The sequence below is a fragment of the Emydura macquarii genome, unplaced genomic scaffold (genome assembly GCF_026122565.2).
Source record: "Emydura macquarii macquarii isolate MOO-44397 ecotype Brisbane River unplaced genomic scaffold, CSIRO-AGI_Emac_v2 contig_1119, whole genome shotgun sequence".
Lineage (NCBI taxonomy): Eukaryota > Metazoa > Chordata > Testudines > Chelidae > Emydura > Emydura macquarii.
This window is the reverse complement of record NW_027131256.1, coordinates 748,584-875,046: the sequence shown is the minus strand read 5'-3', so window position 1 is coordinate 875,046 and position 126,463 is coordinate 748,584. Positions and strand designations below refer to the sequence as shown.

Below are 126,463 nucleotides of genomic sequence, written 5' to 3'. Positions count from 1 at the left end.
AATCCAAACATGCTCTAACACCGAGGACATTTGGATTCTGATCTCATACTTGAATTTCATGGCCTGGGCCCATTTGAGTTGCCTGTATTATTTCCACAGAGTAAAAGTCACATTGGTCTATGTGTATATTGGACTGTGTGTCAGGCCCAGTACCCTCCATTGAAGTAATGGCATAGGCGAGACCTGGGAAGTATAAGGAATACATTTAAATGCATGCAACAAGCATGGACTTTTGGGACAAGAAGTGTTAAGTGGCTTTCCTGAGGAATCCCTGCAGAGTGGTTAATGTAAATTCCACTACGCCAGTTATGCAGAAACCTAGCCTTTTCAAGGTACACCCTGAGGAGAGGGCCGTCAGTGAGTGATTGTCCATTCTCAGACACTGGAGATGAAAGACTCAAGCTGTAACACAAAAAAACCAGCTGAACTTTCTAGTTGGGGTTATGATGCCTGATCTAAAAATTGACATGAACGTGTAACCAAGGGGGCAAATCCAGCTGTGACGGTTAAAAGACTGATCCCTACCAGAGCCCTACACTGGAATTACAGTGACCGCCGATATGTTATTTGTATGCATGTAGGTACTTTTATTCTTTTGTATTTATGTTTCCTCTGTAATGCTTTTTACCTTAAGAATAAACATGCTTGCTTAAAAATAGCTGTGTGGAGACCTGTAACTGCTGTCAAAACCACAACACTATGTTCGAGTGCCGTATCTCCCACAACATTATCTCCCCTAACCTTAAATCAAGGGACCCTCCCCTAACCCTAGGTCAGAGAGCCCTTGTCACAGATCCACAGGTCCTGTGCTCTAGCACAGCTCTGGAACAGCCCTTGGGAGGACCCCTTCGATGTGCCAGACCCCTTAGGTCTCAGTCTTTCACTGGGGCAAGCTCCCCTGCTTCACCACCTTCTTGGACCAAGCCTCCGAGACACCAGCCCTCCTGCTTCACACCCTGAGTTCCCTTCAGTGAGTCCACCAGAGATTGGCACCTAAGGGAGACTTGTACCCGAAAGGGAGCAATGCACCCCTCACCTTCACCATCTGCAGTGACACTCAGCCAGTGTTGTAAGAGCACTAAGACTTATTAGAGGTCTGGAACACAGCACGGAAAGTCCTCGGTTAGCACAGAGCAAAGAAAGTTACAGCTAATCCATTCTGGTCAGCCCAGAGCACCAGGGAAGAGGTGTACCCCACACCTCCTCCTCCGTCCTGAGTCTGTGCCCTTCCGTTCAAATTCCCAGGCAAATCACACCTAGCCCCTCCTCCGTCCTTCGTTGTCTAGCTGGTCAGACTTGGCTGGCTTCCTGCAGAGGGGTGGGCCATTCATGTCATTAGTTCCCAGGCACCAAATACAACGAGAGTTCTGTGGCACTTTAAAGACTGACACGTTTAATTTTAGCAGGCACAAGCTTTGGTGAGGCTCAGCTCACTTCGTCAGATGCAGAGGTAGAACCTCTAGGCTAGGGGTGATCCAGATTACACGGCTACCCCCTGGAACGAGGCACCAAACGTCCCAGTGATTCATTTGCCATGGTCTTCACGGAACCTCCACTGACCTGTGCCCCAAACCAGAGGCAACTAGGCGCCATTCACACCTTTGTCACAGCCTGCCCGAGAGCCAACAGCCGCCTTTTCCCACCCCCTAGTTAACTACGCAGCACATAAGGGAGACGGAGGCGCTCAATACTGCTCAAGTATTACAGACAATTCCCACGCCGTCACACCTTCTTCTCCTTGGAGACACAACTGAGCAGGCTCACTTCAGCCAGTGACCTGGGGAAGTTCAAACCCACCAATGTTATCCACAGCTGCCACAGCATCGTTCCCATTTCCCTGGCAGTTGTTCTACCAGAGTCTACTTTCAAGATTCCTACAGCACCCTTCTTGCGCCTCCACCGCACTTACCGTTTCCAATCCACCGTTCAGAGCAGCTTCACGTCCTCCCTCAGGGCTGGTCTGTTCAAGGGCACTCGCAGGGTGCACACGAGGCGCTCTCATGCAGCCCCCACACGTTTGCCACCCCAAAAACCTTTGGGTTTGAAACTGGGCTGGGGTCTTGCTACTGCCTCCTCCTCCTCATCTGACAGGGAGCGAGGCGTGCAGTGACCCCACCCACCTCTACGTGTCAGCCGATTTGGCCACAGTCTGGGATGCCCTTACCCCTAGGTTGGGGCAGGGAGTGACCCCTTGAGCATTGGGTCTGAACCCAGTCACACCCCTGGGGCTCTGGTGTCCCAGGGTCTGGCAAGGCAGGCGTGCCAGGTGATCCTACCCACAGGCAGGCCCTCTCCAGAGCTGTGTCCCCACCCCAGGGCTGGGCACATGCAAGGACCCCAACTCCCCTCTTGGTGTCAACCTGTTGCCCTCACCCACAGGAGAGTCCTCTCCTGGCCCCTCTTTCTGGAGGGCTGTGATTCAGGGTCTTTTGGTGAGGCAAACCCACCACAGTCATGACTAAGGCTACCATACGTCTCCCTGGACAGATCCTCTTTTTGGAGCTTCCTCTCTCTTTCCGGGTGGGGGAGGGAGGAGATTTAAATCAAACAGGCACTGTCCAGGGATTTTGCAGAGCAAAGAGCCCCGATTGGGCCGTTCTGCAATTGGGCCCTCTCCTGCATCCACAGCTGACTGATCCATTCCCCTGCAAGTCACAGCTGCCGGATCCCACCCACCCAGGCCCCAGCTCCCAGCCCTGGGAAGGGGGCCCCGCAGGGACACGCTGACTGACAGCCCCCCTCCCCGGTGTCCTCTTTTTAGGAACCTGAAATATGGTAACCCTGTGGTGACTGCCACCTTGTTGCTTCAGTCCCAGGCCCCAGCAGCAGAGCCTGCATAAGTCAGCTCCTGTGTCGAGATGGGCGGCTGGGAACCTCCCTCTGTCCTACCAAGCTACAGGTGTCTGGTTACAGACAGACAGACAGACAGACGTCCTGTGCTTACCAGCCTTAGCCTTTCCTTTGTGTTACAAGCCAGGGGTGGGGGGGAAGCCCTCCTCCTGCCAGCCAGGCTATTTGCATGTTCTCTGACACCTGCATCTGGCTCCCTGGAGTCAAATCTGCAGGGACTGGATCCTGTTTTAAAGTGACACAGGCGGTGTAGTTGTAGCCATGTCAGCCCCAGGATAGGAGAGAGACAAGGGGGGTGAGGTAATATTGGACCAACTTCTGTGAGTGAGAGACACTGCCAGAACAGTAGATCCAAAACCTGTGAACATATCTCCAGTGTTACCATGACCGACACCCCCAACACACCTTCCGAGCTCCATGGACCCTCCAACTACACGGGCCTATCACCACATGTGGTGTACCTCGTCTAGTGCACTAAACGCCCCCAACAACAACTATGTGTGAAAACAGACAATCACCACACTCTCAAACGAATGGTACAGGAAAACGATAAAAGGGCTCTAGGACCCTGCGAGATGGGCAGTCTCAGTACCGCCAACAGCTCCGAAGGGCTCCGAGTCATTCCCACAGGGAGCACAGGCAGACCCGTTCTCCCAAGCCCTTACTCCCATCTCCCCAACCTGGGCTGGTAGAGGAGATGAGCATGAGGCAAGGGCTGACTAGGAGGTAACACTTCACACAAACATTTCTTCATCATCGCTGGATGAGGCTGTAAATGCCTCCACCACTTTCCATGGCAGATGACTTTAGACAATTCCAGGAGCTGATGAAGTGCATCCCTGAGACACATCAAACCCTTTTTAAAAAGGTCCAGGACTCTGATCATAAACTCCTGGACATTTTACATACTTCAGCTTCTGCACGAGTGGCCCTTCCTGTAAATGAGGCTTTACTAGCGCCTGCTAAGATCATCTGGCAGAGTCCAGCTAGAGCACTTCCTTCCTACTTGTAAACACACTAACAAAAATATTATGTTTTGGCCAAGGAGTCGGAGTTTTTATTTTCACACCTGACACCAAATTCTCTGGTTGTAGAAACAGCTAAAGAGTGTGGTAGACAGCACAACACAAAATGTAATCCTTTCAGAATGCACCAGAAGTGACTCGATCTCTTCAGTCACAAGAGTTACGTCTCTGCAAGGTTGCAATTCAGAATAGCAAACCTCCAAGCAGTCATATCAAAGCATGACTATCTGCATGACAATAAATTCAGCACTTTTACTGAGCGTTTTCCAGGGGAACATTGCAAACAATTTAAGGCTCAGAAGACAAAGGAGGAGGTCACCCCAGAGAGATGGGGACAAAGTCATATCTCTTCCATTCTCTCTGAATAAGTGGGAGAATGGTGTCCTGCAGAATAGACGGGAGAACTCTGAACCAAAATATTGCCAGAAGGCTCATTGTCAGCATATTCCAGCGGGGAGATAAGTGTTCATCTTGGTTGAAGTCAGGGTAGACGGAAGTCTCACTTTAAAATGCAGAGTCAGCAACCCAGAAGATTTTGGTGTGCAGAGCTGTCTGGTACCTGTAAGTAATGGAGATTCTGGCTGATCAGACACAACAAGAACCTCCGAATATCTAAACACCTAAGGTACTGCTACATAAGTAGGAGCTGGGTGCAATTCTGTGGAGACCTATGTCAGTACCGAGGAAGGACCTGTCCAGAATGCACCAGAGCAGCAGAGTGAGTTCATCCAGACCCTGACTTAGATGGTACCAATGTAGTGGTCCAGGGCACCAGTATAGGTACAGAGGGTACCGATGAATCTGATGCTGCTGACTTTTTTTAAGTGGAATTTCTGCTCGTATGGACATGAGTGCTTGAAGCAGAAGAGATCTCCGGTACCAAGTCTCATTTAGTAGATGCATGGCTCTTAGAGGGAGCCTGAGACATTTTCTCGGTACCAGAATCACTCGGAGCCTCAACAGTATTCCCTCTGGGACCAGAGGTCTCCGAAACCTTCTTCACAGTCAGTGACAAAGATTTCTTGGAAGGTGATATAACACTCCTGCTCCTTTTGTTGGTACACACAGACTTAATGTGTAGGGCTCTTGGTATCATGGGTTTGGATATAGGTGCTGCATCTCCTAAGGTTTTCGGTGACCAAGACCTGAAGGTGGACGGGGTACCAGCCACTGCATCTCTCTCAGTGACCAGGATCCTGACAGGGCTCTAAATATGCTCAGAGGCCAGTGCATGGGGGTTCTTGGAGTCTGCTTTGGAAGCCTGTCATAGGGCTTGATACATCATCAACTGTTTGAACGTTATTTCCCTGTTTTACTAGATCTGCTCTTGAATGAGGAGCAGGTCTTATACTTGGTTGGCATATTGGGTATCTCCCAAACACTGCAGACACTGAGTATGTCCATTCCACTGAGATAACATCCCAGCAGGAAAGACAATGCTTAAAGACTGGGTGTCCCAGCATACCCCAGATAACAAAAAAGTCCAGAACAACACCTCAGAGGGGAAGGAACAAAAAAATAGGAGGAACAACAGCAAATCCCAACTAAACTAATTACAACTAATCTAATGTAAACTAACTATCTAAACCAGGTCCAGAGGGCTAGCCATGTTAGTCTGTATACAGCAAAAACAATGAGAGTTCTGTGGCACTTTAAAGACTAACAAATTTAATTTTTGTAGGCATGATCTCATTAAATTTGTTAGTCTTTAAAGTGTCACGAAACTCTCGTTGTTTTATCTAAACCAGGGGTTCCCAACCTGTGGTATGCATACCCCTGGGGGTACGTGAAACATCTCTGGGAGGTATGCGGGAGAAATTGTGTAATGGTGGATTTTATTTAGTATTTTATTTATTGCATTTTCATAATAGGCTACTCAGACGAAGCTTTAAAACTCTGGGAATTTGTTATATAAATATGGTAGTTAATTTACTTCAAGATGAGAGACGCCGACGTGCAGACCCCTCACCCCCAATCACTGTACAGCGTAGATCCATTTGCCCAGCAAGTGTACAGTTTCAGTGAGCTCAGAACTTAGTCAGAGGGCTTTTTCGATTGTATACGTCACACTATAACTATATCTGCACATATCAGTGAAATATGGACAGACGGATAAAGACAGCTAGTGTTAAGAAGAACACACAAAGTATCAGACATGAGAAGGGGAGGGGTACACGAGCAGCTGATAGATCTGGAAGGGAGTACGCAGTAAGAAAAGTTTGGTAAACTCTGACCCAAACTCTAGCTAGGTAAAAGTGAAGCAGGCACTTTTGATGCTGCATTGCAGACAGAAGGTGGATGAGAAGGAACTGAGGACAGCCCTCAGTAAGAAGTATGTGTCGGTTGAACAGGCACTGCTACTGAAAATCTCCCATCGAAGGCACATGGGGGCACATGGGCACTTGAAGTGGAGTACCCATAGAGACACTATTCAAAGAAGAACCTACAGTTATTTATATTAATAAGACTAGAAGGGGAAATATAATCTTTGAAATGAAGTCTCACCACTTCTTACCCTATTAACCCTAGGATGAGGGAGAGGCCTTTCCACACGGACAGACCGGGAGTCTGTTGCACTTAGGATGCTGCAGCTTCTTGTTGGGTTCAGTCAACTCTCCAGTTGTACATGGTGGCCTCATTTTTATATACAGGACCCTAATTTCAGGGCTTGTTGGAAGAGGCTATCCAGCCTCTGATGTCTACTGAGCATGTCACGTGCCAAGTGACTGCTCAGATTTCAGCTCTGTTTTTCTGCTGCTTCCACTGGTCTCCAGTAGGTGCCAGTTGTATATAACAAATGTCTTCAATTCGTTTTCTTATCAGAGGCTTTTTTCATGAAAGTCATTTCAAGGGCTGTATTTCATTAGTAGCCCCCTCTGTCAGTTGGGATCCCGTTTCAAGCGATTTCTCTTCATATTCCAAAGTTATATACTGGTTTATATCTTTCAACATTCCTTCTTTCTTGTACCAGGCAATTCCTATTACTTCTAGAGTGCAACAATGTTTACAATGAAACCAACCCATCTTTTATAGTTTCTGAATTTGGAGGACATACTCCATGTATTCACTGACCGTATATAAGCATTTCACATTATTTAGGACTTCCAACCGAACAAGAGGCATTCTCCACATACAGAAGGATGAGGCTCTGACTCACAAGGCAAATAAATATGCAGCTTCTAATCTGGGATAAAAGACAGATTATCCACGGTATATTTGATTTACAAGGAAAACAATACAACGAGAGTCCTGTGGCACCTTAAAAACTAACAAATTTATTTGAGCATAAGCTTTCGAAATTTGTTAGTCCTTAAGGTCTTTTGAAAGCTTATGCCCAAATAAATTTGTGAGTCTTTAAGGTGACACAGGACTCTCATTGTTTTGCTAAAAACAGACTAACACAGCTACCCCGCTGGCACTCAAGGAAAACAACGTATATTTTACAATTTGGGTTTGGATTTCTTTGGGTAACAGGTAGCTTGTCCAATGTGGCCTTCAAATTTACAAGCTGTCTTTTCTAGTTCGCTTAACTTGCAGCTTCCCCAACCATCTCTTGATCCACTCAAAATGAACACTTTGCGATATTTTCATAGGAAAGCAGGATGTCACCCTTGCTTGGAAACTTGTAGTTCTTTTTAGCTAGATTGTGAGGGAGCGAGTATTTCAATATGCAAATTATGAGAGATTCTGACCTATGCGATTAACAATACTCGCATTTAGCCATTTCAGTTTATATTATTAGGGAAAGGAACTCCCAACCTTGGCTGATCTGTGGGTCTTTAGACAAAATGTCTCACATGATGTGAACAATTTTCTTATTGTTTTTACTTCTGGGTGGATCCTATTTTGGGATAAATAGCAGTGGATAACTTTTCCAATTTTTTAGGGCCAGAAGGAATCAGTGGTTATTAATCATTCAAGGCATATCTGTTCTATATATTTCCCTTACAGGCTTACACAATATTGAGAGAAGCATTCTTCTGTCAGCATAGCTGTGTCTACGCTGCGGGTTTTGTTGGCATATCTGTGTCAGTCAGCTGGGTCACATCTCTGACCAACATAGCAATGCCAATGTCAGTTTTAAGTGTCGATCAAGCCTGGGTGCTTTCAAACACTTTAGAAGCCAGTCAGCAGACAAACAGCTGGGGATCTCCACGAAGAGCATTCCAGTCCCTGGGTTAAGAGCGGACTTTCATAAAGCAGCGCCACTCATCAAGGTTCTCCCTCAGTGAATGGGGCTTCAAGGATTCTCAGACTAGGGGTCGTGACCCCACAGGGGGTCACAAGGTTATTATGGGGGGGGGGGGGTTGTGAGCTGTCAGCTCCCCCCCCACCCCACCATGCCCTCATGCCAGTAAGGGTGGCATGGCCTGGCGGGGTCATCACTTTGGGAGAGGGGGGTTGTCACAGCCTGAAATATTTTCCAAAGGGGTCTTAGCAAAAAAAGTTTGAGAATCCCTGGGCTACATGGTGTCTTTCTCCACTCTGTGATCTATCGAATCGGTCTTTTGCCTTTATTCACAGACAGGGTGATCATCTCACTATCTTGTTGTTCCTTTTCATGTCCCACATGCTTTCAATGTTTATAGCTTGTCTTTGATGGTTTTCCATTGACTCTTCTGGATTGGTGTAAAACAGACAATTGAGCATTACTTTACATAATCAGGGGTGGGGCAGCAACTCTCTCCTGCTTGATGGGCCATCACCAAGACATAGTACTGCCCGGTGACTCACTTTCCCTCCAAGACCATAAGGGCATAATTTTCAATATAGTTACATTACTCCTGAAATATTACCCGTACACACATCTCACACTGATTCTGTGTATTGATAAGTTACAGGTTTTCAGTAGAGACCTCACATGAAAGTGGTGTGTTACGTGTAGTGGGTTTACCACGGCTGAGACAGGAGTTGCCTGTAAAGAACAATGAACCCAGGGGCAGCAGGGAGCCATCGGCACCAACAGGCCTCTGTGTCACAAGCTGTTTCTTCAAGATGAGGCTGGCACACTTGGTTGTAGAGTGTGTTTGAAGGAGACTGAGATCAGTGTGTGGGAAGTTTTGACTGTGGGTTTGTCTCCATCACACAGTTCACTTGAATGTGACCTCCTGAGGGTGGACCCATTGCAAAATCATCTTCAAGTTACTATGTCCACACTGGTGCTGTTACTCATGTAAGGGGCTAGGACTTTGGGGCCGTAGGCCAGGCTTGGTCATAAGAACATAAGAACGGCCATACTGGTTCAGACCAATGATCCATCTAGCCCCAGATCCTGTCTTCCGACAGTGGCCAGTGCCAGATGCTTCAAAGGAATTTATGAAGTGACCTACCCCCCGTTGTTCAATACCAGCTTCTAGCTAGGGTTAGAAGTTCTGGGGGCACATCCCATGCATGCTTCTGAAATCGTAGTTCTTGGCCTCACACCAGAGATCCCTCAGAACCCAGATGTCAACCTCTGGCCAGCTGGCAGCATGCTGGGAAAATGACCTTCTGGAGGCCTTTTCTTCTGGGCCTAGTGCTGTACCAAAATAGGAGTATATGACATGATGGCCCCAATCTGGGGCAGGCCACAACATGACAAGGGCGCCTGCCTCCGTTTCCCCTCAATCCAGCCATAAAAAGAGCACAGCCTCTCTCACCATCTGATAAGAAGTCCCACCTCTGGGTAGAATTTCTTTATGTACATGTACTATAGTCTGTAGAACCCTCATGGTAAAACTATCCTCCCAATGTCCACAGTAAAACATACAGCTACAGCAATTCTCTAGCCCCCTACCCAGGGACATCACTCCCAGGTCACCCAACCATGAGTCCACCGGCACTCAGTTTCCAGTTCCTTTCTGCCCTTGTTCCAGGACCTCAGTCTCCAGGCCATCCACCTGAGAGTGACCAGTCTCCTGACTCCTCTGTCTAAAACACAGTCCAACAAGTCAGCCCTTTTCAGCCTCCCCATGTTCACGCTCCAGCTCAGGAAGGACAGTAGCAAGCTAGCTCCTCTGCTGGTCTTCTGACATTTCCACCTTGTTAGCTGGTACAAGCAGTTTCTTAAACACACGTTGGCAACCTTCCCTGCCTGGAGACTCCCCTCTCCCCTTTCAAAGTCCTTTTGTTTTCCAGACTACCCTCCAGGCCAGATGTCGTTAAGTTGAATGGCAGTGCAGTAGTGCAGCCAAGTGATGATGAATGAATCTGTGTGTGTCACGCACCCCCTTTTATTGTCTGTTTCAGCTTGCTAGCAGAGTCCATGCATGGGACGTAGCGGTTGCTTCCCGTTGGTCAAGCAACCCCATTGTGAACGTGCATCCTACAGGGAAGCCTTCTCTATAAGCAATTCCTGGTAGAGAAATCTTTCCTTGATGGACCGTTAGCATGTCTGGCCACTTCACTGTTGAACCTGAAAGGTTGTTTGTGGGAATTTCCCACCTTGCAACATGTTCTAGTAGCATTTACAACAATATTTTATAACTTTGCATGCTGTGGTAGCACATACAATGCAACAGGATATTAATGATTAGCAGATCAAGGCTTTTAAAATAACACCAAACTAGGTGTACCTTGAACAGAACATATCATAATTACATGATACTGGTGAATATGGAGTTTCTGGAGTGTTGTTCTCAGACTGAGGGCTAGTCTATACTTAAAACTTTCAGTGGCACAGCTGTACCAGTACAGCAGTGCTGCTATAAGAGCGCTTGTGTAGCTGCGTTATGTTGAAAGGAGAGAGCTCTCCCGCCAACATAATAAAACCACCTAAGCGAGTGGTGGTGGCTATCTCTCCTGCTGATATAGTGCTGTCCACACTAGCTGGCAAAACTTATGTCGCTCAGGGTTGGGTTTTTTTCAGACTCCTGAGCGACAAAAGTTTTGCCGGCATAAGGGCTAGTGTAGACAAGGCTAGAGAGCGTCACACCACTCTCATATCCCACCTCACCGCTGATAATCCCCACGGCAAGAAGAACCCCATGAACAGCTACGGAGACAACCTACACAACACAGTGCTGAAATGAAGCATTCTGAATCTCCCAAGACACACTTGCACCTCTTTCCTTTGATCACATACACCTGGGGTTCTCAGGCCCCACTCCACAGGAGCAGTAGACCCCCTACAGACATCATCATATTACTATCACAACACTGCCAAGCTGATCCAACACATCCCTTCATTATACACAACTAGAGCGAACACAGAGAATGCAGCTGGAGTGCACACAGATCATTCCCAGTGGCTACTGCCAGCTCCAGAAGGGCAGAGTTAAGGTTGCACTGGCGTGTTACATAGGAAAACAAACCGGGACTTCCTGGGTCATTGGGCTCAGTTCCCTGCTATCACAGAAGACTGTAACTGTGTATTTCCTGGTTTTCAGAAGTTTAAGTTTGGACTGCCTTGGCTATTTCCTGGGTTTCAAAGGCATCACTGGATAACCTCAACTCTGTTAATGAAGGTTTGGAGCATTTAATCTAAGAGATGTCAGATTGCCCCACATGAAATGATTTTGGCAGACTCATCAGAGAGGCCAAGAGCTGCATGGATAATGGAGGCTGAACTATTCCTGTTGCCCCTAAAGGAAGTCATCCCAGGGTTGAGGCAAGCTGGCTGGGCAATGTGCGTGGGAAGCTTCTTTTGCTGCTGCCCTGTAGATTACAGAAGATTTCATTCACCAGCATTGTCAAGTCAACACTTTTCACCAGCACTGAGTACACACAAGCCCCAGCCCTTATCATCAGACCTCTTAAATGTCCTTCATTTCAAGGGACGCTGCTCATTATAGTTCCTTTCCACACACGCGTGATGTCCCTTCACTTTATCTTCACTGTTGGAATAAACATCATCTGAAATGCAGAATCATAAAACTGAGAGTATAGAACGTTATTTACGCTAAAGGAAGGAATTCAATAGTACTTGAAGTTTCCTGCATGAATAATTTTTTGAATTCCAAAACCTGGTGAGCTTTGCAATGACCATCATTATTCTCAGCCCTGACCGCACTCCAAGTGAGTCATAAACAGTAACTCATTCATCCTCACCACTTCCTGGGAAGAGAGGATTATGTAGATGGGGAAACTGAGGTACAAGAAGAGTGCAGGACTTGATCAAAGCCACAGTGAGTTAGGGCTTGTCTATATGTGAAAGCTTTACTGATCATACTAATATAGTTATACAGATGTAATGCTCCCACTGTCTTTCTCTGGTGTGGACACACTCATTATAGTGTAAGCATAGCATTTTCCCATGTAGCTTAAATCCTCCTCAAACAACATAAACTAAATTGAAAAAAGGCATTCTTGCAGCAGAATAACAGTGTCAGCACCAAGAGTTACACCAGCATAACTACCTAGGTTTAAATTCATGCCTTAGACTACACTGAAAAAAAATGTCCTGTCTACAGAAGGCCTTAGTGGCAGAGCTGCAAACTATCCGTAGGAGGAGTCCCATCTCCAGATCTCCTCACCTCTAGCCCACTAAATGCCACTCCCTTCCCACAGCTGGGACTAGAAGGCAATGAGTTTTGAGAGGAAGGATGTTTTTGTGGTTAAAACACTGGACTAGGATTTAGGAGGTTAGGTCCCAGAGCTACTACGGACTCCCCAGGTGGCCTTGGGCACACATTTAATTTCTCTGTGCCTCAAGTCCCCAGCTGCAAAATGGGGATAATATTTCTGTCTTCTCTACTTCCACTGTAATCTCTGACTTGTTTGTACAGCGCCTCGCACAATGGGGCTCCAATCTCCGCTAGGGCCTTCATTAGAATAGGACAGCCTCACAGTCCTGTATTGAATGACAGGCAGTGTTGGAGTCTAGGGACGTAAGTGTTGAGACCAGTACAGTATCTAGCCTGAGCCCAGGCCTTGGCCCAGCCTGATGGGGTACGGGAGAGTGACCCCAGCCCAACCAGCTGCTGTTGCATGGGCTTGACTTGTCCCCATATCCTTGATATGCGGCTGCCAACATTTTTTCTACCTCTCTCCTCTAGCGGGGACATTGTGTTCCCAGCTCAGGAGAAGGGAGGGGGTGTGGGAAGGGACCCAAGGTAATGTTGTTCCCTGAGCAGTCTGCAGCCCTACCTGGGAGCAGCAGGCAGCGCTGCTTACCTCTTCCTCCACCCTTTCTGCAGGGAGCAAGGGGCAGGGTGCAGAGGGGAGGGGGGTGGTGCCCAGATGGAACACGCTCCAGAGCCAGGGAGGTCACCAGCTGGCTCCCGGGTGTCAGTACCTACCGGTTTGCTCTGTGACTGAAGCCAAGGAGTCAGAACTGGAAGGATGGGTGTGGCGTGTGTCCTTGACTTAAAGACGCTCAGCTACTTAGCAAAGCCCCACCCTGTTGTTTCAGCAGAGAGGGGCCCCTGAGGCTGCACACTTGTGACTTGTGCACCTGAAGCCTCCCTTTGCTGTAACGGGGCTGCTGCTGCCCCTAACCCACGGTGAAAGCCCCAGCCCAGACCCCAAAACTGCTTTTCTCTAGAGCGGTCCTCAGCCGACATGAGCCAGTCCTGGGGCTTTACTAGAATCTGTTTGCCCCCCTTCCTCTCCCGGCCCCCCTCTTGCCCATTCCCACCCCTTACCCCTGCCCATCTCCCTTTGCTCTAGGAACTGAGATATTGAGATGTTAATGACGCTTTTCTTTTTCCCCAGAGCTGCAGGGGCGGGGAGCGGCTGGGAGGGCAGGAGCAGGACAGGTTGCTAGATTGAGCTGGAAAGAAACCAGTCTAATCCTACCCACCAAGACAGAGCAGCTGCCAGGAGGCAGAGCCAGCAGCCTGAGACCAGGGCACTGCTGAGCAGAGATCTCGCCTAGAAGAGCGAAACTCCCACAGGGGACAACACCCAAGAGAGACCCTCCTTTTCAAGCAGAGCAGGGTCCACACAGCTCAGTGGGAACAGCGCCATAGGCCAGCGTGCAGCAAGTTAGTGCCTTTCTACTTAGCTGCCTCTAACCTTGCTTTTAAAAACAGCCTTCTAAAGAAGCGTGTGGGGTTTCTCTAGGGTGGATCCTGGGGTAAAGGAGGGAGAGAGGGAAGCATGGGGGAGGACAGGTGTGGAAGGGAGGATCAGGTGCATGTGTCGTGGGGCTGGAGTGTGGGGGAGGGCTGAGGTGTGGGGGAGGGTAGGTCTGTGTGTGTGGAAGGGCTGAAGTGCGGGGGAGGATAGGGCTGTGGGGGGGGGGGAGGATAGCGGGTGTGTGTGGAGGGGCCGGGGTGTGGGGGAGGGTAGGGGTATGTGGGTGGAAGGGCTGGGGTGTGGGGAAGGATAGGGGTATGTGGATGGAGGGGTCGGGGGGTGTGGGGGAGGATAGGGGTATGTGGGTGGAGAGGCCTGGGTGTGGGAAAGGATAGGGGTATGTGTGTGGAGGGGTCGGGGGGTGTGGGGGAGGATAGGGGTATGTGGGTGGAGGGGTCGGGGGTGTGTGGGAGGATAGGGGTATGTGGGTGGAGGGGCCGGGGTGTGGGGGAGGATAGGGGTATGTGGGTGGAGGGGCCGGGGTGTGGGGGAGGATAGGGGTATGTGGGTGGAGGGGCCGGGGTGTGGGGGAGGATAGGGGTATGTGGGTGGAAGGGCAGGGGTGTGGGGAAGGATAGGGGTATGTGGATGGAGGGGTCGGGGGGTGTGGGGGAGGATAGGGGTATGTGGGTGGAGAGGCCTGGGTGTGGGGAAGGATAGGGGTATGTGTGTGGAGGGGTCGGGGGGTGTGGGGGAGGATAGGGGTATGTGGGTGGAGGGGCTGGGGTGTGGGGGAGGATAGGGGTATGTGGGTGGAGGGGTCGGGGGGTGTGTGGGAGGATAGGGGTAGTGGGTGGAGGGGCCGGGGTGTGGGGGAGGATAGGGGTATGTGGGTGGAGGGGCCGGGGTGTGTGGGAGGATAGGGGTATGTGGGTGGAGGGGCCGGGGTGTGGGGGAGGATAGGGGTATGTGGGTGGAGGGGCCGGGGTGTGGGGGAGGATAGGGGTATGTGGGTGGAGGGGCCGGATGTGGGGGAGGATAGGGGTATGTGGGTGGAGGGGTCGGGGGGTGTGGGGGAGGATGGAGTGTGTGGAGGGGTCGGGGGGTGTGGGGGAGGATAGGGGTATGTGGGTGGAGGGGCCAGGGTGTGGGGGAGGATAGGGGTATGTGGGTGGAGGGGCCGGGGTGTGGGGGAGGATAGGGGTATGTGGGTGGAGGGGCCGGGTGTGGGGGAGGATAGGGGTATGTGGGTGGAGGGGCCGGGGTGTGGGGGAGGGTAGGGGTACGTGTGTGGAGGGGCCGGGGTGTGGGGGTGGATAGGGGTACGTGTGTGGAGAGTATCTATATTGCCTGATTCCAAACGTATTGTGTGGTAGGTTGTAGCAGCGAAGGCAGAGAAGATGCCAGAGGGGGAGAGGCTGAGGAGGTGTAAGCAGGAAGCAGAGAAGCAGCAAAAGGTGGAGGAAATGGCAGAGAAATCGGAGGAGAAGGGCGAGGGCCTCATTGAGTTCCACAGTTCATACCAAGAACTCTTCCAGTTCTTCTGTAACAACACAACGATCCATGGAGCCATCCGGCTAGTCTGCTCCAAGAGGAACAAAATGAAGACAGCCTTCTGGTCTGTGCTCTTCTTCCTCAACTTTGGCCTAATGTACTGGCAATTTGGGCTCCTCTACCGGCAGTACTTCAGTTTCCCTGTCAACCTGAACCTTAACCTCAACTCAGACAGGCTGACCTTCCCTGCTATCACCCTGTGCACCCTCAACCCCTACAGGTAGGAGACGAACTCCCAGGTACATTATGCATTGTACTCCTACTGGGTCCGGTGAAATATCCGGCGCCCCTACAGGCGATATTGAGACACTAAGTGCCTGTCTATAGGAGGAAATTTCCCAACATAGCTATAACTATTATATCAAAATAAAGTCACTTTTATTCCAGAACAAGTGTCCGCATGGGGACTCATACCCAGATAGCTATCGCGAAATACCTCTATAGTGTAAGTACAGCTGTGATGGGAAATTTGCCGATGTAGACAATACCTAATTCTGGAATTCCCTCTCCCCACCTCACAGGTACAGTGCTGTCCAGGAGGAGCTGGATGAACTGGATCGTATCACCCATCAGACACTGATGGACCTGTATGACTACAACATGTCTCTGGTACAAAGCAGCTGGGCCGCCCAGTCTACCCGGAAACGTAGCTCCAGGAGCCTGTCCCACCATGTCCAGCGCCACCCACTGAGGAGACACAAGCGTGATGAACCTGCCAGCCTGAAGGGGAACAATCCCCCAGTGGACAAAAATGATTGGAAAATAGGCTTCATCCTGGTGAGAATAGATCCCTCCCTCTTCTGTACCCTATAGACTCCGCCTAGCTCCTAGTCTCTCATTAGACCCTCTAGTACCAGTGTTGGCTCCAACTCTCCACTGTCAGTTGTTGGTGCTGCTATAATGAAAGATGTAAAGAACTGAACAAAGCCTCTGAAGGCCCAGCCTGTCCCTAAGTGATCTAGGGAAAGGATTGTCCCCACTTCTCCATCCATTCCTTAGGGTGTACACGACTGTCAATCAATTAAGTAGAGTTCCAGAAAGAGTTCTAGTCTAGGGCATGTCTACACTATAGGTGCTACAGCGGCACAACGGCAGCGGTGTCGCTGTAGCACCATAGTGTAGATGCTTCCTACACTGATGGAAGGGGCTTTTCTGTCCGTGTAGGTAGTTCACCTCCCCGAGTGATAGTAGCTCCATTGATGGAAAAATTCTTCCCTCAATCCAGCCGTGTGTACCCCCCGGGCTAGGTCGATTTAACTACAGCACGCAGGCTTTGAATTTTTTGCACCTCTGAGTGATGTAGTTAGGTTGACCTAAATTTTAAGTTTAGATCAGGGCCTAAATACACCCACAAAGAGGGAGTCCTTGTTCCAGAACTGAGAGCTCCTGTACATACTTCACAGTCTCATTTGCTGCATAGTTCATTGCCGTAACTTCACTGTGATTTGCTGCTTCCTTGCTCTCTTGATCATTCCTGCTGCCCAGGTGTTTCCCTCCCATTGAGGGTGTTTCCCTTTATGTCTGTTAGCTGCACTTCTCAAGTATCCATGTTCAGGGGTGTCAGGTATATCCCCTCATCCCTCCTCACGGACTTGGGTTCCTTGAGATGGCTGATGTTTCTCTTGCAGTGCAACGAGACCAATGAGGATTGTTTCCACCAGACGTATTCATCAGGTGTCGATGCTGTGCGTGAGTGGTACAGCTTCCACTACATCAACATCTTGGCACGGATGCCCAACACAAAGGCCCTGGATGAGTCCAATTTTGAGAGCTTCATCTATGCTTGTCGCTTCAATGAGGATACATGTGACCAGGCGTGAGTGCTGAGGGGACCCAACCTCCCGTCTTAACCACCTCTGCATTCTTTGCTGGGTACAAGGAGAATCCAAGACACTACCGCAGGAGAACGCTGTTCCGCCCACGCCCAGGGCCCAAGGCTGGGGCATTCTTCCTTGTTCAATTCCTGGGGCTCCTGGATCCCATCATCTCAAGTGATGTGCTCCGGGCCCTTGTCATCTTTTCTCTTTGTGTCACATAACTGAAATAGTTATACACATACATACACTAGTGTGGGTGCAGTTATACTGGCATAAAGGGATCTTTATACTGGTGTAACCGGGACCACACTAGAGGGTTGTGTCACTTTAATTATACCGTCCATAGACACAGACCCCTGCAGAGAGGGAAGGCAGAGGCAGTTGCTATAGAAAGAATAGTAAGAAATAACCTGGTTACTTGTGTTATAGTTTACGTCCAAATGGTCCCAAAGAGGTGATCAAATTAATATCTGATCAGAGAGGGCGGGAGGAGGAGAATGTAAAGCCAGGTCTATATTAAGGAGATTTTATAAAAATATCCCACCACTGCTAAAAGCCATTCTCCTCCGGAGTTAGCAACATCAGAAACTAACAGCTCTCCAGCTCCAGAAGTCATTTGCAGCACTTCGTCAAATAACCGTGCTCTGACCCACTTCTAAGAGCTTGTTTACACTACAGACATTGCTCGTCTGTATTGCTCTCGGTTCCTCTCCATGGGGGAGTGCCTTTTAGAATACCCTCTCCTTGATCATCTCTTAGGGATTTTGCCCCACATGCCTGGATGCCCTGATCTGAATATTTCCATTTCTCTCCCAGGAATTATACCCATTTCCATCACCCTATTTATGGAAACTGCTACACATTCAATGACGGCAACAGCAGCCTGTGGACATCATCACTGCCTGGGATCAATAATGGTAAGGCTCCCATGGCAGGTGAGGAGAACACACTCAGGTCTAGCTCTATATAACAGGTGGGTTTTGGGGGTGGGAGAGAAGTGTGGGCGCCAAGCCCCTGCTGTGCTCATTCCCCCTTGTGACAGATGATTGCATCCTCCACCCTGGCCCATGTGAGTTTGTATGGCTGAATGTTCAAGCTGCCCCTTGCCTGACCACTCTGAGCTCTGCCTTCCATCAGTGCCAGACCCTTTGCTGTTTGTCCACAGGGCCCCCACATGGGGGGGGGGGAAGGGTACACTTTACTGGGGCCTGGAGGCCCTGGGGGGCCCAGCCCGGGCTGCAACACCCATTACCATGAGGAAAAAATTTTTCATGGCTTATGAGATTGTATGTATGGGATGAGAGACTGTGGTATGTGTGTGGGACAGGGCCCGTGTTACATGTTGTACTGGGCCCCCAAAAATTATGCTTGGGCCCTGTTTGTCCATCCTGTGTCTACTCTGACTCCCACACTGAGCTCTGCATCTCCCCGGGCCTGGTCCTGAACACTGCCTTCTTCACAGCCTGTTCTCAAATCCCTCGCTGTCTCTGTCCACCTGACCCTGACCTGACTCTGCCTTCCCAAGACACAGCCCTGACCGCCTCTGCGCTCTGTAACTGCCCAGGGCCAGCCCGCAACTCCCCACCCCCCTCAAAAGCTCTGCCTCTGCAGTGCCGACCCCTTCTCCACCCCAAATTCTGCTTTCTCCAGGCCTGACTTGGCAATCCCAGTTCTCTGCCTCATCCAGAGACTCCGGCCCTGATCCCCCAGCTCTCTGCCTCCTCCCTAGGCCTGGCCCCCTTACTCTCTGCTCAACTCAGGCCCAGCTCTGATCCCCTTTTCTCTTCCCCCGCCCCCCTGCTTTCTGCCTTCTCCTCCCACACTCGCCCAGTTGCGATCCCCCTGCTCTCCCCCACCCCAATGACTGGTCCTGATCCCCCCTCGCTCTCTGAAACCCCTACAGGCCTCTCTTTGCTAGTGCGCACAGAGCAGAACGACTACATCCCTCTGCTGTCCACGGTGACGGGAGCCCGGGTGATGGTCCATGAACAGAATGAACCCGCCTTCATGGATGATGGGGGCTTCAATGTGCGTCCGGGTATAGAGACCTCCATCAGCATGATAAAGGTGAGCGGGGGGGGGGGGGGGGGGAGTAGTGCGAGGGGAGAGATGACATGGGCTTCAACGCACCTGCGTGAAGGCATCTGACGGGTCCGCAGGGAGCAGAAGGGCTGCAGTGGAACCAGGGTGTGGGGAGCAGAAAAGTTACCCCTGGACGGGGGGAGGCGGACAACACTGGGCCGGGCTGAGGGGAAGGACGCTACCTTGGGATCCGTTATTAATCGGGGAAGGGCTGGGATAGGGGGAAAGCAGGAAGGAGTTGGTGGCATGAGAGGGAAGGGAGGAGTGGGTGGTATCTGTTACTGATTGGGGGGGATGGAACTAAAGGGCAGCAGGCAGAAAAGGGGGGCACCAGGGGCACGGGTATGTGTCACTGTATCAAGACCCTGCCATTGTAGGGCCTCAGGCGCCGGTGCACCTCGGTCCCTGCTGTCTTTGCCCGCAGCACAGAAGAGTTCAGTCTCCCGAGGGCTGTAATCCCGTAGCACAGTTTCTGTGGTTGGGCGTGGTGGGTGGGTGCTGGGCAGTGTTCAGTGGCCTGTGGTATGCCGGCAGTCCCACCCGATGGTCCTTCCTGCCTTCAGTTCTCCGACTCTCTGACTGACGAGCTGCTCTTTGTTGCCAGGAGACGACAGAGCGTCTGGGGGGCAGCTACAGCGACTGCACGGAGGATGGCAGTGACGTGCCGGTGCAGAACCTGTACTCATCCCATTACACTCAGCAGGTAATCCATCACCAGGGGTCCTGTCCCCAGGAGACACGCTCAGTCGCTCCCTGCCATGGGGGGATCTCCTCTGTGTTTTCTGGGCCCAGGTCATGCTGGGATGTGAGGATTCCCCTGCTGAGCTCTCCCCTCCTCTCCTGCCCCCCAGGTCTGCATTCGTTCCTGTTTTCAGACCCGTATGGTGGAGCGCTGTGGCTGTGCACATTACTTCTACCCCTTGCCCTCCGGAGCAGAGTATTGTGACTACACTAAGCATATAGCATGGGGTAAGTGCTGATGGGGCAGAAGGAGTTATATAGTGATCCCCCAAGCCCTCCTGAACCTACTCAGCACAGACTCTCCCATCATCCCCTGCTTCAGTTCTCCAACCCTCCTGTTTAAGCCCCTCTGAGGGAGTTAAAGGGGGTTACCCCATTCTGGGCACGCACCACCCATGTACCTGCCCCCGAGATTCTCTCCCCTATATAGATATGTTGAGCTCATTTTGGATTTCTCTCTCCCCTTCTCAGGTCACTGTTACTACAAACTCCAGGTCGAATTCAAATCCAATGTTCTGGGCTGTTTCAGCAAATGTCGGAAACCTTGCAAGTAGGTCTCAGTGGGATAAAAACGAGGGGTTTATGAACAGCATTATATGGCGTGGTTGGCTGACATAGCAGGAGAGGGAACTTGGTGACCCAGAAGGTCACGTCCAGTCCCATGTTCCTATGCGTGTCTCATTCCGAGGGCTGATTGAATGGCAGACAATGTGTCTTGCCAAAGAAAGTATTCTATTATCTGGGGCAAACAGTGTGTGAGCAACTAAACATCCACAGAGATATTGCCATCTGGTCTCTCCCGGCAGGGAGCAAAGTTGGTAGTGGGGCAAGTATTGGTGGCTGTGGGGAAAGCTCCTGGATACGGCAGTCTGGCTGCTTTCAGGGGGAAGCCCTGTAAGGAATAGGGCACCAATACTAGATACGGGGAAAGTTCCCAGTTGTTGAGGTTGCTGTGCTGAGACTGGACCTTCCTGTTAAGAATATCTCTCTTCCTCTAGGGTGACAGAGTATCAGCTGTCAGCTGGATATTCCCACTGGCCTTCCACTGTCTCCGAGGTAAGGATATGGTTTCCTGAGGTAATCGCCCCAGACCCAGGATGCAGACCTGTCCCACCATTTATTAACCCTCTACAAGGGGTGGCTGAGTGGTGTATATCTATGATTCTTTTGGTGCTTTCCTTTCAGGATTGGGTGTTTCACATGCTGTCCCGACAGAATAAGTACAATATCACATCCAAGAGGTGAGAGCTCCAGGATGGGGGCTCAGGGCCAGAGATGGGACCCTATGATGGTGGGATGAGGGGGCCTGGGCCCAGATGAACCAATGATGTGTAGAAATGGGGAGTGGGGATGGTCAGGAGCCCTGGAGCCAGGCACAGAGACCAAACCGGTGATAAGGAAAGAAGCAGGGGTCCAGGAGTGCGGGGCCAGACAGAAAGAATGATGGAGACGGTGGGGAGAGGGGGAGAGGGAAGCGGGACTGTCTTACCTGGTCATGGAGAATCAGGTGTTCAGGGGCCATGGGCTAGATCCAGAGACAGACCTAGTGAGGAGGAAGACAAAAGGCTTCAGGAGCGTGGGACCAGGCCCACAATTTGGCTTAGTAGTGGGGTAGGGCCTTGTCAGGCCTGGGGCCAGACCAAAGGACTTGATCTAGTGATGAGTTGAGATTTAGGGAGGGGTTCAGAGGGCCAGGTCTAGAGATTGGCAAAATGACGGGGAGGATCCCTGGGCAGGGACTGATGTAACGTCGGGAGCAAGAGGTGGCAAAGGGATTGTGGACTTGGGGAATCAAACTGAAAACGTGGAGGTAGTCGAGAAGTTTTGGAGAAGGTCAGCTGTGAGTTTGGTGGAGTAGTAAGTTTGGGGCTGTTGCACTGAATGCTGGGGGAGTGATAAAGCCTGGGTGGGTGAGGGTGTTAGATGGGAGTTTGTGTGTACTGTAGATTTGATGGATCCTAGATCTAGGATATCTATCACACAGGAATCTCAGGGGAATGCCGTAGGTATGGACAGCTGCACTGCATTTTGGGAAGACGGCAGGCTGGATTTAAGTGGGCTGCAGGATGGGGGAACGGCAAGTTTGGAGGATTAAAGGTTGGGTGGGGTTGCAGGACGAGCTGTGTGCTGGAATATAGGGGGTGCGGGACTAGAGTCACTCATCTCTTTCTCTTACTAACAGGAATGGCGTTGCCAAAGTGAATCTGTTTTTTGAGGAATGGAAGTATAAAACCAATGGGGAGTCTCCTGCCTTCGAGGTAGGGATCCCATCCTCCAGCTGCCCCTCCCCCTCATCCTGCCCCTCTGCCTTCCAACAGCATCGCGGACTTCAACATGTCAGTGCTGCCCCAGGCCGAGGAGATGGGAATGAAGCCCCAGCTGTGGGTGGGACTATGAGCAGCCACAATTCTCACCACCCCCATCTCTTCCTTGCAGGTGGTGACACTGCTCTCCCAGCTGGGGAATCAGTGGAGTCTCTGGTTTGGTTCCTCCGTGCTCTCCGTGGTGGAGCTTGGTGAGCTGGTTTTGGATTTCATTGCCATCACCTTCATCCTGTCCTTCCAGTGGCTCCATTCCCGTCAGCTCAACGTCCCCACTGCGCCACCCCCGGGTGCTCATGACAACACTGCCTTCCAGCCCGAGTCCTCCGGCCCCGGCGCTCCACACCGCTTCACAGTTGAGGCTGTGGTAACCACGCTGCCCTCCTACAACAGCCTGGAACCGCGTGGGCAGGACAGGGATGCCGAGACTGGACTGGAGTGAGGCCTGTGGTGGGGCTTTCCACTGATGTCTAGGAATGTCAGGTCCCACACCACAGATTATAACCTGGGGTCTGAAGACAGGTAGCGGGTTGGAGCAGAGACTGATCTTCTGATCTCCTCTTCCAACTCAGCTGCATTTCCATCATTCTGGTGCAGAGCTTCCGTCCCCCCTCGATCATGGCTCTCAGCTGGGAGGCAGAAGATGGCAGCGTTGTTGGTGGAGGGTTAGTTTATAGTCCCTACTGTCGGTGAACTCTGCAGTCATCTCCCACAATACAGATGACAATGCTCTGGGCCACATGTGCTGTGGAGTCACCAGTGATGGGAAGAGACAGCATGTGTGGCTGCTATTCATCGAGCTCCCTTTCATTCACTTCTCTGCACCAAGGAACGTGGCCGCTCTGGTCTGTAACTATTTGAAAATAAAAACTAAGTAAAGAGGCTTTGGTGTGTGACCAGGAAAAATGAGGCTCTTCTGTGTGTGCTTGACAGCAGGCAGGGGGAGGGGTGTAGAGAACCCAAGAGGGCACTAGCATGCACAAATGCTGCACCCCTGTGCAGGACAAATTTTCAGGCAGGACACTAGATGCTGCTTCCCAACTCTGGGTTGCTGTCCCTGATGCCATGCCCAGGCTGGAAATGTCCCCCTCCGCACACAAATCGAGGGAGGAGGCGAGGAGAACCAATTTGGAAGGAATCTTCCTGTGCAGTCCATGGAGGAGACCCCCCCATGGGCTACAGACCAGGCAGGAGAGTCAAGACGTCCAGCTGCAGGACGGGTGCTGAGCTAAGAGGCACAGTGCTTGGCGGGGTTCCTGATGGATCCTCATCCTGGCATGAGATCTGGAATATTCTCAACCTCTGACAGGCTACATGCAACGCGTAGGCCAGTACAAAGATCCTTTTTGCAACATAACTTACCTCTCACCCTAACTCTCCATTCAGCCTCTCATCTCTGTTCTGAACACTCTGGGCCAAATTCATCTTGCCACCGTAGGTGCTGGAACTAGGGGTGCTACCGCACCTCCTGGCTTGCAGTGGTTTCCGTCATATACAGGGTTTACAGTTTGGTTCAATGGCTCTCAGCACCTCCACTATACACCGCTGCTCGACACTGGCTTGTTCCAGCACCGCTGCTCGACACTGGCTTGTGCCTCCCCTATTCAGGAGCGGCGGGGGCCAAAGTAGCGTCAGTGACGCAAAGATTGCTGGGCTGCCCTAAACTGTGACGCTGCTTCACTGGCATCTGAGCCACTGCAGTGCAGACTCAGAACTGCGCCGTCCACCCCAGCTCTGATCCACCCACCCCTTATCTGCTCAACCGTAGAATCCCCCCAGCATGGGGGCTGTTGTAGAGGTGGGACCGAGCGGGCTCTGTGTCTGGCATAGAGTAGGGCTTGGCTGGAAAACAAGAAACCTGCTTTGTGAAAAAGTTCATGGTTTTGAAATCTTTTGTTCGGATGTGGCATGAAAACCAGTGAGACTTGGGCACTAAAAACCCAAACATACACAAGAGAAAGCAAACCACCCCTGGATAGTCCGGCAATTAAAGCACTTCCCTGGGATGTGAGACCTGGCATCAGGTCCCTGCTCTGCCTGATTCAGAGCACAACCCTAATCACCAGGCTCCTGTGTCTCTTGCTCACACTCTGCTCTTGGAGCTGTTCTACCTTGTATAAATAATAAAATATTCAGAAAGAGACTGGCTCTAGCCTGGGCTACTGGCTATTCTGGGATGGCTTGTTCTCTTCCGTCCTGGCCCTGAGAAACCTTCCTGATGAAAGTTCAGGCAAAACTGATCTGCTCACACAAAGAGTTTTGGTTTCAGTGAACTGGCCTTTTCTGACAAAAAAATCATTTTGACGAAAGATTGCCAACCAGCTTAGATCTAGCATAAAAAAATCCGCTCAATCTGCGTTAGGGATAAAGAGGATGACGGACTGAAGCAAAAGCAAATGGATGCTGAAACTCCAGGCAGACGGGTTATGGCCCACAGTAGTGCCTTAATGTGTGCTGTAGTTTCACTGAAGTGGGATACCCAATGATTAATAAAAAGAGACAGAGCCGCAGAGCTACAGAGGGGTGGTCGTGCAGCTGAAAGTTCCACTGGGGGGCAGGGAGCCTTTATGCTAGAGCCGATTGGGAATTTTTCAATGAAATGATTTGTTTGGTCAGAAAATGGCAGTTCATCAAAGCAGAAACTTTTCAGTTTCTAGCCCCTTTTCCACCACTGGTCGCTACTCCCCCCCAGAGCCAAGAATGGAACTGAAGAATTCTTACTCCCAGAGGCATGCCTGGATGTTGGATTGTGACTGAAGGAAACAAATGGTCAGTGAGATTAAAGTGGTTTCTTTGGCTGTTCTGTGAATTACTTAAGCAAGACACTCCTGTCTCACTCTTCTTTTCTCTGATTCCTACTCTAGGATGATCCCTCTTGTGTTCACAAGCCTCTATTGCATGCACTCATTTTTCCATTCAAATAGCACAGCAACATAAAAAAAAACCCAAAACAACAAGAGTTCTGTAGCACTTTAAAGACTAACAAATTTCTGCAGGCATAAGCTTTCGTGGGCTGCAACCCACTTCGTCAGATGTAAGGAACAGAAATCAGATCGGAGGTATATATACACATCCAAGGGTAAGAAACAACAATGGGGAGGGTAGGTGTAAACAAAGTCCATTCAGTTAGAGTAGTTGAGGCTTATTCACAACCATTGATTAGAAGGTGAGAATGTGTGACCAGTGACAATTACTTCTTGTAATGAGAGAACCATTCCAAGTCCCTATTCAGACCCAGTCTGATTGTGTCAAGTTTGCATACAAGTTCCAGCTCTGCTTTTGAAGTTTTTTTGTTGAAGTATGGCAACTTTCAAGTCAGCTACAGAGTATCCTGGGAGATAGAAGTGCTCTCTGACTAGTTTATGGATGTTACCATTTTTATGTCTGATTTGTGTCCATTTATCCTTTTGTGTAGTGACAGTCCGGTTTGGCCAATGTACATGGCAGAGGGGCATTGCTGGCACATGATGGCATATATTACATTAGCAGATGTGCAGGTGAATGAGCTCCTAATCCCTGACTATAGTGGGATGGTAGCACCAGTGTTCTTAAGGCTGAGAGTAGTTTATGTTTAACAGCCAGTTTTTCTAAGTGCTCTGAAATCCATAACCTGACTTGGATGTGGCTCAGGGGGATCTGGCATAGGCTTAATGGTACAAATTTTGAGGTCATTTGAACAAGGATTCATACAGTAAAGCCCTGTCCCCCCCAATAAAACTGTGACATCAACATTGTATGGGTCTCCTCACTTTTTCTGTGCACATGTGAGGTTAAAATCATGCCTCTGATGCCCTGGGCAAACGTCGCCCACACCATCAGAAATGGCTCTCCAACAATGACCTTGTAGAAGATCCCCTGTAGGGGGTGGTGCCGGTGACTCTCCCTCGGTGTCAATCTCCGAGGGAGGCCACACCTCCTGGCGCCTACGCTATATGGAGCATGTTGGTGTAGCAAGCTTGGGAGACACCGGCAGCAATCATAACTACTAGGAAGTGGTGGAACTGGCGAGTGAGACATGGAGCTTGTCGAAGTTCCCCTAGTTTGTTAATGAGGAACTGACAAAGCAGAGGAAATTCATCTGACACAGTGACTACATCACACACTGCCTCTTCGTCGCCTCAGCTCCATCATAATCTGGGCCACACAGTTTCATGGGTTTGAGTTTCTGAAGGTTTTTTTCCTAACTCTGAGAGGTTTAGTCGGTTAGCATGATGTTGGTATTTTGTTCTTTAGTCAGACTGCCTTGTTGGTTTCCTCTGTTTAGCGCTATCTAAATTTTACAATCTAGATTGCTAGGCTTCTTTTTCTCTCTCCTGTTTCCAGGTTTCTTTATCACTTTTTTCACCTTGTACTAACTTTACTTCATACGTTCTGATTTTTTTACTACTAGAGCACTGATATGGAGATCTGCTGTATGTCATGATAAGATGCAGGTAGGCTAGCATACAAATCTCTGCTTTATGTTCCCTCACTTTCCCCATTCATTTATGGCAGCCCATACCAAAGCCTTCCCCCTCCTTCTGTTTCTTTTTGCACTGCATTCCTTTTTTTCTGGGCAGGAACTTTTTTTGCAGCCATGTTAATGTTATTTGGCTACTGGTCTAGTGCCTGGTTGTGTCTACACTACAAGCTCTATAGCAGCATTGATGTAGCTATGACATTATAGTGCTACAGTGTAGACACTATAGTGATGGAAAGAAGTTTTGTTTTTTTTAATAGTAAATCCATGCCTTCAAGAGGTGGTAGCTGGGTCGACAGAAGAATTCTTCTGTTGACCTCACTGCTTCTACAGTAAGGGGTTAAGTTGCCCTAAATACATCACACAAGGAGTAAATTTTTTTCACAGCCCTGAGCAATGTAGCTAGCTCGACCTACATTTTAGGTGTAGACCGGACCTAAGTCTCCGAGTATCTATGTACATGAGCCTGTAAATATTTGATATTGGACCAGACCACAAGTTTCAATTCAGTGGCAAAAACTACATTAATGCAGAGTTAAGGGTGCTTGGCGGTATGTTGACCCCCTTGTAGAACATTGACTTGAGCAAGACTCAAACTTGTGAAAACCAGGAAACGCAAAGGCAAGGTTGCCCATGCAACCTTCACTCTGCTTTCTTTCAGAGATGCCCAATATGCCCCATTAACAAATAGACCTTTACCTTGGATCTGCCAGCCACACTGTTCCTCTAACGTACAAGATCTTCATGCCCTTTTAAAACCCTATTAACTCTCACCAACAGGATTCCCGCTAACACTATTAAATTACAAAAAAGGAAAAGCAAAAACAAAAGGTTGCCCATACCACCTTCCCTCAACCCTCTGAGCAATGCCTCAAAATGCACACGGTTATACTGGCCCCTGGTGCTAAAAGATGCAGAAGGTTCCTGATCCTGGTGTACACTCAACACACTTAAGCCAACTGCCCAGAAAGAACACAACAGGTATACCGTTTAAGAACAACTTCACAACTTCCCTACACTTATATACAAGATACCACTTCAACCTACATATCCTCAAAGCATTAGAATCTTCTCATATTCCATCTCACTGCTGACAATATCCTTTGTAATAAAAGTCCTGTGCTCTGCTATGGACATAATCTACACAGTTCTGCATAGAAATGGTGCATACTACATTCAGAAGATACACATGAACCTCTTCCCTTTCCTCACACCCCGGCGAGTGGAAAACATAGATGTCCTCGTATCACAATCACAGTATCACACACCTCAAAGTAACCCACAGATCTCACAAACCCCTCTACCAAGAAGAATTAACTACTGCCTTCACCATTCAGTACAGCTACAACTGTAACAAAGCACACTCACTCCACCTGAAGTACATGCAGATAATAAACCCTTAGACTGCTCTCATGTCTCATCTTGGTGTGGCAATACCCTCTGTAATAAACCCCTGTACCCTGCTAATTATGTAACATACACAATTCTGCACTGAAATGATGTACACTGGATCCCGAAGGTTCACGTGCAGGTCTTCCGTTTCTTTGCTGACACACATCAGAGTGTGCAACACACCGATCCCGTATTATAATCACAGCTCTGTCACACACTTCAAAATACTCCACACAAGACCTCCTCTCACAAGCACATCTTTACCCAGCAGGCTGAACTACTGCCTCCAGCACTTACTGTAGATACTGATTGCATCTGAAGTGGATCCTAATAATTCCCAGCTCCCGGGGAACAGAAGGAAAGTGGTGAGGGCAACCTTTTTTTTTTTTTTTTTTTGTTCTTTCCCCCTTTTTGCCCTTTAAGTGTTAGATGGAATCCTGTGGGTGAGAAGGAATGGGTTGTAAAACCCGGTGAAGAGGTTGTACATTTCAGTAGCTGTGGGTTTAGCAGAGTACAGATATGCACGTGAAGGGGACATACTGCGGCACTGCTGAAAGAGGGCAGAGTTAAGATTGTATGGCATTTCCTGGGTTTCAGAAGTCTGAGTTTTGCTGAACTCAGTGTTCTGAAAGGGGACGACATACCAACAAGCAACCTTAACTCGGCATTAATGCAGTTTTTTGCCATTGAATTTCCTAGTGTTTTTAGCAGGAAAACATATGTTAGTAGTCATTTAGGCCGTTGTAACATAGTGTGTTCTGAAATCTGCATACTTAGCCAGCCAGCCCACTCCTCCCCTTCAATCCGCTGGCCCCAACAATCTTGCTTCAGTACAACTTTCCACTCATATCCCCCACCCATTTACTGAGTTCCCCCCTCCAACCTGTCCCCTGTCCCCACTACTATACCCAGGTCCTCCCTGGGAAGCAGGAAGTGCATCTCCCCAAAGACCTCACTCCCTGGTATAACAGGGTTTCTGTTGCTTCCCCAAAAATAATCCAATTCACATGCAGTGCCCCGAGCGAAAGACAACTAGGTTACAGTACAATGGTTTTCCTGGTCGTGTTTCAGAATCATTGGAGTGGGGCAGTGTGTGGCACGGCCCATGAGAGAAATCAGAGACAAGATTTCTGTACCAAAATACTACCTTTTATGTTGGAAAGATCCTCTGGCCCACCAGCCAATAAATGCACCCCATCTCCAAGACACAGTAAGACGTCAGAGTTTGTGACAGAGCGTTGAAGGCTAGCACTTTGGTCACTAGGTTCCCCTAGAGATGGCCTCATTGGACAGAGGTGTACCTAACTGGGTTTAGGCCAGATTGGGGTTAACGAATCCCTGGGCCAGCAGCGATACAGGAAGGAGTGCTCGGGGGCAGGGGGAGAAACAGAAGGTTAGGAGAGCCTGACAAAGGGGGTCCTCTCAATACAGACAACTTACCCGCCTCCCGCTTTTTGGAGAAGGGGTTAGAAAGTTGAGCTACAGTGTGTAAAGGCATGGAGACACTGATATGTATTGGTGGAGGGGTAAAGACACTGAGTAAACTACACAGTGGAGCAGTGGGGGTGTAGCACGCTGCCCCATCACAGCCATACAGTGCACATTTTCAGGTCAGCCACGAGCCCTCCAACTTCCCAATGAATGCTCTTCCGACACTCATTAATAGTGTCCATATTATCGCTGTAGCAATTACTCAGATGCTCGCCAAAACTGAGAAAACTATCACAGCTCATAGAAACAAATCTCTGATGTGGTCCAAATCTGCTCTCATACATCGTCTGAGGTGCAGATCAGAAATAAGGCTCAGATTACTTCTGTCCAAGTCAATGCGATGCCTAGTAGATAAGAACCTCTGAAGTCACCGATTAGACGGTTGGCAAAACATGGGGCCCATGCAGGTCACTGCTCTCCAGCCAAATCAGGCTGCAGTCCCACGTCATGGTTTACTCCTCGCTCTCCTGCAAACTTTTGCCACCTCATGATCCAGGAATCATCTAGAATTCACATTAGCAACCCTGGCACACACATTTCTTTTCCCTCAGTGGTCAAGATACCTGCGCTGTCAGTTCCAAACCTCCACACTAATGTGGTCTTTGGAAAAACCACATGAATTAATCCCAAACAAAGGAAGTAGCCACTTGCCTCCCACCTTCCCCCAGGGGTCAGGAAAATACAGATTTTCTTAAACTACCAATCCAAGGTTTACCTACCACTCATCCGCATTTCCCGCCCCCTCTGCAGCCCCAACCTTTCTCCTTGGCCCTCCCTACTCACACTCTTGCATCACAGAGACCTGTTTCTGTCTCTTCCCCGCCCAACAGAACAAACATTTTGGTTAGACTGGATACAGACTAGTTTGTGGTGTTCACAATAAACCTCCCACTAAAAGCATGTTTGTACGTATGTTGTATAGAGACTCCTTGTAGCAAACAAGTGATTAAATTTTTATTGCACATAGGTGTAAAAGTTCAGACTAGAAACATCTGTGGGGGGGCCGTTCACCAGGGGCACTGGCACTGGCACAGTCCCTCTAATTACCCAGGCAAGCATAACGTGGCCCAACAGAAACCCTCTCGCATTCTTTTTCTTTATTGGCACGTGCAAACTGTGACCCTCCTCCCAGACTGCACATCTAGGCAAGCAAAAATGTGAGTGTGTTTTTAAATATCATTCACCATTTGGATCCCCCCTAGACTCAGTGGGTGGCACGACCTTGCACAAAAGATGACCAACTGAGACCATTTTAGACCTGCATCACAGCAGTAGTTTGATCTCTAATGCTGCACACACACAAAAACCCTACCTAAAAACTTTTGAAAAGCAGCTATTTTTTTCAGGGCTTCTATCTCCAGGTCCTGCTCCGCACTCCTATGAAAGGCTTCAAATTTCAAGAAAATCTGTGCAAGCATAGGGATCTTAGAGCACTTAGCCAGATCTACACAACATACCTATAACTACCTTGCTCAGCAGTGTGAAAAATCCACACCTCCGAGGGAGATAGCTGTACCAACTTAACCTCCCAGGTGGACAGTGCTATGCTGGCAGGAGAGCTTCTCCTGTGACCTAGCTATTGCGGCCTCGTCAACACCAGCACTTATGCCGGCAAAATGTATGCTGCTCAAGGGTGTGAAAAAACACCCCCGAATATTGCCAGCATAGGCGCTTGTGTGGACAGCACTATGTCAGTGGGAGATGCTCGCCCCCAACATAGCTACCACCACTTGTGTAGGTGGTTTTATGATGTCGGCGGGTGAGCTCTCTCCTGTCAACATAACGGGGCTACACAAGCGCTCTTACAGTGGTTACCTGACAGTCCCAATCATGGCGTTGTCCAGGCAGAAACAGCAGCACCCTCAAGCTCCACTCCCTGGGGTTGGGGGAAGAAGGGCCCCCCCCCCACCGGCTACAGATAATGGTGTGTATGTGACATGTTGCTCACAGCAGGAACAGCTGCGGCTCATCCAGCCTTCTCCACTCACCCTCAGAGCCACCGCCGCCCAGAGCCACCGCCGCCCAGAGCCACCACCGCCCAGAGCCACCCTCTTCTCCTCCCCCTCTGCCCACCAGCTGGCAGCACCCCCACACTCAGCTGTCTGCTGGGGCTGCTCCAGCTACCACTTCACTAACATATACAGGTGGGGGGTGGGACATTGCAGACCACCCATGACTGTCACAGCCCACACCACAGGACCCCCAACCTCTTCCCTGTCTTCGGGAGAACATGTAGCTCTCAGCCCCTGCTTTTCGCAAAGGAAACACTAAAGACGCCCTTCCCTACATATTGCACCCACACACACTATCCCCTCGGCTAAGTAAGGGTGTCTCCTCTAAGTGCCTCTTCTCTCCTTAAAGTCTTCCATTGTCCCTGTGTTTATGGGCGTCTCCTCTGGGCTCCTCATTCCTGCATTGCTACTGAACCCCACCCACCACCCCCAGGTGCAACACAATTCAAGCAGCACTGGATGCTACTGCTCCCAGACTTCGTAAAGTCTGTGTTGAGTGAGGCAGAGCATGCATCGCCCTCTGCACCCCCTAGCCCCCACATTATGAATAGCTGATAGCCCCCTCAGAAGTTACCACTCCTACCTAGTGCTCTTTGTTTTGGACCTAAGCCATGGGCTGATAGAAGAGGCAGGTGGCTCAGGCACTACACGATCACATTCTACTGGACAAGCACGCATGACTAACCCCAGTTCTTGATCCGAGACACATTTCATTCTAGGGTCTCAGAACCAGCTCTGCACTGTAAAACCACTGCCCGAGAGCCCAGAGGTTCTACAGCTCCACGCTGGAATGGCAGAAGCTGTACTGCTCCCTCCCCAAGAAGTTAAAGCTAGATGGCAGGAGAGTCTGCTCTCCTGCCCCAGGCACCCCAGTAGCACTTCCCCACCTCTACAGAGAAACCAAGCAGACAAAGTAAGGTAGTGGAACTGTGTTTATTCGAAGAGGGTTCAGAGTACATGAGCTAGTTGCTATACACACCCAAGGGGAAGGTTACAGCTGTGTTAGAGAGAAGACACAAACCACACGTGAGAGACAGCCACTGAGGTTATGTGGAGAGAGAAGGAAGTCCCTTGCTTTAGGCTCAGAAGAAGAGGGGCCGGGGGGGGAAATGTTTTTGGCCTACACATGAAGAGCACAACATACACAACCCCAACAGAAAGATAAGTGGGAGAAACAGCCCAGAGAAATAGGAGGGGTGGGAGAGGGCTTGTCCAGGAAAGTTTGAGATGCTCCTGCTGGTCTGGGAGCCTTGCATCGTCTTGCCTGCCCTCCCCCACAATTATGGCAGCAGCACAATCTGGTCCCGGCTCCTACTCAGCAGACGTACTTCTGTCCATCAATCTCCACAGGCGATGGGGAAGCGCTCAGGGAATGAGGGCTGCTTCACTCCTGCTCTTCGTCTTGCCCTCCCCAAGATGGGGCAGGATGGGAATTGCAGGGATATGGACTCAGCGCAAATGAAATGCTGGTTCATGGAGGTGAGCATGCAAAACCCAGACCCTTCCCAGCACACCCTATGGCAACAAAGAACTTTTGTTCCTTTACCGGCATTCCTTCTAGCTCACACCCATGACACGCCCACAGATGGCATTCCTCTTCCCAGCATCACTGACCCCCGCACTAAGTCAAGTGTGTTCTAATGCATAGCCAGCACTCCCGGAACTGAGGAAGCCTTCCTTTTGGTTTAGGAGAGTGAACAATGCTCCCTTTCTCCCTACACTCAACCCTCAGTGGTTCTGTTACGAGAACAAAATGCAAGAGATTCTGTAGGGACTTGTGCACAGAATTCACCACAACACTTCGAAAGACGCAGAGCAACTGTGTAGCTTGTCACAGAGGGGAAAGACAGAGGCACAAAAGAAGCGACTTACCCACAGAAGGTCATGCAGTTTTCCCTGCTCCAACTGATGAGACTCGATGCCCCACCTTCCCAGAGCTGGACTAGATGCCAGAAGCCCTAGCCAGAGCCCGGCTCGGACTCATGCGTATAAGTTAGAGTTTGTAGCACTAACATATAGAAAGGTTTATAAGCTTGTGAACAGGGCAGATGTGGAGATGGAAGAATTGCTGAACCCAGTTCTCATGACATTTCCCCAAAGCCCTTTCTCAGAGCAGAGCTCTCACTTTTAAAACCACAGTTAACCCTTCCCTACCATTTTTTGCTACTCTTTTCAGAGATGGAGGGCTTTGGAGAAAGAACAGAGCAGAAGATAGAGACTTGCCTAGAAACGTACACAAGATGCAGTTGCTCTACTGGTGATTTAAGCAACAGAGATCCTCCCCGCCTGGGACCCGCCCCCAACCCACGTCTCTCTCCATGCAACAGAGTATGAGCCACAAAGCTTGGGGAAGCAAGGGGGGAAAAAAGTCATCACAATTCCCACTCCCTCTACCAGTCCCAATGCCCCCACCCCCTGGATTTCCCCAGAGTGGTTAGCTACTGTCACGTACCTCACAGGGTGAGGTGCTGACAAGTCTGTACCAGTGACAGGAATACCAACCCAATACAGCCACCGCTGCGCTCCCTGGGTTGCAGGAGAAAGGATCACCAACCCTTCCTGTTGCATTCCTATGAAGCTGAGAGCTGCCACAAACATGAGCATGGGACAACCCGTCAGTCTGTGGGGAACTGAAGGCCAAGTGACCACCATAAACTAGTTTAGATTTCAGCAGTTCAAGGGAAACGCCACAAGAGCTGAGGTTACCCCGCCCGAAGTTCCGATCTCAGGTGGGGCACTACTCTCATGACCCATCACACTGGAGTCCTCCTTCCACTTGCTAGGCCAGGGCACAGCTCTGCATCCTTGGAGTCCACCCTTCCAGCACTGCTGGCATGAAGTTGACATCTAAGCCATCCCTAACTCAAACTCTGATTTTTGTTTGGTTTTGTTTAAAGGTGGGAGCAACATCTGCCCCTTCCCCCACAATTAAGCCAGCCCTCCCTGGGGCTGCAGCAGGTGTTGATGCTTCAAAATCTTACAAAGAAACAAAACCAACAGAAGAACTGAAGATGAAGCAGCCACGTGGAAGGGGGCGCATGGGCAAGGAAGGAGACAGGAAGAGAGGGGAAGGTGGGCTGCAGACTGAGGGGCCACATTCTCAAGTACAAAAGTAAACTGGAGACAACGCAACAGAAGGAAAAGAGAAAGGAGAGAACAAGAGGGCAAGTTACACCGAGGTTCCCACAGTCAGCAACTGAGGCCTCCAAACCCCCAACCAGGGAAGGGACTTCCCAACCCTCCCACTGCCATGCCTGTCACACCTGGGACAGAATAGAAGGAAGGCACCATTTCCCCCAAAGAGAGGGAGCTCCCAGACTGGGTCCTTTATATGCTATTTAGAACATCCCATTTTTCTCTGTGGAGCCTCCCAGATGCTCAATCCGTCACCAAGCATTTGGAAGATAACTTTTTCCTGGAAGTGGTGGGGGTTCCTGTATTCCTTTGTCCCTCAGCCAGCAGGCCGAAGCTACCATTTGAGCAGGCAAGTTACTCCCAGACCCTCTAGTCAGATGCCATATGGTACTTACGTACAATTGCCACCATCACAATGGCACCGATCACTCCCAGCACGATCATCATCTGGGGAGAAAGATTGTGAAGGGTTAATAGGGTCAGAAGGAGTTGTCATGGGGTGGAGTCTCCCAAGGCAGGTGGGGAATCTCATCCACAGGACAGAGACAGAACAGCTCCAAGTTTCAGTATTCCCTACCGCATCCCTTGGTGCAGAGTAGCATTTCCTCTGTCCAGCCCCCAGTATCACAAACCTGCTTTTACAGTCAGAAGACAAAGGTCCAAGCTGCATCAGGAGTCTCTAAAGCAAGGGGAGCAGCAAGTCCTAATTAGCAGCACAGCACGTTTTCCTCAAATCCTAGGTCATGGGTGCAACGCTGACCTAGTCGATTCCAATCTCTAATCCTCCCCCACTCCCTACCATCAGTCCCCTAGGCCCCTCATGCAGAGCAGTGAGGAAGAAGCAGGGATCCAGAGGAAGGCTGCACTCCACACCCCTCAGGGAGGGAATGAAGAGATCCAGGCCACTCTCCTTCCAGTGCACCTTGCCTTTCAAGGAAGCTTAGAGCTGTGGTTTATACAGGAAGCTGCCCCAAGTGTACAAAGTGCAACTGTCTTATAAACCTCAGTTTCACTCCGATACAGCCCAGGGAGACAGGAAATAGATCTGGCCTGATTGGAAGAGACATGAGAGGGTTGGCAGGGCTCACCTTACAGTTCTTCCACCAGTACTTCCTCTTCAGCTTTCCTGCACTAGTTTTAAACACTGAGGCATCAATCTCAAGTTCCTTTGCCTTGCTGTCCATCTCTCCCAGCCTGATGTCTCGATCCAGCACTTTGTCTACGTTCACACGCATTATGCCTACCACCTGTAAGAGAGGAAAAGCAGCATGTGTTACAGTGGCCCAGAGGGAGGCACAAAAGCAAGAAGAGGGTTCTAGTCCATCACACTAGTCCTACGCAGCATGAGAATACAAATTATCGATAAGAAAGAGGGACCAAGCTCATGAGACACTGACTTACCTCATCTATCTGGGCCTGGGAGTGCTGCGTCCGAAGGTTACTACCTGTGTGGGGGGGAGGTCCAGGGGGATCCCCACCAAGAGCACCTCCTTCTGGGGCTCTAGGAGCAGGTTGCTGAGCTGGATCAGACCTGAGGAGACACGGAGACATACCCAACAGAGGAAACAGAATAATATGGGTGCAGCCATGAACCTCAGATTTAAGAGAAAAGCAGAAAATCAGGAGTCAAGTCCCAAATTGAAAAGCCAGGAGAAAGCGCAAGAAATGATACATGATCTCATGACAGTACACCAGACTAGGAACAGGTATGTAGTGGGGTCAATCCTGGGTCCAGAACGATTTAATATTTCCATTAACAATTTGGATCGTGGCATGGAAAGTATGTTTATCAAACGTACGCAGGACACCAAGATAGGCGGAGCGGCAAACACCGTGGAGGATGGGATTAAAATGGACAGCGACCGTGACAAATTAGAGAATTGGCTTGAATGCAACAAGACGAAATTCCCTAAAGGCGAGTGCAAAGTCCCACCCTTGGTGCCCAGCGCCCAGACGGGATGGGACCGGCTGGGTGGTGGTAGTACTGCTGCTGCTGCTGCTGCAGGGAACCCAGGAGTTCGGCTGAGTCACAGGTTGAAGAGGAGCCAACAAGTGTGATGCAGTTGCAAAAAAAAGCGACGATCCTGGGAGGTGTGAGCAGGCGCGTGTGACGGCCCCGCTCTGCTCAGACCCCCGCGCCGGAGCCCTCGGCTGGGGACTGCAGGGGCAGGAGCGGGGGCCAGGGGGAGCGGGGCAGGCTGGCGCTGGCAGGGGGGACTCGGCGGAGGGAGGGAGGAAGGGGGCGGGTCTGGCTGCAGAAGCTGACGGGCGCCAGGGGCAGGTTGCATTTGGTGCCAGCGGAGACCCGCACGAAGGCGGGGGTCGGTCCCAGCCCCGGGGCTGCGGGGAGCGCGGCGGGCTGCCCCTCGTCCCGAGGGAGGGAGGGCGGACGCGTCCTGCGGGCTGCAGCACAGCTCGGGGCAGCCGCTACGGCTTCGCCCCGGGGCAGCGCCCGGCCCCGCTACTCACATGGCCGCGAAGGACGCAGCAGACTCGGAGCTTCGCGCACCGGCCCCGACACTCGAACTGCACCGCCGCCGGACTGTGACTGTCGCAGCCGCCTCCCCTTTTATTGTCGAGTGACATTGGACCACGCCCTCCCCGGCCACGCCCCTCCCCCCGGCCAATCAACGCCGCCGGAGCACACGGCCACGCCCCCTCCTGTCTGCCCACAAGTACCGCGGCCCTCCTCCCCCGTCCGTCACTCCCAGCCAGCCCGGGCGCCGTCCGCGTCTCACGCACAGCCAGTCCGCTTCACCCCAGCGCCGGCCAATCGTTCCTTGGCGCTCCCCCAGACCCCTTCTGATTGTGGGATCCAGCCGCAGCAAGGCGGCGTCGCAGGGAGCGATCGCATCAGGCTGCAAAAAAGAATCACCCTGGCCTGATGCACCAACGTCACCACAGGGGGTTCAGCTCCCAAAGGAATCGGGGCTGGGGATTGTCTGCCACTCCCCCGTCCTGACATCACCAGGCTCCACAACCACCAGTGACACTAGCCACACATCAGTGCCCTCCCCTGCATTCGCCAAGGGTGCTTGTGCAGAACTCCAGTGTGTCGATTCGTTTGCCTCTCCTGCTCTACGAGACCAACTATTCTTCTTGCCATACTGTGTTGCAGTGCCACCTACCACTAACATGTCACCTGTTGTGTGGAGATTGTGAGGAAAAAAAATCAGAAGACAGTGAGCTGCGTCACAGAACTGAAAGCTGTCATTAAAGGACACCCCTCCTGCCCATTCCCTTTAAAAGATTCACTGACACTTCATTTCACTAACATTCAATTTAGTGGTGTGCTTACTGGGCTCAGGTCTCACCAAAGTGGAAATCAAGCTGCAGCCTTAACTAGGATGCCTTCAGATGACAGATCCACATGAATAAGCCCCCGAAGGACTCTTGTAGATGAGGAAGCCAGCCAACTCAGTCCCTAACGGTCAGCTATCACAACTGGAAAAAGATCCCAGGGCCACTGCAGCAGCAGAGAACACCAAAGACTAGTGTGGATGTAGCCCAGGTTTTTTACCATCACCTCTCCAAAGAGTCTCAAGACTAAATCTGAGCGGAGGAACATTTAATCCACCCCATCCCATCAAGAGAAAAGGAGATAAGGGTATAATGGACTAAGGTGCAATGGTTCTTTCTATACTCCACAGGCACAGGTTAAGAGCATATGTAGCATATTCATAGCTTGACCCACAAACACACCATCCTTTATTAGAACGATATGAACTGCTAATAAAATGAGTTTGGGCAACAAGGTATGAGAAACTGATAGAATGGGAAGGGGAAAAGCAAAGCCAGGCTTTAGGAGACTAGAGACCTATTGCTGAGCCTCCTAGGGTCCAGAATTCCTCCATTCTGTCCCTCTGCAAAGAGCTCAGCAGTGTTCTGTGCTGGGGCACAACCCAAGCAGCAAAAGCTTTCAACTCCTGCCTCCCACTGGATCAGAATGGAAACTACTGGCTTCTGTGAGCACACCAACTAAAGCTTCTTCCGTCCAAGGAAGCACTGCTACTCCAGTTTCAACTCCCCAGCCACAATGACTGCTGTCCCCACCACCTGGAGGAGGAGAGAAATGTTACAGCTCCGTTACTCTTGATGCAACGTGGCAATGCAACACTGCTTCTGCTGAGACACCACAGAACCTCTCATTCAGCTTCAGGAGGAAGTGGAACATGTGTCTATACTGAGGCCTTGGGAAATCAAGAGCTCCCTATGGGAAATTTCAGAGAAGCCAGTGAACTGCTGATGCTTCATTACAGAAGTACTGGTATCCATCAGCCCAAGACCCCATTCACAACCCTTTTTCTTCTCCCACCCTGAGTCTGCCTCACATCCCCTTATTGTATGTAGTGTTGTTATAGCCCTGTCAATCCCAGGATATTAGAACAAGAAGGTAGGTGAAGAGATTACCTCACCTACCTTGTCTCTCACTTCCCCATGTAACTTCCCACAGAGCTGCTAGATGATGCACCAAAGGACAGAGCTGAGTAGAGTGGGGTTGGGAATTTAGCAACATTCAGAGAGCTACTGAATAGATCTAGTTATAATTAATAAAAATGTTGGAAGGGCTATTAAACTTTACGCTTGGTTTCAGCCCACCTCTAAGTGAGATAGATCAGGATGTGACCTAATGGGGGCAGAGTACCACAGATCTGCCTACTGTAGGTGTCTTACAGATGCATCTGAAGGATCTGGTACTAGACCCTCTAAGAGACAGGACACTAGACCTCAGCTCTGATCCCGTAGGGCTGTCCCTATAAAAGAACCTGATGACAATCTAACTTAAGGGAAAATTTCAAAAACAGGTTTCTCTAAATTTCATCTGCTTAAATTACATTTTGGCTAAGAAAATTCACCTGTTCAGGGAATATATTAAATATAGAGATTAAACACAGGCACTAGCATGAATTAGAAGTATTAATCATCCTTTAAAGACATATTTCAATGCAACTTCAATTCTAGGCTGCTAAGGCAACTTCAGAATTACTCAAGTCACAATTCATTGGAGGGTTTTGAAGGCCAAATAGATCACTGAAGAGTCAGCTGTAGTAGATGGGGAAATCAATGGAGAAGAAGAATACAAAATAGATTTGTAACTCTCTGGGAGAGTTATAAAATGGAATTAAGGTTGTCAGAGTGCTGGAAATTTAAAATATTTAATATTCTTTGTCATTTCAATACTAAGGTTGGTGTGAAAAACTGTGACGCTGGAATCCAGATACTACAGGGAGGGGGCTGCAACAGATCAATACAGAGAAGATGGGGAACTGAACTAAGGGAAGCAGTAAGAAGAGATGTTTAAGGGTGGTGTTGAAGGAAGAAGAATCAGCAAACGTGTGCAAAGGGAGCCCAGGACTGAACAAGCAGGATCAGAGAGAGAAGGTGGTTGTAGAAGAGAAATTCAGTTTATTATGATTTTACAACCCCCCCATCCCGTGCACAATTCTAAGTGCTCAGCCTGTTCCCCTCAGGATACCAATCCCTCCAGGATGCACATGGCTAGCTCTCACAGGTCAGTTCCTAGCGGTGCTTTCCAGTGCGGTTGAAGCGTTTGTACAGGAAACGGATCCTTTTGTTGAGATTCTTGTAATCTTGGTCAAACATTTGTGCACCGACAATTTTCCTCTTGCGGATGCATCTCTGCAGCTCATTCCCCCGCCAGCCTCGCAGCCATCGGGGTCCTCTGATCAAGTTCTTGGGGTGAACCTGGAAGTCTCCTGAGGAGGAAGGGGTAGGGGGAAACAGAGGCAGTAATAAGAAAACAGCCACAAGGGGCAGAGAGGTTAGCTCCAGGAAGGTCCTGGGTTCGAGTTCACTGTCCCTTCTACCATGGGGTCCTCAGACCCAGCCGTGGTCCCTCACCTAGAATCCCTATGTTGTCATAGACCCCAAATAAGGCTCGTTTCTCTGTCCAGCGATCGACCTCTTTGGGCTCAGGCGGCTCCCTCACATGGACCCAGCTGGAGACCCCTGGAAATGGAGAAAACAGCGGAGGAAGGAGATGCTCAGAGGAAGGGCCTGACCCCGCAGGTCGCCTCTGCCTGGCGGGGAGGGGAGGGGTAGGGGAGGGCAATACCCGGTCTGGGGCGGGAGGGCCTGGCCGTGCAGCCCGCCCGCCCCGCTCACCACAGTGCAGGCTCCTCGCGGCCTGGATCAGAGGGAGGCCCCGGCTCCAGAGGCCCCATCCTGCCATCTGCAGCGGAGTCCCCATGGCGCCGCCCTGCAAAGACAGAGCCACGGTCACATGCGCGCGCGGCACCAGCCGGGCCGGGGGGGGAGGAGGGGCGGTCGCTAGAGGCAACCCTCGCGCACTGCACGAGACCCGGCGGGCCGCAGCCGCCCGGCCATCTTAATGAACTGCCTCCCAGCATGCACCGCTCCCCCGCGCGGCCTGTTTCACCTTCCCTAGCTACTCTTCCCGCCCGGAGGCCTTACGCTATCACCATCCGGGACAGTCCCTGAGGCCCCGCCCAAGCCCGAGTCAGGAAGAAGCCCGCACTAGCGGCGCCTGCGCAGCAGCGGCCGGGCTCTGCTGATTCTGAGCCGCGGGAAGGAGCCTGTGGGCTCCGGTTGGCGGCTGCGTTCCAGCCGCCCTCTGATTGGCGGTTGGTAACAAAGAGGCGGTTGTGATTCGAAGGCGGGAGGACTAAATGGGCGCCAAGCCGGCCGGTCTGGGGATTGGCTGGCTGGGCTGGCTCGCAGGTGGGTGATTGGCTGAGGCGAAAGGAAGCGCTCTGTGCTTTGATTGGCTGCCTGGCGCTCCGGGCGCGCGCGCTGATAGGCCGAAGCGGGGTGTTTGTGGTGCGGGCCTGAGGGCGGCACGGTTTGACCGTTGGGAGGCTCCACAAGCACCCAGCCGGAGCCGGCGCGTGCGAGCGGGGGAGGGGCGGATCGCATCGCCAAGCCGCTGCTCGCCTCGGGCAGCCGGCGCCAGGCCCCGAGATGCCGCCGTCGCTGCCCTGGGAGTTTCACCTGCCCCTGTCCCCGGCCGATCTGCTCCGGAGCGGGGGCCCCGCGCAGTACGTGGTGCAGGAGGTGCTGCCTCGGGCCCAGCTGGCCGGGCAGCTGGCAGGTGAGAGCCGCCCGGCGAGGCGAGGCGCGGCTCCCACGGGGGTTGCCTGTGCGGCTGCTGGCGGGGCCGCCTCTCGGCCGTCCCCAGCCGGGTGGGGGGCGACTGCGGCCGCGCTCGAGTTTCCCCTTACGCAAAATGGCCGCCGCCGCCTCCCAGGGCTCTCGGCGGGGCTGAAGAGGAAGGGGCCGAGGTAGGGGCTGTGGGGGGGGCAGGGGATTGTGGGCCGGGGGGGGGGGGGGTTAGGCGGTTAGTGGCGGGGGTGGGAGATGAAAGGGCTCGTATGGCAGCTCCCCAGCCTGGAGATAGCCGTGGGGGAAGGGCAGTGCCCTCCCAGCTGTCCCGGGTTCATGGGTTAGGGGGTGTTGGAGTCTGTGGCCCGGAGAAGCTGTTGTGGTGACACCAGAAGTTCCTCTGATCCTGTGACACACACCACCCACCCCCCCCCCCCCAGGCCTGAGGACACGGACCAGCCCTGCCCCTGAGCTTTACCTTCCATAAAGATGCCAGTCTTGCTCTCGGAGACATGTAGAGATGCGTGTGGAAAAAAATTAAGGCGCTTGCTTGGACATCTCTCTCCTCTCCTGTTTATGTACAAGGCGGGAGTTGGGCCCTCCCGCCTTCATTGTGCCCCTGACTCGGTACCCCAAACAGGGAGAAGGGGAGGATCAGCCGTAGGAAAGCCATCCTCATACATCACCTAGATCTTTAATTAGCCTGGTCAGTCCCAGGCCTGGACCTTTTTCCAGGGATAATTCTCCTCTTCTTCTCCTCTGTCATGTTCCCGTTCTCATCCTCTGCCATTACTGCCTCCTCCAGCTACACAGTCAGGGTCTGAGAAGATATACTGTAGTGCTGTCATTGGGGTTTGGGGTGCTGGATTCGCCTCTGACTGCCCCCTGTGAGCCCTGCTGGTGTGCTCTAGGTATGTAGCGTGCATAAACATAGTCCAGCAGGGTCCACATGGGACAGATCAAGCACAACATGCAGCCTCGCTGGTGACTCCAGTAGTGCCCCAACCCATTCAGAATTGCTGCAGCTTGCTTCTTATCAGACTCTCCTGGCACAGCCTGTGCGTGTGCCACAGGGGCGGTGGAGAAGAATGCCCTCTAGCCACAGCGCTATTTGCTGTGTCCATTGGACCTGAATGGTAATGAGTGACACACATGTATTGTACAACATGTGCATGCTTCCAAAATTAGTAGATTGAGGCCTGAATTAGTAATTTTGTAAATACATTTTAAAAATTGGAGGGCTTACTGAAAACTACGGAGATTTGGCATCTGTGCAGTTCATGTATGGTCCTGTAGCAGTGAGAGAGGGTCCTGGTGCAGCATAAGTCAGAGGGGGGAGTTGGGGAAATGCTGCTGCTGGATCTGGGGCTCCAGGCCTCACAACAACACTTCCCTCCCATTGCCGTGGGACTTCTCTACTTGACATCCAAGCAGAGGAGATGCACCAAGGGAGTCAGAGAGGTGGTGATGCTGGGTCCGGGGAAGGGGAGAATCCTTCTGGAAGTGAGGCAGGTGACAGGGGAAGTCAAGACAGTAATAGACAATGGATGACCATTCCCCTATCTTAAGGGTAGGAGAGGGTAAGTGGAGTCTCCATCTGAGTGGCCAGGGAGAGGCATCCATTTTGGGTCCGTTAAAGGTTGGCTTTTCAGCCTGAAATTATTACACACGTGTAGCCGGAGGAGTAGAGAGGAGTTAAAAAGTCAATCTATATTTTTTGTAGCCTCTTGATAGTTTTTGTGGGTTTTTTTTAAATCTCATCATGTGTGGGGCCAATCTCATGACTTTTTGGCATCTGGTTCATGATTTTTGATCTTTTGCAGTTGGCAGTAATGTGTTAATTGTGTCCCCCTGTCTCCTCAGAATTTCGGGTGGTGTTCCGGGCGCAGGGGCCGCTGGCCATGCTGCAGCACTTCGACACCTTCTACAGCCTGCTACAGTGAGTATATATCTCACCCTGCAGGGGTTGGGGGGAGGTGGTCATGGGCTTCAGGGGTGATGGCGTGTCCGGATCAGTGGTTATGGGCACTGCTGCTCACACTCCTGCCAACGGTGCAGGAGACCAAAGTTCTGGATGTGTCTGCACAGATATCCAGATGCGGTGGGCCAGTGAGGCAGATTGTACCAATCTGACTGAGCTGGACACCCCCTCCCTGTAATCTTATCCATAGGGTTCCAAGCCCCTGGCTGGGTCTGTTTATAGATGCCTCATCTCCCTCAGCGCAGGGGGTCCTGATGCTATGAGTTCCGTGAACCTGCCCCCATCCTGCGCTCATCCCATTGGGGTATTAGTTAGTGATGCAATAACATCAGCATTGACTAATTGGTTACTACAGGAGGCTATCTTGGGAACGGGGAGGGTGTTAAGCTGTGGTGGGGCTGGGAATTAGGAGTTCCTGGAGGGAAGGGAATGTTAGAACTGGGCAAGAAGCAGATTTCCAATCCCACAAATATTTTAGGTATGTTTTCCCACCTCCCCTCCGTTCCGCATTAGGACAAAACTGACACCTTTTGAAGTGTGTGTGTTGTAGCTGTTGGTGAATTTTATTACAGGAGGAAGAACTTGGTTTGTCTGGGTTGCTGGTTGTTCAATAGTATTGGGTGTGATGGTTAGTGTATCTGAATTCAATATTAAGGCTGGAGTGAAAATTGCTTAGGTAAGCTCACCTTGCAGTTTCCATAGTTTGTGGTGGGAAAACTCTTGATTTGCACTTGGGCCAAGCCTACAAAGCTTGCTGGCATAGCTATGTCGATAAGGGGTATGTAACCGCATCTGTGCTCGTTTTTGGCAATATATCTGTACTAGCAAAGATTTAAAGTACAGACAGGCCCTTAGTAACTACGTTACAACTTCTTGCATTGCCTTTGTCTTTTTAAACTTTTTGTATTAGTGTAATATCAGACTCCCACTCCTTCCTATGATTTGCATTTCCAGACCATAGCTAATGTTTGGTACTCAAAAGTGAAGTGATATTTGCTTAATAAGCTTATTCAATTAGCTATAAATTCTAATCATTCACTGGCTTACCTAGATCCACATTTTGTTTATAACTTTTTAAAAATGTTCTTCTATGAAATCTTCCTTGTATATATGTAGGGGCCTGCTTAGGAGGTGCTGATGCAGTTCTATAGTTAGAGTTTTGCTCTTAATGTAGGTGCTCAGTCTGTTATCTGAGGAGGAATATAGTGTATCCTCCCCAAAATTACAGCACATGCATTTTTGAGCACAGAATTTTCTGAATACAAGTAAACCCATCAGTGAGTTAAAATCAGTTTGATCAGTTCTTTTGTCTTCAGATTCTCCAGGGCAGCTCTCCTCTGTACCTCTTTGAACCTTCACACAAATGCGGGCAGGTGGGGAGAGGATGGGGTTTAGAGGAGAAGTCTAGAGTTGTTCCTAAAGCCTCTTGTGTTACAGCCTTGAACTAGGCCTACTGCCAGTGGTCCTTCTGAATTTTGTCATCTGTTGTCTCTGCCTCACAGCCACTTCCGATCCGTAGATGCTGCAGTCAAGGAGGATGCCCTGGAGCTGATGGTGAAAGGTGGGTATGAGGACCCTTCTCTCCTTTTGGAGGGGTTGGTGAGATTTTTGCTTCCTTCCTGCAGCTCTATGATGATATGAAGGCAAATGTGACCCCATTGGCTGGGCTGCACCCTCAACCCATCCCCGATACAGGTCTGTAATCTTGGCAGGCAGTGCAGAGTTTTGTGCGTTTGCTGTAAGGGCAGACCGACAGGAAGTCCCATTTTCCATTTCATTCCCGGAGGGGATGAGTCTGCTCCTAGCAAGTGATCCTAGGAGCTGGACAGGATATGGGGACAGGGCAAGCTTAGCATTTCCGGGTCTTGGGTCACAGGGGGCAGCCCAAATTATGGCCGATGTGGATTGAGCACAGGTCTTTGGTAATCTGATGACTGCTGTAAGTTTGTTACAAGGGAAGTGGGTGCTTACGGTGTATATGAATAGTGAAGTTTATGCCTTCCCACCTCCCTCCAGTGGTGTCCCGTCACTCCAGTGACCTCTCCTCCATCTTGGATACTCATGACCTGAGCCCTTCAGACCGCACTGCTCACCTCAATGCTCTTAAAATGAACTGCTATGTACTGACTCACCTAGCGGAGGCCTTTGAAACAGACTCTTGCAAGAGTGGCGTGGCAGGGCTGGATCCCAATGGGAAGGTAAATATGGGGGCAGGGTGGATTTTGTGGAAATGAAGATGCATAAACTTGCTGGACTGTGTGCAGCTTTGTTCCTACACACTGATGTTCTCTCAGAGGACTGCAAAGTCAGTTCAGTGCCATTACTGGGAGTTCCCATATGGATACTGGCAAGGCCAATATGAAATGAGGAGAGCCAGGCGGTACATGCACCTCTAAGGAGTTGCTTATGGGCAACAGCTTCAGGAGATTACAGCATGCAGTGCTCCGCTAATGTCAGGCTGCTCTGTGTGCTACCTCCCACTTCTCTGTTGCTGTTCCAATATACCAGCTTTTCTTCTCAAGTACATGGCCTTTCTGTTAACTCACAGACTGGGATCTGCTAGTGTGTGCTCAGGAATTGACACGGCTCTCGTTCGATAATGACAGAAAGGCTTTAATTATTATACTTATAAACATATAAAATGAGCCCCCAAACCAAAGGTCCAGTGTATTTTAGCTGCAAAAGCCATTATCCTTACCAATGCAGGCAAGAGGCAGCGATGGTTTCTTAGTAGCTTCCCCCGAGAGCCTGGATCCAGCATGATCTCAGAAGACAGCTGGGCAAAAATGGCAGGTCCTGCCAGTTTCTTGTCCAGAGTGATTCTTCACTCTTGAAGCTTGCTTGCCTTGCTTATTTCCATTGCTTCTCTTTTATATTCTTAAATTCAATGTTTTTCAAAGCATTTTGGTAATTTACATGAGTAAACACAGGAATTCCTGAAAACAATACAAGAGGGAGAGACCCATGTGTTTTACTTAGTGAAAAGGTGCTAGCCACCTAGATTTGTTGTTTAGTTTCAGTGTTCCACCCTTCAAACAAAGGGGTATTGGGGTTGTTGTGATTAAATTGAGCAATACCTGGGGTGGCATCCAGCCATTGGCTTTGATCATAAGGTATTTTGAGAGGTCTGGAGCCATGGAGGTCTAGCACGCCCTGCATTTAACACACTTCTGTTTACTGCATAGATGAGTTACTCCCAGAGGATAAGTTCATTAGGGAAGATGGTCCAGACAAGAGAGGCAATTAATAAGCAGTTATCTTAATGAAATACCAGACATACTTTGAGAATGGAAAGACAGCGTGGGTGTGTTGAAATGAGAAACAACAACCCCTTTTCAAAAGGGACTTCAGCCACCATTTCACATACTCTGCAATATGCAACTTATTAATATTTGGTAGCTTAATGTTATAAATAGGCCCAGCCTAGCTGAAATTTCATGGTCTACGGTCCCTGTCTTGATGCCCATAAGGCATTTATGTGTCATCACCTAGACATTCCAGCATTACCATCAAGGCAGGTAGTGCCATTACCTCCGAGGTTACATCTTTTCCCTGGACATGCTTGGGTGCCTGCATTTATATTTGAGTTAAGAAAGCACGCAGCTCTTCTTCACGGGCACGGAACTCGATTTGTAAGAACAGTCATTGGGTCCTACATATGAGAATTATTGTATTATTGTCAACAATACGCCAATGTTCAAAACCACCACAAGGGGGTGTAAAGCCAAATTTAGATTGCTAGTGGCAGTTGGAGACCACCCAAAAAGGATTTCCCACATGCTGTGCTGCCTGGTATCTTTTGCTTTGTCTTATAAATGGATACTGGATTTGCTCACATGTTGCACGGTAATAACAGTGTGGTTTGCTGAAGTTTGAACTTCTTGAACCTTTTTATATAAATCTGGGTGGTGAATTAGTTTCTGCAGCTCATCTGAGCACATTCCTAATTGGACATCATTTAAATCAGTCTTATTAAATATATGAAAATCCCCAAGTGAAAGATTGTTGGTCAAGTGTTTGTCTATTAAAGTTAAAATCACATCCTAAAATTTCTACAACTTTACAAAACCGGTTAGAGCTTTCATTTAAAACATTTTGTGAATTGATTATTAGTACATTACATGTAGTTCGAAGACACATACACCCTTTCCCAATATCAATGATAACACTTTGTTTTGAATACTCCTAATACATAAAATATTGACATTCTGCTTGATCATTACTTAAGCATACATTTTTATAATACAAAACAACCGGGACACACGTACGCCTGTTAATTTTTTCACAGGGTTGAAAATTAATTTCTTTCTAGCGATCTCGTACTTTAACTACCCATTGGGACGATATGATAGGCATGAGGACAGTTTGATTGCACTAGTGGGTAGACCCTGGCTTAAAAACTGCTCCTCTGCATTGTCCCTTCTGGATATTCCCCTATATAGTGGATATATGTGTCACCAGCAATACAATAATACTGAAACACAACATCTTGACAGCACCTGGAAAACACAACATACAGCACGGGGCCTAACAGACCAATTAGTAAACAAAATAAAGAAAACTATTTTAACTGCCTTTCCATTCCTTTAGCTGTGAGGAGTGGAACCACTTCTGAAATTTCTTTTTTTCAGTTCGAATTTCCACTTGGTACACAGTGGGGCTTGCTTTGTTGATGATGTACACTGGGCCTTTCCAGATGGGAGTGAAGGTGACCATATCTGGGGACCGGTACATGACTCTATCCCCGACACTCCACTCTTTAGGTCTCAGTAGCGGGCCTAATTGCTTGTCCATTTTTTGTTGATTCTGAGTTGCAGAAATTGCTTGTAACAGATCCCTGATCCACGTGTCATTTAAGACGTGTGGCTGCAGTGTGTCCAGGATCATGTCTCCCAACCACCACTGTTCAGGCATTTTCATTTTTCAACCGGTGAAGGCTTCATGCAGGGAGAAACCATGAGCAGCTACAGAGCCTCGCACAGCCATTAATACGAGAGGGAGTTTTTCAACCTAGTCTTTTCCTTGTTGCTCGGACACCTTTTTCGGTGCTAATTTTAGTGTCCGGTTAGTTCTCTCTACCTGTCCTGAGGACTGTGGGTGGTGTGTGATATGAAATCGCTGCTTGATCTTCAGGGTTTCACATAGTGAAAGTGGGAACCCTGGTCAGAGTCAATTTCATCAGGTAAGCCGAATCAGGAAAATATTTAATTTATTAATACTTTGACAGTAGTCATGGCATCATTTTTCCGAGTGGGGATTGCCTCAGAGTGGGGATTGCCACTTAGTGAAAGTATCCTCAATCACAAGGTAGTATTTTAATCCTTTTTTTACTGCAGGGCAGTTCTATGTAATCAATTTGCAATCTATGCCAAGGTCCTTTAATAGGCTGGTGTCCCAGTGACCCTTTTGTCACCTGTGTGTCTGGGTTGTTTGCGACACACGGTAAACAGTTATAGATAAAATGCTCCACATCTTCTCTTACGCTGGGCCACCACCCTGCTGCCTCTAATAGTTCAAGCGTCTTTTCGACCCCGAAGTGCCCATCCTGATGAGCTAGTTCAATCATCTCTTTCCATACTCTCTGGAGAGCTACCCAAACAGCATTATCCTCTTTTTCCTTTTTAGCTAATACCGGGCCCGTAGTGTCCCTCCAAATTTCCCATTTCTGTGCTTGCCCTGCTTTGCCAATTTTTGAATTTGGGCATCAGCGTCCTGCAATGTTTTTAAGTCAGAATCCTTTACGTTCTGGTTGCGAATAGCAGCCACGGGTGGACAATCGCTTGGGAATCAACAGTCAAGCACCAGGTTTTTCCATCTGCCTTTTGAGCTGGCTAGACAGGGCTGTTATTAGGGCTGGCTTTTTCTACTAGGACTCCTTGCTTAAACAAACTATTGACAGTCTTTTTTTATGCTGGGCTCAGCTGCCACTGGGAAGTGGTACTGCCGCTGAGGTGGGGGGTCCAATCCTGTCACCTTTTTTAGGGCATCAGTTTTCCCACAAGCCAACATTTATTGAGTCCAGACTCCTTGGACAGTGTTGGCCATATCATGGATACCAGCAGGCCATCAGGTTGTTTTAAAATTTCATGAGCTTTAAGTGCTGAGCAGTGATGTACTGCATGGATAAAAACAGTTTCTGGCTCTTCTTCTTTAATGGTGCATCCAGGCTGTACATATAAGGTTGAATTGGAAAAGTTTACAATGGCACAAAGGTTTCTTAATACATTTGTCCCTAGAATCCCTGTTCCTCCTAATGGGGTTAGGGCAAACTCGGCTCTGTTTACAGCCGCTTTAGCTGAAATTTCATGGTCTACACTCTCTGCCCATATTAAAAGAGAGCGCCTGCAGGTAGTTCTATTTGGTGTAGCCCTTTGGCTCCTGTCTGGTGTGTGGCAAAGGTTTCATTACGATAAAGCTTGAGAGTCACCTCCACTTTTCAAAGGCGATGTTGGCTGATGTGAATACCCATAATCTCCTCAGAGCAAGAAGAACCGCGCCAGGGGCTCTGGCTTCTGCTGGGAAGAGGAGAGGCAGCCCCTCATACAGTTGCTGACACAGCTGCTGCAACTGGACCTCCGTCGACTGTGGTGTGGTTTGGTGGTGGAGGAGGAATTCATCAGGTCAGAGATGAAGTGAATGCTGGGGAGCGGTAGGCAGGATGGAATGGCTGCATGGGGTGAGGTTTTTGGAAGGGCTGACTTGAAGGAGGACAGATGGACTGGGAAATCAGTTTTGTCCCACCTTGTTCAAAGGCAGTCCGTATGGTGTGAACCGCCGGGGAGCAGGGAGATAGATTGAGAAGAAATTTGGGAGACTAGGGTAAGACTGAACCAAGGAAAAGAAGCTTGGGAACCATTCCCAGTGCTGAGACATCTATGAGCATCGGTGCCTCACTGCGAAGGCCCTGAGAAAATTTTCTTTAGTTCACTGCAGCATCATGGGTAAATGTTTGTTTCCTGGGACATGCACAGCTGCTGAGTCTCTCTCCTCCCTTCTCCCACCCTTTTCAAACTGCTGTGATATTTTCCAACATCAGAAAGGCGTTCTCAATGCCATCCCCTTTTCCTGCTGGTCAGACAAAAAGCAGCAGTGATGGCTAGGGTGGAGTGAGTTGGGCTGGGCTGAGCCAGTCCACCTGGTGCCGTGTGTTGAGACACTTCTGTCTGTCTCCCCTCCCCAGGATGGGACTGGCCCACTAAGCCACGATGAGCAGCTGCAGCCTCAATGGGTAGGTGGGAACGCCTCCCTGCTGTTGGAAAAATCACAATAGTGGGCTAATTTCATGATTTTCATGCAGTCCATGAAATCGTTATTTACACAGTGCCTTACTCATTGCTTGGGACATAGGGAAGTTGGAGCCTAGGCAACAATTCTCTCTGTGGATCACGGTGAGGATGTGGAAACTGAGAGGCTCCCCCAGTTCAGATCTCTTGGGTTGGGTTGTCAGATTGCAGTGTCAGGTCTCCTTACAATCTCTCCCTATTTTCCTCTCAGTTTAGTGACTGGCAGCTGTTACCGCATTCTAGAGAAGCCCAGCATCAGCCACCAGAAGCATCGAGCCACACGAGAGGCAGTAATGCATGTGATTGCCATGGCTCTGACTCACTATGACCACATGCTCAGTGAGTCCGTCACCTCCCCTTCCTGATGTGGGGAACCCCCCCTTGAGTATCCTCTGACCCTTTCTCCCCTCCTCTGGTTTGGCAGGTGCAACTCTGAAGATCTCCCAGATGCTGCAGCACTTTGAACATGTAGCCCCAGTGTTTGCGGCGGCTGTGAGCCTATGGGCTACGGAGCATGGAATGAAGAGCATGGTGGGAGAGCTGCTGAGGTGAGAAACTCTCCAAGCCCCTGCCCGCTCCATCCCCACCAGCCTTGGGCACTGACTCTTTCTTTGTGCAGGGAGATTGGACAGAAATGTCCACAGGATCTGACTCGGGATGCTTCTGGAGTGAAGGGCTATGCTGCCTTTCTCACAGAACTGGCTGAACAAATCCCAGCGATAATGCTGTCAAACATGAGTGTCCTGCTGCATCATCTGGATGGAGAGGTACAGCTTGGGAAGGGGCAAAGCACTGCATCTCCAGGGAAATGAACATGTCGCACTGTGGTGTCCAATCTCTTTGGCCTGAAGACAACCTATTTCACAAAGATCAAAGGGTTGCAATCAATATTCTGGGGCAGATTCTCTGCCTTGCTCCGCTCCCTGCATGATGAGGTGAATGGAGCAGAAACCACCACACAGTGTCATGCTGGGAATTCCCCCAGCACAGATAATGTCCAACAGCAGAGAATTGGGTGGTGCAGCTGGCTTTGTTCTGAGCTTTCTTCCCCCTTCCCCTGGGTACCTGAAGGGAGAAATACCCATCCTTTGCTGTGTGTTGCACTAGGCTCAGGCAGAGCCAGCTAATCTCCTATCCTGATCTCTTTGGAGCTCCAACAGCCCGGCAAGGAAGCAGCCAGTAGCAGGGATGGTGGTGGGTATTTGCCAGAGGTGGCTTTTTCCAGCTAAAATTATAGTTTTTACACCCCAGGAAAAACTAGTTAGTACCAGGTTTTAAGGCATTTTCTGTTTGAAAAACTCTTTCATTAATGCATACCACATTACACTTCGGTTTAATTACGTATTCAAAGTGTGGTTATATACGGCAGTAGATTTGTAAATTAATTTAGGTTTGTACAAATAAGTAAAACTACAGTGGGCGTAATACTTGGATGTAACTGCCTAGGTACATTCTTGTTTTCTAAAGCAAGTTATACACGGTGTGATTCATTTCACTTTTCAATATTATATAAACAGAAGTTGAAAACATTTGATTCTGTGGCAATGACAGTTACGTAGGCTTGGAACATTAAGCCGTCAGAAGCATGCAGAGTTGCAGAATACCAGTCCAGCGCCATTTGCCCGTATAGCATTCTGTAGCAGAAGACCAACTTTGACAACTGGACACTGATGCAGTTATTTTTTCCTTGTTTAACCCAGTCCTAAAATGGGTATTTCCAGCATCCTGCCCTAAACTGGTTTTTCCTTGGAAATTGCCAACCCTGGCCAACCGAGTGGCCAGAACTCCTCGGTCCTTCCTCGTGATGCAGCATTTGGCCAATAGGGGACCTGCTGAGCAGCTGCATCAGGAAAAGGACAGCAGCTCTTTTGGGGCTGCAGGGGAAGTGGTGCTTCCCACAGTGAGAAGCCTAATTCGCGTCTGTTAAATTGCAGGGTGTGGCTCATCCTCCATTCATAATCAAACAAATTTTCTTAAGTCGCCAAAATCCACAAATGATACTCCATGCTACGGATTGGGTGCTGCAGACCTAGGTGCATAGGAGGGCTGGGTGATGCAGCCACGGGCTCAGCCACTCTTGCCTGTGGTCACACAGGAACTCTGTGGTGAAGCAGGGAATTGAATTTGGGTTTCCCAAATCCCAGGTTAGGCGCCATAAACACTAGGCCGTCCTTGCTCTCTTAGCACGAGTCTTAGCTGGATAGGGGCTGCAGGAACGTGCCCTCCCTCCACACCCAGTATAATGAAGTAGTTTCCTCTCTGCAGAGCTATGTGATGAGAAATGCCATCCTGACAGCCATGGCAGAGATGTTGCTGCAGGTGCTGAATGGAGACCAGCTAGAGGAAGCTGCCAGGGGTACTCGGGACCAGTTCCTGGATACACTGCAGGCCCATGTGTGTGATATCAATGGGTTTGTGCGCAGCCGTGTGCTGCAGCTCTTCACCCGGATTGTCCAGCAGAAGGTGAATCTGTGTATGATGGAGACTGAGAGCTCGGCCTCTTGCTGGGGAGAACATGAAGTCTCTTGCTGGGCTCTGGGGAAACTTCTGCTTCTTGCTTGGCTGGAGGAATGAAAAGACTGCATCTAATTTCTCCAGAGCTTCTGGGTAACACCTTCATTGTGCTGTCCTTGATGCAGGCCCTGCCCTTGACTCGGTTCCAGGCTGTGGTGTCTCTGGCTGTGAGCCGTCTCCAAGACAAATCAGTAACAGTGATTAAGAATGCCATCCAGTTGCTGGCTGCATTTCTTTTGAACAACCCCTTCTCCTGCAAGGTAAATCCTTGTACCATGCTGGAATTTCTGCGCCTCCCTGGGGTAGGGAGGGATCACCAGTCTTTGGCTGTGCCTCTGGCTCAGGCTCAAGGTTGGAGGCTTCCTTCTTTTCCCTCAGTTCTAGGTGCCCTAATATCTGGGACTTCCATCCCCTATTGCAGCTTGTGTGTATGCAGGGGAATAAGGTGGGCATGGTGTGTGGCTCTTAGCTCTGCTGAAAACTTGCCCCAGTTTGATTTGAGTCTGCTGTGGGGACCGTTCTTTGGACCTAGGTTCAGACTTTGGGACCTTGCTCCACCCCTAGGTCCTGGAGCTCATGCTGTTGGCTCGCCCTCCACTTTGTCACATCTTGTCCCAAACTGCTGAATGTCACAGACTGGCAACCTACTGCAGCCCCCGTCTTGGGAAGTGTATTTAGAACCAGCTACCCCAGCTTCCAAAAGCAGGTGTCACCTACAGGGCCTGGGGTACTTCAAGTGGGGGCTGAAAGCAGGATGTGGGGAAGCAAGGAGGAACTTAAGATTTAAGCAGATGTAGGATAGAGAGTGAAACATTGCTGTTCTCCCCCTCGCATCCCCAGCTAAGCTGCACTGACTTGGCTGAGCCACTCAAGAAGGAGCTGCAGAAGCTGCAAGAAATGAGGGACAAATGTAGAGCAACAACTGGTAATCTCATCTCTTTCCCCGTCGTAGTGGGTATCCTGTGCCCTCTCAGCAAGAGTTCCTGTGCATGTCTCATTCCCCCTCCTGTCGTGAATCCATACTCAACCTGTATTGGTCTTGCCCCAGTCTCTTATCCATTTGAGGTTCTGTGGGCTTAGAGGTTCTGTCTAGATGGCCCAGAGCATCAGAAGCTTTCCATATGGAAAGGGAAGGAGGATTGGGCGGGGGCAGGTGAAGGGAGTGGTGTCTGCCTGGGGGAATCTGGAGAAGGGAGTGCAGGACCACAATACCATCTGAGTCTAAGCTGTTTCCCTCACTTTAGGATAATGGGTCTGGATCTCTGAATCATTCCCTCCCTCTGTCCTTTTTTCATAGCTGTGCTGATTACCCCAGAGGAAGAGTGGGAGGCCATGCAGCCAGAACTTAAGACCACCATGCATCAGCTTCTTGCAATGGATGAAGGAGAAGAGGAGGAAGAAGAGGCAGTAGAGGTTGAGGAGACTGCACTGAGTACGGCTGAGCGCATCCTCCAGTTGCTGAGGAAGCTAAATTACAAGTGAGTGTGGGACCCTCCAGTGAGCTACAGTTGAGGGGGAAGGGAGTTCTTCAATCTGCGGAAGAGGGTTACAATTACAGATGGAGGCTCCTAGGGTATCTTCAAGTGAGGGCTGAGCCCTGAGGAAGGGGGAGTACCTTGTGGGACATTGAAGCTTCTTGTGCAGAGTTGAATGTGTACAGTAGACTGCAGGTGCTGACAGGAGCCACTATCCCACAGGTGAATTGCTTCCTGGACAGATTCTCCCCACCCAGTGGATGATTTCTGATTGTGCATCCTCTCTGTCCAGGGATGCTATCCGTCTAACACAGAAGGCTTCTTGCCACTTCCAGGGGATGGAGCCCTTCATCAGCAGTTCGGAGTTGGAGGGTGACAAGGAAACCATGATCCTGGACATTCTGAGGACACTCTACACAGGTAGCTTTTCTGAGCTGGCCAGTCTCTTGTCTTGGGGCCATATTGATACCAGAGCTGTAGAAGTGAAACACTTTATATTCCTTTCCTCAACACGATCTCTGCTTGCATTGATAATGTGCAGCATACTGTAGTTCTGAGACTCAACTGACAGTGTGCTGAGAATCCAGCTCTGGCTGCCAGGCTGAGCTGATGTTAGATTGTGTTCTTGGGTTAGGGATTCCTGGCTCTTGGTTTAGGTCACCAGGGGGTGAAGGCATGTTCAAAGGTCATAAAGGCATGAAGAGGTCAAAAGGCATGTTCTCTCCTGGACCCCAGCATTGTTTGTGGGTCTTTGTTCTTGCTGTGTAGATTCCCACCTGGAAAACAACATTCAGCCTCCTTTGCATAGCAGTGGGCATGAAGTCCCTGTAATAGAGGAGCAGCCACCGCCAGAGCTGGTCAAACAGGAGATGCTGGTGCAGTATCTGCGAGATGCCTACAGCTTCTCTATGAAAATCACTGAAGCCTTGAGCGTGGTCAGCAGGATGATGTATGAAAGCTCTGTCTCTGGTAGGTGCAGTAGACTTAGATCATTCCACCCATTAAGATTTCCATGGTCCTAAGCTTAGATATGCATGAGAGCTTTATTTTGGATATGTGTGAGAGGCTGGGACTGGGCTCTCACAGTACCATCTAAGAGGGTTATCTTGGGGAAGTGTGGTCTTGGATGGAGAAGGGCTTCCTGTGGTATCTAAAAGCCTCAGCAAGCTTTAAAAGTAAATGTAGAGGATCCAGCCTCTTCAGCCAAAGGGCTGAAAATATTTGAAAATGTCAGGTGGCCATAATCAATTCTTTGGGACACATCCTCTGCCCTGTTTTCCTTTTCTGCTTGGGTAGTGCTAAAATAGTGGAAACCCCCTGCAGAACTCCTGGTGGGTATCCCCCGATATAGATCAAGAGCAAGCCTAGCTGGTTTCTATGTTGCCATGAGGCACAGTTCTCCGGTGTGCAGAACAGCAAGGCAGGAGAGTGGCTGGTGGTGTATGCTATGCTGTGGCTAATCCCAACTGGCGTACGGGCCCTTGAGAGCAATAGCCAACTGGTGCAAGTTGGAACAGCCCTCAGGCTTCTCTAACCTGTGTAGGGGGAGAATTGGAAAACTGGAAATACTTGATTCTCAGCTTCTCTTTTCCTAAAACATCCTCCTCCTCCCCCCTTCTTTTTTTTCCTTCTGGGTTGCTGGGGGGCATCTTTGCTCCCTGGTCTCTGATGGAGCCAATCAAGCTCTTATTGTGCTCTTCCTGGGGCTCCTGTCGCGTGGTAGAGAGAGGCTATGGAGCAATTGGATCAGTTACACCATTTCCTTGTGCTGTATCATGTTGCTGGCAGGCGGCTGCTGAGTAGCTGCAATAAGGAAGAAATGACAATTGCTTTAAATCAGTTTTTCTTCATAGCAAGTGGGCTGATTCAAAACATCTTTTGTTCAAAAATTGCAGGACATGGCTCTGGAAACACATTCTCCATTCATAATCAGAGATGTTTGGTTTGTTTGTTTGTCATCCTTTTGGCCATAGCTTGGATGCTGCTGAAAGTGCTGTTAGCAGCCCCTCTCTGCTGCACGAGGAAGGGGACAATAGTTTGTGTGAGGTGTTTTTTTATGTGGGTTATGGGTTTTCTGGGAGAACAATCGGTGTATGGTTTGTTTCTTAATGGTGTCTCTGGCAGGGATGTTTCCAGTAATAGAGGTAGGGGTTGTGTAAAGCTGAATTAACTTCTCTCTCTATTTCCCCCAGTGGTTCAGGAGGCCATTGAGTTCTTTGTGACAGTCTCGCAGTTTGGTGTCCCCCAGGCACTGTGTGGAGTCCGCAGGATGCTTCCTCTTGTGTGGTCTAAGGAGCCAGGTATTAGAGAAACCGTGCTGAGCGCCTACAGGAGGCTCTACCTGAGCCCTGGTGGGGACTCAGAAAGGTATGGAACAGCCGTTGGACATCTGTCCATTCCCCTAGGACCTAAAACCGGTTCTGCCTCTTCCTCGTGAGGTCACTGCATGTTCCCTGATGCTTTTTCTGAATTTTACTGTTGTGGGTATAGTCTCTGTTCTGAGACTGGGTTTCATATGAGCCGCTCTTGGCCTTCTATTCACACGTTTCTGTATCCTGCTGTGGGAAAGGGGTGCATGTGCGCTACATTTCAGGGACTGAATCACTGTATGAGGGATCTGGATCTGGGAGGCAGTTGCATGTAAATTGTCTTTTCTTTGCTTATCTCTTATACAGGGCCAGGGCCCAGTGTCTGGTGCAGTCCCTTTCCCTCCTCATGGTAGATGCATCGCTAGGGACCATTCAGTGCTTAGAGGAAATAGTAAGTACTAGTCCCACCCTTTATCAGATTCTGTCCAAGCTTTTGAGCCTTTGTTCTACTCACTGTGAAGGAGTTGATTCACTGTTGGTTCCTCCTTGTGGCTGGGCCTGGCATAGCACCCTGCTGGATATGTCCTGCCAAAGGCTGCTCCACATCTGTGGTGACCTGCCTCTTCCTCCTTGGCCCTCTGGCCAGATCACTTTAAAGTCTCTGTTCTTCCGGGGTAGTCCATGAACAAAAAGCATGTGGAATTAACACAAATAAACTGAATTAATAAGGAATAATTCCCTCTCAGTGTGTGTCAGAATCTGGCTCTGCCTTCCCTCAGGGAGGTGCCTTCAGGCAGTAGTCATCTGGGAAGCTCCCTTGTTGCCCATTGTAGGGTTTGTATACCTCGTCACATCCCGGTATTCTAGCCATCTCAATACGATCTCCTCGCTGCAGTGTGAAAAATGTCCCACTTGCTGTATTCTTGCATCCCTTTTTCCCCAGATCTCCGAGTTTGTGCAGAAAGATGAAATAAAGCCACCTGTGGTTCACCTGCTCTGGGAGCAGTTCACAGAGAAATCACAGTGTTCGTCACTGGAGCGCCGTGCTGCTGTCATGCTGCTGGGGATGATGGCACGGTGAGCCCATAGTTCAGGTCTTTGTGTGTCAACACTGATCCTAGTGCAAGTGGGAAGTGTTCCCAGAGCTGATTACGTACAAGGCCTCTGTGGGCTGCAGCAGCTGGCCCTAGATTTGGTGGCAAGGTCCCTGGTTTCTGCAGAGTTGGATTGTTCCAAAATGAATAGTTGAGTTAGACGTGCAAATGCTGAGTTCCACCAGCCCCAGCTTTTCTCGGTTGTTAACTTGATTCTGAATTCCCCTGTTCTAAGCTAGGCTTCCTTCCCTTTTTTTATGGTATGTGATATTACAGTTCGGGGTACCTAGTTCAGATGCATTGTACAGATGGGGGAAGCTACCGACTAGGGTATTTGAAGCCTTTGGCATTGCAGAGGAGATGTATATTTCCATCCCCACTTTGGGCAGGGCAGGGGGTGACTTTGCATTTTGGGACATGTGGGTTTCAGTTCCTCATTTCCCAACCCAATGACTCTTCAGACCCTTGAGGCCCCACATCTTGTACTGCATCAGTCAGTGATGCACCTGGATGATCCAGAATTCTTGATGTCGGAGAAGGGAGAATTCCCAGTAAGGTCCATGTAATGCACCCTCCATCCCAGGGCTGCAGCCAGATCATGTCACAAGTGTTAAGTATAGACCCTCAAAGATATCTGATGCACAATCCTAGGGACTTTCAGCAGCATTTGCAAAGCAGACTGACATTTTTTTTCACAGGGGGGAGGAGAGAGTGGAACTACCTTGAACAGCTGGATTCTGTTCTACCCCTTCTGTAAGAATGGTGTCAGCTGCTGCCTCTTCCCCTTCATTACCCAAAAAATCTTTTCTGTTGGGGAGGGGAGGAGAATTGACAACACGGTTTCAGCTATAGTGATGTACAGTAGATGCATGTTTGCAGCAACACCTTGTATGAGCAACCACTGCTTATGAGCAACATTTCCTCTGGGAATGCTTTCCCTGCTGTGAATTGTCAACACTTCCCATAACAGCAGCCACCGCATAGGAGCAACTTAGCAGAGGGCACCGAAATGTTGCTACTAATGAGCATCTACTGTATTCTGTCCAGTTCACCTTGTTGCAATGCTGCTGGCCCTCCCACCAGAGCATGTATAATACCCATCTCCCTGGAATTGGTTTGCTGCCTCACCAGCTGAGTCAGAGGGGTCACTTGGCAGGTGTTTCCTCATGTCCGAGGCCCTCCTCTTCCCTGTGGCTGGTTTCACATATTTGATGTAAGCTTTCAGGAGCAACCGTACCTAATCACATGTATTTTTCCCCTAACCACTGCCTCTCAGGGGAAAGCCAGAGATCGTGGGCAGTAACCTGGATGTTCTGGTGATGACTGGGCTAGATGAGAAAGTAATTGAAGATTATCACCTTGCTCAAGAAGTGTGCCGCACCATCTCCAAACTTGCTAGAAGCAACAAGGTAAGGCTGGTACTTTGCATGTGAACGCCCCAGAATGCAAACCTTGGGCGGGCATCTCTTGGATGAGCTGCCATAGTTAGATCATCTACTCCTTGAGCATCTAATGCATAGGATAATAGGTATTTATCAAGCCTAGGTCCACACATCCATCTTCCTGTCTATGCTATGGAGGCAAGTGGAACCAAATTTGTCCATCACTGGCCAAGATAAAGCTAACTTCATTTGTTGGAAACGGACAGCAGATTCTCCTATTTGTTTTCCCATCAGTGAGCTTCCAGGGTGATAACTGAGATGGGTGCCAGCTGACAGTTCTGTTCCTTCAAACCATGTGTCCTAAACTCTCATAGCATCAGGTTCAGACCTTGTTTATATTGGTGGGAGAATCACATTTAAAGTTTTACATGTAAAGGGAAGGTCAAACAGTGTAGTGGACTGGCTCAATCCCCAGAGTATAGAGCAAGTGTACGTGTCTTGTAGGTGTCTGCAGCCCTAGACTCAAGAATTGGGACACAATAGAGTTTTTTGATCCCCAGACCAATAAAAAGCCTCCCAGATTGTTATCTGGTACTCTTCCAGGAGAAGGTGAGGCAATGGGAGAGCCAGTCTCAGACATGGCCAACTGGGTTGTTGAATGTTTTCACTCTTTCTTCTCCTCCCCATGAGGCCATCCAGAAAATTTAGAAAGGGCTTTAATATATTGAACACTATTTGCTGACCCAGGAGGCCTTGATTATTTTGTCAGATTCAATCCACTGATATTCTGTCCCATGGAATCTACCTTCTGACTTAAGACCTTGTTTTGCACTCAGATGCAACAGGCTCAGACTGGCTGCTTGGACTTTGAAAAGAAACCCTTGACAAAGAAAAATGATTCCCTTGAAATTGTGAATAGGGGCTGTCCTCTACAAGGAAGTCTCATCAAAGACCTGGCTTTGATTCAGACACTGGATTAGACCAAAAAAAGGGACATGGTTAGCCTTGCCAGTGGTGGACAAGACTTATTTTATGGTTCTGTGGACCTGTAGTAAGGAGATTTTCGTAAACTAGCAGGATAAATCTGGATTCTTCAAGTATGGGTAATGGGCCGACTAGTGCTGCCTAAAGGTGGAACCTTCTCCAAGCAATGCCTGTTAGGGCCCACGTGGGTGCCTTCTGCCCACCTCCTCAGTGTCTGTGAGCATTCTGAGTTTGAGACTATATAATGGGGCACTGTACCACCCTTCACCATCTCAATTCCTTCCAACTGTAAGCACTAGATGGAAGTGAATTGCTCTGGTCCTTTGGATCCAGGGTTTTCTCCTACCTTAGTGCAACAAACAAGAGTATCTTAAAAGGCAATGTTAGATTTTTAGTTTCAGTTCTGTGGGATGGCACATCTGAAAAAAAGTGGGCTTCAAGAGATTTTGCTTCCTGGCACCAGATGGCCACGTGAGGTGTCTTAAGTGTTTCAGAGTAGGCCACTCTCTTGGGTGTTCTATCTCTCAGATGTTCACATGCAGAGCACATGAGGAGAGGCAGAACTTATTGTAGGTGCACCTGCTTAAGACACCTCTCCTAGACCTTCCCTGGGTTTGGCTGGGATGCCTTCTGATCCCAAGGCTAAGGAATCTGTCGACACAGACTGCAGCATCAAGTGCTTATTTCATAGGACAAATGGATGCTAGAAATAATAGAAAAGGGTTATGCAATATAGTTCAAAACATTATCTCCTTTCAATTCCCCTACCTTCCCCTTTTCAGGTAACCATCTCACGAAGTTGTTCTTCTGTCAGAAGTTCAGGAATTGCTTCTGATAGGAGCTATAGATGAAATTCCCAAACATTATGGTATCAAGGCTTTTATTAAAGAGATTTCCTTTTGCAGAAAAAAGATGGGGCTTTTTGTCCAATTTTAGATATAAGGAAATTTTTATCTGGAAGTTTTGGTTCCAGTGTTAACCCTAGCCTCCATCATTCCCGTACTCGCAAGCATGGATGGGTTCGCAGCTCTCTAGGATGCATATTTCTATTGAGCTCAGTCATCAGAAGTACCTCATCTTTGTGGAGGGAAAGATGTCTTCAGTATGAGGTCCTGCTGTTCTTTCTCTATGGGCACCCAGGTTCCTTGCAAAGTGCCTTTCAGAGGTAGCAGTGTATCTTAGAAAAGAAAGTGTCTTTGCTTACCCATATATTAAATGATTGGCTTCGTATGAGGATGAGTTGACTCTGTCCAAATCGGTGAATCCTCTTTATAGGATCAGTACTGAACTCTATATCAAAGAGGGCTTTCCTTTTCAAAGGAAAGATTTCTGAAGATTTGTAGTTCTCGAACACAGATATTAATTTTCATTTTATGTCTGATGGGTCATATCGCAGAGACTACTTATGTCATTCTGTTTGAACATCTCTGGATGTTCATTGCAACATAGGTTTGCTCGAATTTACTATTCAAGCTTGGATAAGCTGTATTTGCTAGTCACCATGCCACAGAACATTTTAGGTTCTTTGATGTGGTGGATGAACAGAGTTGATGTTTTAAAGGGAGTTCTGTTTAGTCCTCTCTCTCTGTTGGTCACAATAACCTCTAATGCAGCGGTTCTCAACCTTTTTTTCCCCAAGTACCAGTCAGGTCAGGTACAGTCAGGTCAGGTACCACTTGACCTAACTGTACCTGACTCGACTGGTACTGGGAATAAATTCGGCAGCAATGGGGGAACAATGCCCTCCGCCAAAACTCTGCTGTCGTTTGCCCCCGTTTCGGCGGCAAGGTTTCGTGGGGGTGGGTGGGACTTGCGGGTGGGCGGGAGGGATTTCGGCGGGAAAAATGTTTCACGGCGACGGGGGGGAAAATTGGTGGCAAAAAGGTTTCGCGGCGGCGGGAGGGGATTCGGCGGCGGCGAGGTTTCGCGGCAGCGCCAGCGGGGGGGATTTCGGCGGCGGATTCGGCGGCGAGGTTCAGATCGCGTACCACCGGTTGAGAACCACTGCTCTAATGTATCAGACAATGGATGGGGAACTCACCTGGGCCCTCTGACAGTTGGGATCACTGTGTTCCCCAAGAAGAAAATCTGCACATAAATGTTTTAGAATTGTGGGTGATTTGTCTGATTTTCAGATTTTCCTTTCTTCCTCATTTAACGGGGAAAGTTGTGCAGGTAGCGATAGGCAATATAATGGCTGTGTTACATCAGGCAGGGAGGTGATTCAGCTCTGTGTGCTGACGCAATCAGTCTGTGGGATTGGCACATACTACAAGACATTTATCTGGTGACTCTGCATTAACAGTAGCAGATTGGCTCAGCTTGAGGGATAACTCTCAAATGCACAAGTGGTCATTAAAGGACCAGCTTGTACAAGAGATCTTCTCCAGTTTGGGCCAGCCTGTCATGGACATTTTTTTATAAGCAGGTTCAACAAAGCATCATCTTTGCCCAAGACAGGAAATGACAGTCAGACCATCTCAGATGCTTTTCTAATGCATTGGGGAGAGGGCCTTCTGTATGCTTTTTCCCCCTTTCCGTTAATTCAGAAGGTGGTGAGGAAGATAAGACAGAACAACAGGAGGTTGATTCTGATCACATCAGCCTGGTAGAGACAATAATGAAATTCAGCTGTCATGGGGGGTGATGTACAAACTACTTAACTGTTCTAGAAGCAGCATGGCAGAATTCTTCATCTGCGTTTCCAGGCTGTTCATCTAACAGGCCTGAACTATTGCAGTCTGACTAAAATCCTGTTCCTTATTGGTTCACAGTGTATCACTTTACTTTAGAAAACAGTGTGCAAGAAAATTTTATCACTTGAAGGGGGCTAGATTTGTCTTTTGGATGTGGGGAAAATCTGAGTCCCCAGTTACAATTTTTATTTCTTATGTTTTGGAATATTTGATTATTTAAAGTCTGATGGCAGCTCTTTGTTTCTTAATTTGATGGGAGATTTTTGTTTGTGCATGAAATGATTAAAAGGTTTCTAAAGGGGTTATCTAACATGTATCCTTCTTCAGGGACCAGTTCCCACATGAGATCTTATTTTGGTTTTATTTAGGCTTATGAAGCCACCTCTTGAGCGCTTGGTAGTGTTCTTTATATATCTATTAAGATTGTTATAACACAATCTAAAACATCAGCTAGAAGAGTTAGCAAATTGCATGCATTGATGGCAGTCCCACCTTTATCTATTTTTCATAAAGATAAGGTGGTTTTTAGACCTGATCCTAGATTTTTACCAAAAATAGCATCTGAGTTGCACATTAGACAATAAATTTATCAGTGTCCTTTCAGAAGCCACATGCTAATACAGGGGAATCTGCTTTAGATACTTGAGATGCTAGAAGAGTTCAAGTGGATTATTTAAATAGAACTAAAGATTTTAGGAAGTCTTGAGGGTTATAACTATTTCCAGATGGGTAAAACAATTTATCCTTGAATGTTACAAGTTAGCAGCAGTTCTTCTGGCTATTGGTGTGAGATCTCATTGATCACTGGGGCAGTGGCAGCGTATTTTGCTTGTCTTAAACTGTTTCTGTTGGGGAAATCTGTAAAGCTGCTACTTGGAAGTCAGTTCATACATTTATTAAACATTAGGCTTTTGATTTGGCTTTCAGAGCAAATGCTAGGTCTGGTATTGCTGTGCTTCAGTTGTTATTTAGTTGGGACTCTGTTCCCATCTCCTGAATTCTTAGGACTGCTTTTCAAATTATGCATCAATAGGAAAATACCCAGAGCCACCTGAAGAAATTAAGGTTACTTACTTGTAATTGGAGTTATTTGAAATGACTACATATTTGCACCTCCTGCCAGCCTTCTTTCTCAGTCATACCCTAATTTTTCTCTGGGTCAGTGGTAAGAGGAAGTGAGGTGATAGAGGGTGCTGTGCTCCTTTATATAGCATTGACCTTCAAATGTTTGTGAATGTTGAGAGGAGGGGTGCATGTGTACTCCTGCAGGCACTGTTTGGAGAAGGTCCCACCAATAAGCAGCCCTGGTCAGTGTGTTGCCCATAAGTGTGAATATGCAGAGTCAACTTGAAGAGTTTTAGTTACAAGTAAGTAGCCTTCATTTCGAGAAGTGGTCCATCCACAGGGAAAGCTTCTTCCTCTGCCTTCATTATAAGTTGTTTTATGCCTGGAAACATGAGGTCCTTATCCCTACTTAAGTTCTTGGGGGTTTTAATCTTTTAAAAGTAGTATTCAAAAATAGGGGGAGTGTATGAATATCTGAACATGTGGCCTCAATATCGTGGGGCAATGAGCGTTTTATCTTTTACCATACTGTCTTTTTAATTTGATTCAGGGTTCCCTTGTTCATACATTTAAAGAGTGAATAGAAATGCTTGATCTACCTACTTTCTCATGTACAATAGAATTCTCTGCTCTGGAGATTGGCTGGGTTACTTGGGCCACAGAAGAAGCCTTGAGAAAATTCAGTGTTTAGTGCCAGACTTTCCTCCTTATATTAGTCTCACAGCCCCAGTACACAGCTTCCCTCAGCAGCTCCATGGAAGGAACTGGGGCTGCAGATGCTTGAATGCTAGTAGCAGCCCTTCTTCCTTTCTCCCTTATTGGTACTCCAGACCTGGATTATAACTGTAAGGGATAGTATTGGAGCCAATTGAGGCTACATCTCCTGCTGCTAGAAATGGATTTTCTTACCTTTCACACCCTGTCTCCCCAAACAATATGTTTATGGGCATTCAGCCCAAACATCTAGGCAGATCCAGAGGTGTGTCTAGGTTGTTCTGGCCATGATTGTCCAAGTGTGTCAGACTCCCAGCCCAGTAACTTTTCTCCTTCAGCTCACACCCCTCCCCGCCGGTTATAGGTTCCATACAGAATGGGCATTTGGCTCCACTTGCCCAGCTTCTGTGCTTCTGTCTGGAAATTACTTCTCTTAAGCTCCCAAAATGGCAGGGGGGAGGGTCTACTATATCCTTTTAAGAAGGTGATCTGAACTAGTCACAGTACTCCAGAGGAAGGCATTCTATTGATTGATATAATAACATCAGAATATTTTCAGCATTTCCATGTCTTGTACCCTTGTTCAGCTGGTAGGAAAGCAGGATCAAGTGGCACTCCAAGGGAATAACTGCCAGGACAAGATCAAATAACAGGATTGCCTTTCTTGGCTTGGAAGCTTCCTTTGTTGGCCCAAAGTTGCAGCCTCTCTGTATGATGCAGTGTGACCATTGTGACTTCAAAAGAGGGCAGGAACCCCTTTGTTCTGCGTTGCTTGGGGCCTCAAATGTCTCTAGAATTACTCCCTCTCCCCACTTCCAAAAAAAAAAAAATTCTGGAGGGCCCTACCATCAGTATAACACATTTTGTATCTGGTAGTGTGAGTGTGAAAGTATGAGCCCCACAGAAACATTGCAGGTAGGTGGGGGGCAGATGTGGTTGTGGGTGGGCTAAGGTTACCCATCTGTCTGGATTTCTCTCTGCAGCCAGCTGAGGGGAAGAACCATGCTCCTTTCCGGCTGCCACAGACACACTTGCTGTTTGGACGTCTGAGTGAGGCTGTGACCACAGGTGAGTTCAAAGAAGCTTCAGGGCAGGGGGTAGGTCTTGATTCATCTGGCCTGTGTAACATGAGGTTCTCTCTTCTACTCACCAGGCTTTGCCCAGCCAAGCGCACTCTGGATCCCTTTCATGGAGTCAGCAGTGACCCTCATCTACCAGTTAGCAGAAGGGCCTGAGGAGATATGTGCCCAAATCCTGCAGTGTTGTAGCCAACAGGCTCTGGAGAGGCTTCAGGAGCCTCAAGGGGTGAAAGCAGGTGAGGTTAATGGAGGAGGTCTGCTCCCGCAGCATGGCAACCAGCTGTCCATGGGGTAATTGGGTGGGGGGCAAGGTGCAGTGGCTATGGAAGAAACTGGATTGGAGGTGCAAGTCATTGAGACATGCTGATAATTAACAGAATGGAAGTCCAGAGAAAAGTTCTATGAACTTTGACTCCCTCTTTTTTCCCCGTCAGAACCAGGGGCTTCTCCAAGCAGTGTCGCTGGTGAAGCCTACGCTCTCCCTACCTTCCTGCTGACACATCTGCTTTCCCTGGTGGGGCATGTGGCCTTACAGCAGGTTGTGCATCTGGAGAGGGCAGTGAGTGCAGAGCTTCGTAGGCGCCGTGTCCTTGGGGAGGAGCAGGAGGCCAAGAAACATGTTGCCAACAGCACCAAGGAGCAGAGCACCAAGGTGAGAACTGAGCTCTTCCATGTGCCTAGCCCATTCCTCCTCAGTCACTGCCCCAACAAGTGTCTAGGACAGTGGTCCCCAAACATTTTACCCTGCGCCCCACCCCTGCCCCAGTTGGGGCTGGGAGCGGAGCCATGGTCAGGGTCAGAGGCCAAGCCAGGGCCCAAGGCTGAGCTGGGAGCCGGGGCCAGGGGCCATGTGCAGGGCCAGAGCAAAGCTCAGAACAGGGCTGGGAGGGGCAGGGCCCTGGCCTAGCTGCGCTTCTCCAAATGTTCCTCTTTGTGTCCTTCCTAGGTGGGTGCTTCCCACAGTTTGAAGATCTCTGGTTTGAGGAGCACTGTTCTGTAAGGAATGGTGTGTAAGACTAGCGTGGATTAATTATAAATCACCAATTTCACTCAGCAAGCAGGAAACCTAGGATTAAATCTTTAATCTTGTTTTGTATCTATACTTTTTAGTTATTTCCCTAAAGAGAGGCTGATTATCATTGGTTGGTGGTAACCATTAAAACGTGTTGACAGCCTTCAGACTAAACTTACTTCTTTTTGCTAACCAGGAGGATACATTGTGTTAGAAAATGGTTATTTTTTTAGTATTTCTTATTTACTAAATTTTTTACTTGTGATTTGTGTTGAGCTGTATTTGGATGGAAATTCAGATTTAATTAAATGCACAAAACCAGCATTTTTAAAATGACTTTTCTATTAGTTAAATAAATCTACTTTAATGTGCTGGATACATAAGAAAAACGTTATTGGGGGGAAGGTTACAAAAGATGCTTTGCATTTAAAATTAATTGATTATTAAATGAAATATCTGTAGTTAGTGAATTAAGTTGATTTTGTTTCTCCTCACCATATGCTTCAAGATTTTAGAAACAGTAGATCTCGTCCTCTCACCTTGTTCTTGTTTGCCTCTTCGAGTCTATGAATAAGGTTTTTGCTTTTTCAACTCACCGACTTCTTAAATTTGAATGAACTAGTCATCAAACTGAACTTGTTGAATAAACTGAAATGAAATAGCCTCTCCTTCAGAGAGATTATTATTTCTGTCGAAATTTAGTTTAGCATTTCAACAAACTCTGGTTCCAGTTGCTTAGCCAGTGACTCCCTCCAGTTCAGTGATTTGACTTCCTTTTAAACTTGGCAGCAAACGTACTGCCTAATATTATTTTTTGTATTTTTAAATTAAATGAATTTAATATACTAAGATTAGACATAAATTGTCATATTTTTATATTGAATTTTAAATAGTTATTTATAAAAATGAACCTATATTTAATGTTTTAAAAGTTGGATTTTCTATTTTTACCCACTTTGTACAGATTTAAGATGACACTTTCCCTCTGGTCAGTTCTGAGCCAGTGCTCAAGCAAGGTGCTGGGGGCACTGTTATATGTTTCAGATCAGAGACAATTGTGGTCCTGATCTATCGTGTTCACTGAGGATCCTCTGGTGCCCTTGAATTTGAGATGGGGAGAAAAGGAGAATGAACCCGGCTGTCTTGGCCATACCCTCCTCTTCTTTTCCTGCCCTATGTAACTTCTGTCACCAACACTCTCCACCACCTTTGGTCTTTAGGCTTCTTTTCTGTGTTCACCTGCGATGAACTTCAGTGGAAGACAACTTCTGCCTGTGCCGTCTGACCAAGACCAGTTGGTGGGGGAGGTGCTGAATGTGAATGGGTTTCTGGAGCATCCCTCCTTAGAGGTTGAGGGATTCTTGTATGTATAATTCCACAGGCTATTCTAAAGAAACAACAGTAGTTTTCTTAAACAAGCCATATGAAAAATAGAGAAAATGGTAGTATAACAAAAACGGTTTGTATATCATACTTACTCTAATATTTTGCAAAGCCCAGTGCGGGAGGCTTCCCTTAGTTTAAGTTGCAAAAATATTTTCTTCTTTACATCTAGAAATCTTTTCTGATTTAAAAAAAAAAAAAAAAAAAAAAGCCTCCACTCTGCTTTGTCCAGAAAACTCACTTACATTTATGGTTCATGATCAAATCAGGGTGAGGTTACATTGACATTTCCTCATGACTGTTTAATCCAGAGTGCCATCTGGAGGAAATGGTAAACTGTGTCCTCCATAGAAAGCAAGACCAGTTTGATCTTCTGTTTTTACAAGCTCCTCACCAGTCAAGGTAACTGGCTTTTTGGATTTGGATTTGACATTGTTATTTACAGGTATTGGATCACGCCCATGTGCTGGATGTATACAGTTGTCTTGGCTGATCAGAAGTATCATAGACTTGCCTCTTTAAATCCCTCGTCAATGTTCCTGTGCTGTGAAATACAAACTGACCAGATCTCAGGTCTGCTATCAATTCTATTCAAACCACAGGGGGCTAGTGGGTTACTAAATTCTCTCTTCATGTGATCTTCTAAGCTTTTGTCATGTTGCTGTTAATGAGTGCCCACATCCCAGCCTAGAGATAGTGGCCTTGTGGTGGAAGGTGCTAAGTCTTTTCTGTAACTTTTGTTCAATAACGTCTTCCTTCCCTCTACACAGAGCATTGAGAATGAGACCACCATGGAGGAGGATCTGGGACTAGTGGGTGCCTCAGCTGATGACACAGAGGCAGAACTCATCCGCAACATCTGTGAGACAGAGCTGCTGGATGGTGAGTATGGCCTCCAGAAGGGAATGTTTCCCTCCAGTCCATGTCCTTTTATCTGCCGTGCCCTAAAGAGTGGACACAATGTGTGAGAGAGAACCAGAATAAGGCATACAAATTATTCCTTCAGGAAACTGAAAATGCTTTGGAAATTTCCTTTAGTATGAGTTTCTTTTAACATCTGTTTCATGATTCTGCCTTTGATGGCTCTTGTCCATTTGTAAAAGTTAGGGGACATCAAATCTGTGTGGACTGTAAGTAATTTGTGACTAAAATAAGTGATCTCCTTTGAAATGAGAGACCTTCTGAGGTATGCTGTCTCAGATCTGATACTGCTTCTCTCCACCCTGCAGGGAAGCAGCTGCTCTCTGCCTTTATTCCTCTGGTGCTCAAGATCTGCAATAACCCTGGGCTCTACAATGATCCAGCACTCTCAGCTGCTGCAGCACTGGCCCTTGGTAAACTCTGCATGGTCAGGTAATGCCCAGCCTTGTGGCTATAATCCTCTCTCCTCCCCCGCCAACCTCTTAGAGCAACATCTGTCAAAAGTCACTTTGTCCCCATGTTCTAGCACCCTTCTCTGGGGAGAGTAGAATGACAGTGCCCTTGGCTCTGTTCTCACTGGACCTCTGAAAATTGAGTCTTGCTTTTGTCTTCACTGTCCCCATCCTGTCTCCCTTCAGCACTGAATTCTGTGACTCTCACCTGCGCCTCCTGTTTACTATGCTGGAGAAATCCACTCTCCCAGGTGTGAGATCCAACCTCATGATTGCAGCAGGAGACCTAGCTATTCGCTTCCCCAATCTGGTGGAGCCCTGGACACCCCATCTGTATGCCCGGTAAAGCCTTCTCTTACTCTTCTGGGAGCGGATGGTTTTAGAACATTTGAGGAAGTATGCCTCTCGGAGGTGAGGGAGCTGCAGTAACCTAGGTTTGAGGAGATGGGATGGAGATCTGTGCAGGTGAGGGAATTTTGAGAGCTGAGGGTTGTGGTGGGGAGGCCTGAACAAATATGTAGGACTTCCCTCTTTGGGAGGGAAGCCTGTTGTCTCCTTGCACAACTGAATCTGTTTCTCTCAGGCTGCGGGACCCCTGTCAAGGTGTGAGGCAGACAGCTGGTCTGGTGATGACTCACCTGATTCTCAAAGACATGGTGAAAGTGAAGGGGCAGGTGAGCGAGATGGCGGCTCTGCTCATTGACCCTGACAAGGAAATTGTGAGTCTGGCTCGGAATTTCTTCAGCGAACTTTCCAACAAGGTGAGGAATGGCAAGGGAGGGAATCTATGGGGACTGGGGATCTGAGCAAAGAGTGAGGAGCTCTACAAAAGGGTGCTAGTTTCCAGACTGTCTTGTGCATGGCTGAGGAGGCAGTGTCTGTCCTGGACCCTGTCCAGTGCTGTCTGGTGACTGGATGAATCAGGAAGACGCTCTCGGGGCCATCCTTGTGCCAATCCTGATATTGCTGAAAGTGACTAGCCGTACTCTGCAGAGTACACTGACTCTATATGGCCTGTGTTATACAGGAGGGCAGACTAGATGATCGCAATGGTCTCTTCTGGCCTTGGAATCTATGAATCTTAGAGACTTTGTTACCACAATATATGACAGCTACCTCCAGCCCTGTGCCTCATCTCTGCATGTGTGCTCGCTTGTTCTTTCACTCCCTCCTCAGACATGCTTCTCGTGTGCTCCAGCATCTAGTCTTTGACACTTGAGCAACCTTAGTGGCTGTCTCTCAGAGCAGACTTCTACCCACAAGACTTACAGGGCACAGCAGTGTTGGAGCTCCAGCAGTGTAATTAGCTTGCCTGGTAAATACTGCCAGGCCCCATCCGTTGCTGATCTGACTCATGGGCCTTCTGCTCCACATTGTGTGCCAGAACCAAGCCTGAAAAGAAGCAGAATTTCCAGACAGTAAGATCCTTTTCAGCCAGTTCTGCCCACTGTGTGGTTAGACACATGTACACTTTAACACTCCTCCAAAGCAGTGTACCTCCCACTGGCATACTTCTCCTGGTGCCCATACCTAATTCTCTGCCCGTATGTGCTCTTTGGCTTTACCTGCACCCCCAACATATTTGAAGAATCTCCACACCCTGAGGAGAGAGGGCTTCCTGATGGGCTCCTCTCGGCCATTAGCTGGGACCAGCAGCTCTGTGAGCTGAGCCACTGTCCAGATCTCCTTTATCTGAAAGTTTCCTTGCTGAACTGGGCCTAGTTAGAAAACAAACTCTATCTACTGAGTCTGCCATGGAAGTTTTAGGTCTCTTTGTTTGGGAGCTTTGCTTACTGGATCAGGAGCTCACTACTTTGAGTTTGGATCCAGAGTGCAAACTGCTTTGAAAACCCTATATCCTGAACTATAAAGGAGACAAGTCTTGAGAGCCTACCTCTTTAGACTTGCTTTATGCCCGATTAATTGTGATTCCATTGTGGGTCAGTGCTACTCTTGACTAACATGGGATTTCCCATTAGAATCTCCCTTTGGAAGTCACCATTCCCTCAACTTGTTTGGTAGCCTCCTCCTGAGCATAATCTCTTACCGTGTAAATTAAGGTACCTCTAAGATAGTCATGGGGTTCCTAAATAGGTCCTGGATTCCTGGATTCCTGCTTCCTCTCTTCTCACTGAGATCCTGTTCAGACTTGTCTCCATTACTCTCACATGCAGAAAGAATTCCTTGGTCTAGCATCCAGCTACTGGGTTGCAATGCCAATATAGGCTAATGAAGCAATTGAAACTCTTAGGTCTTTGAATGTTGGACCCTATATAGATTCCAAATTGGGTGTCCATGCATCGGAGCCGGAACTGTTTATAGCAGTGTTCATGGATCTATGTGTGCATCGTGTGTCAGCCACATGGTGCGTCAGAAATCTGATGAGGCTGCATGGGTCGATGCCTCTCCAGTTCTCTTACCACCACATGGCCAGAGCCAGAACCCTTTTCCTATTTCCGTTTCCACAGTTAAGTGTAGTTTTAGTAGTTAGCAGTCAGGAATTTAGTAGTAGTTGTCCATTTAACCTAAGCAGGGTGTCCCACCACTCGGGGGACTATGTCCCAGCTAGCTGGCTTTAAAAGTTGTGCATCATGTCTGCACTCCTTCTCTGTGAGCGACAAACAACCAGCATTGTTTTTATTGCTTGAATGAAGTCCACGTCGTTGCCCGCTGCTCATCTGTCGCTCCTTCTCACCATGGGCTCGGGAGCGCCTTCTCTGCAACACCTCATGGAGGAAGCAGTGTGCCTTTGTGTGCACTTGGATGGCACTCCGGCGGATCCACCAGTCTCCAGCTTCACCGCACCATCAGCACCATCAAGCAGCACCGTGCCCATAAGAAGCGCGCACATAGGGATCCACCCTTGTGCCCAAGAGGGACCACCTCAGAGTGCAGCGTCGCCTCCCCGAGTCACGCCAGAAGCTGCTTGAGGACTCAGCTACCTCTCCACTCAAAAAGTCTGGGATGGAGTACAAGTCTAAACACTGTAGAGACCAACCAGTATCCTCTTTGACTTCTGTGGTGGAACTGCTGCCTCCACCCCTGGCTCCATCCACATCACTGGGACCATTGGGAATGCCATGCCCGGTGCCATGTGCACTTGGCTGCCTATCTCCACTGATGTCTACGGCTGAGCTGCTTCTTCCATATGCTAATTTCCCACCACATCCTGGTTCACCAGGAACCATACACCAGATGAACCACTCCTATTGAGCCACTGCCCTGAGCCACTTCCCTTTGCACCATCGGAGCAGCAAGCGAGCATGTCTTTGCAGAGCTGCTCTACACTTGCTCCTGCTGTCCCATTGGCACCACCATTTCCAAACCAACCTTCTGACTCAGAGTGGTCTTCGGAACGGGAGTCCGTCTTTTCACCAGCATGCTCCTACAGTCTGGAACGGTGATGCCTACCCTGTGCACCAGCCGATGTATGGTTCCGGTCACATCATGGTCCACTGGCTCCGGCGGATCCTTATGCTTGGCCTTCCTGGCATCATTGGGTCTCCACTGCCACTCAGTTGATCCAGCAGCGCCAACAATGCTTCCATCGATGTAGACATACCCTCAGTTGCTCCTTCCACAACGACCACAAGTGGGAACTCCATGACCCCACTCTCAGATCCATCTTCCACAAGTGGGGCATGCCACACTAGGACCTCTTTGCAACACCTGCCAACCGCAAGCTTCCCTTAATCTCTCGAGCTCTAGTTCATGCTGGTACTGCTGTTTGTGGTCCTCCAAGCAGTTTCACTTCCAGCTGGCGTGCTTTTTCCTGTTCAGTTCTCTCCTACTCACAATCAGGAAGCCCCTGATACTCTAGTTTCTCTCTCTATCTGCAGCTTTTCCCATGCCAAAAACTGATTTTTAGGAAGCCCACTTGGGATGGGGCCCAAGTGCTGTTCTGGTCACTGTGTAGATTCCTAAATTATCCTCCATGCAATTCTGTCCCCTGTTTCTCCTCCAGTTACCACAGGCTGACCAGCAATGTCTTTTTCAACTTTTTATTGTCTTGCCCCTTTGCACAGCTCCACTGGCTTCTTTCATATTTGATTTTTCTACCATCTCTTCTTACTCTCTTTCCCAAAAGAACACAAGCCGCTTTCTCTCTTGCTTTTTCCTTCCACAATACATGTTTTTACTGCTGTCACTGATTGCAAATTACCACTGTCACATTCATCCCTCTAGTACCATCATTGTCATGGTCTGGGGCTAGCTGCACCTCTGACTGCCTTCTGTGGTATTCTGAGTGTACTCCCTCCAGGTCTTAGGCCACGACCCTTAACTCCTTTCCAGGAAAGTAATGTGATTCTCCCACTTTGAGAGATCCCTGGGCTACAGCGCTTTGTATACCAACCATGACTTTTCATTTGGGTTGAGCCCTGCAATCTTCCCTTCAGGAGCTGTGACTAGTGTTGAATACCATGACCCAAGAGGGCCTTTTGAAACCAAAGTGTTTAATCTCAGCAGTAGAAACAGCATAACAAGAGGGTTTTTAACACATTAGTCTACATGCTATGTCTTACCAAAAGCTTAAATAGGTCTAGCTTATCCCAGGTACCACCCCCACCTCCTAATCAGAGGAATGGGGTTCAATGTGCTCCCAGCAGTCTCTGCCTCTTTCCTCTGTGATACAGGACTGACTGTTTTATTCACCCCAAGTTCTTTGTTTCCTTCCTCGATTTTCCCCCTCCACCAGGAGTGTTGAACTCAGTGTTGTACCTCAAAGTATCCACAAATGGTATGGATTAAAGGTTCTGTGCTATGCCCTGGCCTTTTAACAATTTTTTGGAAGTAACCCCTTAGTGTGCCAGATCTCAAGGTTTCCCAGTCTTCCACAAGCACATGCCACACAGCCTCAATTGCTCCAGGACTGAGTCTTTGGGTTCCAGCACCCCATTACCAACAGTGAGCACATCTTAGTTCAAGCTCCTGTGGAGACTTTACCTTCCTAGGGAGCGATGCAACATAGTAAGTATTTGCAGTGTCACAGGACAACGTTTTTGAAACAAGGCAACCTTTTATTATTCAACTGGAATACAACATCAGTAAGTCCTTCGATTAGCATGGAAAAATCTATGCTTAAGACAGTCCTTATTGATAGAAGCAATGGCTTCGCCATACCGTGATTCTCCGAGGTCCATCTTCATGCTCTCTATCCCTGTCTGTGACTGTCTGTTCACTACTGCAACTTTAAGAAAGTCCCTTGACACCTCATTCCTTTGTTTTCCTGCTATGGTCTCTTCACAGCTTCCCTGCTGAATATTAGAGGAAGTAGCCTGCGCTTGGCTGTCCCAAGCTTGGTGTACACTTAAAACTCTACTTCTGTCAGGGTTGTGGTTTTGAAACCATCCCTGCCTGTTTTAGTCAGCCCGTGTTGGGCATGTTGCACTCAGCATGGTAACTGCTGGCCCTGTCAGGTCAGGTCTGTCCCTCTGGGGTTGCTAATCTGCCCAGAAACTCATTTTCTTGAATGAGGTGCTGCTTGTGCTGTTACGCTAGTCACTGACTTGTTCCTTATAATTACTCTGGAAATTATACTTGAGGGAGCCTGTTGACTGGCAAACTGCTTCCTCCACCTGCCACTGCAGAGTCCTATGGGAATAAGCCTCCTATCACTGGACACAAATGTTCCCTAAGATTCCTCTCAATCATCTTGGAGCTCTCCTGCCAAAAGAATGAAGCTTTTCATAGATTCTCCTGGGTTGAGTGACAAGCCTTCTCAAATATTCTGAATCTAAATTGCCTGACGCCAAAGACACTGATACACTTATCCTGAAAGTGTATCATGCTTTGCCAGTCCAGCAGGGAATAACTCATGACTCTGCTTCACCTGTTAAGGTTTCTCCCAAGCAAGAGGGACAGCAAGGCTCTGTGTATAGGGGGAAAAAATCTTTTCCCAAGAGTTGCTTCCCTTTTCTCTTCTACTGGAGGAAAAGTAGGAAAAGTCTGGCACTGACTCTGAGACTCCACTGTCGGCTCCTTAAAGTCCTCTATCTCAGAAGAGGTGTGCCATTTCCTTTGCTTCCATCCTGAAACCCTCTTTGGCCTGGCTTTAGTCCATTAGTAAATTTTTAGTCCTTTTATTCCTTCATTAGCGTACGCCATCTGATTGATTTTTGTGTATCCTGTGCAGGGTAATGCCATCTACAACTTGCTTCCGGATATTATCAGCCGCCTCTCGGACCCAGACTGTGGTGTGGAGGAAGAGTCCTTTCGTACCATTATGAGGTATTCTGGGAAAGTGGATCTTGTCTTAAGACTGTGTATACTTTGGTATGCAACATGTACAAAAGTCTAGAGAAAAGAGAAGTTGCAGTAATATATAAAATACCTCCCAGGCACTGTCTGATCAGAACTGTTCATTTGTTTCATGTTGAGCAGTTTCATAGGAACTGCAGCAGAAGGGATCTGCTTTGTAGCCAGATATGCATGAATGGAGTTATAGTCCAATTCCCCCAGCTCTTCTCAATACGTTCTCTTTTCTAGGGCTATAATAGTAACATAGAAAATAGGCAATTTTTCAGTAATGGTGTGCTGTGACACTTTTTTGTATTTTATGTATGATTTTGTAAGCAAGTAGTTTTTAAATGAGGTGAAACTTGGTACACAAGACAAATCAGACTCCTGAAAGGGATGCAGTAGTCTGGAAAGATTGAGAATTACTGTGTCAGGGTTTGTTGGTGACCTGTTCTATGATGCCATCTACTTCTCTGGTGGCGTGTCCTTGTTTGATGAAGGTGGTTTTAAGTGTGTTAAAGTGTGTATCCTGGACTCTCTCCTTTGAGCATATTTTGTGGCATATGAATGCCTGGATGTGGATAACAGATTTCTTGGTGTGTTTCAAGGGGCTATTGGATCTATTAAGGTATGGTTGTCTGTAGAGTTCTCTTGCTGAAACTGATCGTGGTGTCCAGGAAGTTGATGCCAGTAGGGAGCATTCCAGAGAGTTTAATGGACAGGTTCCCCAGAGGTCTGTAGTGGGAGCAGTATTGTTCAACATATTTATAAGTGATCTGGAAAAAGGGGTAAACAGTGAGGTGGCAAAATTTGCAGATGATATAAAACTATTCAAGATAGTTAAGTCCAAAGCAGACTGTGAAGAGTTACAAAGGGATCTCACAAAACTAGGTGACTAGGCAACAAAAAGGTAGATGAAATTCAGTGTTGATAAATGCAAAGTAATGCATTTTGGAAAACATAATCCCAATTATACATATAAAATGAAGGGGTCTAAATTAGCTGTTATCACTCAAGAAAGATTTTGGAGACAACGTGGATAGTTCTCTGAAAACATCCATTCAATGTGCTGTGGCAGTCAAAAAAAGCTAACAATGTTGGGAATCGTTAGCAAAGTCCTCCTGAAAGTAAAGAGAGACAAGGTGCGGGTCAGCCTCATAGCGCCAGCATTGCCCCAACGGGCAATGGACCCTCCTGCAACCGGACCTCCTGTCCAAGGATCAAGGTCTCCTGCCCCACCCAGAGCTGGCCTCCCTACCTCTGACTGCATGGATACTCTGTGGCTGAGTCAGGAGGAGCAAGCCTGCTCAACCCAGGTCCTACGCCTGCTCTTGGAAAGCAGGCAGCCATCTACCAGATCAGCCTACAGGACCAAGTGGAAGTGCTTCACCTGCTGGACAGCCGAGAGTGGCATTTCCCCGACAGAGGCATTGATCCCAACAATCTTGGAGTATCTGCTCCAATTGAAACAAGGGGGATTGGCCTTCTCATCAGTCAAGGTTCATGTAGTGGGCATATCTGCTTTCCACGCTTTGGTGGAAGGTAGAACAGTTTTTTCTCATGAAATGACGGCTAGGTTTCTTAAGGGATTAGAAAGGCTTTTCCCACCGATAAGAGACCCTCCTCAGTGGGATTTGAACTTGGTCCTCTCCAGACTCTCTGGGGCACCCTTTGAACACATGGCTTTGTGCCCCCTTTCATACCTGTCCTGGAAGGTCGCCTTCCTGGTGGCTATTACATTCGCCAGGCGAGTTTGGCGATCAGAGCATTAAAATCAGAGCCACCCTACACAGTTGTTTTTGGGTTTTTTGTGTTTTTGTTTTTTTTTAAATAAGGACAAAATCTAACTATGCCTGCATCCAGCCTTTTTGCCTAAAGTGGTCTCCCATTTTCATCTTAATCAAGATGTTTTCCTACCTGTCTTTTGCCCTGAATCACACAGCTCCAGTGAAGAGAGGCGTCCGCATTCTTTCGATCTGAGAAGGGCCCTGGCATTTTACATCAACAGAACCAAACCCTATGCAGCAATTCATGGCACTTGCTGACTGGATGAAGGGTCTGCTGGCTTCCTTGCAGTGTATTTCAAAGTGGATCACTGCCTGCATCTAAGCCTGTTATGAGCAGGCTCCACTAGTCTTCTTCCTTGCTGAGAGCTCAAAATACCAACTCAGCCCAGAGATGGCAGGGGGTGATTGCAGTTATGGGGGGAACAGGGCTGGAGAGTTAGGAAGGGGGCAGAGCTACAAGGGGATGGAGACAGCTAGGGTTGGTATAGCTGTGGATGGGGAAGCTAGGAACAGTGTATGAGGAGTTGAGGGATCTGGGAAGGGCATAGTTGAGCACTCAGCAGCAGCCAACCTTGAAGGTTCGGAGGTTATTTATTCTGCGGGTCCTCTCCCTGTGGCCTGGGCTTACCAGAGCTGAGCTGCGGAGTGGCTGCTCTCTTCTTGGCTTCTTCCTTTTTGGTGGGAAGGGAGCAGGAGACACCTGTGCATGGCTGGCAGTGGGGTAAAGAGCAGCTATTGGCATCTTGCTCCTAGGTCTTGCTCTCCTTTCACTTGTGTAAGGGAGCGTGTGACATCAAAAGGAAATGCACACGTTTCTGTGAGTTGAGTGGCCCTGGGCAGGTCTAAAGCAGCTGAGGTGGGATATGCGTCTGAGTGAGCAGGCGAGGCATCAAAGAACTTTGTTCAGTGGCTACCAACCTGTTCTTTCTCCCCAACCAGCCCTTCTGCTCCCTACTCCCAGCTGCCTCACCACACATGCTATACCTCTGCTGGCGCTGGGGAGGAGATCATGGCTGATGTTAACTATGCCCACAAAATCAGAGACAACTGATAAATTGTTGGCACCCAAATTGCTCCCTGTACATGCATCACAGTCCTAGTCTTGCTGCCTCTGTACCACAGTGAGAAGTTTTTTCTGTGCAACTCTGCTCCAAGCTCTGGGGAAAGGCTGCAGACCCTGTTATGTAAAGACTAATTTACAATAAGGTTAAATTGGTCCCCCAGTATCACAACATTGGTTACAATAAAAATCATATAAACTTTGGAAGACTGAGAATAGCAGAGTTCACGGCAGTACTTTCCACAAAAGAGAGGAACAATGGCAACGCAACATCTTGCTCTTCAACAATACCTGCCTCTTTCCATGTGTCCATAACAGTTCCTAATTTGGACTCCTATTCGTATGATCCCGTGGGATCTCTGTATGGCCTGTGTAGCGACACTGATCCAGAGAGTAACTGCTGCTGGCTAATAGATTAATTTAGTCATGATGATGCTTTGTTTCCTGCTGCCAGGTTCAGTTGGAGATTTTTTCAGATTACCTTCCTGTGATTTACATAGGTCAGAATGCAAATATTCCCCACATCCAAATGAACAATTCGGCGCTGGCATCACTATGGGGTTAGAGTTCTTGTTTGGGAAGTTTTTCCTTTAAATCTGGCTTTTTTTTTTTTTTTTTTTTTTTTTTTAAACTGCTGGTTTTTATTATAATGTACTTGCAGCACTGCACTGCATATATTGCAGGAATTGCTGTAAAATGGGGTCTGGTTGGAGGTTTTGGGCTTATATCCCTAATTCTGCACATCTGGTTTTGAGTTAGAGTACACCCCCGCTGACTCCTGAGTGGGGTAGCTGCAGTTTCAATGTATGTGTGGAGAAGTGGGAATTCACTCTTTGTACTCATTCTGCCCAATCCTTTCATTCCCTACAGACAGCTTTTCTCTTATATCACAAAGGATAAGCAGACCGAGAGCCTGGTGGAGAAACTGTGTCAGCGATTCCGGACTGCCAGGTGGGTTGCACACTAACTTTCCAGGACAAGGAGGATAGTGCAAGTTCCCTGACTACCAGAAAGTGAGCCTGCTCCCATGGGGATGACATCAGGCTGTCCACATGGCATGATAGACCCTGCTCTAGATTGGGATCTTCTTTTCCCCACCTCCTTTTTAAAACCAAGAAAAAAATTAAGGGACTGTTGAAACTTATAAAGCTGTTTGCTGTTATCACACTGGGGTCATTTCCCCCCTCTTCGCTCTCCCATCTTGCTGGGGAGGGTATATGACTTCAGCAGGGCCTGACTGCAGAAGGCCATGGCAGATTCCAAACTGTCAAGGTTTAAATCTTGTACACCATGTGATGCATTTATGCCCATAAATAATAGACATAACCGATGCCCTTTCTTCATCCTCCTTATTGTCAAGTTTGCCTGACAAGTTTTAGGTCAGACCTCATGGGAGCTTAAACTCCACATGGACAGGCGACGCAGATCATCATCTCAGAGTACTGCTGTTCAGGCTTGTGAAAATTCCAGGCCTTCTGACATTAAGATTGCATCAGAACTTTACAAGAGGTCCCTGGGCACCAATATTGATTCTGATTGTGACCGTGTGGGAAAAGACTTACCCCAGATCTCTTCCAGCACCATCTCGGGGATATTAACTTCATTGGTACCAAGTTCATCCAAACGCTAGCTGTTCCGACTTCATAGACTTTGTGTTACTACAGCAATTTATTTTAACGGTGTCTTCTGTGGCACCAGTATCTTCTATTTGTAATATCATGGCATTGGCTACCTACGCTTCAAACTCCCTGGTACCAGCAGCCTCTCCAGCTCTATCGACAGGGGAAGCATACCTAGCCAATAGAAAGATTTGTGTCCTCAGTACAGCTTACCCTGCTCATTCCTTCTAGAGCCAGGACCAAGTGTTATCTAGGCTATCCCTGACTGGTGTCCATCCAACCTGCTCTTAAAAACTTCCAATGACACAGATTCCACAACCTCCATAGGTAATTTATTCCAGTGCTTAACTACCCTGATAGTTAGGAAGTTTTTCCTAATGTTCAACCTAAACCACCCTTGTTGCAATTTAAGCCCCATTGTCTCTTGTCCTAGCTTCATAGGTTAACAAGAACAATTTTTCTCACTTCTCCTTGTAACAATCTTTTATGTACTTGAAAACTGTTATCATGCCGCCGGCCCCCCCCCCCAGTCTTTTCTCCAGACTAAACAAACCCAATTTTTTCAGTCTTCCCTCATGGGTCATGTTTTCTAGACCTTTAATTATTTTTATTGCTCTTCTCTGGATTTTCTTCAATTTGTCCATATGTTTTCTTAAATGTAGCGCCCAGAACTGGACACACTACTCCAGTTGAGGCCAATTCAGCATGGAGTAGAGTGGAAGAATTACTTCTTGTTTCTTGCTTACAACATTCCTGCCAATACATCCCAGATTGATGTTTTTTTGCAACAATGTGACACTGTTGACTCATATTTAGTTTGTGATCCACTATCCCCAGATCCCTTTCCACAGTACTCCTTCCTAGGCGGTCATTTCCCATTTTGTAAGTGTGCAACTGATTGTTCTTTCCTAAGTGGAGTACTTCACATTTGTCCTTACTGAATTTCATCTATTTACTTCAGACCATTTTGTCCAGATCATTTTGAATTTTAATCCAATCCTCCAAAGCACTTGCAACCCCTCCCAGCTTGGTATCATCTGCAAACTGTATACATGTACTCTGTACCATTATCTAAATCATTTATGAAGATATTGAACAAAACCAGACCCAGAACTGATCCCTGCGGGACCCTACTCAATATGCCCTTTCAGCTTGAGTGTGAGCCATTGATAACTACACTCTGGGAATGTTTTTCAAACCAGTTATACATCCATCTTACAGTAGCTCTATCTAGGTTGTATTTTCCTGGTTTGTTTATGAGAAGATCATGAGAGATAGTATCCAAAGCCTTACTAAAGTCAAGATATACGACATCTACTACTTCCCTCTATCCACGGGGCATGTTACCCTGTCAAAGAAAGCTATTAAGTTGGTTTGACACTATTTGTTCTTGATAAATCCATGCTGACTGTTACTTGCCACCTTATTATTTTCTAGGTGTTTGTAAATTGATTGCTTAATTATTTGTTCCATTATCTTTCTTGGTACTGAAGTTAAGATGACTGGTCTGTAATTCCCTGGGTTATCCTTATTCCCCTTTTTATAGATTGGCACTATATTTGCCCTTTTCCAGTCCTCTGGAATCTCTCCTGTTTTTCCATGACTTTTCAAAGATACTTGCTAATGACTCAGATATATCCTCAGTCAGCTCCTTGAGTATTCTAGTTTCATCAGGCCCTGGTGACTTGAAGAATCTAACTTGTCTAAGTAATTTTTAACTCATTCTTTCCCTATTTTATCTTCTGATCCTACCTCATTTTCACCAGCATTCATTGTTAGATATCCAGTTGTTACTAAACATTGATAACTGGGTGAAACTTAACAGCCTGCGATATACTAGAGGTCACACTAGATCAGTGATTTTCAACCTTTTTTCATTTGTGGACCCCTGAAAAGTTTCAAATGAAAGTGCAGACCCCTTTGGAAGTCTTAGACATGTCTGTGGACCCCCAGGGGTCTGCAGACCACAGATTGAAAACCACTGGACTAGCTCTAATGGTTCCTTCTGGCCTTAAATTCTATGAATCCTACACGTTCAGTTAAACTACATTTATAAGATTACATCAATAATAGAGCAATTCTGCTTAGTATGTTCTCGTTCACTCTGAAGTTGAAGGCAATCTTTGTTTTCCACAGAACAGAGCGTCAGTATCGAGACCTTTCTCACTGTCTCACTTTGCTTCCTGTCTCTGAACGAGGCCTCCGCAAGATGCAAGATAACTTTGATTGTTTTGCTGACAAGCTCCAAGACCTGGCTGTCTATAACTGTTTCCTAGCTACACTGAGCCGACTCCGCAGGTCGGTCACCAAACCGGAGTCCAAGGTGAGAATCAGGGGTAACTAATTCCTAGCCTGGATACAGAAGTACTCTTCCAGTCTATCCTGGACTAACACTGCAGTTATGGGAATGGCCAAAATCAAGGTGACTGTCACAGGGAGCTGCAAAACTAGATATAGCTGCTTCTAGGCAATGACGAAGAATCTCTAAGCCTGAGATGGAGGGAACTCCCAAGGTGTTTGCTGAGCTTGGCTGGGGGGGGGAATCTGGGCTGCAGCATGGTATCCCTCCCTGCTTATCAGCTTCTGTCTCTCCCTGCATCAGGCTCTGATTGAAGAGATGGAGCAGAAACTCCATGCCTGCCACAACTGTGGTATGGATTCCACAGAGGTTCTCAGGGAGCCCCAATGCCAGGAAGGAAGCAAGACACCCGTGCAAAAACCAGGGAAGAAAAGACAAGTAGCTGGTATGTTCTTCCTAAGGCTGTATAGTGCTGGCCTCTTCATCCCTCCTATCCTGCAATCCAGGTAGAGCAGCTGTGGGTTTCTCACCCCTTTCAGGCAGCATGGCCCTCACTACTCCGGTTCTCTTGCAGGCTCCTGCCGCCGCCGCCCCCTGGGTATAGCCAACAGAGATGCAGACGACTCCTTCATCACGCCCCAACCCCGTGTGTCCAGACATTGCCGGGGTGCAGCAAAGCGCCATCCGCCCCGGAGACCCACCATCACCTTCTCTAGTGATGAGGAGAACAGCTCTGAGGATGGTAAGAATGCTTGTATGCTAGATGGCTATGAAGTATGGGGGAAGAAGCCTGGGCTGCCCCTTAATGGAATCTTGCAGGCTGCTGCTAAGGCCACATTGTAATTAGAGCTGGCATTTTTTAACCCCTGAAACGATTTATGAATTTGAGTCAAATTTTGGCAAATCGTTTCAGCTTGGGGAAAAAAATCAGAAATGTCAAATACACGTTGACATGTTTTGAAATGACACTTTCGAAATATTTCACTTAAAAAATGTCAACACTTTATTTATCCTGATGATTTTCTTGGTGGTTTTTGTTTTTCGTCAAGAAAAACAAAATTCTGTTTCCATTCAGAATGAACTGATTTTTTTTTTTTTTTTTTTTTTGGATTTTCCATTAAGGCCACTGAACTGAAAAATGAATTATTCTTTCAGCTCTAATAATAATGAAGTTCTTCCCAGACGTTCTCTGCATTTTCTCCTTCGAGTGCTTGCTCATGTCCATGCCCAATTAGGTGTATGTGCACCACATACACCAGTGCCGGAAATCTCTCCTAGTGGTATCCATAGGGCCGGGTCTAGCACCCTCTGCAATGACGTATGTATGCACCAGTATATAGGGCACTGCCAGCCCCCCTCCCTCTCAGTTTCTTCTTGCCACCTGTGACGGTGCTGGAACATTCTCTGGCTGGGGCAAGCTCTCGTTCCTAGTGGTTTTCTTCTAGTTGCATAGTGTACATTGTTTGTTAGTTAGTTTTGATAAGTGTTCATCAAATTACTATCTCTAAGAAACTAACACTGCCCAGGGACAGGGCATGCTCTAGTCTCTGGGCTTCAAGCCTGTGAGCTTCATGCAAGAAGCCTATGCCGATCAACAACCCTCACCAGAGCTGCCTGAAGTGCTTGGGGGAGGGTCACGTGTGCAAAAAGTGCAGAATCTGCAGAGGGTTATGGCCTCGCATGAAGAAAGATTGGGATGAGGCCGAGAGCTCTCCTAATGGAGTCGGCACTTAGACCGGCCGTAGAGCCGAGCTGGTTGGAATTGACACCAAGTATATCTGCTTTGGTGTGGAGCACTCCCCCAGCACCGACTTCCTCCTGAAGAAGAAACCCAAGAAGGCACATGTTGAAAGAGCGTGCTCACAGGCCCCAAGGAGGGACAAGAAGAGTGCAGGTGACCTGGCAAGACCCTTGTCAGGCTGCTTGTCCCCATTAGGCCTTGGGATGATTTTACCCATTCGGGCTCCAAGCCCTACCCTGGACCCACTGCCGACCCCTGGGAGTTGCAAGGCCCTTGGCACCTTACCCAACTACTTCAGAGGCATTCCAGGCGATGAATGACCTCCTGGCAATCCCTGTTCCCCTGACACCTGGAGAAGGGAGTCCTCTGCACCAGGACCCGATACCAGCACCATCCACCATGGGGCCATCCAGTTGTACTCCTGTGTTGAGACCCCTGCAACGATCCCCAACACCAACGCGACAGTCTCTGGCTACACACGGGCCACTGACACCCCAACAGCAGTCACCGGACTCACAACACCAGTCCCCAGGGGCACACAAGATCTGGCTCTCGCCACTGATTTCCAGACCTGCCAGTACCAGTCCTCAGAACATGTCCGCTGGTCCCGAGTCCCAGCACTGGTTCCCGAATTCCCGGCGCAGATCCCCAGAATCCTGCCACCAGTCACTGAAGCAGTATAAGAAACGGACGGATAAGAGCTGGTCACTAGACACATGGCATCCTGACACTGCTCTCTGGTACCGTAACCACGTCATTCCCGGCACAATGGGGAGAGGCAAGTAATATCTGCACCCCTAGGGTTCCTGGGAGGCAGTTCCTTGGACTCAGGGGGAGGAGACAACCCTGCCTAGGGGACAGACCTCTACCTTGGCTACAGGCTTTCCATTGGTGCCACCAGTGAAGATCTGGCTGCAAGAACGGTGGCCCGTACTGTGGAAGTTTTGGAATCCGGGGGTGTTTCCCCTGGCTATGGGGAGCAAAGGGACAGTCCCTTTCCGGGCCTCTGTGATGAGATCATCAGCAGTCACTTGCCAGCGGGATGCCAAGTCAGACCAAGAAGAGCCCTCTATGGTAGCCCCAGAAAGGACCACCCTGGGCAGGAAGGATGGGTTTACCCCTCCTCCTTTACCAGTGTCGTCATCCTCACCGGACAAAGCTGTGGTGGGCCCCTCCGCCACTATCCCACACAATGACTTCAGGGCTCACCAAGAGCTGCTTAAATGGGTGACATTGAACCTGAGCTTACAAGCAGAGGAATTGTAGGAGCGTGCAGATGAGCTGTTTGACATCCTGGCAACAGCAGCTCTATCCAGAGTGGCCCTCCGGTCCACAAGGAAGAAGTGAATGAGATAGACAGGAGCAGGCACGTTCCACCCCGAAAAATAAGGAGGCAAAGAAACCAGACTTTTTGGAAGAAAGGTGTATTCAACAGCAAGCCTGCAACTGCACATATCAAACCAACAATCCCTGTTGGGAAGATCTGATTTTAATATCTGGCAGTCTAGCTAAGTTCACAAACTCCCTGCCTCAGGCCTCCCAGCAGGAATTCAAGACAATCCTGGAGGAAGGGAAGTCAGTGGCAAGGACCTCTCTCCAAGCAGTCTTGGACATGGCAGACTCAGTTCCCGGGACAATGGTGTTGGCAGTGTATGAGACGGGTGTTCCGGCTCTAGTCATCCGGTCTGTCATCAGAGGTCCAGCAGTCTATCCAGGATCTCCCCTTTGACAGCGCAGCCTTGTTTGCAGGCCAGATGGACTCGAGGCTACACAGGCGAAAGGACTTCAGAGCCACTCTACACTCTTTCGGTCTAAACACCCTGCCATCTGCCAGGAGACACTTCAGACTCCAGCAGCCGCAGAGGTTCTGGGGTCCAATCCCAAGATGAACCCCACAAAAGAAAAACTGCTTATAAAAGATGCCAGGGTCAATCCCCAGCCACTGCCCCCCAGTCAGCCTTGAGTCATTATGTCACGGGAGGAAAACAGGCCTTTTGAAGGTGCAGCTGGGGGCGACCTATCAGTCCTTACCCATGATCCAGCCTCCCTGTTATTTTCACACCACCTTGCACCCTTCTTCCCGGCCTGGACTACTCTAACATCGGACCAATGGGTGCTAAATACAGTAGTGGCTGGGTACACCCCTCAGTTTATCTCACTCCCACCTTCCCTCTCCCATCCCACCACGTCCCTCTTCAGGGATCCTTCTCATGAGCAACTTCTTACCCAAGAGATGCAAGCCCTCCTATGGGTGGGCGCCGTAGAGTAATTTCCTTGGGAGGGGGAGGGTTCTACCCCCATTGCTTTCTGATCCAGGATGGGCCACAAGCCTCCTTTTGCCTTTGGGATCTACAGGGCTTCAACAAGCATCTCAAGGACTTGAAGTTCTGTATAGTTTCTCTGGCCTCCTCCCTTCCTTCCCTGGTTCCAGGCAACAGGTATGCTGCCCTCAACTTGAAAGATACCAGTTCACAGTGCTTCTTTTTGGCCTGTCAACTGCGCCATGAGTATTCACCAAGTGCATGGTGGTAGTTGCGGCCTATCTCAGATGTCAGGGTTTTCAGGTCTTCCCTTACCTGAACAGCTGGCTCGGCAAGGGATGCTCGAAGATGCAAGTCCAACACAACATTAAGGTTGTCCGAGCCACCTGTCAAGCGCTGGACCTGTTAATAAACGAACAAAAATCAACACTGGTACCAGTGCAAAGAATAGAGTTCATTGGAGTGGTCCTCGACTCCGTCCAAGCCAGGGCACTCCTACTGGACGCCGGGTTCTTGGCCATATTGGAACTCATAACCCATATGTCAGCACACCCTCTCACCACAGCGAGGATGTGCATCAAGCTACTAGGTCACATGGCGCCCTGCACCTATATGGTTCAGCACACCAGGTTACACCTCAGGCCTCTACAAATGTGGCTGGCAACGATATACTCACCAATCAGACACATGGTTCTCACGATTCCTCCACCGATAGGGAGGTAAGTATCATGGTGGACAAAACCATATCATGTGTCAAAAGGGTTCCTCGTCACAGCCCCGCAATCAACGTTGTCGCTGGTGTCAGATGCTTTGGATATAAGGTGGGGATCCCACCTCAGCACCTTCAGGACCCAGGGCGTCTGGGTCAAGGAGAAGCTAGCATTGCACATAAATGTCAAGGAGCTCAGAGCAATCTAATTGGCCTACGAGGTGTTCCTTCCCTAGCTGTCTAGCAGGGTGGTTCAAATATTAATGGACAATACAGGATCGATGTGTATATCAGACTGGGAGAGCCAGGTCCCCAGCCCTTTGTCAAGAGGTCTTCCATCTAAGGGGCTTCTGCATGGATCACAACATCCACGTAGAGGCTGTGCACCTCCCAGGGGTCAGGAACACATTGGCAAATCACCTTAGCAGATTCTTTTCCTCTTGCTATAAGTAATCCTTGCATCCAGGAGTTGCGAAGTCCTTCTAGAGGTGAGGTACTCCCCAAGTAGGCCTCTTCCACTACCAGGTGGAACAGAAAGTGTCATAGCTTGTTCCCTACAAGGGCTTGACAGCGACTGACTTTCCGATGTCTTTCTCCTACCATGATCGGGCCACCTCATGTTTGCCTTCCCACCAATACCCCTCATACACAAGGTCCTCATAAAGCTCAAGAGGGACAAGGTGTGAGTCATCCTGGTGGCCCCACGCCAGCACTAGTATGGGTTGCTGCTAGATCTATCAGTCCTCTTCCCCCTGACCCCAGGGCACTCCCAACCCAACAGGATCTGATCTCACAAGACCATTGTCAACTGCTTCACCTGACCCTAACCTCACTGCATCTGACGGCGTGGATGCTCCATGGCTAAGCCTGGAAGAACAGGCCTGCTCCACACAGGTCCAACAGGTCCTGTTAGGAAGCAGGAAATCTTCCACCAGAGCGTCATACCTAGCCAAGTGGAAATGCTTCATCTGCTGGGCATCTCACTGGGATATCTCCCCCCGCAAAATTGTCTATCCAAGCCATTTTAGATTACCTGCTCCACCTAAACCAGCAAGGTTTGGCCTGGTCATCCATTAAGGTACATCTGTTGACCATATTGGCCTTTCACCCTTTTATCCAAGGCAGAACGGTTTTCTTGCATGAGATAGCCAGATTCCTCAAAGGCCTAGAGAAGCTCTTTCCGCTGGTGCGACATCCTATTCCTCACTGGGACCTCAGCCTGGTCCTATCAAAGCTAACTGGACCCCGCTTTGAGCCCTGGTCTCTTGCTCTCTCCTGCACCGATCTTGGAAGGTCGCATTCTTGGTTGCAATTACTTCAGCAAGGTGAGTCTCAGAGATCCAGACCCTGACTTACGAACCCCCTTAGTGTTCTACAAGGACACGGTCCAACTGCTCCCTCACTCAGGATTCTTGCCAAAGGTGATATCACAATTTCACATCAACTAGGCAATCTTTCTACCGGTTTTCTTCCTGAAGCCCCCCAACTCCAAAGAGGAAAGATTTCTCCACACTCCCGATGTCAGGAGAGCTCTGCCGTTCTGCATTGATAGGATGAAGCCTTTCTGCAGATCCATGCAACTCTTCATCATGGTTGCCGAACAGATGAAAGGGCTGCCGGTGTCATCCCAGAGGATAACAGCCTGGATCACCACGCAGCATCTGAGTCTGCTATGAGCAGATGTGGGGTCATGCCTCCGGCTTCACTGACAGACCACTCTACGAGGGACCAGGTGGCCTTCTTGGTTCAGGTGCCAGTAGAGAACAACTGTAGAGCCACAGCTTGGTCTTCAGTTCATTCCTTTGCAACCCATTATGCCATCATTCAACAGTCCCAAGACAATGCAGGCTTTCGCAGAGCGGTGTTGCAAACAGCATGTCCATGAACTCCTGCCCACCTCCAGAGGGAATGGACATGAGCAAGCATTTGAAGAAGAAAAGTTATTTACCTTCAAAATGTGTTGCTCATGTCCACTCCACATACCATCCTCCTTCCCCTCAGTCAGAGTTCCGACCAAAAAGGAACTGAGTGGCATTTGCACGCCACTGCAGAGAGCACTAGAACCGGCCCTACGGTTACCGTTAGGGGAAAGATTTCTGGCACCAGTGCATGTGGCGCACATACACCTAACTGGGAATGGACATGGGCAACACATCTTCAAGCACAACAGTTACGAAGGTAAGTGACCATTCTTTCTTCCTAGGGTTGCAATTTCAAATGGTCCCAGTGTTGACTGTAGATATTCTGAGTTACCAGTGGCCTTGGTCCCCTTGCTTATGTCCTCAGCTATATGGGTATGCTGTCTCCTCAGTGACTGACACTCTGCTTTCGCCTTCTTAGAACTCTCGGCCGAATTGACAGAAGATGAAACCCCAAGCAAGACAACTCCCATTTCCCGAGCTTCTGCCCGCCGTGCTGTCTGACAACATTTCACAGATGTCTTAGTTCTTAATAAGAAATAAATAAAACTGGTTTTATTTCCTCTGCTGTCTTGTGTTAAACAATCATGTAGCCTTTTGACCCTGTAAATGAGGAAATGGCAGAGCAGAGATTTACAGGAGCTGTCTCAGGTCCCACATGACATTGCAGATGGTACTCTGGGTCTCCCTTGTCATATATTTGCTGAACATACAGCTCTTCTTAGAGTGCAGTCCCTATTTGTACTCCACATGTGGGAATGGGTGTGCACCATCTGCGTAAAATCAGAGATTTCTAGCAAGCTGTATCCATTGGTCCATGCCTATTCAGTTCCCAAGGGTATAAGAGGTGGTGTGGACTGACGCCTCTCAAGTTCCCTTTAACCACTGAGTCAAAATCATCATGTCCATAGATTTCTCTGTGCTTTCTTCTCCACAAACCTGCAAAAATGTTGTAAATAGCTTTTACTATTTTCGTATAGTTTAGTTTTCTCCATTCCCTGTGGAGAGTCCCAGGGTTGAGGAACTGCGTCTCCTGTCCTCGCTCCTTCTGTGTGAGCAATGAGCACCAGTGCAGTCTCCATGGTCTGAGAGAAGCACATATCTCAGCTAAGTGCAGCGTTTGCCATTCATTTCCCCCACGAACCTGCAAAGCTCGAGAATTCCAGCTAAGAAAACATCCCATGGAGAAGGCTGAGACCTCAGTCAGAACCGGCCCGTGAGACCCCGCCCTGGACATCAACTTCGACTGATGAGCAGTGCCCCTCCAAACATGAGCTGCTAAGACCAAGGAGTTGTCATTGTGACACTCAGTACCTCAAAGTAGCACCCTGGAAACTTCATATTCACCACTGTCATGTGATTATGAAATGTTCTATACAGCACATGCCTTGTGAGGTATCATTTTGAAACTCTTGATCTGTTGAACATTAATATCCTGTGGGGTTGTGTGTACCACTGTATGTGAAGTTATGAAGTTTTGTTATGTATGTTACTGAAAGGTGTTGTGGGGTTGGGAGACGCCCACAGCCAACCTCCCAGTTGCAACAAAGGACTAGCCAGACATGCTGATGGCCCATTAAAGGGAATCCATCCTCCCCATGACTTCTCAGAGAAGGCACGTAGGCAATGGAAGCTGCCTGGCCAATGGTGATTGCTGAACTCCCACATCACAGCAAAGATCTTTCTAGCAGCTGGAAGAAAGTATAAAAGAGAGACAGCGACATCATCACTTGGCCTCTCTTCCTCAAATCTTAACACCTGGAAAAATGTCTGGAAGAAAGACTGAATTAGGGAAGATTGATCCTGGGCTGGTAGGGTTTCCAGTCTGCATATTGAACTGTGAAATGTTTTTGCCATCTTTTAGGGTAAGACTGCTTGATTCAAATCTTGCAGTCTCATGCCAACAAACAGACTAAGCAAATTTATTTTTTGCTTCTTAGGTAACCAACTTTGATCTCTAGGCCTGCTACTTATAATCACTTAAAATCTCCCTTTCTGTAGTTAATCTGTTTTATATTTGACCTACAACAGTGTGTTTTGGTTGAAGGGCTTGGGAAATTTCAGCTAGAATCACAAAGGCTAGTGTATGTCCATTCCACACTGAGGGAGTGGTGAACTACTTAATGAACATGCGCTTGCTAAAGGAGTGTTGAATAGTATAAGATGGGACAGTTCTTGGGTATAAGACTGAGAAGCTGGGGGAAATTGGCTGGAGTCTCTCTACTGATGGTTCATGAGGGGCTGGGAGATCATTCCTGTGATGCAGTTGGGTATGTCCCTGCCTGTGGATGGCTGTGTAAGGACAATGCCTGTCAGAGGGTAGTAGCTTGACATTAGCATGACGGGGGGTGAGAGAGAGCCCAGGCTGGTGGATTTGGGGGGCTCAGTAGTCCCACAGTCTAGGTTGCACCTTAGGGACCCTGTCACAATCATGCAGGGGTTATGAGAGTAAGGCAGGACAGATCTTCCATGTTTGCTTCCAAGAAAAGGGATCCATCCCTGATTCTGTCCCAGAGGGGTGATTCCTTGTACATGGGCCCTGAAGACTTACGCTCCTGCTCCTGTCATGAGGTCAAGGGGTGAAGGAGAAAGGAGCTGCCAGTATAGACCTCTGTACCAATTCCTGAGCTGAAGGATAGTCGCCCCCGCCACCATCTACAAGCTCCTGAGTAGACTTTCTTGTATCAGCCTATCGCCATACCCTTCTTGGCCCGTGATGGGATGTACCTTTTGGTCCTCCTACACCCTGCCCCAGCAAGGAGCAACAGACATGGGTCCTCCAGGCCTACCTACAGGGTTGAGCAGGAGTTTTGTGGACTGCAGTGGAGTTTAAAACTGGGATTTAGGTGCCTAAACCCAAGATTTAGTCAACTTTGTGGAGCTGGACCAAGCATCTCCTATCAGCACTATTATCTTTATCAGCCAAACTTGTAATCTCATCAAAAAAGATATCAAGTTGTTTGACAGATCTGTTTTCCATAACCCCAGGTTGATTGTCATTAGTTATAATACGCTCCTTTAATTCTTCGTTATTGTAGTCCCGTATCAGCCACTCCATTATCTTGTCTGGGATTGATGTCAGACTGACACGTCTATAATTACCTGGATCATCCCGGTTAATCTTTTTAATCTCTGCTCCAGAATCATAGCACTGAGATTTATACATCCAGTGCAGTGACATACGTGTTGTGGGACATTAACTGGTATTCATGCGTCCACCCCCACAAGTTCAGCAAAATCTGCACCGTCAAATACTAGTACTGAAGTTCACATTATCACTCCCTGAACTCCATGGCAACTACAGCCACTGGCATTAGAAGAATTTGGGAGTCACACTCCCACCACCACCTGAGCTGATAGATGGTATAACTTTAACTGCGCCCTGACACAGAAAATCTTTGTTACATGTCGGTGCTCTTGCTACTCCTTAGGAAGTGACTCCAGTTCTGACTCCTCGTGACCCTGGCCAGCATCTAAACTTCACCAGCTCCAGGCCAGCTGCTGCTAGGGTCTCATTTGTCTTTCCTGACATTGAGTAAACCTCTTTGTCCTTTTTTCTTTGGAGGAAGGGGGTTGCTGAGCTCACCCTGAAATATATCACCAGGTACAAAGTGGCTGAAAGATTAATGAGCTCCAGGAGGTAGTTGAGTGGGGAATTGGGGGCCAAGTGACAGTCAGAGCTAAGACTATAAAGGGAATGACCAGCGAGCGAGAGAGATTGCAGCTGGTACAGATGCTGTATATCCCACCCTACTTTACCTCCCACAAATCTTGGGAGAAGCTGAGGATGCTGAAGCTCCAGTCTTGGCACTGCTCTCTCTTTCTCCTCTTGGTCGTCTGCTTTGCCGGTGTTCCAGCTATGTTCTTATCAGGACGGCAGCTACAGGTAGGAGCTGTGGGGGAGGAGCAGAGGGAGGCTTTGAAAAGAACCACTTGTGGAGGTCATGTCTGGCCTCTAAACAGCTGTAACGGGAAAGGTCCAGAATCCCAGCTGCCAGAGATGTAACAACCCTTTACTCCTGCCAGGTACTGGGGAAGATGCTATTCCCCTCCTCCATACCCTTCAGGCATGATCTTTTCCTTCCAGCCTACAAGCTTGGAGAAACTCAGATCTTCTGTTCAAGAACAGATGGAGGCCAAGGCTTCCATGTGGAATTCAGTCAGTAGGGCCTGGCTGGCTGAAGGCTCAGGGCATCAGATACATAGCCTTTCACCTCCGGGGCACTGCTTTCACTCCGGTCCCATGTCAGCAGTAAAGGAAACGGACAGCCATTTGATGTCCTATGTGTGAAGCAAGTTTTGGGGGGGGGAGGTGGTCTCAGCTCAGTTCACAACAGGACCCAGGAATGTAGGGATCAGCTTAGTGCCTATAGTGGGAGTTACCCATTAATTAATGGGTTTCTCAAACTATGGTGCACGGACACTGTCTGGCTGAAACTCTCATTCATCTTTCTTACAGTCCTGACAATTAACAAATGCAAACGGCTGTCATTAGAGTAGGGGGCCTGGATCCCGGTCTCCCACATAGATGCTCTGACGGGCAGGCTACTGCGTCATTCTCACGCTCACTTGCACTCACGTTGTGGACCAATGACATTTATCCAGAGTGGAACAGCTTCAACAGGAGAGCCTGAGGGAGCCCTCACATCAGACTGTTCTCTAGCCCGGGGGTTAGGACAATCATCGGAGTAGGGAGGCCACTTGTCCTCATCCAGGACTAGGGGACAAGAGGACATGACTTTGTCCGGTAGTGGACAGAGGACAGCGTTTTGAACAGCGCACTACTCCGCCCCCACGGGCATGACCACAGTGTGTGAGATCAGGCCAGTGGGGGTGGGACGGCATGCCCTTGAAAATGGCGCACATACACACACAGCTCCCAGTGCAGCAACTTGGCAAACACTGCACGTATGCGGTCCCAGGGGCAGGCGTGGGGTCAAATTTCCCATACAGTTAAAATTCAGTGAAATCTGGTGTACAGGCCACATTTGGGTATTTTGTGTTGGGAATAATGGTCATTTTCCCCATTATGCTTCGTAACGGAAACGTTCTCATTTAGCAAAGGCCATGAAGGGGTGTCAGCCAATAGTAAAACTACAGAGCAGTGGTTCCTAATCTGGGGCCCAGGGGCCAAGAGTGTCCCGCGGGAGCTTTCAATGTGGCTGGCGGCTCCCCTCCTGCTGGCTGCGGAAGGGAGCCGCTGCCTAAGGACCCAGGCAGAGCACATTTCTGCAGGGCTAAAAGATCAGTGCAGGCTCCTTTCTGCAGACACAGGGATGGGAGGTCAGTGCTCCCCTCCCCTTGGCTGTAGCAGAGAGCGTGGCAAAGCGCTCTGCCTGGGTCCCTAGGCGCTGGGGTCCCTGCTGGAGCCAGAGGGAGGGAAGCACTGATCTCCCGTCCCCTGGCTGCAGAAGGGAGCCACTGCCTAGGGACCCCGGTGGAGCACCCGGGGCTACAGGACGTGTGCATTTCTCTGCTGCAGCCAGGGAGACAGGAGATCAGTGAGGAAGCTGCCTCCTCGCTGAACTCCTTCTGTCTGGCTGCAGTGGGCCGGCGGGGGGAGGTCTGCTGGCCGAGACGGGTGGCCCTCCAGGGTTGTAAAAATGATATCTGTGGCCCTGGAGCCAAAAAGGTTGGGAACCACTGTGCTGTAGTGAATTGTAGGATGAACTGCCCTCTTTCAAAATGGCTGCCAACCTCCCATTCTTCTCAGCGCGACTGAAGCCACAGGTGCCCTCAGTCGGTGGCCATTTTGAGAACTCTCTTTCCCCCTCCCCCTGTCTCATTTTTCCTCCATGGGGCTGTGTGATGCCCTCACAACATAGGGGGTTACCCTTTTCACTGAGGGCAGCTGTAACTTCCCTCCACCTGCGAATACTGGGAGATGGTTCATGACATCTAAACCTGCAGCATGAAAAACAACAGCAAAAAATTACCATTCTCTTAACATTAAAATGGGCGAGGCATTATCTTTTATTGGACCGACATGGCTACCACTACCCTTAAATTATCGTTATCTTAAATATCTTTTCAAAAGCCTCCCATTGCATCAGATCCACTGAACAGGGAGACCAGGAGCAAAGGGGACACACTGAGAGGGGGATGGGAGCATGCGTGGTAACATACGGAGGTGTGTGCATAGGGTAAGGTGCACGGAAGTTCAAGAAACAGAAAGATTTTTGGAGGCCAGAGTAGGGAAAAATAGGATATGCGCTCCAGCTGTTGTGCATTGCTCTAACAAAACAAAGCGGCTATAAACCCACTTTAACTGGCCAGTGTTTTCCAGTTGCGCTGTGTGTCCAGAGCAGGGTAAGAAAGCTAGAAAGTCTTGGAGAATCTGGCCTTAACAGTTAAAATTAAAGTCATGTAACGTAGAATTTCCTATCTTTAGCTCATTTGAAATATTGCCTGCTGACATGTTTTGAGGTTTTGTACTGCTTATGAATGAAGTTTAACAACCAACAAGGACATTTGAGACAAAACACATTCAAATGAAGTTGAAGTTGTAATTTAGTGTAGAGAGGGATGTTATACTTCTCTGAATTTCCTAAATTTAACACTTGGTTTTAAGAATTATTAAGGGGTTAAATTTAAAAGAAAGCCAAACGAGCTAAGGGATAACCATGCAAATTCAGGTCACACAGAACAACCTTTGACTTTGTCCTGTAACGATACCAGAAGGGGAGGAAAAAAGTGAAAAACCATCTAGTGTGTGTTAAACTGTAGTTTACTCTAAGCTGGATCCACACGGAGTGAAATGCTTTATTTATAATCCTGTTGTTTTTGCACGGGCTCAGTGCAAGGGCAGAGGGCAAAGTTCTTGTTCTCGGAGAGATGCCATCTTGCTGGATTGGAGCCACCAGTTCCTCTTCTCCTCCCTTTCCCCAGATTCCTCTTAACCCTGCCTTTGCTGCTCACTGAATGGGATGTGGGGGTGAGAGATGTGGTGAGGCATTCAATGCTAGCCTTGTGGAGGTGGGGGAGGGGAGTTTTGGGGAGGGTACGTTATTTTTTATTTATTATTTGTATTGTTGTGGGGGGGGGGGTGGGGCGTTATTTTTTATTTATTATTTGTATTGTTGGGGAGGGAGGGGCGGTACACAGATGGCAGGCTGGCCCCAGATTGCTGTGTGGCTGATGTATGCTGTTTTTTCCCTAGGCACAGGAGTTTCAGACACTCAGCCCATCAACTCCAAATCATGTGCTCAGTATACAGGCACGTGAAGCCCTTCAGCTCCTCTTGTCTTGTGCTCGAAACTGGGAAGACGGCTGAGCACCGCAGCCCCCCAGCTCTGCTGTAGCATCCCAGTTCTGTCCCATAGTGCCCCCTCCTTCTGCAGTCCTGCACCTCTGTTGCTACCCCTCAGTCCTTCCCTGCTGCCTTACCGCTCTGCCAATGCTCCTTACATCTGACATCACAGAAATCCTCACGTCCTTGTTGTCCTCTTATCGATCTGAAGTTACAATGTTTTCATTTCTGTAGTAGTTTTTGGGTTATGGACACACTTGCTAATTAAAAAGATGTATAATTAATTTGTCTCATAGAGTTAAATTAGCCCAATGTCCGCAGCAGTAAAACCTTCTCTGCAAAAGACCTTTTTTGACTGGTATTATTTGTGAAAAAGAGAGGGTGAGAAATGAGGGCGATAGGAACCCTAGAGGTGGAAGACCCTCGTATTCTGCTTCTCAAACCCCTGAGACGGCCAGTTCCCCTGCCCTGGAGTCAGACTGGAACCACTAACCTAAAAGTAAGAAGCTGCTGAACCCCTTGGAGCCTCCCACGTCCATTTTTATTCTGCTGCCCCATGAATTTTCATTTGGGTAGGTCGGTGTTTCTTTGCCAGGAGGTGGCAGCAGCATCCTAGGTATGGTGCCGCCTGGAGTCAATTTACTGACCTGTTCTTTCATGCTCCAGTTTTCCCTTTGAGATTCAGTCAAGGGACTCCAGTGTTTCCAGTGTATTAATCATGGTCATTCCCCACCCCACCACCAGGCTGAGAGTGGCTGAATCCAGACACATTATTTGCTGGGGAAAGACTACCCAGCTCGCCTGTCCTGCCACAGAAATTATTTCTCTCTCTCTCTCTCCTGTCTCTCACTGTTCTGTTGTGGTCACCTCCCTGGCTGCCCCGGCCTGACCTGACACTTATGTAACAGCCATTTCACTCTCATTCCCTTGTCCCGCCTTTGCCAAACCCTAGAGCTGAATCTTCCATCCCTCCCCCCTTCCCAACAGCAGCAAAGTCACAGAAAAGCCAGAGCTCTCCAGCGAGGCTGCTAATGAACAAGCTGCTGAGCGTGCATTCTCCTCGTTAGGCTCTCATGCCCAGGTCCCTGGTAGCCCAATTAGGAGATGACTGGGAACAAATCTCTCCATCTCCCTGTGCCAATCTACTGGAGTCACGTTCAACCACTCCCTCCTGCCAGCCTCAGAGGAAACTGCTTTTCAGTCCCAGAGGCCATGGGACAGAGACATGAGACAAGGAGATGGCGTGTTCCAAACCACACGTACCTCCAGTGCGTTCTAGCCCCGGCCTTTCCTAGCAGGAGGTGCTGTAGAGGGGAGCAGGAGTGTTGGCTATGGGGGGTTATCTCCCAGCTACTCCAGTGCTTTGGGTGTAGCGGTTTGCAGCTGTTGTGTTGGTGGGTCTTACTTGCCTTCTCCCCTCTGCACAAAGTCCTCAGCAGCGGTTGTGTTTACACAGCAAACAGAGGGCCTTGTGTGTGTGCAAATGTGCAAGTAGTCCCAGGAAGGTCCTCTGTCCCCTCTTCCTCTCTCCTCTGTGGGGTTAGGCCAGGATCTGGCCCACCCCTTGGTGAGGCAGAGGTGCCAGTTTGTTCCCACTCCTCTGATTCCTCTTCACAGTTGTGGTATAAACCATCCCTGTGGCCTTTAATTAAAGGTCATAACCTCACTAGAGCTAAACTTAGCTCCCTCCCCCTTTGGTAGCACCGGGAATAGCTAGCGGATGGATGAGGGGAGTTGGATTACTCCTCAGCCAGGCGACCTGTCTCTGTCCCCCCCCTTGGTATCTGCTCTGCCACTCATCCCCATCCGTGTCTTCCCTGGCTGTCTCCTATCTCTTCAGATCCTGCCATGCTGACCCACATAGTCCTGGAAGACTGAGCTCTGATAGGAGGGCTGAGGAAGACATTTATTTCACTCCTCCGCTATTTCCCGTATGTAACTCCCCATCCCCACACAGTCTCATGAACGGGAGACTCCTTGGAGATTTCAAAACTGTGTATTTCATATGTTCCGCTACCCCCGAGACACCAACGTGACAGCCAGTTTCAAAGACCCTCCGGCTCTCGGCCCGATAGTTGAGAGGAAGCCTGTTCTGCAGGCATCTTGCCCCAGGCCGGGCACTACCGCTGACTGCTGAGACGAAGCCCGTCTAGGGGGGCCCCCCAACTCGGGCTGGGCATAGCCAGGGCACTGCTGTCAGAAAGCGCATGCTGCAAGGATCCTAGACGGGTGCAGTGAAGTGATGTGACGCTCCCGCTGCAGGCATTTTACCCGGGCGGGGCACGGCCCCAGAGAAGTTCACGCTGTGGTGAGCACTCCCTCCTCACACACACAGTTGTGTCATTACCAGGCCCTGGCCTGTCCGCCCAGCCAATGAAAATGCCCTGGGCCGCCACCACGCATGTGAGCAGGCCAGTCAGGTGGCAGGCAGGATGTCCGCAGTCACGTCCCGCCGGTAGCAGCCTCCCAGCTGCCTGGTTGAAACGTTAGGCGCAGGGCTGAGTGCAGCCTGATGGGAAGGGTGGGGGAAGCCAGGCCAGCCCGCGCCTGGGAAACGGTCCCGTTCTAGGCATGTCTGTCTGGCTAACGCAGTTCAGGGAGAACGCAGAGCCAGGGACGGTGCAGGGTGCTCTAGGCGGGGGGCTCTGGAACAGCAGCACTGTGCGGTGCTGAGCCCGGGGGACGGTGCCCGCGGCGTCAGGAGTCTCACAATAGGATCCTGGCTCGCTGCACTGAGCTGCCTGGGGGAACTTGCTCCCTCTGATTCCTGCTAGGGGCCGGGCCCGTCTGAGCATGGCTCGGCCCACGTGACCATTGTCCCCCACTCTCTGGGGGGAGCAGGAGAGGAGCAAGGGTACAGAAAGTTGTGCAACTCCCACCCAGCCCCCATCTCCCTGCAGAGCCGCCGGGCCAGAGTGCCATATTGTTTGTGGTAGAGGTGCATGCCAGGCTTTGGGGAGTGGGGTAGAAGGAGGCATCAGGTGTAACTCAGCATGAGTGGAGACGAATCCCTGGCTCAAGCCAGTGGGAGGCCCTGGGCTCCCATCCCCCAGGCAGGGCCCTTTGAGAGGGACGGGGAGGGGCTTCCAGGACCCTCGCCCTCTCACTGGGTGAAAATGCCAGAGCTGCTGAAGACAGGTGCCGACAGCAGAGGGATCCCTTCCAGGGCCCCCACATGGGGGGGGGGGGAAGGGTACCCTGGGGGGCCCGGCCCAGGCTGCAACCCCCATGGACATGGGTGTGGGAGGGGGCCCGTGTCACAAGTTTGTACTGGGTCTGAAAAAATGATGCTTGGGCCCTGCTCCCCTCGGATATCTCTCTCCTCCCCCTCACCCCACCCTTCTCCCCTCCGCTGTGTCTGCAGCTTCCCCTGGGGTTCTCTGTCCTGCAGTTGACCTCCCCCCGCCATACAGCAGAGGTGCTCGTCCAGCAGGTTCACAGGAGCCAAACAACCAGGGACCGAATCAACCCCCTGGAGACATGGGCTAATCTCCCTCCCCACAGATCTGCTATGGCCCCTCACTACAGTTCTGGCTATGCCCCTCCGTTGTAATCTGCAGCCCTCCTGCCATTGCACTCACCCCCAGCCCCCATTCCCGGCCACACAGGGAGGGGTGCTGCTTATTATTATTGGCGTGACCGCAGCACCCCGAGATCTCAGCCGAGACCACGGTGCCTCTGTGCTGGGCACTGAACACGGGGAGAATTCTCCTGTCCCAGTCGGCCCCGGCCCCCACAGCTCTACTCCTGCGCCTCTGGCTGGCTAGCCCATGCCCTGCACCGTGTGAGTGTCACTGTGGCTGACCCCAGCAAAGATGCAGGAGGGGGGCCCATGGCAGACACGTGCACGCACGGGGTTCATGGGTTGGAGGCCCCCCCTCTGCCTCGCCTTGCCCAGCCAGTGGGGACACAGGCCAGCTCTGTGAGTGAGTGAGTGACTGGGCCTGTGTGTGAGGCTTGCAAGAGCGAGGAGGAGGAGGAGGAGGAGGAGGAGCAGCCCCGCTTCTCCTTTGTAGGCTAGCGACTGCGAGAACAGCCAAACATGGGGGCAGCGGGAGGCGCGCAAACCAGCAGCATTACGGCGGCACGTAGCCGACTTCCCCCGGGGGCCCTCCGCTCCGCCTCTGATTGGATGCTGGCCCGGAGGGGCGGGCCCAGCGATTAGCATACGGGGCTCTATAAAGGCTGGGGCGGCGAGGGCTCCTCCTCTCACCTTCCCTTAGCTACAGGCGTGCGGGTCAGGCAGCCCCCAGGTAAGGGAGGGGCTCCCATCCCCCGCACCCCACCGTGCGGAGCGGGCCTGGGCCCGGGCCCGGGGAGGGGGCCTCCTGCACCCCAGGCCGCGCTGGGGGTGCAGGGCAGGGGCGGGGTGGGGCACGTGTGAGCCCGGAGCGGGGCGCTGCCCGGCTGGGGGGGGGGAGCAGGGGCAGGTGCACGCCCCCGTTGTGCTCTGGGAGGCGGGGGGGGGATGGCGGCTGGGGGGCAGGGGCTCTGCTGCCGGCACCTAGCGCCCCACGCCGGGGGAGGGGGGGGCGGGGCGGTGGGTTTCTCGTGGGCGCTGCAAACCGGGCCGGGGGGGGGGAAGCGGGGGAGCGCCGGCGGCGCAGGGGGAAGCGGGGGCGGCTCCGCGGCCTTGGCCCCACATTCACCCGGGAGCGAGTTTCCGGTGGGGGGAGCCCCGCGTGGCGCTGGGGCCCGTCCCGCGTGGGGCTGCGGCGCTCTGACCCCCCCCCACCTGCTGGGCGGGTCGGTGCAGGCGGGGCGGGGGGGGGGGCTGTCCCCGGGGGTCCCTGACCCGCCTTTGCTCTCCCGGCAGCAGCGCGGCAGACACACGATGGTGAAGGTCGGAGTTAACGGGTGAGGCTCTGCGCGGGCCGGGCCGGGCGGGGATGGGGCCGGGGGTGGCGGGGCACCAAGGGCAGGGCAAGGGCACGGGCAGGGGCCGAGCCCGCCGGCGGGGCTGGGCGTGGGCTGGCCGGGGTGACTCACTTCCCCCGCGGGCGGCGGGCGCTGACTCAGGCGGGGCGGGACGGGACGCACCGCTACCCGCCGGGCTCCTGCCTCCGCCCCGCCCCGGCCCGGCCCGGGGAATGTGACCTTCTCCGGCCGCGCCGTAACTGGAGCCGGAGCCGGGGATAAATTTAGCGCCCGGCATTTGGGGGGCGCGGGGCGGAGCTGGGGGAGGGCGGGAGGGGCGGACCGCCCTGCCCCACTGGGTCGGTCGGTCTGTCTGCTGCTCACCATGGGCGGGGGGGTCATCGGGGCGTGGGGTCTCCCTGGGGTGGCAGGGCTCCCTGGAGAGGGATTCTCCCTCCCCGAGCTCCGGCTGTGCCAACCTCCTCCTCCTCCTCCCCCCCCTAGGTTTGGCCGCATCGGCCGCCTGGTCACCAGAGCCGCCCTGATCTCTGGCAAAGTCCAGATCGTGGCGATCAATGACCCCTTCATAGACCTCAACTACATGGTGAGTCACTCGCACCCGGAGCTCTGACTGCGGGCGGCTCCGGTGCCGATCCTGACCACAGCACCCGCCGGGGGGGGGGAGAGGGCGGAAGGCAAACTCTGCTCTATCCTGAAAGCCAGGGACAGCCGAGGGGATGAGATCAGGGGTGATCACACAGGGACCCCGGCATGGGAACTCGGGGTGCTGCTGCCTGCAACGAGATACACCCACAGGTTCCTGAGCCTGTCAATCAGGACTGAGGGGCGTGGGCATAAGTGGGGGGTGAGCTTTGGGTATTGACATGGGGGTGCTCTGGGGATGCAGCCAGCCGCCTTGACTTCTGTTTCCACCCCTAGGTTTACATGTTCAAATACGACTCCACTCACGGCCGTTTCCATGGCACCGTCAAGGCTGAGAATGGAAAACTTGTGATCAATGGAAACCAAATTACCATTTTCCAGGAGTGAGTGTGACTCTTCCCCTCCCTGTCTTTGGGACTGTGGCAGAGGGCGTTTGACAACCCTGCAGTTCCTAAACTCGGTCTGTCTCCCCTCAGGCGCGATCCTGCCAACATCAAGTGGGGAGATGCTGGAGCAGAGTACGTCGTAGAATCCACTGGAGTCTTCACCACCACAGAGAAGGCTGGCGTGAGTGATGGGTTGTGCTTGGCTCGGCTGTAGGGGGAAAAGGATGAGGGATGATTCCTTCCCCTGCGGGTGCAAATGGATGTGTGCAGAGCTCTCCTTGCCATGAGACTGTTGCAGAGGGACTTTTTTTTGCACCTGGTGGTGGGGCAGTAGCAGGGGGAGGTATCTCAGATGTGCTGCTTTGCTGGAGCTGCAGGACTGTTCGTTAATGTTGGTCTGTCTCCCTCAGGCTCACCTGAAGGGTGGCGCGAAGCGTGTCGTCATCTCTGCCCCTTCGGCTGATGCCCCCATGTTTGTGATGGGTGTCAACCATGAGAAATATGACAAGTCTCTGAAAATCGTCAGGTGAGGATGGGGGGCCGGGGGAGGTCTTGGGTGAGTCTGAGGTTGAACCTGATGTGCAGAGCTGACCCTTGTCCTCTCCTGTGAGTGTGTGTGTGTGTGGGGGGGGGGGGACGGAGTGACCTCTGACCCCTCCTGCAGAAGACTGCCTTCTGGGGAGTGGGACTGGCTGATTCGTGCCTCTTGTCTTCTCCAGCAACGCCTCCTGCACCACCAACTGCCTGGCTCCTCTGGCCAAGGTCATCAATGACAACTACGGCATTGTGGAAGGTCTGATGGTAGGTGCTCTGGAGACCCCAAGCCCACAGGCTCAGAACCCCTTGTTCCCGAAAACCCACACCAGCTCTGTCTGTGGGGTGAAACCACAGAGCTCTGGAGGGTGCCTCTTTCCCCAAACTCACACGCAGGGACCCTGCTTTGGGTGGAGGGAGGGATGGTGGCTGTGAACCCACAGAGTAGGAGAGCCTTTTATACTGCCTGGGAAAGGCAGGGTTGGGGGAGGAATACTTCAGCTCAGTGGGGTGAGGCTCTGTGGATGTGGATGCTGTTCTAACCCCTCCCTTCAACTTCCAGACCACTGTCCATGCCGTCACAGCCACGCAGAAGACTGTGGACGGCCCTTCTGGGAAGATGTGGCGAGATGGCAGAGGTGCTGCCCAGAACATCATCCCAGCATCCACTGGGGCTGCGAAGGCTGTGGGCAAGGTCATCCCTGAGCTTAATGGGTGAGTGTCCATTCCTTGCACCCCTTGCTTTGGGGGCACTGGGACATCGGAAGAGGCAGGGGACCTACAGCTGGCCCACTCTGCCCTCACCCCGCTAGGGTGTGCAGAAGCCCTCATGCCTCTGGTTTGGGGGCAGGAGCCTGTGCTGATCCATATCCATCTCCCTCTGACAGGAAGCTCACTGGAATGGCTTTCCGTGTTCCAACTCCCAATGTCTCCGTTGTGGACCTGACCTGTCGCCTGGAGAAACCAGTGAGTATTGCAGGAAGGGGACCAGGCAGGTTCTGAAGCAGCTTCCCTGCACCCTTAACTTTTCTGTCAGCTCCTCAATATGTGGGGCAGGGAGCAGCTGCTTTGATGCCCCCATCCGTATTTGGAACTGCCTCATTGCTGCTTGTTGTGGTTCTAAGAGATTATGCAAGGGGGGGGGGGGCCAGTCAGGCACATATAGGGTTGCCCCTGTCTGGTGGGGTCCTAGCTAGACATCTCAGCTGTGCAATGTCTCAAAGCTGTAGCAGCAACTGCCCGTGGGTGGAGGGCAGTTGACACTCAGTGGTGTCTGGGATGGTCTGACGTCTGTCTCTCTCAGGCCAAGTATGATGATATTAAGAAGGTGGTGAAGGCTGCATCTGAGGGGCCTATGAAGGGCATCCTGGGATACACAGAGGACCAGGTAAACTCACCATTCTCTCATCAAATGTGGGGGCAGGGGGAATGGAGTGAATAGTCTCCCATTATGGGAATAGGGGAGCAACCTTATAAATGTCAAATACTCATTTAGTCTCCCCCTCCTGGATCAGGGTGTCGGTAACACCTTTGGGCTGGGGAGGGATGGTGCTGAGGATAGAAGAGGTGTGTGTGTGACAGTCTTCCCCTCTTCCTGCCCCACTTCGCAGGTTGTCTCCTCGGACTTCAACGGCGACAACCATTCATCCATCTTCGATTCGGCGGCTGGCATTGCTCTCAATGATCACTTTGTCAAACTGGTCTCCTGGTACGGACACGGAAGGGTTGGGGGGGTTGTTTCTGTGGGGTAGGTGGGGAGACTTGGGGGCTGGCAAGAGGGCTGGGATGGCCAGCTTTGCGATCTCTCCCTCTATTGCTGCCTGCTGGAATTTGAGGTGGGACACACTTCACAGCTAGCTGCAGTGTGTGGTTGACAGAGGCTGGCCTAGAGGCAGTCACCTGCCAAGAAAGGCCTCCATCTGGTGAGATTGGCCCCTAATATCTGAACAAACTGCAGCCTCCAATCTTTCCCAGTTGCAAGAAACTACGGTGGGAGGGAAACTATTCTTGGGGGAGGGGACTGTGCTAGAGTTGGGGAATGCAAGGGTCTCAGTCCATCCCTAACTGCTCCATCTCTGCTTCTGACCCCAGGTATGACAATGAGTTTGGATACAGCAACCGTGTCGTGGACTTGTTAGTTTACATGGCATCTAAGGAATAAACCAGGTGCATGGATCAGCCGCTGCCTGGGGACGGAGGTGTGGGGGAGAGTCTTACTGGAGACCTCTGTTCCTTCCACCCCTCTCCCCACCACCACTCAGCTCTGCACCCTGCCGTGAGAAGCCAGTTCTGTTCCATCGATCTTCCCCATTCCTCTACTTTGTATCTGACGCTTGGGGCAGGTGGCGAGGCTAACGGATGCTGACCTGTTTCTATACCACACTTTTCTCAAATAAAGTATTAGCTCCTAAAATCTTCTTCTCGGTGTCTGTTAGAGGGAGGAGCGGCCCCAAAGGGCTCAGGGCATTTGTTGCTGTGGCCACAGCACCTAGCCTGGGCCTCTTCCACCATCCCAAATGGTAGCTATGGGCCAGGAAATACAGCTGCTGTAACTTCATACCACATTCTATTAAAGTTAAGGTTTAAATCCAAGCAGTCAAAACTTAGGGAAATGCCCAAAGAAAGTTTTGTCCAGGGAACCTTAAAGCTGCCTGTTAATGACACAATCAAATTTACATGATCATAGACTGACTTTTTTAACCTGTAAGACTTGTGCATGTGAACAACAAATCAGGTGGCATTATATAAATGAGGTTCTGCAACAGGTCTGTGATGCTAGACCCTAACTGTGCGGTGGCTACTGATTGTCTTATTTTTAGTATTCCACTTGACAATGACAACCTGACTTTCAGAAGAGCTGATTTGGCAACTGCAGTCTGTGTGTGGCAGGTGCTTAGCAGCTGTGGAGAAGATCAGACCATTGGTCTGCCAAGTGGGGTACTTCCACAGATTTCATCTTTTTTTCCTCAGTTGCCTTTTAACTACTTCCCTGCTTTCTAGCAGTCTAGAGGAAAGGAAAGTCATTAACTGTGATGCAGTAGGGTAGGATGGGTGACCTGGAATAACTTGCTCAGTGTGAGGTTGGATGGGGTAGGAGTAAGGCTGTAGGGACTTACCTCTGTAGTGGAAATGGGCAGCTATTAAATATTTCATAGTTGTGTCTGAGCAGTGTCCAGCTTGTTTAAGAAATGAGAGAGGACCGTACTGATCATGTAACAACCAAAAAAGCTATACTAGTACATCAGGTTGTTTCAATAACGTTGCAAAATTAATCATCCCAGTTAAAAAGAATTGCCTGTGCCAGAATTTGGTCCTTCTCTTCATATAGATTAGTCTCTTTATATGATCACAGCAGCTCTTTGCTATTTCTCTATCCTTTGTTCCTGGCCTCATTTACTACTTATCATCCAACCCTGCTCTGACAACATAACTTATTTTCACAACCACCGTGTGGCCGGAGGGCTGTATTACAATCATGTTACAGAGGGGGGGCAACTGAGGGCCAGATTAGGTGCCCAAAATTAGATAAATTTTACCTTAATTTCATTCACCTTAGTATTGACTTTTCAGACTATGTGGCATCATCTTTCACTGTATCGTTCTTGGCACATTGACCCCCATGGTGAGTGCCTCTCACTTCTGCAAAATGGAGCCCAAGATCTCAATTAACGGGTGGAGGGGGGAGAGGAGCTGTCTGCCCTATGAAAGGAAGGAGTTCTACAGCCAAGTCTCATGCATCACACATCAACAATTCATTGTCTGACCACTGCATCCTGAATGAGGATGGGGTCCTGTGCAAAAATTAGTATCTATTCATGTAAATAAAGACTGGAGCATGGGGCAGGGGGTCTTTTGAAACTTCAATTGGGGCATTTCCTACTAGCTGTGAGTATGACTTTTACATACAGCGCTACACTGAAAAGGCGGGGGGAGGGAAGGTTTGCGTTTTGCCTGGGCTTGTGAGAAGGGAAACTGAAAACCACTTCATCATGTGATGTAGTATTGCAGAACTAGACTCTGCAAACCAGTGCACTGACCCCTGCCACTTGAGGTAGCGCAGGCAGTGATATGGGTCATAAGCTGTCATTCTCCAGGTGGGGAGGGATAAAACAGTGCCGGTGAGTTTCGCAGCTGTTTGCTGACAGCAGAGGACTAGTGAGACTCTGGATTGTTGGATTCCCCCGCTGGGTTTTTGGAACACAGCATGCTCTAGCAGTCATAGGCCCTGCTGCCCATTTCTTCTAGCTTGTCCTAGTCCTTTTTCTTCCCTGCTACCCCAGCTCCTTAGCCCTGCCCCATTCTCCTTGGCTAGGCGTCTCTGCTCCCTGCCCTGAGCCTGGGTCTTCCCAATATCTACGGCACCCCCCCAGGCCTCTCATCCCATCTTATTCTCGACCCCTGCTCTTTGCCCAGCTAGTTTCCAGTTTCCTTGTTCTCTCTACCCCTGCCTTCCCCCAAATCCTGGCTCCTTTGTTCTCCAGGAGGGTGCTGCTGTAGGGGGAGCAGTGCAGGCCCAGCAGGCTTGCTTTTGGTTTCCCTGCCTGCCCCAGTGGCCTGGGTGAGCAATGGCAGGACAAGTTCTGCTTGTGCCCTGCAGCCCCAGGATGGAGGGTGCTCAAAGCAGAGTGCATCGTTGGATGAAATAGCTGCCACATAAGTGTCTCTTCCGAGGTCGTGCAAACTGAGGTTTGTTCAGAAGCTTAGAACTTGGTCAAATGCAGGTGATTTTCCATAGCAACAGCAAAATGTACCTCCACTAGTGTACCGGGAGGTGGGGGACAGGCCCCCAAGTGCCAGCCTGCGGGGGGGGGGCAGCCCAGCACCTCCCCCCAAGCCAGGAGGGGGGTGAGGCTGCCCCCTCCGAGCCAGCACTGGGCTGCCGGTCTAGAGCAGTGGGTAAGTGCCGGGCCAGCCCTTCACGACAGGTGGGGGGGCGCAGGAGGCTCTGAAGGGTGCCCTGCAGTGCCTCCCCCCATGCATTGTGAAGGGTCGACTCAGCACCTCCCCTTTCCCCCAGGCTGGGGGCGGGAGAGGCGGCTGCCGGGCTGGGAGGAGGTGGCTGGCAGAGCCAAGCCTGCATTTGTGCCCCTCCCAAACTTCATGCCCCCCCCCCCCTTGTGCAGAAACAGATCTCCCTCCCCGGGGCAGCTCCGGGACCCCTCCTGCCCTGCGTGGGGGGGGGGGGGGAACATGAAGCCTGGGGGACACAAATGTAGGCTTGTCCCTGGGTGCTGGAGACCCTCGGTACACCACTGTGTACATCCCCTGGACCAGTTTCACACCTTACCCTGAAGCAGAGGCTGAGATGCTCAGTGACATTACCGTAAGCCATTTTTAAAATGTGGGTTAAAAACACGTTTTCCCTAATTTTGTTCTTGGAAATGACTGAACTAGTTTTGCTGAAATAAATTCAGCTGGTGGCAGATCACTAGCATGGGAAATGTCAGGCTGACTGGTTAATGGACAATTGAAAGCAGGTTCTTATAATAATGGGAAGTGTCAGTCAACTATCAAGCACAGCCTGTAATACACAGCAGAGACCTCTATCCCGTGAGCTAACGGAACAACTGGAACATGCTTACAGTGACTCTGGAAAAGTGTTGGGTGTCCTAGCAGATAATCAGCTGACCATGAGGATCCCATACAACATTGTAGCCAAAAGGACTAATGCAATCCTTAGATGCATGAACAATGGGATCTCGAGTAGGCGAAGAGAGATTATTTTTCCGCTATAGCTGGCATTGGTGCAACTGCTGCTGGAACACTGTGTCCAGAGCTGATGACCACAATTCAAGAAAGATGTTGATAAATTGGAAAGAAGGATTAATGCGTTAGAAAACATGCCTTATAGTGATAGACTGAAGGAGCTCAATCTATTTAGCTTAACAAAGAGAAGATTCGGGGCTGACTTGATCACAGTCTGTAAGTAGCTAGCTGGGGAACAAATATTTTATAATGGGCGCTTCAATCTAGCAAGGTATAACAAGATCCGATGGCTGACAGTTGAAGCTATACAAATTCAGACTGGAAATCAGGTGTACATTTTTACAGTGAGCGTATGTAAGCACTTGAACAATTTACCGAGGGTTATGGCAATTTTTAAATCATGGTTGAATTTTTCTTAAAATAAATACTTTAGCTCAAAAGGAATTTTTGTGGGGGACATTCTCTGGCCTGTGTTATATACGAGTTGAGCACAGTGGTCCCTTCTGGCCTTGACATTTATGAATCTAGTAACTAATAGTGGTACATAGTTAGTCTCTTTGTGGGGCTGTGGTACACATTGCCAGTGGGTTACAGAACTACTTTCTAAATAGCAGTGGCAAGTGAAGTATCAAGATTCCTGGATTCTGCTTCTGGCTCTGAAAGAATCATCTGATGGTGACTTACAGGTATGTGCAATATATTTTTAATGGTCAGAAAATTAAGGCCCAACTGTGGAACAAGTTCTACTGAATATGTGCAAAAGGTGATTTTTTTCCCTGTGTATATTTTTTATATTGTCTAAATTTTTTTTCTAGATTTGCATGAGGCTAGCACAAGGCACTCTTCTGAAATCAGGACTATCACATCTTTATAGAAAAAGAAGCAGCCACATTTTTTTTTAATCATGAGAAAAATTATTTATTTTTCCCTAAACTTGTTCTTGAACATGTTGGAATTGTTTTTGCTGGAATGTTTCAAAATGCTTCAGCCTGAACAGTTACAGTTTGGCAACGTTATAAGCAACTGAAAATAATGACACATACAGGCTGTGTTGCTTTGTCTATAACTCACTGTTTTATGGGCATATTGGGGCATCACTTAAGACGGGGCAGAGTTAAGTTGCCTGGGTGTGTATCTTAACTCTGCATTTCCTGGTTTGCACAAGTTTGGGTTTTGCTGAACTCAATGTGCTGGACATGTGAGATCCCTTCCACAGGGCAACCTTACCTCAGTAGTTAACAAAGTCTTTTGTCAGCAAAAAAAATGATTTTTTTTTGACAGAAAGAGAAATGTTGTTGATGTGAATTAATGGCCGTTTAGGCAGTTGCAGTTATCCTGTAGGCTTGTGCTTGAAACGCTACCGGGGCCAGTGTGCGCTTACATAGCACTTTTCATCAGTAGATCTCAAAAAACTTTAGCAAGCAAGGAAACTTATCTTTATTGTACAGGTGGGGAAACTGAGGCACAAAGCAGTGACGTGACTTGACCAAAATCACTCGGTAGGCCCATGGCAGAACCAGGAGTAGAGGGTAGGTTTTCTGAGTCCCAGTGCACTGGTCTCTCCGTTAGACCACCATGGTTGCGATGCAATTTCAATGTGGCCCTGCAATTCCATGCACTTTGTTATATCACAGAATGGGGATAATGGTTGTGTTCTGAAATGTTTGGAGTGTGTAGCTGTTAACATGGACACTGATTGAAATCTCAGACATGGGCTGTGTCCAAAAACCGTTGACAGTTCTATTACCTGGTGGTTATAGGAACTTTAAGCTCATGAAGGAAAACTGGTGTGTATTTCCCCACCATGCCCCCATGCCCAGCCCATTTTCACCTTGCCATCCCGTTAAACCAGTAGCTCTATAGCAGCAGCTGTGCACAATAAAAGGTTGGTGATTTTTTTAAGAAAAGCTGGCTTTCCAGTAGGACCTCTTGCTCACAAGACCCCAAACTTGGCTCAGTTGCCCTACCATGTGTTCTTATGAAGCACAGCAAATTTCAAGATAATCTGTGTCAGGAAGCAGATTTTTAGTGCGCTTAGAAGAATCATCTTTTAAACAGAAAAATCTTCTTGCTCGTAACAGCAACAGAACGTGTGCTCCACTGTGGTATTATCTGAAATGAATCACTAGCAATAGGCAGATTCCCAGCACAAAATACTCTTGTAGTATAGGAAGCTCAGAGAAGTGTGAAGTTGCCCATTCATCTCAACTCAAAGTAAACATTTCCCTACCTATCTCCCCAGCTGAGCACTGAGAACACCTGCCGGCTTTGCAAAGAAGAGGTGCCTCATACACAGAAAATGGAAGATCCAGAGTCAGATCCCTGCTCCAGTGAATATTTAATCCACTGAACCAAACTGTAAACCCTGTGTGTGACCGAAACCACTTCAAGCCGGGGGTGCGGTAGGGGTCACCCCTAGTTCCAGCACGCGTAGTGAGAGGCAGCTGGGCCAAAGCTGAGTGAGTGACATTGCAACCTGTGCATGGGGCCACACCACCGCCCACATTTGAACTGACCGCACCAAAACTGCAACTTTCACAATTTGCCCCCTCCCCTCCCCCCATTGGAAGCAAGACACTGGCTACTTCCTTGCAGCCTTTGTCCTGTTTTAACTGGAGAGGTGCCTGCAGATGGCAGTGACGCTCAGCTGAGGGACCACGGGCTCTTTGATAACGGGACCAGCGGCTCAGCTCCAGTCGCCGTCAGACTGTTTGTCGTAGACCCAGCTCTGTTCCTAGCCATGACCTTGGAGAAGAGCCGTGCGCTTTGCTGCTAGCCTGCGCTCCCCGCCGGAGAAGATCTTTTGCTGAAGCTACGGCACGCTGGTTTTGCTCTAGTGCCGATCGGCCGTGCAAAGTAATGGGCATGCTAACGCAGCGCCGAGTACCAAATGAGCCCAGGATTTGTGCCTGTGTTCTGTGTGTGTGTGTGTGTGTGTGTGTGTGTGTGTGCTGCATTGGTCCCAAGAGCAGAAGACGACAAGCTGAGAGCTGCTGTAACTTGTGCTCCCTGCTGCCATTACCCCAGGGGTGTGACAACACTGGGAAATCACGACCGTGCACCACGACCTTGGTCATGCCTCCTCCATGCTGCCTTTTGCCTGGGCAGAGCCTGTGACAGGGGAGTCTGTACAGGTACCTGGCCCCGCAAGCTCTGGGCCTATCATGGGGATGTTGTGTGGGGTCAACTCACCAGAAGGAGAGACTTGAGGGGCCTTTACAGCCAGTTGCACGGCATCGCTGATCCAAAACGACTGCAGAGATGAACTCCCCCGAATAGGAGGGATAGACTCAGATAAACCTAAGAATGTATCACCGAGGTAAACGATCAGTGTCTTTTCTCTTCTGGGGGTCAGGAAAGAATTTTTTCCCAGATCAGACTGGCAGAGACCTTGGGAGTTTTTGCCTTCCTGTATGGGATGTGGTTGGATTTCTGGGATCATCTGGGCATATCTTAGCCAGTCAATTCTCTGCCATGGCCAGTGCCTTCCTGGCACCTGTCTCTCTTGTGCAGGGCCTGTAGCACACAACAGTTTAGTTGCCTGAGGACTGAAATTCTTTTGGTCTAAAGTTTTTGGGCTTGATACAAGGGTCTCTGGGTGAAATTTAATGGCCTGCGATACACAGGAGATAAGATTAAGGCCTGGTCTACACTGACGACTTAAGGCGACTTAAATCCGATCTGATTTCTATTCCTTACATCTGACGAAGTGGGTTACAGCCCACGAAAGCTTATGCCTGCAGAAATTAAATGTGTTTGTTAGGCTTTAAAGTGCTACAGGACTCCCGTTGTTTTTGCAGTATACAGACTAACATGGCTACCCCTCTGGAAGTGTTAGTGTAGACGCAACGGAACTTAATTTGAATTAATTGACCTCCGGGAGGTATCCCACAATGCCCCATTTTGACCGCTCTGGACAGTTGCGCTGTGCTGCTCAGTGGTCATGCTAGCAGGAAAAGTTCCCCTCCCCTCAAGCCCCGGGAAGATTTGAATTTTCATTTCCCGTGCTGCCAGCGTGGAGAGAGCGTTGTCACTGTTCTCCGCACGGCTACTGCAAAGCCCAAACGCGCCCAGCAAGGGCAGACCAGAGGTCTTAGATCTCAGCGGGCTGTGGGGCCAGGAGTCCGTTCTGGCTCAGCTCAGAGCCAGCAAAAGGAATCTGGACATTTATGGGAAGAGATCCCAGGGCATGCTGGAGAAGGGACACCAGAGGGATGCTCAGCAGTGCTGGGTGAAGCTCAAGGAGCTGCGCCAGTTGTATCAGAAAGCCCGGGAAGCTAACAGCCGCTCTGGCTCCTCGCCCAAAACATGCTGCTTCTGTGATGAGGGGCATGCAAGTCTCAGTGCCGCCCCCACAGCATCGATACCTCCGCTAGGTCACAGTCCATGATCAATGAGGGGGACTCCATGGACAAGGAGGAGGAGGAAGCTGAGGAGACCAGGGTGTAGGAGAGCGGGGTGTCCGTTCTCCCTGAAAGTCAGGACTTATTCCTGACCCCCGAGCAGTCCAGCAGCACACAGGACAGCACTAGTGATCCCGGGAAAGGCACATCTGGTGAGTTTTCTTTCTTATTAGCATGTCTGTCCGTGTACGTTGGGTCGGGGGGGAGGGAGGGGGTCACACAGGGGATCTCAGGTGTTTCGTTGACTGTACTGGGGGGTTACCCAGGGATCAGTTTTTTTATGTGATGAGAAATGCTGCGTTTATCATCAGCTGATATCTCATGGAAAATGTAATGTATGTCATCTGTTCTCCCTAAACAAACTTTTCTGGGGAGGGCTGCCTTGTTCCTCCCGCCATGGTAGGGTTCTTCTCTGCACCCAAGGTAGCCAGCATCATGGCTTCATGTGTTTTAAGCATAGCCACCTCCTCCCCCCCACCACCACATCTTCCGCAGTTCCTCTCTGTAAGGGTTTAAAATAGAAGCAGAGAGAGTGAATCATTGGCTACATTGTATCAAGGGAATCATTTGCTACATTTTTTCCAGGGGATCATGCTCTAAATTGTTACATTTGTTTCATTTTCTTCACTCTGCTAACTGTGGCTACCTTGTTACTTTTCTTTCCTTCTGTAGACACCTGGCACTGGACGGACCCTCAAGAAATGCTGCGGACAGACTACCGCAGATTAGAAAGAGGGAAAAAAACCCCCCAAGAGATGACATGTTTGCGGAGCTCATGAACGCCTGAGCAGCGGCAGAAACAGAGCACAGAGCGTGGGGGCTGCCCTTGTCACAGAACATGGACAGGGACCGGGAGAGTCACTGAGAAATGATGGAGCATGATGGCAGCACCACGCAGGAGCTGCTGCGAATCAAGCGGGACCAGGCAGACGTGCTGCGGCGGCTTGTGCAGCTTCAGGAGGAGCGGAGGCAGGACAGAGTCCGCTGCAGCCCCTCCATAATGCTCCTCAACCCAGGGCTTTGCCGCCCTCCCCAGCTGGTGGAGGCGAGCAGAAAGCAGGGGCGGTCACACCGACAGCTGGCCAGCAAGCTACCACCCCACCCCTTGAGATAGTGAATGAACACCCCCCCCCCCTCCTCCTTCCCCCATGATTTGAATGTTCAGAAATAAAGCTTTGCATCATTTCAACACGTTGCTTTATTAAATCACATCTTGTTCAGGAGTGATTTATTGGGCACAGATATCAATGGGGGGGAGGGGCGGGTGGGTTCAGCAAAGGCAAACGACACACACAGGAACAGAAATCAGTCCCGCATCTCATTGCAGAACCTGGTTCTCAAAGCATCCCTAATGCAACGTGCTCCACGGTTAGCTCTCCGCGTAGTGCTGGCATCTGGCTGCTCATGTTCCCCCGTTTATGCGGCCAAGCATTGCATTCACCCAGTGATGCTCAGATCTCAGTGGTTCAGGAGCCAAATGGGCGAGCAACATTACCCAAAAGAGCCACGGTAGTGTGAATTCATTGTTTCATGTTAGCTACCGGTATATGTTATTCTCACAGCAAAGTGACTGACCAAGTATTATTACTTTAGCAACGGCAATTGGTTTATAACCCAGTAAAAGCAGCCTGGGTGGTTAATAATTAAATGACGGAGAATTTTAATACCGTGTGCTGCAGACAGCAGCAGGAGACACATTAACGAGCCAGATGCTGCCCAGGAGCCTCAGCCTGAGGCTCCGTCTACACTGCAGAGCTCACAGCAGCTGCTGCAGCACCACAGCTGCTAGTGTAGACGCGCCAAGCTGACATGAGAGCGCTCTCCTCTCCCCAATTCTTCCAGCCCCTGCGAGCGGCACTAGCTAAGTCGGTGCTTAGGTTGGTGTGATTTACGTCACTCGGGGATGGCTTTTTCACTCCCGGGAGTGACACAGCTTATGCCGACGTGAGCTGTGCTGTGTACGTAGCCGGAGTATTGCTGCATTAGCCCTTCTGGCTACAGCATGACACCAGGCGCTCCTGTTCAGCTGATTATCCATCATCTCCCCCAAAACTTTTTAGCATCTCTGCTTCCCGGGATAGAGTCCCCCAGCCTGTAATTACGGCCCACGTTGTGTGTTCCTAGCTGTGTGCCATATTCATTACATTCAGCCATATTAAACCACACAGTGTTTGCTTGCACCCAGCTTACCACGCAATCCAGCTTGCTCTGTATCAGTGACCTGTCCTCTTCGTTATTTACCACTTCCCCCACTGTGTGTCTCATCTGCACATCTGATCAGTGATGACTGGGATGTTTTCTTCCTGGTCATCGATGAAAAAGTTGCTTGCACAGAGCCAAGGACTGATCCCTGCCAGACCGCGCTAGAAACACAGCCCCAGTGTACTCAGGACTGGGAGTTACCTGTTACCCCCCGCCCCCTCCATTGTGAGGGAGACTTGCTTGTGCTTAACTGGGTAACAGTACCTTGACACCACCCGCCTGTTGGCCACCTAAGCCATGGGCTACAGGTTAATAATAGGTGTCCCCAACTCCCTTTGAAGCATTCCCCTGTGGGGTCCAGCCCCCTATCGACTGAACACACATACAGGTCTGCTGTCCCCAAAGGAATAACATGCACTCCAGCTTGTATGATTCAACAGAGGAGCAGCACCTTACCTAATATCACAGCACTTGGCTATAGTTACAGTGAAAACAAGGATACGTTTATTTTCCACGATTCAAGAGAGAGTGCGTAAGAATTTTGGAAACAAATGGCTACATCGCAAACAAAATCATAACCACAGTCTAGAGACTAAACTACCATGTTACTCCCCTGTCTAAAGAAGTTTATCTCACCCCAACATCCTCTGCAGTGTTTCAACAACAGCTAGTTGTGATCCCATTTGAATGAATAAAGGTGCTGTCCGTTTACTTTCTAGGTGCAGGTAAGGGGGTGTCGTCTTTGCCTTCTACATGTACGCCCCAAAGTTCGTTGTCTTTGCATACAGCCAGGAAAAACATCTGTGGTTTGTTTTTCCTGGGTGCTCCTTTCCTGTTAATTTCACATCTCTTTCTAACTTCTGATGGTGTATGTAAATGAGCATCCACTGTGTTGCTTACAGTGCTTCATTTACATCCGACAGAAATACATTTCTTACCTCCTGTTGGGGGGAAAACCTGCTTTTCACCCCAGCCTTGATATAGACCTCAAAAAAAATTTCTTTTCAGTGTATATGTGTAACTTCTTACATAGAATTTGTACGTATATTTCACAATGATGTGAACAAGAAGTGGGAGCCAGGCTTTTGTTTAAGACCTCCCATGACATCTTTTGGTGCGCCAGACCGGACACACCAGAATGAGGACATTCCTGTAACCTCCTTGCCAGCGCATGTGGAATGCCTCCAGACGCTGGATATCATCTTTAAGTAGAGTCCAGGTTTTGCAGCCCTGCAGAAGAAGGGGCATGGCCCATGACTGGTAAAGCCAGACTTTGGTGCCGTCAGACAGTTTTTGCTGGCGCCAAGTCTTCTGGAAGGATTGCATGGCAGAGGCCGCAAGTCCTATCCTCCACATGATGTCGGGCTTGCACCGTCCAATAGAAGAATGCTTGCAGCCCAAGGAAATGAATTATTTGAGGGCGTCAACGGTGTTTCCATTTACTGTTATGCTGGACGTACCATTACCAGTACCCAGTGTGAGAGTCTTACAACAGCACTATTCCTTTTCTTAACCGAATTTGTAATCTCATCAAAAAAGGTATTACATTAGTTTGACAGGATCTTTTTTCCATAAACCCACGTTAATTGGTATTGCTTATATTACCCTCCTTTAATACTTTATTAATCAAATCTTGCATCAGCCATTTCATTGTTTTGCCCAGGATTAAGATCACAAACAGTGGAAAATGAAGATTAATTCCTCAGGAACATTAACATTCAATAGAGGGCAGGGTTAGGAGTGTTTAGCTGTTACCTTGGTGACTGTGGTTGTTTCTAGGTTGTATGTATTATATGATTGAATGGACAACATGTGTTTAATCATACTGTTTAAGGGCCAGAAGGGATCATTAGCTCATCCAGTCTGACCTGCATATTAGAGATCATTAAATTTGACTCTCTTACCCTTGTATTGAACCCGGTTACCTGTGTTTGACTAACCCATATCTTCCAGAAAAAGATCCAGTCTTGAGCTGAAGATAGCAAGAGATGGAAAAGCCACCCCTGCCCTTGGTACTTTGTTCCAATGGTTTGAAAATTTTGCTTTATTACTAGTTTGAATTTTTCTGGTTTCAGCTGTCATGCATTGGTTTTTGTTATGCCTTTCTCTGTTAGATTAAAAAGCCTTTTAGTACCTGGTATTTTATCCCCATGAAGGTACTTACACACTGTAATCAAGTCACCATTCAATCTTCTTTTTGATTGATCTCTGTTCTGCTGTCTAAATTACTCCTCACAATCAATTTCTCTCATAATTTTCTTCAGCTCTGAGAAATTAGCCCTTTTGAAGCACCAAGTATATATATTATTGGTTAGGACTATCCTCTGCTCATATGGAATTAATCATATCGTGATCCTAGCACCCTAGACAACCACCAACTTTTAGACTGGTGATTAATTCATCTTTAGTTGTCATAATGAGGTCTAAAATGAAGTGGATGGACCCTGTGTTGCATTTTGTGTTAGAAAATTATCATCGATAATTTTTAGAAACTCTAATGATTATTTTACTGCTGATTGCATGAGACCTTCAGCATGTGTGTCATAAACTGCAATCAAGTCCCGCATAACACAATTTTTCTTTCCACACATTACAGACAGGTGCTTAAAGAGAAAGGCATCTTGCTCTTCTTCGAGTGCTTGCTCATATCGATTCCATTGTAGGTATGTGTGCGCCTCTGTGCACGGTTACCAGAACATTTTCCCCTTCAGCAGTACCCATAGGGCTGGCTCCGGCGTCCCTGGAGTCCCATGCACATCCCGCGGTTTATGAGGCACTGTCGGGCCTGTGCCCCCTCAGTTCCTTCTTTCCGCCCTTGACAGTTGCTGGAACTGCTCTGCTTGCATCGCAAGTGCTTTACAAACCCTCCAATATTCTGTTAATTGTTCTTTGTTTTGGTTCTTAGTTAGTAGTTGTTAATTGTTGTAGACAATGTAGGGATAGGCCCAGCTGGGACTTTTGCCTGGGAGCGGGGCATGCCCTGGTCGTCGGGCTTCAAGCCCTGTGTCTCCTGTGGGAAACCATTCCCAAGCATAAGATCTGTCAGGCGTTCAGGCCACGGACTCAGGAGGAAAGGGAAATCCGCCTGAAGGCCTTGCTGATGGAGGCAGCGCTCAGACCGGCCTCTGAACCGGCACGTTCCGCCTCGGTGCCGAGTATGGCATTGGCGCAAAGCACCCAGTCAGTGCCGGCTCCAAGGTGGCACCAGACCCCTTCCTCACCCTCGAGGAAGAAACAAAAGAAACAGTGTGCGGAAACGGGGCTGCTCCCCTGCACCAAAGCCCAGGGAAGCAGGGTCGAACACGGGACCGCTCCAGGAGCAGCGACAGAGGGTCGACGGGACAAGGGCTCGCCATCTAAAAGTGCGACCCCATCAAGAGAGCCATCCCCGACTCCGGAGAGTGGGAGGGGACCTCTCCAGTTACCAGCACCGTTGACGCTAGAGGTGTTCCAGGCAGCAAGGAGCCTGATGGCCCTGCCTTCACCACCCTCTCCTCAGCCTCTGGCTCCACTGAAAGAAAGGATGCCGGTCTCCAGGGGAAAGCCTGTGATGGGGCCCCTGCAGTGGCTTTGACGATCCCCTGAGCAGAGATGGTTTGCTCCCTGAGCTCGGTCACTGCATGCGGAGGCGTCAACGTGGCGTCGGTCTCCGAGGGGACACTCCTGGTCCTGCCTTGGGCAAGCTTCGCACCCCCTTTTGCTCACGTGCGCAGCTACCACTGCCAGGCCTTCGGTAAACACCCTCGGGGCCAAGAACAGGCCACGGGGTAAAGCCGTAAAGCATTAGAGGGAGCCAAGCCCTACGAGGTGAAGGAAGCGTTGAAGGCATGTGTCCCTGACGTCCAGAGCGGCATACCAGGATCCTGTATCCAATACTGGAGCTGGGGAGACCATGCGAGACTTGAGTCCCTTGTGCTATTTGTGAGACGACGTAGGTCTGACACAGTCATTAAATCCCCTTTTCTCGGGGGCGAGGAAGTACCTGGAGCAGGACCTCGTCCGCCGTGCCCTGAGGGACCTTTCGCGCTGCTCCGGGCTGAGGCGCCTCAACCTCTTGGATGTGGAATTGCGGGAGGTGTCGTGGGGGGAGCGGAGACGACCGGGGGGACCTAGCCCGCCGAACTATATCAAGGACCCAGTGTCCCGCATGCATCCTGGCCCATGTGAACCGGAAGGAGGGTAGAGGCTAGGGCGCTGCCCTTGTGTGCTCCAGCAGAAAGGGCCTTTTCCGACTGCCCTATCGCCGAGAGGACCCTTACTGAGGGCCTATGGAGCCACCCAGGGCGGATGGTGTCTCCTAGGCCCCTTGACTCTGTCCCATTGCCTGTAGGTCACGAGACAGCCGTGGCTGGCACCGCTGCTGCTGTCCCTGGGGACCTGCCTGACATCTAAAGGTCTGTGGCGTGTAGCGGCCCAGGGAACAGAGCGTGATCTTGGAGTCCTTCCGACCACGCAGCTTCGCAATCATCCGAACCGCAGACAAGGCTGACTCGTCCAAGGGAGGGCCCCGGATGGGCTGCTGGACCTTTCGGACAGCCTGGGGTTGCAGCCACTCAGCAAGCGGCTCACTGCGTCCCCCCAGGGCTCACCTTCCACTTGCTGCTAGTGCGATCGAATACAAATGTTTCTCCAAACAAGTCTGGCTTGCAATTGCCCTTGTTCTTGGGAGTAGAGCCCGGCTGCCCTGCCTAGCCCTGTGGTTGGCGGCAACCACCTCCAGGGACCTGGGGCGGGTGGTGAACAAGTACTCAAACCCCTTGGCTGGGGTGTAACGCTCTTCTCGGCTCAGTTAGGTATTGGGCTACGTGGAGGGGGTTTGCCACGAGTCTCTCACTATCTTGAGCGCCCCTTTGTATACCGGGAGGGCTACCCCCGCATTGTAGGGGCCCACCACTAGCCCATTAAAGAGATTGTCTGACGCCCCTTTAGCTCCTTCACCTCCAGCCCCAAGGTGGAGGCCACCTCTTGAGCAGTTCCCAGTATGCCCTAGACTCAACCAGGGCTTGTGAGCGTGCTTCAACCGGCGGGCGGGGGGGAGGAAGGAGCGGGGAGGATGGAGGGCTCTGCAGGCCGCAGCACCTCTTCCCGTCGACAGGCGGTCCCCACTGGAGTCCCTGCTCTTGGGGCCGAGTCATTGTCCGAGGGTGAATGGTGGCCGTTCCCTGTATCCGAGGCACTGACTGCATCCCCGAGGGGTTGACGGACTGTGGTCCCGTCCCGCCCTGGGAAACCCCATAGGCCTCCATACAGCCATTGGGGTGACCAGTGCCTCTGAGGCCATCCGGGACTACATGCGCCTGGAGCTCTGGCACCCTTCATTGGTGGTGGCTCCCCCAGCGACTACCTCCCCAAGGGACACCGAGGCACCGTCAAAAGACCACGGGGGGGCTGCCCCGAAGGCTCTCACCGTGCAGTACCGTCGCTCCAGAGAGCGTCCCCTCGACGGCGACGACCTCGACTATCAGGTTCGATGTGGGTGCTGCGGCCAGAGCAGGCGTACAGACAATGCTTGGGTCAGCCCAGCTCACCAGAGCATCATCCCGGTACCGAGGACTTTGCGCTCTGCATGCATGTCGGCGCCAAGTCAAACTCCAGCAACCATGTTCGGCCCTGCCCGGCGAATTCCTCGGTACCGAGACTGTCTCCGGTGACTGGGAGCAGCACCACGTCATTGCGGGGAACTCTCCGCTGCCGGAGCAGTGGGATGGACTTCACCCAGTGCCGGGGGGTGAGACCGGTGTTGGGCCGGCGACTTCGCTCTCCGCCTCGCTGCAGATCGGTCCGGTGACTGTGACCTGGGATAACTTCTAGGGGAGTGTTTCTGCTCTACCCTAGGAAACCGGTCTGTAGAAGATCTTCCTGCCCATGCTGGGGATCTCCTGAGCCATTCAGGGGGTCCCAATGCGGGCTTCCCCCGTAACACCAGCCCCTTCTCTCTCGGGGAGGTATGGGTGGCAGTAGCTTCTGCAAGTCCAACAAGGCTCTTGCCGCTCGACGGCCTCCGAGTTCGACGGTGTCGGGGAAGGCTCCCTGGCTGGACACGCTGGCTCAGGCAGCGGGTCTCCGTGATCCGACCCCGGTACGGTTCGGTGCTCCACCCTGCCTGCTTCGACGGTGCGGGGGAGTATCCGCGCTCCAAGCACCGATTCCGTCTCTTCGCGGTGCTGAGTCAGGTCGGTGCCAATGGTGCCCTCTGCACCGGCGTCACGCTGGGTACCGCAGCAGAGCGAGTTGGTTCGGAGCCAGTCAGGGGCTCCATGAGCGAGGCTTTCAGGCGGATTTTCTGGAGGTCTGAAAACCTTGCAGATCCGTTCTTCTTATGAAGGACTTTCCCCCCGTGCTTCAGGCAGTGGTTCTGAATGATCGATAACTCTAAAACAGGCGATAGTTACTTTAATGTAGAGTGCAACCCCTACCCCACTACCTCTTCCCCCCTCTATCCTTTCTAAACTGTTTGTAACCAACATTTTTAACATTTTAATTATGCAAATCACCCCGCAGGTCTCACAATGCCAATTATAGAGCACATTTTTTTTCATCCATGACAATTTCCAAGTCCTGGTGCTTGTTCCATGGACGCGCAGCATTGGTATATAAGCAATTGAAAAAAATGTCTGCGCTTCTCATTCTTTTTTCAATTTGTTCACGACACACTGGGTTTGAGTTTGAATTGTCTGAGCCTCCTCAGTACCTTTCTCTTGCATTGCTACTTTAACTTTCTTCTGGCTACTCCAGCAGGTCTCCAACTAAGATGAGCTCCCCCAGTGATTAATCTGTGCCAGGGCTGAGCCCCAGCGCCTCTAGTCTTGGCAGTTCATAGCCCCGGCGCCTCGGGGCTTGCCGCATCAATTATTAAAGTAAAAAAATTGGTTGAGCTCCATCACGTCTTTCATTAAACTGTAAGCACTGAGTTCTCCTACCTTTGAGATGCAGGGTGCCATTAGTAGTCTCCTCTCCCACTGGAGCGTTGACCAATGCTCTAGACACAACCAAAACCTTCAACTTCACACATTCGTTCAGCCAATGGTTCACCTGTAGTATTTTCTGCCTTCTCTTACTCATGGGACTGGAAGGATCCCCATCTCACCTTTTCTCTTCTTCAGTTCCCTTCCAAGATCTCGGATGTCTTCTATAATCTGTGTACTTCCATGTGATGCCATATCATTGATTATAATTGTGTTCTATGTTATAATTGTGACAGTTACGGCAATTTTCTGCAATATCCTGGACAAGCCTTACTGAATTAAGGTTAAGTAGCTTAGACACTCATTATATCGTATTAAAAATGCAAATGTTTCTGTGATCTTCTGGGATTGTAGGTAATTTGTCTAGAAGAAATGACTCATGTAAATGTTGGGAAGTATTATGAGATTCAAAGGACTATTTTACACAATGGGCTAAGACAAGAATTAATTGGTAGTTGAGTAGGTTTCCTAGGATCTACTTGGGAGGAGGGGAATACAAATGGCCACCTCTGGATCTGATCTATTGAAGCTTTACGCTGGGGAGGGGACCTTTATTTACGAATTACCTATTCCCAGGAACAAGAGGCCCAAATGCATAAAGGAGCAACTCACAGACTCATGGGCGGGGTGGTTCTGAACCAAAGCAGTTATGAACTGTAGCCACTGAAAAATCCCTTGGTGGGATTTGAAGGGCTGTTTCCCGATTGGAGCCCTTGCTGGAATTAGGGGATGGTCTCTGGTAAGCTTGTTAGCATGCCTGGAGGTTCTTTTAATGTTTGAATGTTTTTTCTATAATATTTTTATTTTAGGAATAAATTGGCTTGCTTAGAAAGAGTTGTGTGGTCACTTATCTGTGGCAATTACACTGTTTATCATAGATGTGGAGAAACCTGCTTAGAAAGTCTGGCTTTGCTGAAAAATCACGCTGGAGGCAGAGAGCTGTGCAGCCGGGAAATACCCCAGTCCCCTGTCTCTGCCCATGAGAGGTAACGGCAGGGGAGATGAAAGCCTAATCGTGGGAGCCCTTGGTGGACTATAGAAGGGGAATGCAGGTGCAGCTGCCCTGAGCGGTGACAATAATCATTAATGGAGACCTGCCAGAGAACCTCATAATCCAGCCACTCTTGCAGTTACACCTTGTATCTTTGCTCCAGGGAGAAAGCAGTGTGTCCTTGTGTCCCTTCTTGAATTCTCTGGCCATTGACTTCTTAACATGGAGTCACCGATGTCTTTGTAGGATGGTTGAAGTACCTCTCTTGATAGTTGCTTACTTCATTCCCCAAGGACATCTTTTAAGTGTCCTTCAGAAACAGGTTCCTCAGTAGTTTACTCACTGGGTATCTGATCGTACTTCGATTCTTCTAGCCAGGTTGAATGGCTTCTCTTTCTGTTTCCTTTCTTCATCACAAATCACCATTCAGCTCCCTCCGTTTCTATACTCTCGTCAGTTTCTTACTGTGATCCTTTCCCTTGCAATGATTTCTGAATCAGATTGTCCAAGAAGTCTCCATTTTCTCAGATGCTACGCACTGTTGAAACTTGCAATTCCAGAGCACGTACCTTCTCTTCCAGCATGGCTACAGCTTGCACGTCATACACCGTATCTCTTGCCTGTCTTCCAGCAGAAAGGAAAGTGTAGCATGCAAAAGGGGCTGGTCACAGCAGGTGCAGAACTATACCGAAACAGAAGGACTCACAGTGCTTCTGAAACTCCCGTTTGCCTCTCTTGATCCAAACGTTCCCTAGACAGTTGATTTATAGACAAATTCTTGCTGCCCAGAGTTACTGTTCAGGACAACAGGACCTATATCCCGCTCTATGGCCCAGCAAGAGCACCCACTGCCCAGCTATCACCTCTCTTGGGTGGAAACAAGCATCTTTCTCCCTCCTGACAGGCTTTTCCAGGCTGCACAGTTCACGGCTTACACTGTGAATTCCCTAGAAAGACAGACTGCCTCCGTTGGTCTGCTTTGCTTTTCTCCACTGAGGCTAGAGACAGCGTAATTACCAAGTTATAAGGTACCCCAGAGCGTTTCCTAAGCAATCATTTATTCTTAAGGTGAAAGCATTACAGAAGAAACATTAAAAACAATAAATGAATGTACATGCATGCTTACGAGCTTACCAGAGCTCATCCCAACTCCAGCAAGGGCATGTGAACAGCCCTTCAGAGCTGACCAAAGGTATTTTTGTGTGGTTACAAGTTCATAGCCTCCTTGGCTCAGAACAAACACCTCCATGAATCTGAGGGTAGTTCCTTTATACAGCTGGGCCTCTGATTTTGTTCTCATGTAACAGGTGACCGGCAAACAAGGACAAAGCTTCAAAAGGCTGAGTTCTTGCATAAGTGGAGAGGGTACATTTGTATAAATCTCCTCCTAGAGACTTCCTGGGAAACCCACTTAACTTTAAGGGGATTGTTTCAAATAGTCCTCGGATGCTCATAACACTTCCCAGGGTTTACATGTCATGTTTCCCCATGGAGACACTGTGTACAACCCCACAATAACACAAATATTTGCACTTTTAATACAATGAACTCCTAAGATGCTTAAACATAATTCAGTCAGATTTATCCAGGATATCGCAGGAAATTGTCATACCTGCTACACTCAGTTCCACCCGTCACTGACAGGGAGGATTAACCACTCGGGGATTTCAAACACCAGGGCTGATTAAAGACCCAAGTCACATGGTCCTCACAGAGACAAACAGATGGACCAAACACACATCAAGTCCCATTTTCTCCAAGCAGGGTTCGGGGAGGGGGGGAATTATTTTTTTTTCAATATAAAAAACATCAGACTTCTTAATTTAAAAAAACCTATTTTAAATGAAAATTAATTAACTACAGATAATTATTGTTTTATTTATATTATCCTAGGGTCTAGGCATCCTAGTCAGGGCCTGGACATAATGCTGCCTTTTAAAAATGATCAATTAGTTTTAAACAAAAAACATATTTTGATAATCTTCCCCCATGTATCCAGCACATTTAAATAGTCTTAGTTAACTAATTTAAAAATGCTATTTCTATCCACTTTTTTTATTTCCAATTCCATCCACACTGAGTTTGACATAAATCATGAGCAATACAATTAATTCTCTTCTAGTAACCCAGAAACGTCATGCACCATTTTCTAGCATAACAACAAAATATAAAACTTAAGAAGCTGAATGACTGCACGTTAAGCAATATCATTGCTTAAATAGACGTGCAGAGAGAGAGTGTCTGTCACCTGCTGGTTAGCAAACACGGGCACCAAATTTAGATGCAAGTCCATGTTTTAATGGTCACCAACCAATGAGAATCAATCTTTCTTTAGGAAAATCACTAAAAAGAACAAATACAAAACAAGATTAAAACGGGTGATTGAAACGAAGGTTTTGGGCTTGCCAATTTAAATCATGACCTGACCTGGTAAATCATTCAGTGCAGCCTGATTCAGCAAACTGAGAATGTTCTGCAACGTAAGGGTGCATCAGAGAGACCTGCTGCTGTAGGACATGGTGTCTTCCCGTGGCAGAATCACACCACCCCAGCCCGTGACAGGTGAGGAGGAGGGTGTTTTCCATTATCCTACAGCCAGTGGTCTGTCCTGCTGACTGTCAAATGTCAGC

At 49.5% G+C, this 126,463-nt stretch overlaps 5 protein-coding genes, 1 non-coding gene and 1 pseudogene across 10 annotated transcripts; 5 read left to right on the top strand and 2 right to left on the bottom strand.

Moving 5' to 3' along the window:
* Positions 1 to 609, top strand: part of LOC137151648 (large ribosomal subunit protein eL36-like) — a 1,112-nt pseudogene extending 503 nt beyond the window's left edge.
* Positions 610 to 13,544: 12,935 nt separating this feature from the next.
* Positions 13,545 to 23,201, top strand: SCNN1A (sodium channel epithelial 1 subunit alpha). The gene is made up of 13 exons (XM_067545945.1): positions 13,545 to 13,780; positions 15,191 to 15,588; positions 15,890 to 16,145; positions 16,997 to 17,184; positions 18,002 to 18,102; positions 19,089 to 19,252; positions 19,872 to 19,970; positions 20,119 to 20,236; positions 20,480 to 20,558; positions 21,007 to 21,064; positions 21,194 to 21,249; positions 22,191 to 22,266; positions 22,445 to 23,201. The coding sequence occupies exons 2-13, from the start codon at positions 15,215 to 15,217 to the stop codon at positions 22,769 to 22,771; spliced, it is 1,896 nt and encodes a 631-aa protein (XP_067402046.1). The 5' UTR covers positions 13,545 to 13,780; positions 15,191 to 15,214; the 3' UTR covers positions 22,772 to 23,201.
* A 9,399-nt stretch (positions 23,202 to 32,600) lies between these two features.
* On the bottom strand, positions 32,601 to 37,367 carry VAMP1 (vesicle associated membrane protein 1). 2 transcript variants are annotated; one of them, XM_067545944.1, is made up of 5 exons: positions 37,288 to 37,367; positions 36,220 to 36,349; positions 35,907 to 36,065; positions 35,214 to 35,265; positions 32,601 to 34,800 (listed from the first exon to the last, which is right to left on the bottom strand). In XM_067545944.1, coding segments are annotated over exons 1-5 (360 nt in total). In that variant the 5' UTR covers positions 37,290 to 37,367; the 3' UTR covers positions 32,601 to 34,783. The 2 variants fall into 2 exon arrangements, with proteins under 2 accessions (XP_067402045.1, XP_067402044.1); XM_067545943.1 differs by lacking the exon at positions 37,288 to 37,367 and having other exon boundaries at positions 36,220 to 36,369.
* A 2,837-nt stretch (positions 37,368 to 40,204) lies between these two features.
* MRPL51 (mitochondrial ribosomal protein L51) lies at positions 40,205 to 42,451 on the bottom strand. Of its 2 annotated transcripts, none has more exons than XM_067545941.1 (4): positions 42,380 to 42,451; positions 40,945 to 41,038; positions 40,681 to 40,788; positions 40,205 to 40,535 (listed from the first exon to the last, which is right to left on the bottom strand). In XM_067545941.1, the coding sequence occupies exons 1-4, from the start codon at positions 42,413 to 42,415 to the stop codon at positions 40,339 to 40,341; spliced, it is 435 nt and encodes a 144-aa protein (XP_067402042.1). In that variant the 5' UTR covers positions 42,416 to 42,451; the 3' UTR covers positions 40,205 to 40,338. The 2 variants fall into 2 exon arrangements, with proteins under 2 accessions (XP_067402042.1, XP_067402043.1); XM_067545942.1 differs by lacking the exon at positions 42,380 to 42,451 and adding an exon at positions 41,254 to 41,273.
* On the top strand, positions 41,357 to 90,442 carry NCAPD2 (non-SMC condensin I complex subunit D2). Of its 3 annotated transcripts, none has more exons than XM_067545939.1 (31): positions 41,357 to 41,520; positions 43,765 to 43,840; positions 45,385 to 45,443; positions 45,899 to 46,080; positions 50,363 to 50,502; positions 51,377 to 51,504; positions 51,590 to 51,713; positions 51,785 to 51,932; positions 53,431 to 53,628; positions 53,805 to 53,939; positions 54,520 to 54,604; positions 54,977 to 55,157; positions 55,447 to 55,574; positions 55,923 to 56,123; positions 57,347 to 57,521; positions 57,830 to 57,914; positions 58,407 to 58,540; positions 59,834 to 59,966; positions 66,382 to 66,466; positions 66,552 to 66,713; positions 66,912 to 67,129; positions 69,643 to 69,754; positions 70,102 to 70,225; positions 70,432 to 70,587; positions 70,829 to 71,006; positions 76,379 to 76,473; positions 80,200 to 80,280; positions 83,085 to 83,271; positions 83,551 to 83,692; positions 83,822 to 83,989; positions 90,299 to 90,442. In XM_067545939.1, exons 1-31 carry the CDS (start codon positions 41,469 to 41,471, stop codon positions 90,379 to 90,381), a joined length of 4,155 nt encoding a protein of 1,384 aa, XP_067402040.1. In that variant the 5' UTR covers positions 41,357 to 41,468; the 3' UTR covers positions 90,382 to 90,442. The 3 variants fall into 3 exon arrangements, with proteins under 3 accessions (XP_067402040.1, XP_067402039.1, XP_067402041.1); XM_067545938.1 differs by lacking the exon at positions 41,357 to 41,520 and adding an exon at positions 41,652 to 41,890; XM_067545940.1 differs by lacking the exons at positions 41,357 to 41,520; positions 43,765 to 43,840 and adding an exon at positions 44,550 to 44,558.
* LOC137151939 (small nucleolar RNA U85) lies at positions 45,507 to 45,818 on the top strand. The gene has a single exon (XR_010919415.1). It is a non-coding gene; the product is annotated as a small nucleolar RNA U85 (small nucleolar RNA).
* Positions 90,443 to 101,318: 10,876 nt separating the features above from the next.
* On the top strand, positions 101,319 to 105,979 carry GAPDH (glyceraldehyde-3-phosphate dehydrogenase). Its single transcript, XM_067545937.1, has 12 exons — positions 101,319 to 101,379; positions 101,943 to 101,983; positions 102,488 to 102,587; positions 102,923 to 103,029; positions 103,123 to 103,213; positions 103,443 to 103,558; positions 103,752 to 103,833; positions 104,129 to 104,280; positions 104,454 to 104,532; positions 104,870 to 104,953; positions 105,177 to 105,274; positions 105,658 to 105,979. The coding sequence occupies exons 2-12, from the start codon at positions 101,961 to 101,963 to the stop codon at positions 105,725 to 105,727; spliced, it is 1,002 nt and encodes a 333-aa protein (XP_067402038.1). The 5' UTR covers positions 101,319 to 101,379; positions 101,943 to 101,960; the 3' UTR covers positions 105,728 to 105,979.
* The last annotated feature ends 20,484 nt before the right edge of the window (positions 105,980 to 126,463 follow it).

What these genes read in the sequence shown, in the direction of transcription:
- VAMP1 (XM_067545943.1), bottom strand. Translation starts at nt 36,369, where the DNA reads ATGTCTCCGTGTCTCCTCAGGTCTGATCCAGCTCAGCAACCTGCTCCT. An exon ending in CCCAGGCCCAGATAGATGAG is followed by an intron (nt 36,066 to 36,219) that starts GTAAGTCAGTGT and finishes CCTCTCTTACAG; the next exon opens with GTGGTAGGCATAATGCGTGT. An exon ending in ACTGGTGGAAGAACTGTAAG is followed by an intron (nt 35,266 to 35,906) that starts GTGAGCCCTGCC and finishes CTTTCTCCCCAG; the next exon opens with ATGATGATCGTGCTGGGAGT.
- SCNN1A (XM_067545945.1), top strand. Translation starts at nt 15,215, where the DNA reads ATGCCAGAGGGGGAGAGGCTGAGGAGGTGTAAGCAGGAAGCAGAGAAG. An exon ending in GGAAAATAGGCTTCATCCTG is followed by an intron (nt 16,146 to 16,996) that starts GTGAGAATAGAT and finishes TTTCTCTTGCAG; the next exon opens with TGCAACGAGACCAATGAGGA. An exon ending in AAATGTCGGAAACCTTGCAA is followed by an intron (nt 20,559 to 21,006) that starts GTAGGTCTCAGT and finishes CTCTTCCTCTAG; the next exon opens with GGTGACAGAGTATCAGCTGT.
- NCAPD2 (XM_067545938.1), top strand. Translation starts at nt 41,761, where the DNA reads ATGCCGCCGTCGCTGCCCTGGGAGTTTCACCTGCCCCTGTCCCCGGCC. An exon ending in ATGGTGGGAGAGCTGCTGAG is followed by an intron (nt 51,714 to 51,784) that starts GTGAGAAACTCT and finishes TTCTTTGTGCAG; the next exon opens with GGAGATTGGACAGAAATGTC. An exon ending in GTATGAAAGCTCTGTCTCTG is followed by an intron (nt 56,124 to 57,346) that starts GTAGGTGCAGTA and finishes TATTTCCCCCAG; the next exon opens with TGGTTCAGGAGGCCATTGAG.
- MRPL51 (XM_067545941.1), bottom strand. Translation starts at nt 42,415, where the DNA reads ATGTCTCCGAGAGCAAGACTGGCATCTTTATGGAAG. An exon ending in GACTGGCATCTTTATGGAAG is followed by an intron (nt 41,039 to 42,379) that starts GTAAAGCTCAGG and finishes CTGTCTTTGCAG; the next exon opens with GGCGGCGCCATGGGGACTCC. An exon ending in TGACAACATAGGGATTCTAG is followed by an intron (nt 40,536 to 40,680) that starts GTGAGGGACCAC and finishes CTTCCTCCTCAG; the next exon opens with GAGACTTCCAGGTTCACCCC.
- GAPDH (XM_067545937.1), top strand. Translation starts at nt 101,961, where the DNA reads ATGGTGAAGGTCGGAGTTAACGG. An exon ending in GTCATCCCTGAGCTTAATGG is followed by an intron (nt 104,281 to 104,453) that starts GTGAGTGTCCAT and finishes TCCCTCTGACAG; the next exon opens with GAAGCTCACTGGAATGGCTT. An exon ending in TTTGTCAAACTGGTCTCCTG is followed by an intron (nt 105,275 to 105,657) that starts GTACGGACACGG and finishes TTCTGACCCCAG; the next exon opens with GTATGACAATGAGTTTGGAT.